The 144,179-nt window shown below is 39.5% G+C and overlaps 1 protein-coding gene across 1 annotated transcript; it reads left to right on the top strand.

The window, feature by feature from the left end:
- Nucleotides 1–57,434: 57,434 nt before the first annotated feature.
- Nucleotides 57,435–60,916, top strand: LOC111882938 (casein kinase II subunit alpha-1). The gene is given in 6 exon segments (XM_052771827.1): nt 57,435–57,617; nt 59,615–59,674; nt 59,764–59,925; nt 60,006–60,071; nt 60,155–60,228; nt 60,847–60,916. Coding segments are annotated over 6 exon segments (615 nt in total).
- The last annotated feature ends 83,263 nt before the right edge of the window (nt 60,917–144,179 follow it).

Genomic DNA, 144,179 nt, shown 5'->3' with positions numbered 1-144,179 from the left:
TTCATGATAGTGTTCTGGCCTCGAAACCCACTACCTTTGAAAGTGCCAAGGAATTGGCACAACAACTTATCGATCATAGGGCCAGCCGTGGCACCATGGTAGCCACCACCAACCAAACGAAAGGAGGAAGCAACAAGAGGAAGTTCTGGAACGTTAAAAAGAAACAACCGGTGCAGGACCCCGCAAAGAAGCGACAGACAGTTGCCGTCCGTGTAGCCACTACTGCTTCTGCTCCAGCGCCGCCAAGGCCATATGCTGGAAATCTCCCCAAGTGCAACAAGTGCAACTTCCACCATACCGATGCTTGTCAGGAAATGCACTGCAGAAACTGCAACAAGAAAGGGCATACCGCTCGTTTCTGTAAAGCGCCAGCACGATCAAACAACCAAGTTGCCAATGCGGGGGCAAGCCAAACCTGCTATGAATGTGGTGAAGCAAGACACTTCAGGAGAGACTGCCCCAAGGCACAAGCTCCTAATGTTGGTGGTGCAGGGAGAGTCCTGACGATGGGACACGGAGAAGCAGTCAAGGATCCCTTGGTGGTTTCTGGTACGTTTCTCCTCAATAACACATATGCATGCGTACTATTTGATAGTGGAGCAGAGAGGAGTTTTGTGAGCCATGAATTCAAACAATTACTAAAACAAACCCCTCATTCATTAAAAGATACATACATAGTAGAAATGGCTAATGGGAAAGAAGAGCACGCTAATGATATATACTCAGGGTGTACCCCCACTCTAGACAACCATTCGTTTAAAGTAGACCTGATGCCGGTCACAATAAAATGCTTTGACATAATCATCGGTATGGATTGGTTAAGTTCACATCGTGCCGACATTCTATGTTACGAAAGGGCCGTTCGCCTTAATCTGCCGAATGGCGAAAGCCTCTTCATCTATGGCGACAAACCCAGTTCAAATTTGCAAGTCATCTCTTGCGTCAAGGCCCAAAAGTACCTCCGAAAGGAGTACCACGCATTTCTAGCCCACGTAGTTGATACGAAACGAGAGGTGAAGGATATCAACGACATTCCCGAGGTGTGCAACTATCCCGATGTATTCCCTGAAGATCTTCCAGGTGTACCCTTCGCACGACAAGTCGAATTCCGGATCGACTTAATCCCAGGAGCTACCCCCGTCGCCAAGGCTCCATACCGTTTAGCACCGGCAGAAATGCAAGAACTTTCCAGCTAGTTAAATGAACTGTTAAGCAAAGGATTTATCAGGCCAAGCTTCTCACCCTGGGGAGCACCGGTCCTGTTCGTAAAGAAGAAGGACGGATCTTTTCGCATGTGCATAGACTACCGGGAGCTAAACAAACTCACTATCAAGAACCGATATTCCTTACCCCGAATCGATAACCTCTTTGACCAACTCCAAGGAGCAAGCTACTTTTCAAAAATCGACCTGCGGTCGGGTTATCATCAACTGCGAGTACAAGAAGAGGATATTCCCAAGACTGCGTTCAGAACTCGCTACGGGCACTATGAGTTTGTGGTAATGCCCTTCGGATTAACGAACGCACCGGCAGTATTTATGGACCTGATGAATCGAGTGTGTCGACCCTACTTAGACAAATTCGTGATTGTGTTCATCGACGATATTTTAATCTACTCCCGAAGCGAGGAAGAGCACCGTCAACATCTCCGGCTAATCTTGGAAACACTGAGGGCTGAGAAGCTTTACGCCAAATTCTCTAAATGCGAATTCTGGATTAGAGAAGTGAATTTTCTTGGCCATGTGGTTAGCGAGAAAGGGATACACGTGGATCCCGCTAAAATCAAAGCTATCAAAAACTGGTCAACACCTACAACCCCGACGGAAATTCGACAATTTTTAGGGCTCGCCGGCTACTACCGAAGATTCATACAAAACTTCTCGAAGATCGCCAAACCACTCACCGCCCTGACTCAAAAAGGTGTGGTACTCAAGTGGGGAGATAAACAAGAAACCGCTTTCCAGACATTAAAACAAGCCCTATGCAGCGCACCAGTTTTGTCTCTTCCAGAAGGAACTAACGACTTCGTAGTATATTACGATGCTTTAAATCAAGGCCTCGGATGAGTGCTCATGCAGAAAGGAAAAGTCATCGCCTACGCGTCAAGACAACTTAAAACACACGAAGTTAATTACACTACCCATGACCTTGAATTGGGAGCGGTGGTGTTCGCTTTAAAGATCTGGAGGCACTACCTCTACGGCACAAAATGTACCATCTTCACCGATCACAAAAGTCTTCAGCATATCCTCAATCAAAAAGAGCTCAACATGCGGCAACGAAGATGGGTTGAACTGCTAAACGATTACGAGTGCGAAATTCGCTACCACCCGGGCAAGGCCAATGTAGTGGCTGATGCTCTAAGCAGGAAGGAATATTCGGGCCGTCGAGTAAGATCCTTAACCATGACCATCCATTCCCACCTGGCCATGCAAATCCGGGAAGCTCAACTAGAAGCCTTGAAACCAGAGAATGTGGCAGGTGAGACATTAAGGGGAATGGATAAGAACTTAGAAGTCAAGGATGACGGAACCCGTTATCTCAGTAACCGGATCTGGACACCGAAGTTTGGTGGGATCCGAGACGTGGTCATGAATGAAGCACACAAGACTCGATACTCCATCCATCCAGGGTCAGACAAGATGTACCTAGACCTCAAAAAGTTATACTGGTGGCCGAATATGAAAGCCGAGATTGCTACATATGTGGGCAAGTGTCTGACTTGCGCCAAGGTCAAGGTGGAATACCAGAAAACTTCAGGACTACTACAACAGCCTGATATACCGGAATGGAAGTGGGAACGGATAACCATGGACTTCATAACCAAGCTGCCTAAGACTTCGGGCGGGTTTGACACTATATGGGTAATCGTAGACAGATTGACCAAGTCTGCGCACTTCCTGCCAATAAAGGAAACCGACAAGATGGAGAAGTTAACTAGGATATACCTCAAGGAGATTGTGCGACTACATGGTGTACCAATATCTATCATCTCAGACCGAGATAGTAGGTTCACTTCGAGATTTTGGCAGTCCCTGCAGAAATCCTTGGGTACTAGGCTAGACATGAGTACGGCCTACCATCCACAAACCGACGGGCAGAGCGAGCGCACTATACAAACCTTAGAAGACATGTTGAGAGCATGTGTGATAGACTTTGGTAAAGCGTGGGATACCCATTTGCCGCTGATTGAATTCTCCTACAATAACAGCTATCACGCCAACATTAAAGTCGCTCCATTCGAAGCTCTGTACGGTCGCAAGTGCATATCACCTCTATGTTGGGCTGAAGTGGGGGATACTCAATTAGCTAGGGAGCAAATTCCGAATAGCACCCTCACTGGCCCTGAAATCATAAGGGAGACCACCGAGAAGATTGTTCAAATCCGAGAAAGGCTGAAGGCCTCCCGAGATCGACAAAAGAGTTACGCGGATAAGCGACGCAAACCTTTGGAATTCCAGGTTGGCGATCGTGTGTTACTAAAAGTTTCCCCTTGGAAAGGAATGATACGTTTCGGCAAACGTGGGAAACTAAACCCGAGGTACATTGGACCGTTCGAAATCCTCGCCAGGATTGGTCCCGTGGCGTACAAACTTCGATTACCTCAAGAACTCGATAAGGTACATCCCACCTTTCATGTATCGAACCTGAAGAAGTGTCTGTCCGACGAGACACTTGTAATACATCTCGAAGAGATCGAAGTTGACGAAAATCTCCACTTCGTAGAGGAGCCAGTAGAGATTATGGATCGGGAGGTCAAAAGAACGAAACAAAGTCGTATTCCCATCGTGAAGGTTCGATGGAACGCTAAACGAGGACCTGAGTTCACCTGGGAGCGCGAAGACCAAATGAAACAAAAGTACCCGCACCTTTTCCTAAACCCTTAAAGCCCTGGCCAAAGCGTAAATTTCGGGACGAAATTCCCTCTAACGGGGGGATGATGTGACAATAGTCAATTTCGGGTCAAGTCTAAGCTGGACAAGGTCAACGAGTCAAACCGGTCAACTCAATCAAAACCTTGTATAATAGGGTTTATATTGTGTAATACTGTATAACTCACTATTTTAATGAGAAAACATCACTTGGAAAGTTCGTGTGTTTAAATTTCTGTAACCTTAGTGCTAAACAATGAACAAAAACAATAAAACAATGTTGCATACTCATAGGGAGTGTGTAAGATCCTAAAACATGGCACAACGGGGTCCAAGGACCTTGCATTGCGAAGCCGGACATTTTCATTCATCACACACGAAAACGCTCTCAATCGTTTTCACTCTATCTCTCTCAAATGTCTCTTCGTATGTGAAATCTCTCCAAGTATGTCAAATCTCTCCCAAATCTCTCTAAGCATGTGAAATCTCTCTCAAATATCTCTTCGTATGTGAAATCTCTCCAAGTATGTCAAATCTCTCCCAAATCTCTCTAAGCATGTGAAATCTCTCTCACATATCTCTTTGTATGTGAAATCTCTCCAAGTATGTAAAATCTCTCCCAAATCTCTCTAAGTATGTGAAATCTCTCTCACATATCTCTTTGTGTGAGAAATCTCTCCAAGTATGTCAAATCTCTCCCAAATCTCTCTAAGCATGTGAAATCTCTCTCAAATATCTCTTCGTATGTGAAATCTCTCCAAGTATGTCAAATCTCTCCCAAATCTCTCTAAGCATGTGAAATCTCTCTCAAATATCTCTTCGTATGTGAAATCTCTCCAAGTATGTCAAATCTCTCCCAAATCTCTCTAAGCATGTGAAATCTCTCTCAAATATCTCTTCGTATGTGAAATCTCTCCAAGTATGTCAAATCTCTCCCAAATCTCTCTAAGCATGTGAAATCTCTCTCAAATATCACTTTGTATGTGAAATCTCTCCAAGTATGTCAAATCTCTCCCAAATCTCTCTAAGTATGTGAAATCTCTCCCAAATCTCTCTGAGAACGAGGAATCTCTCTCGAAATCTCTCCCAACTTTCTATAATCACTGGGGGCATCCCGACCCTCGAATTTGGCGAAAAAATAGCCCAAGAATGGAAGTCTACGTGAAAAACGGACTTAAGGAAACGAACACTCCGAACCGAAAGTACTATTCATCAACCGAACCGAGAGTACTGTTCATGAACCGAACCGAGAGTACTGTTCATGAACCGAACCGAAGTCACTGTTCATCCGAACCGAACCCGGCATTGAAGGAGGTCCGAACCGAACCCGGCATAGAAGGAAGGTCCGAACCGAGAGTACTGTTCATTACTGTTCACAACAGCTCCTTCGGTTCTGGCCTCACTTCGGACCGAACCCACCCGCCTTCGCTTCGGACAACTTCTCATCGGACCGAGCCATCGCTTCGCGTCCCGCCTCCTGATTCAGCCACTCGCGTCCGAACCCTGCATCACCTGACCGAACTTCGGCCCAGAGACCAAGCCTCGGCCGAGATCCGAGGAGTCTCGCTGGGAAAGTTCATTTTTCACCCGTTTTTGCGTATTTTTGCGTTTTAAACCCATTTTTAATTATTTTAACATAGGATTTTCACCCAAAACTTTATTTGTAATTATAAGACCCCTAAATTAATGATTTAATCACATTTTAAGGATAAAATCTTATTTAAAAAGGAGTTGGTAAAGTACAAAAAGAAGAGTGTTGACCTTACCTTAGTTATGACGCAAGCAACCCCCACACCCACTCCATGACAACCCACACTCCTCCCCACCATACCTTGTACCTTTTACTCTCATTCACAAGTCACCCCCACAATCTAAGGGCTGATCATACACCCTCTCTCCTCATTCTCTTCAAACACTCTCAAATTTCACCAAGATTGAACTCCAACTCTTTCTCTCCAACTTCTCTCTCTCACTCACGATTTCAAGGCTAATCATCAAGTGTTCTTCCACTCTTGGTAAGTGTAATCCACCCTCCTTGTGATTCTTACACTTCATTCTACTCAAATCATTGATAGCTTATACAAACTCCATAACTATCATGCTAGATTCTCGAAAATCTTCAAGGCATTTCCAAGTATCCTTGAGTTAAACACCTCCATTCTTCAACAATCATCTCCTGAAAACACTTAAGGTGAGTTCATACCCCTACATTTTCATGTTTTCTCAAGTTTTTATGGGGGGAATACAAGTTAAAACATTAAGAACATAACTACATTTTTCTAACAGCTTTCATCAGAAAAGTTCAACTCCATTCACGGACTGTTTTGGACATCTTAAACATTTTTGTTTTCAAAACTGTTTTAGGTGCATATAGTTCCACTTCTTAGCTTTAAAATGACTACTTGCACATCTCCATACGATTTTTCTACAATTTATGGTGATTTTTACAAAACTGCCTATCATTCCAAGCACCAATCCGGACCAGTCTGTGATTATGGACTTTTTCACCCAAGTTGGAGGTCATTAAAAATCATGATAAAAATTATGAGTAAACTAGACACATTTTGGGAACTCTCAGAATTTACGGATTTAGTTTTCGACTTCGTATGATTTTTCCATGGCTTTTCTAAAACAGTGCAGGAAGGTCTAATTTAGTTAACATCATATAATTTTCAAAACACCTTGTAACATGTTGAGCAAGGTGTATATTATTACGTGTTCATGTATATTTGCAATATATGACATTCTTGTGTTAGTAACTAGACATAAACCTGTTAACAAATGGATTTTTACTAGACAAAGCATAGATTACACAAAGCGTTATTATCGAAGTATACCCATTACACACAAACGTTAAATAAACTATGTTAAGTAAAAATTACGTATTTTACTGTTACTACCTTCGTTTTGCCAAACTATAATAGGTATAGTTTACGATGGATTTCAAAATGCATACATTACAAAAAGGAAACTTTCATTATGATTAAGTGTAAATTCGTTAATAACTTTGTGAGACATCCTCTTCACATAAATCATAAGTCCTGTATTGTAACCAGAGTCTCCTGGAAGGAGAGCGTGATAGTTGTATATAGATCTATATTGGGCTTGACAACCCACACCAGAGCTGCTCGCAACAGCTAGACCGGCAGGTCTGTGGTGACAAGTGTCATTTCAGTTCTACGACGCCCGAAGAACGTCGTATTCTGGCCACCTAGGTCATAGTATGGTTATAATAGCTCACAGAAAGTACTAACAAACTTAAGAATATACGAGAGTTTCACTGATATCATACGCGTTTGTGTTGAAATAAACACACATTATTTTCTGTAAATAAGAAAGATTACTCATATATTTCAGTCTTTGGATACAAGACTACATTATTCATTTTAAGGAAAATATCGGATTTTTCTGGAACAACTATACAATTACATGATGAGCTTTTTCATAATTATATACAAAAACTTATGAACTCACCAACCATTGTGTTGACATTTTTTTTAAACTACTTGTATTCTCAGGAAATCGCTAAACAGGTAACAAAGTACTTTTGAGGATGGGACGTTGAGGCGTCAAACTTATCATATTTTGTCAACATATTGTAATTGATTTTGAAACATGTAATTCATACAATGATGTAACTCTTTCAATTATATATATGTTGGTTGCGTTTACTTTCATCACTATTACCATTGTTGTTATGATACTACACATGAAGTCCTCCACCCCTGGACGTTTCCGCCATCCTTGGTTCGGGGGTGTGACAGATTGGTATCAGAGCACGGTTTATAGTGAATTAAGTATATCAAACAACATAGGATATACAAACTATAAACACATTTGGGACTAAGAGTCTCTGATTTTAAAACATTCTAACCGGTTATACTTTTTGAAAACGAATAAGTCCTGTTTAAAAGTATACCTACATGCATTGCATACACGCGTAGTGTCATAACTATAAGAACATAAACTAAAAGAAGAGGAGTTGAACGCTACGAGTATGCCTTGGTATGAGTAATCAGTTTTGGGAAGGATATAGCCTGATCAACTATATTAGTCCGGAAAGTGACTTACTCATATCGGGGGATAATCGTAGGAGGGCAACAAGTCTAATAACCTAACTTCACCCTACAAAGAGTGTTATAAGAACCAAATCTAAACATCTAAAATACTATAGGAGTATTTGTATGTTGCTATATCGCAATATTTTTAATATCTGCCGCTATCCGCTTCTTACCCCTCTATTCTCGCGCAGACGACATGGCAGGATTTCACCTACCAGGAGACCCATACTTTCCCAACCAGGGAAATGCCGGCTGGATTGAGGAAGAGCCCGAAGAGCTGATTGAAGAGGATCCCGAAGAGGATCCCGAAGAAGAGCCCGAGGAAGAAGAAGAGGAGGTAGACGAAGAAGAAGAAGAAGAGGAAGACGACGAGGTGGACATGGATGAGGATGAAAGTGAAGAAGAGCCAGAGGAGGAAGTCTTCAACCCTCCTTACATTGCTAGGGTGCCTGCAAACCGCTGGGGGCACAATGGGCCTGAGCCCCGTTGGGCAACCATGATCGAGAGGTGGAGTCGGCAACAGCGCCAGAGGTCACCCTATGGCGACCAACGAGGTTATTATGACCTCAGTCACGGGGGACCGGCTGACAAAGCTCTCCCCGTTATGACCCAGCACATCACGAACTTGGGAAACCAGAGTAGGGAAATGGCAGACCAGATTCGAAATCTCAGCGCTATTACGGCAGCCACCGATGCACGCACCCGGGATTTGGAGAGGGACTTCTATCCATTGGACCGACTTATCGAGGACCTTACCGCTGCTCGGGCGGAGGTAAGGGAGTACCAGGTGAGGCACGCAGCTCTCGAGGAGAGAGTGATCGCGGCCGAGCGTCGGATTGCAGAGCTTCAGGGAGCCTCGACCTCATCCCAGGGCCGCCATGGATCAGATGCTTCACGCCACGAGTAGTGTTCGCGCTACTTATATTTTTTTATAAATATAGGATTTCGAGTATGCGTTGGTGCTACTCTTTATTGCGAATAGGTTAACCCCGCGACTAAGTGATCACACTAGTCGTTGGTGCTACTCTCTCCAATGCCTATCGTCTGTGCTATCTCCTCGTTTGTATTTAGAGAAGTTTCCATTCTATTCGATTCCATTGTGTGGTGGTTTGGGGATTTTGATCCACCGTGTGATTGTGTGGTTTTTGATCTTACTGGAGACAAGTTGAGGTCTATGTATTTATCATTATTGATTTGTAATGTCGGTTGGGGAATCTGGTGAAGGAGGGATTGGGAATTGGGTTGTGATCTGGTAGGGTCAAATGGGATTTGGGCTTGGGCTCCAGCAAGCTGGTCAGATATGTTGTATTGGGCTACATAATTATAAGTTTGGGCTTGCCTAGGGTGGTTTTTGCCTTGTGACTGATTTGGGGATAGAGGGCGAGAATTGTGATTAGAACTAGGTTGGGGCCCACTTCTTATTTTCTCGTTCATTATATTGTTTGATACCCTAGGGGATGGTGATTCAGCGATTGGTTGGTTATGAGTAGCTAGCCTCGGTATCTGCTGTCCCTGTGATTTACGAGGATGTATAATGTGTGGAGGAGACTCTTCCACTACCGTTTGTGGCGATTGAGGCGTCGATTCCCCTTCTGCCAGGTAAGCATGGAGTTCCAGCGAAGCCGCTGGAGTGGGTATGTCGTCGATATCTCCATCTCCGTCGACTTCATAGTCTCCGAAATCATCTACATCGTCGCCGACCGATCCCAAATCGTCGTCATTAACGTTCCATAGTGTGCTAGGATGGAATTCGAAGTCGTTTCTTGCCAGAACTGGACTTAGTCTGGAAGATTCGAATATGTCCTCCACGATTGTGATCTGATACGGGAGATTATCAACTTCTATGGTGATGTTCATATTGATGAGCCCTGGGTGAGATGTAAGGATACCTACTCGTCCAAATGCCATGTTCGGGCAGTCCGTTGGGCATTCATCCGGGATTACCACCATGCCCCAATTCTTAGCTATTGTTGAAAATGCCTCTTCACACCATGCATGTTGAGGCACACCAGAGATCATGATGGAAGCAATTCTCTCCTTGAAGTTTTCTTCCGGTTTCCAGTGGTATAAACTTTTGAACCATGGTCTCCATATATGATCTCCTTCTGTCAACATTTTATTGTTCTCTGACTCGCTTTCAAATTCGACAAGCATCTTAAGACCCCCCAAATATCTCATAACAATGTTTGGGCATCCTTCGACATCGTTGAAAGCTTTCACGTTCATTAGAGCTTGAAAGTTTTCGGTTTCACCTACGAGTGCTCTCTTCAGAAATTCCCTGGTTTCCGGAGTGGATGACATTTTGAACATTGGTAATTTGTGTTGAGGCGCTTCTGGATGGTTTGTGGTAGGTGGTGAGGGTGGGTTGAGAGGGATTCCTTGGACTGCTTCAGCATAGGTTTTGTGAGGAAGATTTTGATTGAGATGGTTGATTCTTCTAGGGTGTTTTGTTATATGGTGGTACGTTCCTGGATGATGGTGGTTGTATTTTTCTTGTCTGTCAGCCTTGATAGGGTAGGATCGCTCTGGGTAGCCATGGGGTTGGTGTCGGGGTGGCGGTTTTCTATGTTGGAATCTTGCCAGGTTTATGCGAAGCTTGTGTTGCCCAATCCAAATATCGTTGAGTTTCCGTTCAAAACTTGTAGGGTCGTTTACTTTGATGAATCTTACGAATCCAAACCTCTTGTTCTTGATGTTCTTCTTCTTTGCTATGTATACGTCTACCACCAGACCATATGCTTGAAAGATCTTCCATAAATCTTTTTCTTCCAACTGATGCGGGAAATTTTGGAAGAAAAAGGATATTGCTGATTTGTTTATGTCTTCATTGTCTTCTTTTCTCCTCCGACGCCGGACTTCCTGCCACGCTCCAGTTTCTCTCATTTTTTTACGAATGTATAGGTCATTGATACATATTTTATGCATTAGTGACTTGTACCACCTTAGAGAATATTACAACCGGTTAACATGAAATCGTAGGTACAAAACGCAGGTGTACAAATCGCATGTACAAATCACTAATGCACATATGAAATCGCAGGTACAACCATTCATGAAATTGCAAGATCTCGTACCTGACGTATGATTTCTTATAGATTTTGTTTTATAAAAGTTTTGAGTTTTTGAGATAAAAACTAATAAAAACCTAAAATATATCTTAAACATAAGAAACCCCATAAATATCATGGACAGAAAATGGGTCAATTTCATAATTATATGTGATTTTAGTGGTTATTTTTGGTAAACGTTTTTTTTTTTTTCTAAAAATGACTAAGTCATTAAGGTTTTTTTTTTTTTAACAAATTTTATAAATTTCCAAAAAAAAGTACTAAACAAACCAGAAACCTTAATCACTTAGCCATTTTTAGCAAAATTAGAAAAAGCATTTTTCAAAATTACTCACTAAAATCGATGATGATTAAATGCCTGGAATTTCGCTAAGTCACCTAAGTGTCTCCCATTTTATTCTTAAAATAGAATTTGTAAAATAAAAAACTAAGTAATTGGATTAAACATATTGCACAAAGTTAGATATCATACAAAATCCATAATGTAACACCCCAAATTTCAAATACCAATATTAATTTAACATGATCCCAAAACTACAAAATAGACAATTCGAAAATTTAATTACTAATGTCACTAATAATAATAATAGCGGAAGCAAATAGAAAATTTAAGTAAACACCTGCTGCGCTACGTCTTCCTCAAAACTTGTCGCCTTCTTCAAGTCTGAGTCTTATCCTTTCCATTCCCGCTGTCACTTGCTACATTATTTCATGTGTTGTGTGCATTTAAAGATTCTAATGAGTAATCCTAGGGTCTAGTAAGTTTATGGTTTTCATGCATATTGATGTCACTGAAGTAAAAATAATGCAACAAATTATCATAATATAATTCTTTTCGTTCATTTCCACCCTTGGTGACACATTAACGAACTACTGTCATTTCCATAGAACAAGTCCCTCCGCCGGGCACAACAAATACGCTTACGACTAATTAATCAGAGCATAAGCTCTCCGCCGCGTACTGACACCTTGTACGTCGACTAATAATAGAACCATGTAATTAATACACATGTTTCCTATTTATATATCACCCACCCTTTTCACCATTTTACATGAAATAGTTCATAAAATCCACACAAATATTCATAGCAATAACATCAGTAACATGTAATTGCAAATAAATTAGAATAATCTTTTCATGTAAGCAACCACAAAATCCGCACGAAACTCACCTTGTTGGCGTTAGGTCTTAACCAAAGTTTGTCGCGCTACATGCACCATACATTTAACCACCATGTTTTTTTGAGTCACACTTCTAGAAAATACCCTATGCGATCATTTTGGTTCAACCGTCCATATGTCTCATCCAACCAAATAATAGTTATAATTTTTTGTAATATATATTGCAATACTTTTTTTAAAATAATACTTTAATATAAATGAGAAAATGACCCCAAACTAAACTAAAATGTTTTTATGGCACTATTCGGTAACTTTTAAAAATATTTTTTAACAATACTATATAAAAGTACATACGATAAAATTCGAGATGCATTCATTTCCAAAAGGCTATCCAGAGTGGAGCTCCCTCAACGCGTGAGATGCTTACGTGGACCCTCTCTCCACTAGCAGACCTACAATGGAGGCAGTGGGGGCACTTGCCCCCACAACAAAAGTAATAATAATAATAAATAGGTATATTTAAAAAAAATTATTTTGCCCTTTCAAAATAACATATTTTTACTCTTTAAATTTTTTTTGCCCCCATAAAAAAAATTGAATTATTTTTTGCCCCCTCTTCGAAGAATTTCTGGGTCCGCCCCTACCTCTCTCCATGCATGTACACCGCCACCCACCCGGTGGGTTGGGCTTTGTGTCTTCACGGAGGCGAGAGAAGACGGAGGAAGTTATTGGTTGAATGCTTTTTTTGAACACGTTGGTTTTTCCTTTTAATCCATCAAATTAGAAAAAAAAATAAAAAAGGAAGAAAGGGATGGACCCGTTTTACAGGGTGAAGAAAACGAAGAAGACAACCGGGTGGAAAATTTATATGATTTAATTCAACTTACACATTTGGTCCCTGAGATTCTGTCATTTAATCCTATTATACCCTTTCATTTTTATTTGAATTATGTTAAACCCTTATCTATATATAATTAATTATGTTTATTTGATTTTTTAATTAGTAAAATGATTACATAAGTTTATAATAATGTTTTTTTTATTTAATCTAATGTTTTAAAATAAAAAAAATAAAAAATTGAATATTGTTAGTGGTGATCATTTTCTATGTGGAGTAGGTTGGTGGTGAAGATGACGTGGCGCAGAGGTGGCACCACTTTTCGGGTGGGTTGGTGGTGACCACTCCCTATAGCCTAACTTCAATTTAATCAACAAATTTATATAACTCACGGCTAGATCTAAAATTCATGATTTCTCTGATGATAGAAAAAATTAAATAAAAATAAAAGTTAAGGGTTAAAAATGTATTTCTTGAATAATTGGAATAATAAAACATCGATAGAAGCATGAACAGTAACGTTTAACCACTGACCCATATTGCCCAATTGACTAAATAAAACATATTTGACTTTCATTAAATGGATTGTACCAAAACCCTAAGTGCTTCTTCTCCACCCGAAAAACACTTTAGTTTCTGCCCATTTTTTTAAAATATACTAGAGTTTGATTTTTCTCACAACGATATCAAATAATTTAAAAAAATCACCATTGTTTATCTCCACCTTTTTCTATCAATAATCCATAAACAATTATTGAAATTTCGCTCTATAACAGAGTGGATAAAACAAGTACAGAAAAAAAAATGTTTCTTATAAATCTTGTCGATTTTGGTACTAGTTGGATGAAATTGAGACAGGAGGTCGAACCAAAACACGTTTAGCAGCCATATTAAACTATCTAAGAAATTACATCAAGCTTAAATCGAATAATCATACCTTAATTTCCAGGAAACTCCGAAAATGCTTTACGAACTTCTTCCTTTGATTCCTCCCTCGTTTCTACGCCGATTATCAAAATTTCTATGGGGATTCCACTTGATTTTTCGTGCTATATATAATGCCTAGATGCTTAACTGATGAAACCTTTCCACTAGCTCGAATTTACTGCCTAATCAAATTGACGTTTTTTTCTAGATATTAAGCCTCATAATTTGTCACTAATTGCATCATTAACTTTACACTACTCATTATTTTGTATAACGTGATTATATATATATATATATATATATATATATATATATATATATATATATATATATATATATATATATATATATATATATATATATATATATATATTGATTATTACACATAATAGCATAAAACATGAAATAACTAATGATGGTTAAAACCTAAACTTACCTCAGCATAAAACATAATTCTATACAGTTCACAAATTAAATATTTTCTTATTTAATCTTTCTACCATTTTTCTATTATTTTTAGATCATGATAGATTTTTTTTTTTGGAACCGGCAAATAGATATATAAAAAGGCAAACCTCTAGCAAGTGACTAGAGGCCGCAATGAGAGTTTACAGAGGAAATCAAAACATAAAAGAAAAGCAAAACACCAAATAACAAACCACCACATAACAAGAACTATAGACAGAGGAATCGACTCCTGCACCAGTCTTGCCAATCTGTGTTTGAGTTTTTCCTCCTGTTTTTGATCCACAGAAACGTAGTGGACTGTATGATATCTGCACATTTGGTAGGGGGCAACCACTGCTTTTTAAAAACTCTGTTATTTCGTGCTTTCCAAATATTCCATATGGATCCATAGCAGATCCTGGGTAGCAATTTCCTCCTTTGAGGGCAATCGAACCATTTGGTTGCGAAGTCTAGCACATCACACACCGATAGGAGAGTGGGTGTTGGAATCCCACACCAATTGAATGTGCATTCCCACACAGTTCTGGAGTATTGACAGCCAACCAGAGCATGATCCACACATTCCTGTATGTCTTCACGAAGACTGCATAAAGTATTTTCCAGATTTACCCCTCTCTTGGATAGAGCCAAAGTTATAGGAATCTTGCCCATACATGCTCTCCATACAAAACACACTACCTTAATGGGGATATCAGTAGTCCATTCCAAGCTCCCTATAGAGATAGTAGAGCAGGATTCCCAGACTTTTCGAAGAGCTTTGATAGTAAAGTTCCCCTCAGAAGCGAGACTGCAGGTCCACGAGTTCCCAAGTCCGCCTGGTTGTTTTTTCAACATCCTTTCAATTGCAATTTTTTTTTTTTTTTTGTCAATTCCTTGCTTGCACCTGCTATGTTTTCCCAGACTCCAGGTAATTTATTATTAGCATAGTAACCATCCAGTTTTGAATTAAGATCATGCAGACCTGTGATTGTAGCTGCCCAGGTTGTTGGAGGACCAACTCTTAGCCTCCACCACCACTTCACTATAAGAGACACGTTTAAGGATTTGATTGTACCTATTCCAAGCCCACCAATATCTTTGGATGCAGTGACCATATCCCAAGAGGCCCAGTGGATCTTTCTAGTACCATCCGAACTCCCCCATAAAAACTTCTTTCGGATACACTCTAGTTTGTCGATCACCCCTTGAGGCGCCACAAATAGTGACAGGAAGTAAGTCGGCATGTTCCCAAGAACCGATTGCACCAGGGTTAAACGGCCTCCAAATGAGAATGTTTTAGATTTCCAACTTGAAAGCTTGTTTTGAAATCTTTCAATTACTGGTTTCCAGTTTTTAATACGCTTCATGTTTGCCCCGACCGGTACCCCCAGATAATTGAATGGTAGTTTGGCCGGTTCGCATCCTAAAGGTCTGGCATATCTTGTAACTTCCTGTGTGCTTACCCCCACCCTAAACACCCTAGACTTGTTGAAGTTGACCCTAAGGCCAGCGGAGACATGAAAACAGTGGAGAATCCTAGCGAGATTTTTGATATTGTGTTCGGACCACTCACCAAGGAATAGTGCATCATCTGCGTATAGTAGGTGCGATATTACCGGCCCCCCATTAGGGATTTGCAGTCCCTGGAAGACCCCTCTTTCGCAGGCCACTCTCATCGCCACACTCAACCCCTCCATGGCTATTATAATAAGGAATGGCGATAATGGATCGCCTTGTCTTACTCCATTGGATATGCAAAATTCCTTAGTTGGACATCCATTGAGGAGGACCGAAGATTTAGCTGATGCCATACAACCGTTGATCCACTTCCGCCACTTGACTCCAAACCCCATTGATTGCATGTTTGAGTCTAAAAATTCCCAGTTTATAGAGTCGAATGCTTTGTTGAAGTCAACTTTGAATAATAGTACCTTTTTTTTTTACAGTTTTTGCCCACGAACAAATCTCGTTAACTACTAAAGGACCATCTAGTATATTCCTTCCCTCCACATAGGCAGATTGTACCTCGTCAATGCAAGACCCCAATACCATCTTGATTCGGTGTGCAAGTATTTTCGCAATGATCTTGTATATCGAGCCGATGAGGCTGATAGGGCGAAAATCGTTGAGCACAATGGGGTCTTTAACTTTGGGAATTAAAGAGATGAATGACGAGTTGCAGGCATTGTCAATTATCCTGTATTTCTCAAAATGTTTCACCACCGCAGCAATGTCCCCGAAAAGCACATCCCAGTATTTTTTAAAGAATTTAAATGAGAACCTGTTGAGTCCCGGGGCCTTCTCACTGCCACACGCCCATACTGCTTCTTTGATTTCCTTCAAAGTAAACGGGGCCTCGAGCATTATATTATCTGACAGTAGAATATGTTTAAAATGGTTGCTCACCAGCTTTGGTCTATAAGGCCATTTCTCCTTGAATTTGTCAGCAAAAAATCTGAAGGCTTCTGCCTTAATCTCCCCCGGATCAGTGCACCAATTTCCATTGATCATAAGTCCCTCGATCCGGTTTTTCCGATTATTATTATTAACATAGCCATGAAAGAACCGCGTGTTTGCATCACCATCCACCGCCCACTTGATCCTAGATTTCTATTTAATATCCAGTACCTTGTATTTCTCCAGCTCAGATACCGTCTTGATATAGTCTCTCCTTTTTTCTTGTTCCGCTATAGTTAATGTTCGTATCTCGGCCTCACGGTCTAATTTTTCCATCGCATGCTTGTGTTTACGCAATTCTAGTTCCTCTTTGGGATGATCACCAACTCTCTATTCCTTTAATCCTTTCTTAACGAATTTCAATTTGGCTAGAAGATATTGGTCGGGTGTTCCGTACCCCATAAAGTTGTTCCAACAGGAGATAAAAGCCTTTTCAAATCCATCTCTCAACAGCCATGAGTTGAAGAGTAGGAATGGGGGTGGACCGAAGTCAGGTGTAGAACTAGATAATATGATCGGGCAATGGTCTGATAATTCCCTGGAGAGGGCAGTGATGGTGGTAGTGGGGGAGATATCAAAGAAGTCCGGACAAAAAAGAAATCGATCCAACTTAGTTTCAAATCATCGTCTCGAAAGCATGTGAAGTGGAATCTTCCCATTTTAGGATCGATTAGGCCAACTTCCCTGAGGAACTCATTAAAGTCGCGTGCAGTACGTCGAGAAAACTTGGAATTAAGTCGTTCTTCCGGTCTTCGGACAACGTTGAAATCTCCCATGAGCACCCAGACTCCTGTTGGATTAGTGTCTAAGTCCATAACTATTTTGGTATGTACTTGAACCGATGGTGCATGGTCCTTTTGGGTTGCCTTCACCAAAGCAACTTGATAGGATGAATTATGGAGAGAAAGGATTAAATATGATTTATTAATATATAATGAGAATAATATATTAAAGGAGAAATCATATCGTTTAATTAATATTAGTCAAGAATTAATAAGAATTAAGTTTGTGACTAAAAGAGATTAATTAAACTTAAGGGACTGGAATTGTAATTATAAGATAATTGCAATTGGGCCATGGATTGCCTTATATTATAAGGTTGGACGAATTCTATGGGGAAACCCATTGGAAATCGTCCAAGGCCTTTAAGGAAAGGAGTCCATGGGTTGCTTAGGGCTTAGGCATCTAAATTAGGGTTTCCTTGTTAGATAACCCTAATAGCCTCACTATATATAGAACCCTTATGCCCCAAAAACGTGGTGAACTAATTGTCTAGGGTTTCCACACGTTTTTGAGAGCCTCCTTCTCTTCTCCTCTTCATCCTCTTGCTCTTGGTGTTTGTGAACCATTAGAGGAGTGACATTTGTGACTCTACACTTTCTAAAGTCATTACAAGAAGGATTTGAGATTGTTATTGCTACATAACAATCAACGTATGAACTAAACCCTTATTTATATGTTATATTGATTATCATACACTAGATCTAGGGTTTATAGTCTTGGATGAATTGCATGTATAATAGAGAAACCTAGATCCAAGCATTAGGGTTTGTATGAGCACATAGGATGTTCTTATGACCAAAACCCATCAGTGGTATCAGAGCCTTGATTGGTTTCTATTGTATTGATGCATTATGTAGCTGAAAATCGAATTCTGGCTTACTGTTCGACCTGACTCGGCGAGTCACTACTTGGACTCGGCGAGTCAGCCCTACTCGGCGAGTCGGAGCGTCAGACAGAGGAAATTTCAGATTTTGTTGCTGTCACTACAAGAAAAAGACCCTTTTACGACGCGCAAACCACGACACTCCTTGATTTATGTTACGCAAAAGCATGTGACATTAAAAGAGTGTCATCTCTTAAAAAATTGAAGGATTTAGGTCGCGCATTATTGCGTGCCCTTAAATTAGTGTCTAACTAAAAAACACGGAGGGCACCTATACTAAAATGTGTGTCGTTTAAGGATGTTGCTTTATAAATTTTAATGGAACGCGCGTTTTCCAACCTTTGATAATTAAGCGGGAACGAAATCCTCAAAAATTAGAAAACTCCGCCTTTTTCTCATCTTCCTTCGTTTCTACTTTTCTCTTTTCCATGGTTTAGCTTAATGAAGCTCTGTGAATTCCATGAGTTATCGTTATGAAGTATGGAATGCAAAGCTTGATTCTCGTTTGTTTCTAATTTCCCATAGATAAATCAAAACAACACACAGATGAAGAACCCTAACGTGCGTCTTCCTTCTTTGTAGTTAGCGGGAGGTCTTTTATTTTCTTCTAAAATCCCAATTCTCTCATTTTTTCTATTGAGATTGAGGTTTTTTTTGCTTCCGAAAATAGACCTTACAAAATCATTACGATTGAGGGCTCTATGATGAAGAACTAGGGATTCTAAGCCCAGCAAGGTTTCCTCCTCTCCTTGAATTCATGTTTTCAAAACCTAAAAGGAAATTTAGGTTTCTATCTCCTATTTTAGAGTTATCTTTTTAAATCGTCTTGTTCCTTCACCCAGCTTGGCTATGGATTCTCGGTATAGCATCACAACCCTGCGACTTGGTTACTCTCGAGCCTACAAGGGTCGTTGAAACCCTCAAGAATCTTACCACAAGGTTTCGTGACTACATAGTGGCTGAGGTCGTGAACTTGTTATCCACTGCCAATGATGGAACCATGATGCATTTATATACGCATGTGAGTAATCAAATCTTAGTATAGTCATCAGTAAATCTTTTACGTTGTTTGTAAATCTTTTAAATCTTCTAAACACAATTGATGTTTTATTTCTCTACGCTCCTACAACCCAGGCTACCGCTTGTTATTTTTGGTTGCTTTGTTACTACATAAGACAACAACCTGGTAATATTTGAATAATTAATCACTGCCTGTTTAGGGATACTTTTTGGTGAACACCAACTGTTTGATAAAATGCCCCAATGAGTGACTCTTGTGTTTTCTTGGACATAACAATGTTGTTGAGCCTCTTGAATCAACCCCTTTATTTGAGAAGTATTGAACATCTTGAGCAGGTAGAATTTGCACATTCGTTTCTTTTGGTAAAATCTTAAATGTATTTTTTTTTCTTCTTCCCTAATTGTTGTTTGATTTGCTGTGTTTTAGTTGCTGAACTTGTTAGATGTGATCATTGACTATGCAGAAAGCAAGCAAGTTCCTGCTCCTGAAGAATCACATGTTCAGATATCCACTACAGAGAAAAGGGAGAGACTATTTTTGTCTGGATAAGCAAACAAGCTCCTGCTCCTGAAGAATCACATATGAGACATGAGTTAGCCTCTGAAGAATCACAAGTTTAGATGTGATCATTGACAATGCGGAAAGCAAGCAACCAAATAAAAGGAGTTATAACCTTGGAAATGAGTTATAACCTTGCTGTGGATGCTTGAAAAAGACAAGGTCAAAACTAATATGATACACAAATTATGTGTTGCATCTAACAAGTCCTTTAACTTCACCTTTTGCTTTGGAGTTCTATCACCACTACAAACAAGTGAAGTATATTTCTATCTCTTGAAATTTTCCCTAATTTATAAAACAAAAATAAGGTTGTAAATCTTATCGACGAACTATAGCAATTGCATAACGAAGCTCTTCAGCTTGGCCAAATGAGCCAATGATTCCACTCCCTTGACGTGTTAGTCCTTCAGAAAGGCTGAGCCGGCTCGTCATTTTTCTTATGGTCATATGTTGACCTTTTTTCTTTACCAGATAGAATACTGAAGGCTTCATAAATATATTTAAATATATTTAAGCATGCCATTATATCTCTTTTAGTCAAGTTGACTAGGATGACCAGTATCTTATAATTTACTTCATTCTTCAAGTGAATATTATTTGTTTGGCTTACAATCCATGAGGTTAAGCACTATGCACAATAGCAAGTAAACTAGGACTTGATTCTAGTTGTTCTCTAGATGTGAATTTTGTCTCCCATCTTTTAAGTGAAATATTTCTCTAAATACTTTTCATATTTCTTTTGCCTCCCTTGACCCTTTCCTGTTTCATTAGTCTAAGTTTATGATGACATTTCTCTTTCTAATTAGCTACTTTTTATAATGGTTATGTGTTGACGATTGATATGTGGATGTATTCATGGTTTTTGAAATGTAATCTGCTTACTCCCTCTTCTTGGAGTCAGGGAGTTTTTTGCTATAGTTAAATATTTCTTTATTCCCATTTGGCAATTGGCAAAATGGTCATTTTCACAAGTTTAACATATGGGCTTTGCGACCCATATACCAAACCCATTATATTTATGACACCATATGTATGTATATATTTTGGTACTCATTTCATGGTTTCATAATGTTTTTAGTCCATAAATTGTCAACTTTAGCAACAAATTCTCTTTCAAAAAAAATAGCAACAAATATGTTAAATTTCTAAACATGACCATTTTGCCCCCGTATTATTCATCTCTTTCATTTCCATGTTCAACAAGTAAGCCTAACGAAATTAAGATCTCTCCTTAAAAAAATTGCATCTGATATCTGATATGTATAAAAGATATAGTTGTTCACAATCAGTAATTTTTTACTTCAGATCATTAGAAAGACGCTGATGTATTTCATGTGAATAGCTTTCAAAGTAATTTGTCTACACTGTTAAAAGCAACTCAATTATAATTTTCTTTCTGATTGCTTACCTCTACATATGTCTAATGCAATTTCTTTCTGATTACTTTTCTTTTGGATGCAATGACAAAAAATCTGAAATTACAATCCGTTATCGCATCAACAATTAACGGCTTAAAAATCTATGTAGCATCATCAATCCTTAATCTGTTTTTTCTTAATATTTTGCTTTAAAAATGATAGGTATATAAAGCCACTGCCAGCTGAATCAGAGACGAAATTTGAATTTAAGAACATGATAATAGGACAGGCTGTACCCTCCAATTTTATCCCTCACATTGAGAAATGTTTCATGGAAGCTGCCAATTCGTAAGTGTTATTATTATTATTAATCATACTTCTGTTTGTTTTATTACCTTTATATCTTTTTATAAAAAAAAAACTCAACTTCTTTTAATTGTATATGTGCAGGGGTTTTTTGATTAGATTCCCAGTTGAAAATATTTGTGTGGTTATGACAGATGGTGCTTCTCATGCTGTGGTTATGACATAGCAAAGTTCAGTGAAGGGGGGTATTTTGGAGAATGGACACTTCTTGGTGAATACGTTGATTCTTTACATATTGTTGCTTTAGGTGATGTAGTTTGTGTAGTTTTAACAAAGGAAAAGTTTGAATTGGTTATTAGCCCTGTGTCATAGACCTTACAAGATGGGTACAGGTAAGAAATCCCACAATAACCACAAAAAGGTACTGCCAAGTTTCTAATTCTTTATTAATCAATTGTTCAGGTCAGTATGCAGTTTGACTTAATTGCTCTTGTCATAGTGAATTACGCAATCATAACTCATAACGACTTAATGTTTTTGATTTATAACTTATTTGTTACATTAGTGATGGTTTTCCAGAATTGATTGTTGTGTATGCAATGTCTATTTCATCGTTGAATTCGTGTTAATAAATTGTGTATATGCTATTTAGCCGAAGATGGTGATTAGCCACAAGGAAAGGATGGGAGATCTGGTGCTACAGGATCTCTATGCTCCGATGATAGACTCAGGGCTGAGGTAATTATTTTTGTAATGCTATGATAGGCTCAATTATCTGTGACTCGCTTTAACATCAACATGAAAGTGCAAATGACAATACTAGAGTTAAGTAGAAAGACATGTCTGATGTCTCTAGAAGGCGAAAAGTAACAGGAAATGCTATAAATAGAATTTGAGTATTATGTTCAAAAGATGGTTGAATGTTTCAATAATATGTCTTGAAGCATTAAGTTCAAAATATGGCTGAATATTTCTGTAATGCTATGATAGGCTCAAGTATCTGTGTTTCCTTTTAACGTTTGTAGAGCCCTTCTCTCTATTTTCTACTTACTCTCTTTTGAATTTTCATTCGATTTTGAACTGGTGAATGCACATAATCTTGCACAGGAGAATGGTGTAAATGATTTCCTTCCTCTTGTAAACTAAAAGAAAGTTGTAATAGAAATTGATGATCAGCCACTTCCACTTGTTGATGGGATTGAAGATCAACTTGTGGAGTTTTCGATAGCCATGAGAAGTATGATTGCTTTCATTCGGGTGAAATAAAAGTAGGATGCTTTTGTTAATAATAAGGTTCGTGTCTGATCCTTGTGGTTTATGTCACTTATAAGCAGTTGGCAAGGTTTTAAGAGAAACAGCAGAAGCTAAAGCTGCTGCTCAACCTGAGGCTATAGAATGGAAACACAAATATGAATTGGAAAGAGAAAAGAATCTGCAATTGGAACAAAAATAAGAACAAAAGCTGACAAATGTTTCAATTTTGATCTAAAAATGGGAAAATCAGAAAGCTCAGGGACCATTTTTTATAATTTTCCCTAAAACATATTATTATGTGCATTTTATTGAATCTTGAAATTTGATCTGTATGTCATGACATCTTATATCATTGTGCAAAAGCTTTACTAGTATCTTATTTGGAAATCTTATAAGATCATAAGAATATTATTATGTGCATCTTATTGAAATTTTCATTTGCTCTGTATATCATAACATCTTACCATTATGGCAAAGCTTTACTAGCATCTAATTTTGAACATTTGTAGTTTTTTGACTTACTATTTTCTTAGTAATTGAAGTATATATTCAGAAAACCATTTTTTTCTTTCATTTTAGGTCCAACATTTGCTAAGAATCTTGGAAACTTTGAGCAAAAGTAGGAGGCTCGGGATCCTTGAAACACTATCCAATTGAGCTTGAAAATGGTGAAAAATCTTAGAGGTGTTGTGGAGAAAATGGGATTTGCTCTCATGTAAGTTTTTGATCAATGTTCAAGTATTGATATTGGTCCAATTTATAAAGTCATACTTAATCTTCTTCTGATGCTTACTATAAGGGCATTTTATTCATTTCATCAGTTTTATGTCTCATTAGTTACCTACCTAACTTAGTCACTTAACTTATCTAACGATGCCATAATCAGTATGATGCATTTGTTGAGATAAATGAGGTCTGTATGGTGAAGTAAGTAGTAAATGAAAAAAGTTATTCCTTTTTTGCTCTGAATGAACTGTAAATGACCATTTTACCCCTTTAACATAGATGCATAAATTTCATGCTTACATATTGGGATTTGTTGGTTTATGTGAATCTAATGGTTGCATTATTCAAATTTGTAGGTCTTGTTGATGTGCATAGTGACAAGAAAAGTAGCTCGAGATGTTGTGAAGGTGGGCAAAAAGCTTTTTTTAGCTCAACTGTTATTTGTTGAAGACTTTCATCTCTTTCACATTTGATGTATTTGTAAGGTCAAACCTTGAAATATTATAATGTTTAAAACAGACTCAGCGTCAGCACGTATCTCAGCATCAGCACCAGCGCGTCAGCAGCTCAGTTTGTAATAGTTTAGTTTATTCAGTGCATTGTAACAAATCTTGTATTTATCCTGTTTCCTTAGTTATCTTGATTTATTAGCTAGCGTATCCCTGAATTGTAGGGATTGTCTAGAATAGCAGTATATATCATTTAATTTGTATAGGTTTGTGAATGGTTACGCCTTTCACAAACCCTAATCGCTGCTTTGTGCACACGATTAACTCTTTGTGAGATTATCTTTCTTAGTGAAAGTTTTTCTTCGTGAATTGCTCTTGTTCTTATTTATCGTCATTGTTTGATATATTGATTGATCTAAAGGCCTCTTCAATTGGTATCAAAGCAGGTTTCTTTTATCAAACAAATGGCTTCATCTTCTTCTTCATCAAACTCATCAAATCATCCTTCTGCTAAAATCCCTCCTTTTGATGAAACGAACTTTTCTATGTGGAAAATAAAGGCTCTTTATGCCTTAGAGTCTGTTGATGAAGACATGCTGGACATCGTTGAGAAAGGTCCTTATGTTCCGATATATCAGCCCCTTAAAAATAATGTTCCTGATGGTACTATGAAGAAAAGTCCCATAGAAAACTGGACGACAGATGACAAGAGAAAACATGGTCTAGATGTTCGTGCTCGTGCCGCAATCAGCTACTCTCTGCCATACAACATCTTTAGGCTGGTTCAAAATTGCATCTCAGCAAAAGAGATGATGGATACTCTGACTGTATCTTTTGAAGGAACTGAAGAAGTCAAGGCTACTCAAATAAATGATCTTAACCGAAGGTATGAACATTTTTTTGCTAAGAAAGGTGAAACCTTGACTCAAACCTTTAACAGATTCAATACTCTTGTTAATGATCTTCGGAGACTAGATCAGTTGAAGCATAGAACTGTTCTAGTGCAAAAGTTTTTGGATTCTCTGGGTGCAGGTTGGGAGAATCATGTTGATGTGCTGAAAAACAGTGAGAAGATCCACTCTATGGACTTACAAAGTCTCTATGGAAATCTTCGATACTATGAAGAATCCAAGCTTCAAAGAAAGGAACTGATGAAAGATTCTCAGCGTGAATCTTCTGTAGCCTTGTTCTCCAACAAAAAGCTGGTGTCAGATTCAGACACTGAAAGTGATTCAGACACTGATTCATCTAAAACTGACACTGATGATCTTGAAAAGGTTGTGGCTAGTGCAGCTTTGATTGTGAAGACCTTTGAAAAATCAGGTCGAAACTTCTCAAAGTTTCAAAAGAAGATGGGTGGAAAGTTCTCAAAAGGGTCAGGAGCTGATAAAAGGCATGGTGCTGATAAGAAAGAGAAGGCTCAGTGCTTTAACTGTGGGAGCACTGATCATTTTGCAAAGGATTGTAAACAAAAGAAACAAGGCTCAGATGAATACTGGAAGCAGAAGTACAACAAGCTGATTGAGAAGCTGAATGCTGAAAACTTGGAACATAAAGTGCTTGTAGCTGAAGAAGAAAAATGGAAAACTGATGAAGAGTCATCAGATGATGAAGTCAAGTGTTTAATGGTCAAAAGAGAGGACCCGGCTATTTCTGATAAAGACAAAAGTACTTTTGACACTGATATGTCTGATTCTGTTGAAAATTCCAGGAAGCACAACATTGACTCTTCTTCAATGTACCAGGTTAAAAACTTTGTTTCCTATTCAATGAATGAAAAAATCAAAATGTTTGAGTATTTGGGTGTCATTAATTCTAAGAAGAATCAAACCATAAGAAATTTGCAAAATCGAATTGATCTTCTCGAAACTGATATATCCATGAAAAATAGCATTATTGAGTCCACTAAGGAAAATCTTAGAATTACTAGTTTGTCAAATTCATCTTTGTCTGCTGAAATTGACAATGTTAAAAATCTTTTGATCAAAGAACAAACTGTGCTTCACACTTGGGCAAAATCTCATAAGAATGCTAATTATATTATTTCAGCTCAAATTCCACATTCTTGTGAGAAAATTCTTGGGGGTAATTTTGCAGAAGCTGAAAAAGTTTTTAACTCACAAGAAAAGGACTCTGAGGTCTATTCCATGAATGAGATGAAAAAAAATTTCAAAAATAAGTTTGTCAGTAACTCTTTTGTTAATCAAAGTTTAATTGATGAATATTGTATTACTAATTCTGATGGTATTACTGAGTGTAATGTTGAAATTACCGGAATTGATCCTACCTCTTATCCTGAACATCTTGTTAGACCAACCCCTCTAACTGAGAATATTATTGTTTTTCCTATCTCAAATGGAGTGTTTCATGCTGTTCATGAACAACTCAAGCACTTCCCTGATTGCAATCCATCTGTGAATGAGTCAAAATCAGATACTGATAGTTTATCACCTAACACTGATCAAACTCATTCTGACACTGAATTCAGTCGTGACTCAATGATAAACAAAAGGACTCAAAGCTCTCTTGGTGAATCTTACATATCAAAATGTGTTAAATCAAAAAATTTGCTCACCAAGAAGAACTGTGGTACTAGAGTTTGTTACAGATGTGGTGATTCCTCTCACAAGATCAGTGAATGTTCTTTTGATAAATCATCCTCAAGAGCTGAAAATATTAAAGTTAGAAATGAAAATTGGACTCTTAAGTCAAACTCTTTAAACTGTCTTCCTAAGGAGTGTTATAATCTATTGTCAAATAACTTTGTGAATGACCCATCTTCGAATGGGTCAGTGTGTTCTAACTAGTTTCTCAACACTGCAGGGTCAGGAGCATCTTTGGTACTTAGATAGCGGTTGCTCAAGGCATATGACAGGATCAAAGTCTCTCCTGGAAGATTATGTTAAGAAAACTGGTCCTGCAGTTACTTATGGAGACAATGGAAAGTGGTTCACTAAGGGATATGGAAATATCAAATGCAATAACGTGGTTTTTCAAAATGTTTCATATGTAAAGGATCTCAAACACAACCTTATTTCTATCAGTCAATTGTGTGATGCTGACTATGAAGTTCAATTTACAAAGAAGGAAGGAAGAGTTGTAAACACTGACAAGAACATCGTACTCTCAGCAAGTAGAAAAGATGATATATATGTTCTTGACATGTTCTGAAGTGACAAGGCACTGATGTAATGTTTCTTTACAAAGTCTGAGACGAATCTTAGCTGGATTTGGCACAAAAGGTTTTCTCATCTGAACTTCAAGAATCTATCCAAGATATCCAATCAAGACCTAGTTAGAGGGCTCCCAAAATTCAGCGTTGTGAAAGACAAGATGTGCTCAGCTTGTGAACAAGGAAAACAAACCAAGTCCTCTTTCAAACCCAAGTCATGTTCCAGTATATCAGTCCATCTTCATCTACTCCACATGGACTTGTTTGGACCTATTCCTGTTCATTCACTAGGTGGAAATAAGTATACTCTAGTGGTCGTTGATGAGTTCACTCGATTTACATGGGTAGTTTTCTTGAAGAAGAAAAGTCATGCTGCACAGGAAATTATCTCACTGATTCGTAAAAATGAGACACTGACAGGTCTTAAAGTTAAGCAACTAAGAAGTGATCATGGTACTGAGTTCCGAAACTCAACTCTTGAAGAATTTTGTGATCATAAAGGAATTGGACAAAACTTCTCAGCTTCTCGTACTCCTCAGCAAAATGGTGTTGCTGAACGAAGAAATAGAACACTGATTGAGGCAGGAAGGACCTTGATGATCCATGCTGGTCTTCCTATGTCATTTTGGGCTGAAGCTGTCAATACAGCGTGTTTTACTCAAAATCGATCTCTAATTCACAGGATTCACAAGAAGACTCCATATGAACTGCTGAAAGATCGAAAGCCAGACGTATCCTTTTTTCATGTGTTCGGATGCATTTGTTATATTCTAAATCAGCGTGACCCAAGATCCAAGTTTGAACCTAAGGCTGATAAAGGTATTTTTGTTGGGTACTCATCTATTTCAAAGGCTTTTCGTGTTTTTCATGTGAACAGGCAATTTGTTGAAGAATCCATTCATGTGAAGTTTGATGAGGAATCATACACTGATGAAAAAGTCACTCATTCTTCTTCTATTTTTCAAGAACTTCTCTCTTGTCCATTCGACGAAGCACCTTCTGCTGGAGATAAAACTGATTCCTCTGATCCTATCATTCCAGTTCCATGTTCCTTGAATCAAGATACTGCAGCCCCATCAACAGATAATTCATTAGGTGCTGATGAAACCCTTGAAGCTGAAGACTCTCCTGAAACTGATAATGTGTCAGTGTCAATCTCTCCGGAATCAACATCAGTCATTGACCATCGAGATCATCCTGTTGATCGAATTATAGGGAATATTCATGATGGTGTCCGAACCAGATCTAGTTTACTTAATAACTTTTGCATGTATGTTAACTTTGTTTCAATGATCTTACCTGATAAAGTACACACAGCTCTTCAAGATGCTGAGTGGATCAAAGCCATGCAAGAAGAACTGAATGAGTTTGAAAGGCAAAAAGTTTGGACTCTTGTCCCAAGACCATCCGGGAAGACTATCACTGGAACTCGCTGGGTCTATCGTAACAAGGTTGATAAAGATGGAATCATCACTCGCAACAAGGCAAGGCTTGTAGCTCAAGGGTTTACTCAAATTGAATCCATCGACTATGGGGAAACTTTTGCTCCAGTTGCTCGCATTGAAGCAATCAGACTGTTTCTCGCATACGCATCCTACATGAATTTCATTGTCTATCAGATGGATGTGAAAACAACATTCCTTCATGGTGTGTTAGAAGAAGAAGTATTCCTAAATCAGCCCCCAGGCTTTGTGGACAAAGATCATCCTGATTACGTGTATCGGTTAGACAAAGCTGTCTATGGACTGAAGCAAGCTCCCAGGGCTTGGTATGAGACGCTGACATCGTATTTACTTGAAAATGGATACAGACGAGGAGCAATAGACAATACTCTCTTCATCAAAAACAAAGGCTTAGATATGGTTCTTGTTCAAATTTATGTCGATGACATCATTTTTGGCTCTCCAAATGAGACACTGAGCAAGGAATTTGCAGAGATCATGTCTCAAAGGTTCGAAATGAGCATGATGGGAAAGATGACCTTTTTCTTGGGTCTTGAAGTTCAGCAACAAAAGACAGGTATTTCCATTTGTCAAAGTAAATATATTTCTGACCTGCTTGTTAAGTATTCTCTTAGTGACTGCAAACCAGCCTCTACCCCAGTGTCTAAGACTGATAAGATACACGCTGATCCAACTGGAACTGATGTCTATCACTCTCTGTATCGAGGAATGATTGGATCCCTCTTATATCTCACAGCAAGTCGTCCTGATATCATGTTTGGAACCATTCTCTGTGCTCGATTCCAAGCTAATCCCAAAGAATCTCACCTCATGGCTGTCAAACGTATTTTTCGATACTTGAAGGGAACTCAAAACCTTGCTCTGTGGTATCCTCGCGACTCAGCATTTGAACTTTATGGATACACTGACTCAGATTATGCAGGATGCAATTTAGACAAAAAGAGTACATCTGGTGGATGTCACTTCCTTGGCAATCGTCTCATCAGCTAGTCTAGCAAGAAGCAAACTTCAGTAGCCATCTCAACTGCAGAAGCTGAGTATGTTGCCGCTGGGAGATGTTGTGCTCAGCTCTTATGGATTCAAAATCAGCTTCTCGACTATGGGTTCAAGTTCTCAAAGACACCCATATATTGTGACAACACCAGTGCCATTCAGATCACACAAAACCCTGTTCAGCACTCGAAGACAAAGCATATCGAAATCAGACATCACTTCATCAGAGATAATGTTGAAAAGGGAAAAGTTGTTCTTGAACATGTCAAGACTTCGGAGCAACTTGCTGATATCTTCACAAAGGCACTGGATTCTCAATCAACTGCTTACATTATCGGAGAACTGGGAATGATTTCCTTGTAATTAATTTTGCTGTTTAATTGTGCTAATGTTTGATATTGTCTTATAAGCTGATGTACATTGTGCTGATAATGACATACTGATGATATTTGCTACTGAGCACTTTGGTTTGATTTCTTATCTTTATCACTTCTTCAAGTCTTCTAAATAAAAGTTGAATGATTCACTGTATTAAACCATACACTGATAACGACTTGAAACTCCTTGCCGATGGTTAGATCAAAACACCAAGATCTATCACACGCAACTACCCCTTCTTACCAATCTTACACTGACTCTGTGATTCAGTGTGCCAAAACACACGCTGATGAGAGTCTAAAAATCTTTGCCGATGGTTAGATCAAAACACCAAGATCTATCACACGCAACTACCTCTTCTTACCAATCTTACACTGACTCTGTGATTCGGTGTGCCAAAACACACGCTGATGAGAGTCTAAAAGTCTTTGCCGATGGTTAGACCAAAACACCAAGGTTTATCACACGCAACAATCCCTTCTTTACCCTCCTCTTATTCAGTGTCTAATGATTCAGTAAGATAAACCACTCACTGATAAAGTCACAACACTCTACGCCGATGGTTAGATAATGTAAATAGTATCTATCACACGCACCAATCTACTTGCTAGCCCCGATTAAGCAAGTTGTACCTTGAATTGACGGAGAATTTTTTTTCAGCATGTAACTTCTGTAACACTGATCTCAGCACTTCCGCAAACACTGATTGACGTTTCACCTTTAGTCAATGGCTCTTTTATCCAACGGCTACTTTTTGCTCTGACAGGTTGTTACGATGCGCCGTTATTATTAATGAAGATAATCATCACCTTTTTAATGAAGATAATCATTACCTTTTAAAAACCCTTTTCATTCCATATTTAAACCTCTCTCTCCCTTGGTTTAACTTTCCTCCCAAAACTTTGAACTTCTCTCAAAACCCTAGAATTCTAAAATACTCTCCAATGGCGGCATCTCTGTTCACATACTCCTCAACCTCTCAAAGGGTCGTTCCTGCCCCAAACTCTCCTCCACTTCCAATTCACATCAAGGCCACTAATGTCGTCTTCAACCCTGTCATTCCAGAGGTTCATCGAGGTCTTGGACTCGATGATTTTGTCAATTTCTTAGCTTCTTGCCGTCTACGATATGCAATTAGTGATGTCCCGTCCGAGTTCTTCCCTGAACAAGTATGTGAGTTCTACTATACTGCAACCGTTAATGAAGAAAACAATGCCATCACCGGAACCATTGGCCATGGAAGACACTCTGTCTTCATCACCGCAGAACTTCTCAGTGCTGCTTTAAGGTTACCCATTTTCGAACCTTTCTCTGAACCTCCAACTATTGAAAGGTGTAAACGTATGTTTGATCAACTGGGTTATGATCACTCAAAGGCTGGTACTCGATCAGCTCTTATTTTGCGTCAGTGCATGACCCCAGGCTGGAAGTTTTTCACCGGTGCTCTATGCAAGTGTGTGGGTCACAAGTCTCGCAGTGGTGATCAATTGAGCAATTATGAGCAACAAGTCGTCTGCTCCCTTCTTCTCAACAAAAGACTGGATTACGGGGCTCTATTCTTTGATCAGCTTGTTCAGCTTCTTCGTGCAAATGTGCGCGCTGATCATGTTCCGTTTCCACGTTGGATTGCCCTGGTGTTCGATAAATTCTTCGCTGCAGACTACTTCTCTCACTCTGGGAATCCAATCCAATGCCCTAGAATGTTAGTTCGTATGTATCAGGATGATCCTTTGGATACTGACATTGGAATCTCCGATAGGATGAGAGAATGGATTGCAAATCCATACACTGTGCCTTCTCTCACCGCTGACACTGATGAAGGAGGTGCTGATGGTAATCATATGGATCATGCTGATCAAGAGGTTGAACATCACGATGGTGGTAATTTCTCCCCTCAACTTTCTCATCACATCATCTCGGATACTGGCAAAGCTTCCTCAGCACCACAGGATTCCATGCATCAGGGGGAGCATCCCTCGCAGGGGGAGCATCCCTCACAGGGGGAGCATCCGTCACCAGCAGCTCACCACTCTTCTCCAAGGATGCAACCTAGCTCTCCAGTTGCCCCAGTTACCTCACTTGTTCAAATTCCCGCTTCAGCATTTTCTGAACTGATGTCACTGACTCGGGACATGAGTCAGCGTCTACTTCGTATTGAGGCTGATGTTTAACAAATAAAGGAGGTTCTCTTACTTACTCATCCTTCTAGTCCCAAATCTGATGATGCTCAAAAAGGGGGAGATACTGATGATGATGCTGATGCTGATGGTGAACCAAATAATGCTGATGTTGATGATGCTGATGCTGATGATCATGCTGACGGTGAACCAAATAATCATGACACAGAACCTGCCGACAACACTATTATTCAGCCTGATTCACCCAAGCCCATTCCTGAATCAGATTCTACAGGGCATAATAGTCCAGCAACTACTGAAAAACTGTTTGAAGATAGTGAGCATGACGAAGAGCATGATGAACCTGATGATGAATGTCAAATTCTTGATATGAACTTCATTGATCCTCTCATTCCAGTTCAGCAAGAAAGTTCAGATGACCTTGAAGAATCTCATCCGATATTAGCCGATCCTATTGCTGATCCCATCGTTCCGGTCCAAGGAGAGGATTCGGACGTTGCTAGTGAAGAATCTCATCCGCTGTCTCGAAAGCGTAAGGTAGCAAATACTGACTTGGATCATTCTCAAACTGATACTTCTCCAACTGTGAAGAAACCCAAGTCCATTGTCAGTATTTCAAACCTTGCCACTGAATGGAACATGTCCCCTGATCAAGTCAAGCAAATTCTTGATGAAGCCAATCGAGCTCAGCTTCTAAAGAACATTGCTCAAGCTAATGAATCTCTTATTCAGCACAAACTTCAGGCCAAGGGATCTTTTAAAGCTCAGATGCAGAAGTTCCTGGAATTTCAGTCCAAGGCTCAGTCTTCTCAACCTCCTCCTGGCTCTAGTAAGCCTAAGACTGAAAGTGTTCTTGACCGGATTGATCGAAAGAGATTTGAAGATGTTCTTAATAGGCGAATGTGTGGTGATAAGATCATCAAAGTCAAAGCTTCCAAACCTCGAAACGAGAAAATCCTTACGTTGCTGATCACTCGTCAAGGTCCTCAGCATTCATATACTGAAGTTGTCAAGAGGGATGAGCTGATCAGATATGGGTATTCGGAATGGATGGAACTGCTCGATCTAGCATCCAAGCAAACCTCAGCTCACTCTTCCGAACTAACTTGTGCTCTTCATCTGCTGATCAAGAAAGTTCAGCGTTTGGATCTTGTTCCTAAAGAACGACCTTAGCATCAAGGCCAAAGGTCGTCAGTTCCTAGATCTCGAAGAACCAAGTTTCATGTTGATGGTGAAGATGTATTGGTTCTAGACTTTGGTGCTGGTGTAATTAACAATTCACTTCCTCTAGGTGTTGATCCGGTTCAGCATCAATTCATCTCATCTCCTGAACACGGGATGTTCTACCTTGATAAAAACAGGAGGATGTGCTTTCTGCGAACTACTGAGATCCCAAAAGCTCCAACCACTCACCTTGTTGGCTTAAGGAAAATGTGCATGAGTCATCAAGATCTATCCGGAGAATTTCACATTCTTATTGCCATGGAGCTGCTGAACAGAAGACAGGAGTTGCTGGACAGTCCTTACTGGCCAGTTAAAATTGAAGCTGAAGCTGAGTATGAAGAATTTCTTTCCAGAGGTGTCTTAATTTAGTTTGTTTTGAACATCATCATATTTGGGGAGATTGTAAGGTCAAACCTTGAAATATGATAATGTTTAAAATAGACTCAGCGTCAGCACGTATCTCAGCATCAGCACCAGCGCGTCAGCAGCTCAGTTTGTAATAGTTTAGTTTATTCAGTGCATTGTAACAAATCTTGTATTTATCCTGTTTCCTTAGTTATCTTGATTTATTAGCTAGCGTATCCCTGAATTGTAGGGATTGTCTAGAATAGCAGTATATATCATTTTGTATAGGTTTGTGAATGGTTACGCCTTTCACAAACCCTAATCGCTGCTTTGTGCACACGATTAACTCTTTGTGAGATTATCTTTCTTAGTGAAAGTTTTTCTTCGTGAATTGCTCTTGTTCTTATTTATCGTCATTGTTTGATATATTGATTGATCTAAAGGCCTCTTCAGTATTACATTTGTCTAATATTAGAATGAGTATTTGTATGACATTAACTTTTGTGCAATGGATTGTATTTTTTGTATATGATATTTTATTTTCTATTATGAGACATGAAATGCAAATTTAATTTGAAAATTAGTAAATCTATATATATATATATATATATATATATATATATATATATATATATATATATATATATATATATATATTTATTTATTTATTTAAATTTACAATTATGATACACAAAAATGCGTGTCATCTTCATTTATGACATGGCCTTTCTTGACAGCGCGTTTAATGATACGCATTGCGTGTCATTAACACGCGCGTCGTAAGGTTACGACACGCGAATGCGTGTCGTCTTCCTTTATGACAGGGCCTTCCTTGATACGCATTGCGTGTCGTAAATGAGCGTCGTAAATGCGCGTCGTCTCTCGTTATGACAGGGCCTTCCTTGACGCGCATTTGCGCGTCGTCTGAGCGTTTTACGACGTGCAATGAGCGTCGTAAAAGGCCTTTTTTCTAGTAGTGTGTTTTGCTTAAGGATAATTACCATATTCGTTTTAAACCTATAAAATACGAATTTTATTGTTTCTTAATAAATATCCTTGTCAAAAACACAAGATAATTACCAATTGATTAGATAATAACTTCCTTAGATGATAAAGATTGGATTATTTGTATTAATTGGGTAACTTATTTTGCAAGTAATTGAAAATTAGGTCAAATATAGATAATGACAAAATTAATTGTTTAATTTATATTATTTGTTATTTGATCCTTGTGTTATGAAAAGTTTCAATTTTTTCCTCTTTAGGTTTTATAGTTTAAATTTAAACTCAAAAGTTTAGTTTTGAAATTTGAATAGTTGAAACCCTAATGTTTTGAAAATGTTTCAAAACTTGCCCTCAAGTTTTGGAATTTAAATTTTGATTAAAAGTTTAATTTCGATGTATCTTTAAATTCTAAACCCTAATGTTTTGAAATGTTTCAACACTTGTCCTCAAGTTTTGGAATTTAAAAGTTGATTAAAAGGTTTAATTTAGGAATGTTAAATTCTAAAACCCTAGTATTGTTTTGAAAAGTTCAAATCACACCCTTATGGTTTTATTAATTAATTAAGGTGTATAATTAAAAGAGGTTTAATAAATCCATAAAGTTTTGGTTTACAATTTAATTGAATTAAAAGTATAATTGTTAAATTTGACCACATAGTATTTTAAAAGTGTAAAATACACCCTATAAAGTCTAACATTATATATATGTATGAGTAAAAGTCAGTCATACTGTTAGTAGCCTCATTCACGAAGCTGGTCTATAAGGGGTGTTTAAGGAAATTGCCTATAAAATGGCGATTGAATGGGTATCCACTCTTACCCACCGCACCCTTGACTAGTGGAGGGTCGTTAGCTGAACGGGTAGGATAGGACAAAACCTTCCATTATAAGTATAATGAAGTACGAAAGTAACTAAATGTTTTACAAATTCCCAATCTTAGTTACTTAGGAAAAAGTAAATTGATGCAATTCCATGAAATTACACTTTGCGCCCTTGCGAAGACGTTAGTGGAGCGTGTGTGGTTTACCGGCACACTAAATGGTTCTAAGCAAAGGTAGCAAAGGGTGACTAAATGTTTGTCATAGTTCGGTGGAGCGTGTGTGGTTTACCGGCACATCGAATAGGTGACTGTAACATGTGAGGGCACCATGTAAGTTTGCATGGTTATTCACACCCGCTTTGTGATCCTCGGCATCCCAATCACAAACTAGAGGGGCATATCGAGATTTAAACATGCCATTGAAAAGTTCAATGAATCTCAAAAGATCTAGGAGTTTTCATAGATTTAAAACTTAAATTTCTTTTTCGTTTTTCATGGTGGAAATTAGTGAATCGTCATTCACTTACCTTCAAATATTCTGCAACTAGATTACGACATCCCTTTTCTAGGTTGTAGCATATTGTGTTGGGTCCTAGCCTTAGTATCTCATTTGGGTGATTTACTAAGGACTCAATCAATCAACTAACTTGAATTCGTTTTCTCCCGTAAGAGAAAGGCAACGAAAGACATGCTATGATCGAAAAGTTTGATCATAAGAGAAAGGCAATGTCTGAAGTAGTTCCATGTCCTGTTCCAAAAGAGTCAATTTGCTTTTATTGCCAAGAGAAGGGGCATTGGAGACGAAGCTGCTCTATTTACCTAAGAGATCTAAGAGATCGGAGAGTCAAAACGTATGGCTCTGCTTTAGGTAAAATCCATTGACTAACTCTTTTAAGCTCCTATTCTAGATTCTTAATACATAATGTGATAAGATTACAATTGATGTTTTGTAGGATCAAAGAAAAGAGAGGAAGCTTAAGGGAAGAAGTGAGCAGAATCTAACTGTGAAGGAATGGATTTCGATCGCATTACTTGAAGATTAGATTCTCGAGCTGCTACTTAGAGTTAGAATTAGATTTCTAAGAAAGATGTATTAGCATAGTTTTTCAATGAATTGCATTGTAAGGACAACTTTTTCCGCAATAAAATAAATTTTGATTTTATGTTATTTAATTATCCTTGCAATGGCGTATATGAAAAATTGATGTTTGAATGTTTCTATTATTAGCAATAATGGTTTTGATTCTTAATTATATTATTTGTGGAAATGTCGAGAATTTACCAAATAGGGAGAGTTTCTTATCGCCCAAGTTTCAATTGGACAGAAACTTGGAATCATGCAACTTGGTTGCACGATGAATGAGAAATTTCATATTTGGAAATTAGACTAATTCATTGACAAAGTGTCAAGTGAAGGACTAGGAGATCGAGTACACCAAGTTGCGTTTTGATCAAGTCCACCATAAGAGTAACATAGATATTCGTCATGATTTACTAAAGGTTTAGTAAATATGATTATACTTATAAGATTAAGTGTAATTCTGAATTGATTGAAAAAGTTTAAATCAATAGCAGAACGAATAAGAAGAATCAAGTAGGCAGAAAGATAAAATTTTCTGCATTCTAAGAAGAAGGGAGAGTACTTTTTATGCTTTATGATAGGTCTTAATGATTAAGAACCATATCTCAATTGATCCTCTAAGTGAGTCTTAGTACAATTGTATGTCTAAGAAGAGGAATCAAGAATTGAAGAAATGGTTAAATCAAGAAGTCAATCATACTTCAAAACAAGTATTAGAGTTAAGATTATGAAATTGAGTGATAAGTATTAAGAAGGTTTATAACATTCATCAAATGTGGAAAGTTTTGATGTCTTGGATAAGATAAAGACCAACTAGGACCAATTTATGAAGTGTTTTGATAAAAACTACACTAACTCTTGAATATTTGTTTGTCAAGAAGTGTTTATTAATAAGAGAATCTTATATGTCAATGAGTCAGTGGGAGTCTTAATGTTCTTGAAAGGTTTCAAGAACAAATCAAAATAAACCTTATCGATCATCACAAGCACACGAGTTGAGGTTTACAACCTATCGTGTTGACACTATTTTGTTTCTGTTCCATTCCAATTGAGTTAATTATGCATGTGAGTTCTATGAGTTCTCATTTGAACCCATAAAAGGCAGGCACCTTGATCAATGGAAAGTACATTGATAGGAAAGGGTGAGATGCTTAACTACTTGGAAGACATGGTGGGCAGCTGTGTTACCATAAGGCAATAAGTCAAGATTAAGAAAGTTCGGTCCATATGAGTTTGAATTTGTCGTAAACTTTGGTTACGGTATCCCTTTCCATGATTTGAATTGTGAGGTTTGGCAATTAGTCTGAATTTTTTAGACAGACATATGAGCTATCTAAGGCAAAGGTGTATAAGCTTAGATAAAGGATTATCAAAGCATTAGGTAATAGAAACATGAACTTAAGAAATTCAATAGGTATTGTTTTTCTGAAAGTTAAGCTGGTTCTGAATACATGTCAAAGCTAGTGGGAGCATAAGTGTTATGCTTATAATAATCATCATAATGGGAGCATAAATGTTATGATTGTATGATTATTAAGGCAAGTATTGCAAGGTAGCAATATTAATTATAGAAAACAAGAGTCTTGCTTTGCAAAGTTGTAAGGATTGAATAGTTGTTTTGCTATAATTAAGGGAGAGAATATTATGCTTCATTTCAAATTTAAAGGTTTAGGTTGTGGAATGTTAATAAATTTATTCAAAGGTACATAGTGTGTTCTCAAACTTCGATTATGATTACGACATTCCTCTTCATAGTTCGAATTCTGAGAACATAGCACATAAAATATTATGGCAGAAGATTGATAAAGTATCAAATCTTTATGTAAGACATTATGCATCGTGTACCATACGCTTCGGGTATAGGATCGATTGCAAATGCTATAATATTTGACCATTCTAAAATTTTCCAAATGTCTAGCGCATTTAGAGGGAAAAAGGACAAGAATCGGTTTTGACTAAGATAATTAAACAACTATCAAAGGACAATCCAAAGTTCGCCGAGGATTGGTCGCTTGTGAGTAGTTGGAAGTATAGTATTGGATGGACCATATCGACATTATTATGAATAGATAAGATTCTATTAAGAATGAGTTGTCATATGGAAAATATGGAAACGTGTCCATATTGGGAATTGAATATTGAAAATCTATGTCTAGATTAGAAACTTTAATGCAAAAGGATGTTCAAAGGAATGTACTTTGAGTGAAAGACATCACATCTAAGGAATTGTATTGTAACAAACTCTCATAGAGGACTTTGTAATTTTGTTGGCAATAGTCATTGTGACTTTAGTGCAGTGACATTACAAAAGGATCGTTGCATAAAATGTTAGAATCTAGCATATTCTATAAGTGGCAAGAATTTAATATACTTTCATTTATGAAAAAGGATTGGGAGTTGTGAAATGAGTATGATTGGAAATGTGTTCATTTGATCCATTTCACAAAGTAAGAACCATAGGTAAACATTGTGTGCATGCTAAGAGTATGGGACAAGTGTTGTAATAATTCAAGTAAGAAGTTGATTACCCGAAACAACAAATAATGAGTAATCGATATGGTGATAAATAAAAGGTGTTTTATTTATACTCAAGGTTGAGGCCATATGGGATTAGTATTATTCTTGTGTTTCACTTTGCATGTTTTGACTTCCTGAATAATTTAATTGGTTTAGAACAGTCAAATTATTCAAACGGGCCACAGTCGTTCATATATTGGAAGTAGGTATGAATGAAGACTGTCGTGAATTGGTGTGTGGATTGTCTAAAGAGCATTAGACATAAGCAAATGTTTGCTGCAACGTTCATGAGTGCTTATGAATATGATTTGAGCATTGGATTAAACCCACGCTCACTTGGATCACTCCATGAATTGTATCACGAGTGATTGGTGAGACGATAACATCTTATATTCTTGAAACCGAGATGTGTGAGTTGTATCTTGCAATTCGGTTGCACATTGATACTATGTAAACGCACCAGTAACTTTGTGTCATAAAACATATTATTGTGTGTGATTCGGTGAGTGAGTGCAAGCGAGCATTGAATCAAGGTTTATCCGTTCCTTTTATCCAAAGTAGGATAAACGCGATATATTTGGGCCCCTCGATGATTTAGTGATGACAAACGTAAATGCTTGGCCGGGCTAGGGCTAATTTGATTTGTTCAATTAGTTAGTCGTCATAAATTGGAAGTCGAGAAATAGTACAGAGATAATGATTAGAAATCATGTCTTACGATATCTAGAATGGAGGAATATATGATCCCTTATCTAAAGGACATACGTATCTGATAAGATCAGAGTTGACAACGGCTTTGGAAAGCTACGATTGCAGATCAGGATCTGAAGTCATATGCATAATAGTTATTAGACTTATCAAAGTGGGAGACTGTTGGATTAATGTCTAAGTCCATAACTATTTTGGTATGTACTTGACCTGATGGTGCATGGTCCTTTTGGGTTGCCTTCACCAAAGCAACTTGATAGGATGAATTATGGAGAGAAAGGATTAAATATGATTTATTAATATATTATGAGAATAATATATTAAAGGAGAAATCATATTGTTTAATTAATATTAGTCAAGAATTAATAAGAATTAAGTTTGTGACTAAAAGAGATTAATTAAACTTAAGGGACTGGAATTGTTATTATAAGATAATTGCAATTGGGCCATGGATTGCCTTATATTATAAGGTTCGACGAATTCTATGGGGAAACCCATTGGAAATCGTCCAAGGCCTTTAAGGAAAGGAGTCCATGGGTTGCTTAGGGCTTAAGCATCTAAATTAGGGTTTCCTTGTTAAATAACCCTAATGGCCTCACTATATATAGAACCCTTATGCCCCAAAAACGTGGTCAACTAATTGTCTAGGGTTTCCACACGTTTTTGAGAGCCTCCTTCTCTTCTCCTCTTCATCCTCTTGCTCTTGGTGTTTGTGAACCATTAGAGGAGTGACATTTGTGACTCTAAACTTTCTAAAGTCATTGCAAGAAGGATTTGAGATTGTTATTGCTACATAACAATCAAGGTATGATCTAAACCCTTATTTATATGTTATATTGATTATCATGCACTAGATCTAGGGTTTATAGTCTTGGATGAATTGCATGTACAATAGAGAAACCTAGATCCAAACATTAGGGTTTGTATGAGCACATAAGATGTTATTATGACCAAAACCCATCAACTCTTTCATTGGCTGCTATGATTTCTTTTAACTCCTTCCAGATTCTGGCCTCTTCCTTTACTTCTTGTGGACCATATATGTTAGCAAAGATTACATGTTGATGAATGCCCACCCAATTCCAAATATTTATGAGGTAATTTCGAGAGGAAATTGTCTCCGTCGAGGTGAATAAATTGCTGTCCGATAAGTTCATTAGACCACCAGACCGTCCAGACGAGTTTACACGACTTACACCAAAATTGTTTGAGCCCCAACAAGCAGCATCATCTATATGTTCAGCATCTAAGATTTGAGTTTCCTGGATAGCAACGAAAGATAATTTGTGTTTCCTTCTCAACCTTTGAACCCATGAGACCTTGTAGTCTTTTCCCACTCCCCCAATATTCAGGGATAAGAAATTCATCGAGGACCGTTGTGCTCACCAATTCCGCCATGGACTTCCGATAACAATGGGATATCCGGTTGAATATCAAACCCGATCATGGCTCCCACAACTGCAGTAGCTTCAATTTCAGAAATCGGTACCATTAGGTCTGGAAATCGTCGTATTTCGAGGGGGTTAGGGCCCACCGGAGAGGGTAACGGTATGTTGGGCACCAGATTGAATTGCGAGGTATCTTGATCTGGGAATAAGTTCATGGGGAATATTATTTGATCAGCGGAGGGAGATCGCTGACACCGCTTACGTTTTAATAAAGAGTGACATCCAACTGAAATAACAACTGAAGTTGAATTGGGGTTAAGTTGTATAGGACTTGAGATGATTGATGGGAAGGGTCCGAAACATCCTGAATGGGCTAAATTAAGTGGGAATATATTGGGCTCAATAACACCATTGACAGTGGGCTCTTTGCAGACGTTAATATTGGGGGAGATCAGCCCAATGCAATTTTCGGATGATTGGGGGTGTCCAGTACCAGAAGGCGTGATCCTGTTACCCATAGCATTAACATCCAATGGTGCCTCCAACATTCTAAATATCGGCTCCACTTCCCCATGATTGAAGCACGTTCGAAACTATTCAGAGTCCATTGTTTCCAGCGACGATTCATTTTCCGTTATGCAATCCCTCAGAGATTCAGCGACGACGGAACCATCGGCGTCCATCAGAACATCGTCTCTTGGTAGGGGCGGTGGCGGAGTGGGAGGCACATCGAACTCCTCCGCCACAATCTCACCTTCTTCAACTTCGTTTCCATTCATTGCTTTATCGACTTGAACCCCGTCGGAGAAATCTTTTATGTGTTCACCTTCATACTCCTCATCTGATGAAGAATTAACATCCGATTGTGATTCGTATGGTTCCCTTTCATCATCAAACTTGAATGGGAACCATGGATCGTCTTCATACTCCACCACTCCCACTGTGAATGATTTACCATCCACCTCTACGTTAACAATCTCGTTGAGTTTCCTTTTTTCGTCATAGATGTAATAAAAATTTGTTAATTTTATTAATTATGATAAATGCCATGATTTTAAATGTAGAGAAATTAAATATCCTCTTATCTTTCTTTCTACTTATCTTCCTACCCATATTAAATTGTGACAAGTGTCATATTTAGATAAATTTAATGATATTTTATGACACTTTTCTTTATTTCAAATAGATAGGAAGATAATTAAGATGAAAAGTAGAAGGATATTTAATTTCTCTTAAATATATAGAAAGACGATACGAAAAAAAATAATAGAATATTTAATTTCTCTATACTAATTCATGTAGATGGTTAAAGCCATTAATGATGATAAGTAACCAACACCACACGTACCATAAAATCTGATGCCTATAGACACACTTACTTAAAAAGTTAAAACATAACTTACCTTCTTAACATGGAAGTAGAGATACAAAAATGATAAAATAAATAAATCAAGTAAAAACACTCGAATATTTCAACCCCTCGGAAATTCCAATACCTTGGACCCCACAATTATCCGTACAAGCAACAATTTTTTTATTCAAAAAACTACTAAAGGACCATATTTTTTTTTAAAACGGCAAATATATAAAATAAAACCACAACAAGAAGATGTGGCAAAAGAGTACAAAAGACAACAGAAAAACAGAAGAGTTACAAACAATGAAAAGGGCAAATATTCCACACTCTCCAATCTATCTTTTTAAATGAAGTTCTATGTTTGCTCCAGATGAACGATAAAACATTTATCCTTTCCACAATCATTGTTGATTTCATGTAAACGTTCTCAAATATCCGTTTATTTCGCCCAACCCATATGCACCATAACGTACCACATAATATCATATTCAACAAGCTTTGTTTCTTCTTATTACCAGACCATCTTGATATGAAACAAAGCATGTACTTAACCGAGGAAAACTTCTCACACCCAATTCCACACCAATTAAGTATTGAATCCATAATCTCCTTTGCCATTGGGCATGAAATCAGAATATGATCACACGTCTCCTCATCATTATTACAAGCTCCGCACATTGTGGTTGGCATGCTGACTCCACGATGACTAAGAGCCACAACATAAGGGATTCACCCCAACTTAGCTCTCCAAACGTGTAACACCCAAAATCAGGAAGGCCAAGAAAGGAAAGAAAACCCTAAGTTAAAGGGTCAACTCGTCGAGTCCAGGGAGGAACTCCGACGAGCGGGATCCGGGGGATCGATTAAGTAACTGACTCGGCGAGTCGGCTAACGGGACTCGTCGAGTCTGGTCTGAACAAGTAAAACCCTAATCCCGGAAGTTGTATCCTATATAAAGGGTGTTATGTCCATTTCTCAGCCTCCATATCATCCTAAAGAGCCTGTAAACCCTAGATTTCATGTGAGCTTCCATCATTTGAGAGAACTAGCTTTGGAGGAGGGAACCTTTGAAAGGAACTTGAAGATCAAGAGGGTTGCTTCAAAGGAGAGGTGTAGATCCGAGATTTACTTCAGTTTGTGTTCATCTTGGAGGTAATAAGCTGCTATCTTCCCTCCTTTGCATCTAGATCTATTTTTGTATGAGATTTGGGGGTTTTATGGTTGTTTGAGACCCAATTCGGGTTTGGGGCCTAGATATGTTGTTGCCATTTCAGATCTAGTGTTGGGATGGTCCAATATGTCGTAAAGCATCAGATATTGAGTAGTTGTTGAAGCCCTTTTGTCCTAAAACCTAGCCCTAGTGTGTTTTGAGCCTAGATCTCTTTAGTTATATGTAAATTTTGCAACTTTACGTAAGGATTGAGCTTTGGAAGTGTGGATCTACAGTTTGGAGTCCCTGCATGGCTCGAAAAGCCACTGAATGGATTAAGAACAGGAGCGACTCGGCGAGTCACATGGGTGGACTCGGCAAGTTGGATGAAGTTGGCCAGGAACTCGGCGAGTTGGAAGAACAACTCGGCGAGTCTGTTGAAGATTGCCTTGGACTCGGCGAGTCTGTTGCGAAACCCCAAACTCTTCGAGTTAAGACTCGGATCAGTGTGTTGAGTGGAGACTCAGTGAGTTGGACAGGTCAGGACTCGGAAATCGGTAGACTCGGCGAATCAGGGGCTGACTCGGCGAGTCGAGTCACGAATGGAAGGCTCTAAGAGTGTGAACTCGGCGAGTCAGTAGGCAGACTCGACGATTAGGGTTGACCTGGAAGGTTGCCTGTGACCAGGACTTTGACTTTGACTAGAGTTGACTTAGTTGACTTTCAGACGACAATTAGACTGAGTGTTGCATTGATATTGGTAGCTCGGGGAGCTAGTGGAGCAGGAGTTCATAGAGTTGCCGGGCAGCAGCTAGAGGGGTTATCAGCCAGTTCAGCAAGTGCAGGTGAGTTTCCCTTTGTGTGAATGGGTCTAAGGCCACAATGCCGGCCCATGTAGTTATGAGTAGAAGACCCGGGGGTTAGCCCTAGGCACAATATGCTAGTATGATTTTTCGGAAGAGGTCCAATGATAACGGGCGGGTGCCCAAGGAATGGCTTAAGTGATAGTTTATACTTGTTGTCTGTATGATACCTGTATGTGCCTGGTAGGGAGGTGAGTGTGGGCGAGGTCTCGTATCTCACCAATAGCAGAGTGTGGACGGTGTTCCACATCTCATTAGCAGCAGAATAGGGGCGAGGCCCAAGTTAGGGAGAGAGTGAGTGTGGGCTGGGCCCGTATTTCACCACCAGTTGGGGCGTGGACGGGGTTCCATGACTCATCAGTAGCAGGACAAGGGCGAGGCCCAGGATAGGCGAGGCCTTAGGACAAGATCCATTAGTATATGTTTAGCTTATGTGTTGTGATATGTTTATGTGCTTTTACATGTTAGAGGGAGAGGCCCAGTGACAGGCGAGGCCTAAGTGAAACAGATCTGTAACCGAGTAGGGCTCGAAGCCAGGCGAGGCCTAGAGCGGCGGGGCCGTTGTAGCGGGCGAGGCCCAGAATAGCGGGTGTGGCCCAGTATATGCAGTATGTGGTTATGCATGGTATGTGGTAGGCTGGGGAACTCACTAAGCTTCGTGCTTACGGTTTTCAGTTTTGGTTTCAGGTACTTCCGGTAGCTGAGGGAAGAGCTCGGGGTGATCGCATGACACACACCATAGATTAGTCAGCCTGGGATGTTTCACTCTGATAATGAACATATGTTTTTGAAATTAATACTCTGATTATGTTATGGATTGACAATTATGTTTTAAGCAATGTTTTATAAAAGAAATTTTTAGTCTGAAATTTTGGGACGTTACAAAACGAATGCGAGAATCTTGAACGGAGTCGTCTTACCCCAATCAAATGGTCCATCATTAATAATGAATCCGGCTAATTCAATTCGTTCTCTTAACTTACACACTATAAAACAACCTTCGACTGTAAATTCTGATTCCCACCTGTCGTCATTCGAATTCCAAGATATGATTTCTTTAATGTCAATGTTTGACCTTTCCAAATACGATCTCGATTTAGTGATATTCATCAACACCCCTTTGTTTGATTTGTTAGTCAACACCGACCAATGTCTTCCATCTAGCTTGTGGATACAACGAATTATCCTTGCCCACAAAGCAAAATCTTCAGTTTTCAGCCGCCACGTCCACTTGGCTAATAGTGAAATATTGAGGGACTTAATGCAACCCAACCCCATACCTCCCACTTTCTTTGGCGAATATAGTTGTTTTAAGTTTTAACAAGGTCGGTCATCTTAGGTCATAGGTAAATAAAACTATTAATAAAGCCTACAAATAAATATAGTACTAATGATTTTTAACAACGGTTATCACTGCAATGCAAGTAAAAGATATTTCACAAGGAACTAGTTTAAACGACAATGTAACATCAAAATAAAGATATTCATTGACCAACAAAATTAGCCATCCATAGAAACGAAAACTGTCTTCGTGAAAGTTGACCCTTGATGAAATTAGATTCTTGGACACTCACTGTTTCTCTGTCCCTCTAGAACTAATTCAGGGTAGGTGGAATTAAATGAGAGAAAAACCACTTTCCTTCTTGTATTACTTCTTCAAGCGGTTATGTCTTTGCATTTACATTAACGTGGACCACAGCCTCTCCCTCCACCCTACTAAAAAGTAAAAAGAATGGAAGATTTGATCAAATTTAATTTCAATTCACTTCACACAAATAAATGTAAAAAGTAAGGTAATAATACTTGAGAGGTATGATGAATTTGCAAATGTTGATTTTTTTTTTTTTTTGGTTTTTCTTAAAGAGTGTCTTAGACACACGTTTAGAGCATCTCCAACCCACTCTCATTCTCTATTTTCCCCCATTTTTTTTTCCTATTCCTCTCCAACCCTACCCCATTTATTCCCCCATTTTGGGAGAAATGAATAGTATAACACCATAATGGGGATGAACTTTGAATTGTCGGTTTTAGTCCATCGTTTTATATATTTATAAATTTCTGGTTTTTTATCTACTAATTATTATTTAAATGTAATGTTTAATACTTATAATATTCTGTTATATATTAAATTATATTAATTAATTATAAATATAAAGTTTGTTTTTTGTTTATCAAATTCATATTAAAATTTAAATACATATTGAAATTTTAAAACATAATAACGTATTTTACAAATGCTTATAATTATGTATTATAAATATAATCTTATTTATTTAATATTATTGAAATGAAAACAAATATAGATTATATATTTGTTAAAACCAAATTAATAGAAAGGCTGTGTTTGACAATTTATATAAGTTATAAAAATGGAATATACTTTTTGGAGGTAAAAATGGAGTACGGTTGGAGATGAAACACTATTTACCCTATTTTTTACTCCATTTTTGGGGGAAAAAATGGAAGTGGGTTGGAGATTGTCTTAATGTTCATATAAACAAGAAAAATTATTATAATTTTTTAGGCTCTCTCTCTCTCTCTCTCTCTCTCTCTCTCTCTATATATATATATATATATATATATATATATATATATATATATATATATATATATAGGGGATAGGGAATATACATTACAGCCACACCTAAGCTTAGGTACGAAACCTTTGAAATATATCATTTTAACTTAATAATTATACTTGATTTGGTTTTCAATTGGTAAATATATCGTCATATCGTCCCAAATAACATTTCCTCCTTCCAATATCGTTTTACCATCCTTGTTTCTTTCCTCCATTATCATTTATTACTTCACCGTAGTGAACAATATTGTTTTCCATCGTCACGAAGGAAGAAGATAATCAATGTTCTTGATTCCTTATCAAAACTATTGTGTACATCATGAAACTACATCTTCAAGTGTTAATCGTGAATCTCCTAATCATAATCTTTATATAGTAAAACAACGTATTTTGATGAGGTTTAGTACCTAAGCTTAGATGGGGCTGTAATGTATATTCACTTTTCTCATATATATATATATATATATATATATATATATATATATATATATATATATATATATATATATATATATTCAAACAAGAATAATTATCAAATTGGAGACATGAGAACAAATATATGTCACTTAATTTTCTTTTTAATTAAAATCATCAAATTATATTTATTTAAATAAAAGAAATTAAAAAACTCACCCCACTTATTCCCCCACCCACTTCACCTACATATCTTATAAATATATATATATATATATATATATATATATATATATATATATATATATATATATATATATATATATATATATATATATATATATATATATATACTCTCTCTCTCTCATATCGTATGACAGAACCACCATCATGATCATCAGACTACCATCGAATCCACCAAATCGTCTTTCACTCTTCTGATTTGTTCGTTACCACATCCCTTCATGTCTGCTCACCCCCTCATTGAAAACCACCTCCCTCTTCATATCCTCTTCCTAAAAGACCTTCCTCCGCCTCTCCTCTCGAACCACCTCTTTATGCATATATGAACACTACTATGAAAAAGGTTAAAAGATCCGGTTAAATCAGTTAAAGAGCCCGGTTTGTAAACGGGTTTGATGCAAGACGAGTCATGTGAAGTTGATGACAGAATTCGGTTGAAACCGGGTCTTTTAATGGAAAAATGAGCCTTTATTTGTAATCATATGATCATGTCATATAACACTTACGGTGCCAACACTACTAGAATATAGACGTTTAATGACACGCGAACCAAGACACGCAGGGATTTATGATACGCAAAAGTGTGTGTCCTAAAAATAATGTCATCTCTCCTAAAATATAAAGCATTTAGGAAACGCATTTTTGTCTGCCCTTAAATTAGTGTCTAAACAAAAATAATAAAAACACGGAGGGCACCTATGATAAAATGTGTGGCGTCTGAGAATGCCATTTTATATATTTGAATAGAACGCACGTTCCATCCTTTAATAGCTAAGGGGAAAATGAGATCCCCAAAAATTAAAAACCCCGCCTTGTGTTGAAAACCCTCGTCTCCTTTGCATGGCTGAAAACCCCCTTCTCATCAGATTTCCAAAGTTATCTCTCCATTTTGTTGAGATTGTTGTAAACTGAAACATTCTTAAACAAGGGGATTCAATTAAATACTATAACCCAAACCCTTTCTTGTAATTGGGAGCCAATTAGGGCAAAACGCAAACCCTCAGACCACTTTTGCTCTCACGAAGCCTCAGGTACGTAGACTTTTTCTCCCATATCTCGGTCTCTCCGGTATCCACTTTTTTTTTTTTTATGATCCTACCTACGATGCATGGTCAGAGCATCTACGACTGCCGCAAGCCCTAAAAGATCTTAATCAGCAACGCTCATGTTACCTTCTACGAATTCAACGTTGACCTGAATCAATGGGTTAGGATTTATTTTTCTGTTTTGATTTTGATTCATTTAGCTTTTTCACAATGATCCGTACATGAAACAACACTTATACGATGGTAACGGTAGCTATGTATGACAATTAGGTTTCTATCGCGATGCCATGATATCAACATTAGGTTTTTTAATGCAGTTCATGGTGTTTGTTGATTCTATGTTTGTTTATTTGATTTTTGTTATTTGGCTGAATATTTTGTGTGGGGATGAGTTGATTTAAGTTGATGCAGGACAAATTTAGAGGAAGTATTTTGGGGAAATACTCAAATGGAACTAGGCATCTTAGACTTCGAACTTGGATCAGTTACATTTTATGGCATCATATCCAAAATTACATTTTTGAGATATCAAATGTAAAGAAAATTAACTCATTGTATATTATATTATTCAACACCAAATCTTGAGGATCATCCCATTTTCTAGAGAATTAGAGTATTGTCTTCCCATCAGAAGCAATCAGACAATAGTAATGTAATTATAAAGTTGTCCTCTTTAAACTCTAGGGACCTCACACTAGATATTTACAGAAGAATATGTTAATATATTATGGTTACACAAACAACACAAATTATGATATTTCTAATCACTTATATAATTCATTAATCAATGGTCTTATTAGCTTTTTTTTATACCTTTTCAAAGTCCCAAGGATGTTGAAGGGTCTTTCTTTGTGGCTAAAAGGTTGTTTTCATTGTGAAGAATGCTATTTTGTTAATTATAAACAAAAATATGGATTCTTATTTAGATCTAATTGCAGGAATGCCCGACCAAGGTTTCAATTTATAGTAATGAATCAACGAAATATAGGCAAGCTTCCTTCCACCTTTCTAATTGAGGCACTCTGCTGCTTGTGTATTTTGTTTGACAAAATTTTAGGTTTTTAACATTCAACAGAAAATCTAGTTGAGGATATTTTAGGGGATATTGAGTATGAACTTCGAGTTCCATATCTACTGTATAGAAATCCTACTCAAGAGGTCAATGGTATTTTGTTCAACTTTCGATGTGAATACTCTTCATGTCCAATGAAATTGCATATTGTGTTTGGGAATATCGAATTGGAAGTGGACGTTATCATATGCATGAAACGAACCAAAATCACGACACAAAAAATTAGTTTTTTAAATAAATAAATTACTAATACATATTGTTTTCATAAAACCAGAGTAACTAATATTTAGCAAAATATCAATTAACCAAAATAATTCACAATATGTAGAAACATGTGGTGTGTGCTCACAATCATCCCAAGAGCTTCCATTTGAAAACCGGAGTACCTGAAACATAAACTGAAAATCGTAAGCACAAAACTTACTGAGATCCCCAAATTACCATACCACATACAATCACAAACTATCACACACACATATAGATACCATGGGCTCCCCCATGGTCTTTATCTATTATGCCATAGGCTCCCCACATGTTCTTTACCTGTAATGCCATGGGCTTTCCCCTCATGATCTGACATCCAATTGCCATGGGCTCCCCCAGGGTCTTTCATGCAAGTATCACAAAGACAACCAGCGTACGACATAACACATAATGGAACAACATTGGTGCCTTCGACCCATGGATATAGTGAGAAGACTCACCTCGCACTACTGAATCTTATAGAGAACTCTTGGTTGCAAGCTAACTGAGACCCGACCTATTAATAACAAAACAACACCCAAATAACAATTAAGTTCCAATCCAAAACAGAACTCCATGCATGGGGTAAAAAGACCATTTTACCCCTACCTAACCTTGTCCAAATTTATGATCCAACTACACTCTAAAAGGCCCAAAGGAGAAAAAATCACCCATTGGCCCAATTTTCCAAATTGGGCCCAAACCCGTTACATGGCCTTGCCTTAAGGCCCATCCATTCTCTCTATTCTAACAACATGTGTTCTGATGGCTCATTTAAAACTTAAACTCTCAATCCCAAAACTAAAGGATCCATAAAGTCCTACTAATGGCCAATTTTCCAAATTGGGCCCAATCCCATATGAGCCTTATCCTAAGCCCATATTTTCCTTAAATACAACTCAGATTACCTCAACAACCCCTTGGGACAAACTTGGTCAAAGACATAAGCGAAAAAGGACAAGATCCATAATCTATGTAATACCTATAAATTTTACGCCAAATTTAAACTTTTTCAATCATAAATAAAAACCAAATAAAATTGTTTACAAAATGTTTTCAAATCATTTCCCATCAGAGTGTCCCGAAAATCATAACATAAGGATGAGGAGCGGTACGGTCACGCCTTCGCCTTTCCACGATCTCCTAAAGTACCTGAAACAATAAACTGAAAACTGTAAGCCCGAGGGCTTAGTGAGCTACCCCCAAAATACCAATACTACACTGACAATACCATATCAGTAGTAATCAATGAATCAACATGCATACTGGGCCATCGGCCTGATTGGATCGCCCTACCGGGCCTACAGTCTGTCTGAATCTATCCCGAGCCTTCGGCATGACTGGTCCGCCACGTGGGCCTACAGTCCCCCTAGACCGCTCATAGGGTATATTGGCCTTCAGCACAAAGCAGGACCGTCTCAACCCAACCACAAGAAAATAACCATGTGCGAATACTATCATATACAAGCATATACAAACATGAACATATCTGTCATACTGATCATCAATCATAGCATTCTCCTATAACTAGAGTACCGACCTAGCAGGTCACTAACATATCAATCCCTACGGATCATAAGAGTATAACATACTGTCTACCTTGAATCCGATCTAACAGACCATAACCACATGTAGCATACCATAACAATAACAACTAAAGGGCCAACCTTGGTGCCGTAGACCCTGTTGATATAGTGAGGATAACTTACCTCGCAGATGTCAACACGAGAGGTAAAATCCAACTCTCGGATCACTTGACATAGGTTCCACCACCTATCATCATAGTACATCATACTCATAAGTCCTTAACCTTATAAGGTACTCCATAATATCTCATAACACATAAGGTAAGGGTATTTTAGGAAATCACCGTTTGGGCTCTGGCTGATTGTACACACTGCTGCTTCTCGTTTTCTCTTAGAAACTCCTTTTCATTTTACGAAAATCCTTTCTTTTGAAAATTCTTTCTTAAATCCTCAGTTTGAGTCCAGGTTTACCCGAAGGTGCATTCAGATCCCTCAAACCAAGGCTCTGATACCAACTTGTAACACCGTAATTTTTCAAACAAAATTTTCATTTTAAAATCACATATTTTTTTATAACATATTGTATATAAATCTCGTTTATTCAATTTACAAGGCACAACTCCATTAATAATCCAGGATCCTCAAAACATAACTCTTTCTCTGGTGTGTACAATCAAGCTGGTGTCGTCCCGCGATCCTGAGAAAACCTGAAACACATAACACATAACACGTTAAGCACAAAGCTTAGTGAGTTCCCCAAATTACCACATAAAACACATATTAGCCACTCGAGGCTATAACTCTATGGACCCTCTGGTCCTAACTCTGTGGACCCTCTGGTCCTAACTCTGTGGACCTTTCGGTCCTAACTCTGTAAACTCTGGAACACACACACAACATAAATCACATAGAAATAATGCAGTGCATCACATCACATAAATAGCATACAATACTCTGTCAGATAACTCTAATTACCACTCTAGGTAAAGTATAGTGAGAAGACTCACCTCAGCTAGCAGGTAAGCAAATAACCGCGTGCTCGGATCTCGAACTAGCCTCCTCCTAACACAAAGGATGAATTTCTCTTATTAATATTCTCTTCATGACTTAGATAATCGAAGGCAGATCTTTCTCTTTCTGACTCTTTAAAGTGGGTAAAAGACTATTTTACACCTCCAAGGTCTCTATCACATATGTTGACCCACACCCCATAATCAACAGAAGTCAAACTCGAGTCAACGGTCTAAGTTTGACCCTACTCGTCGAGTGCACTCCTGCGGCTCGTCGATTCCCCTCATATCCTCAGAAGTCTCAAAGGTTCAGCTAAACTTGTCGAGTTGACTGCCAACTCGCCGAGTTATCGCACAATCAATCCATCGGGACAAACCCCTGCCAACTCGTCGAATCAGGACATGGAATCGGCGAGTCCCTTTGATATGATTTCTCACTCAAACGATCCCAACCAAATCTATCACTCTAAACTATAAATCTATCATCCCGAGGCTCAATAATTACGTAAAGCTTCGATCTTTATGTTCATACATGATGCTATTGCTTCAAAAAGCCAAAACATGCTCTTCATGAAGGTTTTTGCTCATCAAACCTCATTTGGACCAATAAAGCTGAAACATCGAGACTCTAAGGGCCTTAAGAGGTCTAGATCTGAGGTTTCCAACCACAACCAAGTCACATTCGACTCATAGATTCAAAAGAACGGAGGTAAATCCCTAAAACTCCCAAAATGAGATCTAGTACAAGGAATGAACAAGATGAGAACTTTGTACCTTCTCTTAGCAGTTGAAACACTCAATACCACAGATCCACTGCCTTCCTTCGTTCCCCATCTTGAAGCTCTTCATCCTTCTTCATAGAAATGCACCAAGAACCACAATATGAGCTTCTCTCTCACTCTCTAGCCCTAATAGAAATTAGGGTTTGCTCTCAGGGGAAGGTAGCCGCAAATGAGGCTATAAATGCCTTTAAATAGATCCTAAACATGGGAAATTAGGGTTTCTCTACCCAGCACCTACTCGACGAGTCCCTCCTCTGACTCGTCGAGGCCATTCATTAAATCCACATGAGCAACTCGACTCGACTCGGCGAGTTGGTCCCTCAACTCGTCGAGTCCTTCCTTAAATCTTAAGATTAACATACACAAAAATGTCCCTGCAAATCCGGATGTTACACCTAAGTATGTACGGTTAGGTTACACCCATATATAATAGAAAAACTAGCATAATTCATATTATGAATTCCATTGCTTTATATCAACTCTCCCGTATTTCTAAAACACCCAGCAAGCAGGGACAAATAGACCCAATAGTAACGACAAAAACGAAACTAGTAGTGATAAGAACAAATACATAGAAAACCCTATCATTCCTAATAACCATAACTTTCCAATCGACGTAACACCTGTTATAATAAGGAGCCCAACGTCATTGGTTTGGCACGGACAGGCTTGATTATCACCTTACAAACTTCGAGCGGTGCAAAGAGACTTCCGCCTTACACAACCGAATAAAAAAACTCTCCCAACCTGTAAGGACAAATCCCTAGCATCCAGACCCATGAGATCCTATGTAAGAGAGATGTCACACTCTTTCCTAGCCCCGATAAAGATTAAAAGTAAGAAACAAAGGACATCAAAGGAATCTGAAAGGCTTCCAACCTTCCCCCCAGATATTTCTAGAATCCCTTTGGAAACCTCAACCATGTCCTAAGCGAAGTTAGGATCGCCTCGACTCTTTGAACCATCCCAATAACCAAAACTGTGATACCATTCAACACGGTCACACCAACATATATTGTCCGATCACAAGAACGATATAATAAATAAGGGAAACATTTGATTAAGCCTCTAACAATAGGAAGCACCTATCTGAATCATAAGGAGGAAAGGCAAATTTCCCATAGCACCACTAAATACTAATAAGTCAAACGAACCCATCCTCAAGGATCGATACTCCCTACCCTAAACCAGAGACTTGCTCAACCAACAGCAAAGAACTGGCAGATGCCGACCCATATTTAGATCGGAACACCATAGGAAGAGAACTACCAAAGTAACCTCAGACTCAGAAGGTCAACTACATCACACACAACCTCAACTTTGGCGATAATGGTGCCAACTCTTAAGGCCCAAAAAACTCTACTTCTAGGACACCAGGAGCACGATCCCTAGTAGACTATTCGAAAGTCCTCGCCAGGATAGGTTTGGTAACCTACGGCCTTTGGTTACCATAAGGAATCAGTGTCAAACATTTCACATTTCACGTATTCAACACTCATAAGTGTCTGACCACAGAATCTCTAAGAAATCCCTCTCGACGAGATCAAGGTAAACAAGAACCCACACCATGAAGAGAAGCATGTTTAATAGACATTGGAAAAGCTTGGGATAACAACCTGCCTCTAAACAAGTACTCATATAACAACAAACACCACTAGAGCATAAGAGTTCACCCTTTGAGGCCTTGTGTGGCCGGATGAGCAGATCATCCTCTGTTGGGCTGAAGTGGGAGACACCCAGCTGACAAAAGGACAAACGCCCAATAGTACACTCAGTGGACCTGAGATTATTCGAGAAACAACGAGATCAGGTGCAATTAAAAGTCTCCCCTTAGAAAGGGATGATACGATTTGGAAAGAAAGGTAAACTAAATCCCCAATACATCGGACCATTCGAGATCCTTACTCGGATCGGTCCAGTAGCCTACAAATTCCAACTTCCCTCAGAACTCAGTAATGTACACCCTGTATCCCATGAGTCGAACCTAAGGAAGTGTCTATCGGACAACCCCCCCCCCCCCCCCCCCCCAGTTCCAGTAGATAGGATTGAAGTGAACGAGAACCTTCTATTCGTTGAGCAGCCTATCAAGATTATGAATAGAGAGGTTAAGCACACAAAACAAAGCTTCATCCCCATTGTGAAGGTGGAAGGAATTCCAAACACGGACCTGGATTCACATGGGAACGTGGGGATCAAATGATACAATAATACCATCATCTCTTCACAGTTCGTAAGATAACCCATAAAGAATTTCGGGACGAAATTCCCTCTAACGGGGGGGGGGGGGGGTGATGTGACAACCTGAAATATTGGATCAAAACAATGTCTAAATTATAACTCTATTACAAGGAAAACCTTGGAAGTCACATATAAGGTAACCTCTTGAAACTAAACAAGTTTATCAAGGAAAACTAGGCAAATGAGTTAGAATAAGAAGCTTGAATCAAAAGATTGTCTATTATTATTAAGCTTAGTCTCTCCACCACCCTAGAACGTGGAAGGAAATAAGAATAATGACTTAAGTCAACCTATATGGATATAAATATGGGAAATAAGTTTTGTGGAACTATGGTTCAATGCACCCTTAGCTAGTTAACAAGAAAACACCCATTAGACACCTTATATGGAAGATTTAGCACAATATCCCACTAAGGCCACCACATTTGAGTGCATACTAGCTAAAAACATGAACACACCCTTGGAAAATCACCCAAAACCGTGAACACCTTCTCTTGGGCCACCCTTGGCCGTAAACCCTCTTCATTGGACCTTACTTGACCATAAACTCCCTTAGTGGACCCTACTAGACCATAAACACCTTTATTAGACCAAGTTAGACCATAAACACATTCCTAGGCAACTATTCACTACAAGAAAAATACCATTTAATGACGTGCGAATAATGAAACTCGTTGATTTACGATACTCATTTGTGTGTGTTCTTAAAAGTAGTGTCAGCCTTCCAAAATTTGAAGGATAAAGGATATGCATTTCTACGTGCCCTAAAATTATTGTCCCACAAAAAAAAATATAAACACGGAGGGCACCTAAATTAAATGGGTGTCGTCTACAAATGTCGCCTTATATTTTTTCATTTAAACGCGCATTTTTAAAGAGGGATCCTCTAAAATTAGAAAATTCTAAAATTTTGAAGTAATCTCCTTATCTCTCATAAAATCGCACAGAGAGCCATTTTCTCCTTCCTCCTTCTCTCTAACCCTAGACACAACCATCGTCAATTTGCAATGATGTATTCCTTCTTCCTTGCTCTAGATTTGTAACCTTCTTCGAAGCTATCTTATCCTCCCCCACTTGGTACTACCACACTCGAAATCGATGAAACCCTACCGGCCCTAAATCATCAACAATCAACGCCTCCATCAACCAGCTAGGGATTTTATGGGAGACCTCCACAAAATTAATCAAGTTTCATCCTGACAGTGTCGGCGACTCCTTACGCTCACACATGCCTATGTCGACGACCGCGACTTCTTACAATCACGATGTTGGTGATTGGGGTTATAAGTCCTGGATCCACCTCCTGTCAACCCTACTCCATCTATTATGGCTACCACGCCCAACCCACTGTGCTCAAAGCCCTTAATTTCGTATCTGATTGGCTTGGGCAATGACTGAGGGCATCATTCCTGAGGTGCATTCTATCCCTCTCTCTCTTTGGAAAACCATAATCACCCTTCTGGTTTTCTGTACCAGGTTCATCCGCTCTTGCCTCTGCTCCTATCTTTGGTGATGTAAGTATTTGCACACATGATTACATCTAATGGCCGGAGTTGGCGAAATAACGGCGGCAACTGAAGTAGGTTCTCATGGTGGAGGTTCAGGATGTTCTCTAGGATCTTGCACCATGAAGCTTAATGCAACTACAGAGATGATGCATGTGACATGGGCAACCTTTGCAGATATGCATCCTTTTGCTCCTACCCAACAGGTACAGGGGTATCAGGTAATCAAATCTTTCTAATTTTGACTTACAATTCCAAATTATATTTCTATTGACTTTTCTTTTTTAACCTGAGAGCAACATAAAAACATATCTTGCAGGAAATGTTCAAGAATTTGGGGGACATGCTGTGTACCATAACCTAATTTGACTCTTTCTCTTTGCAACCAAATGCTGGAGCTGCTGGAGAATATGTTGGGCTGATGGTTATCCGAGCTTATCGTATGGTATTCTAAATTATACCCTTATATATATATATACATATATATATATATATATATATATATATATATATATGTATATATTAGGAAACATAATGAGGGCCGTGATAATCACGACCCTAAAGAGTTGATTAATTCCCATTTACTTAATAAGGGCTAGAACCCTAATTTCATTTCTTCCAAGCTGTATTTTGAAAGTTTTTTTTTAATCAGTCGTTGTTGCTGTTAGTTCGTCTCTTCTTTTCATAATACGATTAAGTTTATGTCTTTGTTATGTGATTTTGATAAAACTTTCTCATTTTATGTAGCTACTTATCTTATTAAACTATAGCCCTATTTCTACATAATATATCTATATATATATATATATATATATATATATATATATATATATATATATATATATATATATATATATTTCTGGAAGCAGTTAACAAGTTCGATAATTGGAGCTCAAGATTCATCTTAAGTTAAGAGGGGGAGAGGCCGAGAGCAAGACAGGAAAATCGATCGATAAAATTGAAATATTTGAAATGCTTGTCATGTTTGTTTCTTCATTTGAGAGCAAGACAGGAAAATGGGAGCAGGAGAGGATATGATAAGAGAAAACTTTGAATTTAAGATTTATGGGAGGAATCCTAGGAAACGACAGAAAAAAAAGTCTGAGGTAATCCAAAACCAATCAATTGTATGTGCTTATTTATTCAAGTGTGAGCAAGGCTGCAAAAATATATTTCTTTCAGAATATGTCTGGCAGCACCAGCAAATAAGTTAATAAAGACCCGATAATAGGCCATCATGAATTCACCTGGTAATCTTTCTTCTTTCCCACTTCTTCCTAGGTCCTATATAAATGAAATTTATACATATCTCTTAGATTTCAGCCACATTCAGGGCATATTTGTAAAAAACTAAAAGTTCATATTTCCATTACATTCGTTCTCATACCTCTTCCATACAAACAAAATAGCATCAATGTCATAATTTCATGACTTTTCAAATTTAATTAAGAAAAGTGTAAATGCAATAAATTTCTTCATATAGTGACCTATGTGCAAATTTACCAAGGACACCATTACGAATTCAAAATATTGCTATTTATTTCCATTTTCTCTTTATCATGGTAAAACCAAAAATCCGAAATAGTAGTTTCCTTTCTCTTTCGTGATAATCACGACCCTAAACATAATGAGGGTCGTAACAATTTTGAACCATGTAACTTGCTTGACCAAACTGCCCCTATACCTCCTTTTCTGTTGTCATCAGACCGAAGATATGACCTGCTGCATACTTTTATGCTATTCACTACTTTTCAGACCTGTAACTACTCTTGGTTATTCCTTTCCAAAACTTTCTTATTTCCTCCTCTAGCTTCCATGAACAAGATTGAAGACAAGACCAATATGCCCCTGATATACATTTGCTCTGTTTTCTTCGGTTTCCAAGACATGATGAAATTGTTTTTTATTCGAAAAATCCATAGCATAAATCAGAAAATACACATAATACCCTTGTTAGCGTATGACTTGTTTTTGTCTAGACCTGAAAGTACCAAGCACGTGAAGATCAAGTTAACTTTCCTTTATTCAGATCCATGTCAGCCCTTTATATAGATACAATAAGACAAAATTTGACTTCTGATCACATATTTACTTTCCTTTGTTCAGACCCATGTCATGCCAACGATGTTTTGCTTTGATTCCATTCCTTGAATAAACAAATCAGTGCATCCTTATATCCTTATATATTTATCCTGTTAAGGACCACATTATTTTCAAGGTCGTGTATCCAACATTAACAAACTATGATATTTGATATTACATTTATGAGTTTCTGAAGGTAACTTTATCTTTATCATGGGATTTGGTGAGAAGGGTAAATTGGTAAAAGTTTTGAAGTTGGTACTAGTCTCTTATGTGGGGTTTCAGGAATTGGATTATCGTCACTCACAAGGAATCATGCATAGAGATGTTTATACTCATACTGTGATGATTGATCATGAATTGAGAAAACTCATATTGATTTGCATGTTTGCAGGAATGGTATATTTTTTAGAAATGTGGAGACTCGGTTGCATGTTTGCAGGAATGGTATATTTTTTTTATATTATACTGCTGACGTGGCATTTTTTTTTAATAAATCCAGCTCAACAGTTTAACTTTTGATGCAGATATTTCGCAAGGAACCTTTCTTTTATGGGCAGGACAATCAGGATCAGCTTGTGAAAATTGCTGGGGTAATATTTTTTTCTTTTAAAAAAGTATTAATGCAAGAATTAATAATTTAATAAAGTTTGTGAACTAAAAATATGTGCTTGAGACTGATGAAATAAAAGCATATTTGAACAAATATCAGTTAGAACTTGAACCTCGGCTTAAAGCTCTTATTAGAAGGTAATGTTTAATATTTAAAAAACTAAAAATGTATAATATTAAGATTTAATCGATATCATATACTAAAGTATTATATTATTTTGTCATCAGGCATAGCAGGAAACTCCTTCTCTATGATCATCAGGATAGGCTCACAACAAAAGTAACAATGGTTACGTTACTTTTATTTTTGTTAATTTTTTTTAATATAAGTGTTTATTTAAAAAACCTAATTTTATAAAATCATGAGTAAATATGACAAAGTATATATTCTTTTATTGGAATAGGCACACCCTTATTTCATCCAACGAGGGCTGCATAAAACAACAGGACACAGTAGGTGTGTGTAGGTTGGGTTGAATGAATGTGTCGTAAAAGGCTGTTTTTGTAGTAGTGCTGCCATCACTTGAGGCAAGTTCACTTTTATATCATTATTTTACTATTAAAGCTAAATAAATATGCTGTCACACAAACATGCATAAAAGGTTATATATATATATATATATATATATATATATATATATATATATATATATATATATATATATATATTGAGTTGTTAGGTTTTATTTGACACCCGTACTTGTTTGGTTGATTTACATAAAGAATGAACTTACTTGTTCCATGGTTATTCTTTAGAGGTGACAATGCTAAGCTTCATCTTGCAGCTTGCCTCATGGAAGTCGTTGGAGAGTTTCAATTACAATAAAGACGAGATAAACCAGGTCCAGATTTTCCATCTAGGTGCAGTTTGTTATTATTCTATTAGTGATTTGAAGCATGGAGTTGATGCCTCATGCAAGTGAAGTTACTTAGTTGGAATTTGATGTATATAATAGATTAGATGCAAATTTATATATTGTAAGAAATAGAATTGTATGACATTAAATTTATGCAATGGATTCTATTTTTTGTATATGATGTTTTATTTTCTATTATGAAACATTAAATACAAATTTAATTTGAAAATAAGTAAACCTATAAAGAATATATTTTTTAAACATTTAAAATTATGATACGCAAAAATGTGTGTCATCTTCATTTATGACATGGCCATTCTTAACAGGGGCTTTCTTGATACGCATTGCGTGTCATTATCACGCGCGTCGTAAGGTTACGACACGCGAATGCGTGTCGTCTTTCTTTATGACAGGGCCTTCCATGATACACATTGCGTGTTGTAAACGTGCGTCGTAATTGCGCATCGTAAATAAGCGTCGTCTCTCTTTATGACAGGGCCTTCCTTGACGCGCATTCGCGCGTCGTCTGAGCCTTTTACGACATGCAATGAGCATTGTAAAAGACTTTTTTTCTAGTAGTGATTTGGGCGTAAACCCTCTAAAATATCAAGGCTAGGCCGTGAGCACACCCCTAGGTAATGTATTGGGCGCAAACCACATAAGGATTCCAAACCTTGACCATGAACACTTCCCTAGGATGCATCTAGGGCATAAACACCATAAAGACTCCAAATTTTAACCATGAACACCTCCCTAGGAAGCATTGTAACGCCCCAAATTCTGGTATCTTATTTAATTATGTTTTTAGTCAATTTTCAAGAGGAACTCGACGAGTCAGTAGTCCGACTCGTCGAGTAGAGACGGGTTTCCGAGCACGTGTAGTTAGGCGACTCGACGAGTCTGCCAGTCTGGAAGAAACCTGAAATCCTTGGGTTTGTACCCTATTTAAACAACTTTTTGGGCATTCGTTAGCCCCCCTCACCCACAAAAAAGCCTCACACGAAAACCCTAGCCTCCCTTATCATTTTGGTGTGAGTTGTCTCACTTTGTGAAGTTGTGATTCATTGGTGGATTAGAAGAAGAGAAGAGAAGAGGAGGAATCAAGGGAGAAGCAAGTCGATCTGAGTTCTTAGTGGTATCAAAGTCTTCATTGAGGTATTAGCCCCAAACCCTTATCCTTCTTCAAGTAGATCCTATACGTAGCTTGTTTTTACCATTTTGGCTTAATAGTGTTATGGAGAGCATGTGGTGTCGAATAGCCTTCGGATCTACCAAGATTGGAGCTCTAGAAGCTCAGATCTATTGCCTTTATGGAACCATTTTGCATGAGGAACCTAGATCTACCCCTTTTAGTGCATTTTGATCCTTTAAACATTTATGGATGCCTATGTACACGTAAATTTGGAAACTTTACGTGTTAATCAAGCCTTAGGAACCCAGATCTATAAGTTGGATGCACTGGATTCGAACAAAATCGACTGTATAGAAGTTGCATACAACCGACTCGGCGAGTCGTTCTTCGGACTTGACGAGTCGAGTCGCGAGTCCCTGATGTTTCTCTTTGTGAGTTATGCCGAGTGGAACCAGTGGATTGTAGATGGACTCAGTGAGTTGGAGACCAGACTCATTCATGGAGGGACTCGGCGAGTCAATGCCCTGACTCGGCGAGTCTAAGACAATCTTCATATCTCAAGAACAGACTCGGCGAGTTGCTCATACAACTCGGTGAGTCAGAGGCAGAGTGTTCATCTGATGAAGGAGAACTCGACGAGTTGTTCATACAACTCGGCAAGTCGGATGCAGATTGATTGAATGTTAGTATCAAAGAGGAACTCATCGAGCCTACGCCCAACTCGACGAGTAGTAGCGGGCAGGATTGAGAGTAGAGAATAGGGACTCGATGAGTTGGCGGCCCAACTCGACGAGTCAGGACAACTGTATGTTGACTTAGACCAGAGGGTTGACTTTGACTAGGGGTAAAATAGTTATTTTACCCTCAGTATGGTTATCAGTAATTGATTGAGTGTACTTATGGAAATTGTAGTTGGGGTGAAACCGGAGCCGCAACAGACAGATTCCAGAGCAGTTCATTCATCAACTAGACTACAAGGTGAGTCTTCCTCCCAGTAGGAATGGGTCTACGGCCATAATGCCAACCCGTTTAGTTAGCAGTAGTTCCGGACCTCGGTCCAATGCCGTAGTTAGATTGCTTGATGTCTTTGCGATTCAAGCAGGTTTTGTGTTATGTGTTCCGGACCCTGGTCCGATGCAGTATGCAGTATATGTGTTCATGCTAGTTGATATGTTTATGCTATGTTATGTGTAGTCAGTTCCGGACTTTGGTCCGATGCAGTTTCTGGACTTCGGTCCGATGTAGCGGGCAAGGCCCTGGTTAGTTTCGGACTTCGGTTCGATGCAGTTTCCGGGCTTCGGTCCGATGCAGTGGGCAGGGCCCTGGTTAGTTTCCGGACTCTGGTCCGATGCAGTTTCCGGACTTCGGTCCGATGCAGTGGGCAAGGCACTGTATGTGCTTTATATGTTGTTTGTATGGTATGTGGTATTTTGGGGGAGCTCACTAAGCTTCGTGCTTACAGTTTCAATTTTGGTTTCAGGTACTTCCGCAAGCGAAGGGAAGAGCTCAGGATGATGGCATCGCACACACCACAACTACAGTTTTTGTCCTGGGACTTGATTAGCTTTCCATTAACATGATTTGATACAGTCATGATACAGTTTTCTTGTGATACTTTGTTATGGTTTTGGATACATTGACTTATGGGTTTTATTTTATGGGATTGATCTAATGATTTTAGTAATGATTAAGCAAAACTTTTTGGGTCGTATTTTGAGATGTTAAAAGTTGGTATTAGAACCTTGGTTTGAGGGATTCGGGCGCACTTTCAGGTGTGTCTGAACTCAAACTAAGGTAGTGGTAAAATGTTTTCAAAAGAAAAAAGAGTTTTAGAAAAGTGAAGAGAATTTTTTTTTGAAAGAAAAGGAACTTTGAAAAGAGAAAAGGGTGTGGTGCATGCGATCAGTCGAGCTCAAGTAAGTACTCCCAAATTACCCATACAAGTTTATGTTATCAGTTTCAGTTCAGTTTCTGTTTCAGTAGAACAACATGCTAGTATAGGACTAAGGATCTAGGAGGATGCCTTATGTGCCTGCTTTATGTGTTTCAACTTTATGAGAATTGCATGCTATTATTAAGTACATAGTAGTAGGATAGCCTGGGTAGGTTATGCCTGATAGTATGAGCTTAGCATTGTATGCTAGTGCAGATTAGTCAGTATGATAGCCAGAGTGGTATATGCTTGATTATGTACTCAATGCCCGAACACTGCTTGCTTTGTGCTTTTAGGGGTTCTAGTTGTCTTTCACTAACTAGTAAACAAATATGTTAAGTTACATATTGCAAGGACTAAATAATTTTAGAAGGTTAGGTCTAGGTCTATTTCGCAGCTCTCGTTTGAGTCCAACCGTTATAGGGTAGAATAACTCATTCGAAGAATTATCTAGTCTGAGTGATATGTAATAGTATTCGCGAGCTAGTTAGGGGAAGAAAGTGGGGACTTCTTATGCAGCTGATGGCGGAGAATGGGCTAGTGATTACCCTAGGGCAAGCCTAGAATGAGAGTAGCAGAGATCAGTAGTAGTAGAGTGACTTGGTGGAGTCAAGGCAGTTCTTGAGGAAAGTACGAATAGATGTGGAAGGTAGTATGAGCCCGTACTACTGAAAGCAGAGGATCCGTACTCAAATCTAGGAAGGCTGAGATGAGACCGGGAAACTTGTAGTAGTAGTGATCCCTTGGGATGTTTCAGTGTTCTGAAGTTTGTCATGATGTGTTTTCAGAATGGTGGTTTTGCGACCTAGACCAGTAGCCGGCAGTTCAGCTGCCGGAGAGGGATCGGGATCAGGCTCGGGAGCCGAGCATCTAGATGAGCAGACTAGGGAGTTTCTTTCTTTAGAGATCACTCGTATCATACTTGAGCAGACTCCTGTGATCTTCGGTTCGATCAAGGAAGGGATCTTAGAGCTGATGGATGAGAGGTTGGGAACTTTTTGTGCCGAGGTGGCGGCCATGATGGGGTCGCGCACGCTTACGTTCAGGGAGTTCCGGGCATGTGGAGCTCTAGATTATCACGGGGCGCAGGACCCCATAGCGAGCACTAGATGGTTGGCGGACGTGGTCAACACTTTCCGCACTAGCAGGTTCCCCGAGGGGGACAAGGTCAGATTGGCATCCTGTCTCCTGAAGGACATGGCACGAGATTGGTGGGAGGAGGTCGGACATATCATCAGGGATGACGCATCTTTGGATGCCATGACCTAGGCTGACTTTACTACCATGTTCAAGGCTGAGTTTGCACCGGTTATTGAGGTGCAGCAGTTAGCCAGGGAGTTTCAGGACATCACCCAGACGACAGAGACAGTGGCGGAGATCACCGCCAAGTTCAGGGAGAGGGCACTTCTCGTTCCTCAGTACGTAGCTGATGAGGAAATGAAGAAGGCCCATTATCATGAGATGCTGCGGAGTGATATCCGCCAGTTTGTGAGCCGGTCCAGCTGTAAAACGCTGGATGACATGATTGCTAGGGCGAGAGAGAGAGAGAGAGAGAGAGAGAGAGAGAGAGATTGACCTTGAGATGGAGAGAAAGAGGAAGCCGGAGGTGGCTTCAGGTACAGGGAGTTCAGGAAAAAAGCCCAAGGTTTTAGATCACAAAGCTAGGAGTCAGTAGAGCCACGGTTGGTGTGGCAAGTGTGGGAGATTGCATGATGGGGCGTGCAAGGTAGGGAGTGCCGGCTGCTACAAGTGTGGTCGGATTGGGCATATGAGCAGAGATTGTATAGCCACTATTACCACCATTGCGGCATCAAATCTGATTTGCTTCCAATGCAATCAGAGGGGAAATAAAAAGTACCAGTGTCCGAGTTTAGCTGCAGCAGGGAAGGTGGCAACACCTGCCCCTGCTACTTTGAGGATTACAGACGGCCGTGAGAGTCGGGTATGTATTTTTCCCTTATCTCTTCTTTTATTATTGATTGTTACTTATGGTTATATGTTTTGTATAGGTTCGTTCTCATTGAACGACATTTCAGCTACAATATTGTTTGATTCGGGGGCTACCCGATCGTTTGTTTCACTTGCGCTTAGCAAGAGGTTTAGTAGAGCTCCAGGGGAGCTGGATTGTCCACTTGAGGTCGAGATAGCAGATGACAGGACTGTCAAGGTCGCGAGAGTACACAGAGGATGTTCTCTATAGTTATTCGATGAGTAGTTTTCAGTGGACTTGGTCCCTATTCCCCTACGAGGGAATAAAGTCATAGTAGGCATGGATTGGCTAAGCCCCAATAGGGTGGTGATAGATTGTGAGCTGCAGTTAGTGAGGGTTTGCACTCCCAATGGGGGAGAGTTAGTGAATCAGGGCGAGAGGCCACAACGCGGACCATTTCTTTGTTCAACAGCGAGAGCGAGGCGTTACTTCTAGCAGGGTTGCGCCGGTTATATAGCCTATGTTTTAGATGCCCGGGAGAAGGGTAAGACGATAATTGATGATGTTCCAGTGGTGCGATACTACCCAGATGTATTTCCAGAGGGTTTGCCTGGAATACCTCCCGAGAGACAAGTCGAGTTCTGGATTGACCTGATTCCTGGTGCGGCTCCAATAGCCAAGGCACCGTATCGGTTGAGTCCCCCAGAGATGCAGGATTTGTCTACGCAGCTGCAGGAGCTGCTAGACAAGGGTTTTATCAGGCCGAGCAGTTCGCCCTGGGGAGCGCCGATCTTGTTTGTGAGGAAGAAGGACGGGTCGCACCGTATGTGTATAAATTACTGAGAGTTGAATAAGGTAACGGTGAAGAAACGTTACCCACTTCCGAGGATAGATGATTTGTTTGATCAGCTGCAGGGAGCGTCTTGGTTTTCCAAGATCGATTTACGCTCCGGGTTGATGGGTTTTGAGCATTCTAACACTTCCTAAGTGTACATGCAACCCTAATAACCTTGGATCTATGTTTGTCTAATTTGTCATGCAAAGTTGAATTCCAAGGTTATATCCTATCTAGCATACATGGGGAACAATTTTAACATAAAGTATAGATAGAATAACTTACCTTGTTGTTGCTTGTGTTCCTTGAAACCTTGTGAGCCTAGCACCTCAAGTGGTGATGCCTCAAATGCTTCACACAACACCAAATGCTCTTGGAAGAACTTATGAGAGAATACACACTCTTCAAAATCGGCCAAGCCCCCTTATTCCTTAGTGTAACCGATTTGGGAGGAGATCATATTACTTATATAGTGTTGACACATCTAGGGTTAAACCCTAATGTGTCATGACTCTTCATTTCCATGACCCATGGGTTTGTAACTCCCATGGAGCATCCATGGAGCATCCTATGGGTGGAACCCAACTTGATGATCCATGGAGCCTTTTAGCCCACTATACAAGATATGGATGATTTACTTAATCAACCCATATATTTAATTAGTTATCTTTTGATCACTTAATTAATTCTAATTTAATTCTTGATCAAACTAATCAAATAATATTATTAATATATTAGAACTTATAATATATTAATAATCTCCAAACGTTATTTCTCTCATTTAGTTTATCCAATTGCATGGTGCCAACCCAAATGGACCATGCCGGGTCGGGTCAAGTACATACCAGAAATAGTTATGGACTTAGACACCTTATCCAACAGTCTCCCACTTGGATAAGTCTAGTAACTATTACTGCAAGTATGACTTCAGGAACCGATCGGCAATCGTAGCTCTTTACAAGGTTTCTCGAAACTTGAGAAGACGATGGTACGCCATTTAAGATAAGTGATCATATAATCCTCTGTTCTAGATATCAGTCGGACAAATACATGGAACAATGTCTTACTTATTGTCCAACATTTGTTTCCCGATTTCCGATTTGTTTGACAAAGAACTTTATTGAACACATCAATCTAGTTCTGACCGGGCCCGGTACATAGGTCAAAACAAAATCATCGAGGGGCCCAGATATCAGCTTCTAATCCAAGAAGGAACAGATAAACTTCGACTCATATGTTTGTTCTACTACTCAATGAATTACACATAAGAGCACGATTTTATAACATCGAGTTACCAATGCGTTTTTCGTACAATTAATGCATAACCAACTCGTAAGTAACAAATCATATCTCTAGGTTTAAAGACTTATATGATATTACCGTCTCACGATCACTCGAGATAGAATTCCATGAAGTGATTCCAGTGAGCGTGGGTTGAGTCCAATGCTCAGAACTTATGAGCACTCATGATTGTCGTAGTCTTGTCCCAGACCTCTACAACCAAACATGACAGTCTTGATTCATACCTACTTCCGACATATGACCGACTGTGGAGGTTTGAATAATATGTTATACCAAACAAAATTATTCTGGAAGTCAAAACATGCAAAAGAAATATAGTAAACGATCGACAAGAGATAGCAACACTTTACTCATAAATAAAACACTTTTATTCATCATCAAATGTCAATTACACTTTACAAATTTCGAGATTATCTAACTACTAAATCTAATATCATCCTTCAGCCCTATGCTCCGAGCATGCTGGGGATGCTTAACCCGAGTCAGTCCCTTCGTGAGGGGATCTGCCGGATTCTCATCTGATGATACCCTCTTTGCCACGAGGAGTCCTTCTTCGATCCGATGTCTGATGAAATGGTATTTTCTGTCGATGTGTCTGGATCTCCCGTGATCCCTTGGTTCCTTGGCTAAGGCAACAGCACTTTCACTATCACAGAAAATTTCCATCGGCTCTTTAATAGCTGGCACAACTCCAAGGTCTCCAATGAAGTTCCTCAGCCATAACGCCTCCTTTGCCGCTTCGCTAGCTGCAATATACTCTGATTCACAAGTAGAATCTGCCACTGTCTCTTGCTTGGAACTCTTCCAAGAAATTGCTCCTCCATTTAGGGTAAAGACCCAGCCCGACTGAGAGCGGAAGTTATCCCTATCAGTCTGGAAGCTAGCATCACTATACCCTACAACTCTCAAGTCATCACTCCCGCCGAGGGTAAGGACCCAGTCCTTAGTCCTTCGCAGGTACTTGAGAATATTCTTTACCGCAATCCAGTGTGCCTTGCCAGGGTTCCCCTGAAACCTGCTAACCATGCTCAAGGCAAAGGCTACATCAGGTCGAGTACACGTCATAGCATACATGATCGAACCTACAGCCGAAGCATAAGGTAATCGACTCATTTCTGCTATCTCAGCCTCAGTACTAGGGCTTTGTGTCTTACTCAGCTTGGTGCTACTCTGGATGGGCAATTCTCCTTTCTTGGAGTTTTGCATTCTGAATCTCTTCAGAATCTTCTCCAAGTAGGTACTTTGACTAAGTCCAATTAATCTTTTACTCCGATCTCTCAAGATCCTTATCCCCAAAATATAGGCAGCTTCACCAAGGTCCTTCATAGCGAAACACTTTCCAAGCCAGGACTTTACTTCCTGCAAGGTTGGAATGTCGTTTCCTATGAGTAGTATGTCATCCACATACAATACCAAAAAGCTAACTATACTCCCACTAGCCTTGACATATACACAAGATTCATCTTCACTCCTAGAAAAGCCAAATTCCTTGACCTTTTCATCAAAGCAAAGATTCCATCTGCGAGGTGCTTGCTTTAATCCATAAATGGATTTCTCAAGCTTACACACTCTATTAGGGTACTCGTTACTGACAAAACCCTCTGGCTGACTCATGTAAACATCTTCAGCCAACTTTCCATTAAGGAAAGCGGTTTTGACATCCATTTGCCAAATTTCATAGTCATGAAATGCGGCTATAGCTAACAGAACCCGAATAGACTTAATCTTGGCTACCGGAGAAAAGGTCTCATCATAGTCCACTCCAGGAATTTGAGAGAAGCCCTTTGCAACCAGCCTAGCCTTATAAGTGTGTACTTTACCATCCATGTCGGTCTTCTTTTTGAAGACCCATTTGCACCCTACAGTCTTTCGACCTGGTACATTCTCAACCAAGTTCCAAACTTGATTGTCATACATGGATTGTATCTCGCTATCCATAGCCTCTTTCCATTTAGCAGACTCGGGGCCTGCCATGGCTTCCTCGTAGCTGTTAGGGTCATCTTGACTTACTAGTGTCTCATCACTAATAAGTGTCTCACCTTCTGCAGTAATATGGAATCCATAGTAATGCTCAGGTGCACTCCTAACTCTCGTGGAACGCCTCAGAGGTACAGATTCGTCAATTGGCTCAACAGGAGTTTCCTCCTCAAGTTGAGGGCTAGAGTTTGAAGTTCCTTCACCACTTGACTCTTGAATTTCTTCAAGATCAACTTGCCTCCCACTGTCTCCTTGGCTTATAAACTCTCTCTCTCGAAAGACTCCTCTTCTTGCTACAAAGACCACATTGTCACTAGGTCTGTAGAAGAGGTAACCAAAGGAATGTTGTGGGTAGCCGATGAAAATACACCTCTCGCTTCGGGGTTCGAGCTTATCATGAGTCTCGCGTCTCACGAAAGCCTCGCAGCCCCAAATCTTGATGTGGTCTAGTTTAGGTACTTTACCAGTCCACATCTCGTGAGGAGTTTTGGCAACTTTCTTTGTAGGGACTAGATTGAGGATATGGGCGGCAGTCTCTAAGGCATACCCCCAGAATGAGATTGGTAGCGAAGCTCGACTCATCATGGAACGAACCATGTCCAACAAGGTTCGATTACGCCTCTCAGCCACACCATTCAATTGCGGTGTCCTGGGAGGTGTCAATTGTGAGACAATCCCACATTCCTTTAGATAGTCGAGGAACTCTGAACTAAGATACTCACCACCTCGATCGGATCGAAGCATCTTAATGTTCCTGCCCAATTGATTCTCGACTTCCTGTTTAAATTCCTTAAACTTCTCGAAAGTCTCTGACTTATGCTTGATTAAGTAGACATATCCATATCTACTGTAATCATCGGTAAAAGTCAAATAATAACGATTAGCATCTCTAGTGGCATGTTTGAATGGTCCACACACATCCGTGTGTATAAGGTCCAACAAACCTTCACCCCTTTCACATGAGCCTGTGAAGGGTGACTTTGTCATTTTTCCAAGTAAGCATGATTCACAACTATCATTTGACTTTAGGTCAAACGACTCCAAGACTCCATCCTTTTGGAGTTGGCCTATGCGTTTCTTGCTTATATGTCCAAGACGACAATGCCATAATGATGCTTTATCCAAGTTATTATTATTAGAATCAATACACAAAACATTATTTCCTAAGTTATCTACAATAGATACAGCTTCATACACACCATCACAAGGTAATGCTTTAAAATAAAGTACATTATTAAAGAAAGCATTAATCGAACCAACTTCATTATCAAACGAAAAGGTGAAACCTTGTTTGTACAATGCATGAAAAGAAATAATATTTCTTGCCATTTCTGGCGAATAACAACATTTATTCAAATCTAAATTTAACCCACTACTTAGCGATAAAGTATAAACTCCAATCTTGGTGACAGGTGTAACTTTCCTATTCCCCATGATTAAGTTTATTCTTCCTTGCTCCACATTCTCACTTCTTCCTAGTCCCTGCAAGTCACAACAAATATGAATTCCGCAACCTGTATCAAGGACCCAAGATTTCGAATGGGGTGAGTTATTAGAAATGATAGTGTAAATACCTGCATGGTTGGGTTTGACTTTCCCATCCTTTACATCTTGCTGGTACTTTGGGCAGTTCCGCTTCCAATGAGCTTTTTCGTGACAATAGAAGCATTCAGCCTCTTTTGGGTCAGAAGAAGGAGTAATGAAACCTTTCTTGGTTCCACTTGAAGAAGAGCCATCAAGGGTCCGAGCCTTGGTACCCTTTGAAGATCTCTTTCTCTTCCTCCCCCGACTCTTCCCGATTGCCAAGACCGGAGTTGTTTCTGGAGTAGGAGTGATAGCGACTGACTTCCCCTTAAGACCTGTTTCTGCGGTCTTGAGAAGTCCCTGAAGTTTGCTGAGGGTGACCTCTTCCTTGTTCATGTGATATGTCATGCGGAATTGATCATAGCACGATGGTAAGGAGTGCAAAATGATATCTATTGCAAGCTCCTCAGGGAAGTTCACATTGAGCTTCAGCAACCGATCCACATACCTTTGCATTTTCTGCATGTGGCTCGTGACGGACTCTCCGTCCTTCATCATGGTCGTTATCATGGAGCAAATGACTTCGTACCTCTCTTGTCGTGCACTTTGATGGTATCTTTCCATCAAATCTTGGTGCATTTCATAAGGGTAGAAGTCTTCATAAGACTTTTGGAGTTCAGCTGTCATGGTGGCTAACATGATGCAAGCCACCTTGGTTGCATCTCTTTCATGAGTATGAAAGTCAGCGATCTCCTGGGGAGTTGCAGTGGACTCGTCAATTTCCTTAAGCTCCTTGTCAAGGACATATTCTTTGTCCTCGTAGCGGGTAATCATCCTGATGTTTCTGATCCACTTATTGAAGTTGGATCCATCAAAGGTGACTTTCCCACACAGACTCATAAGAGTAAAGGAGCCATTAGGATTCGAGCCAGAAGCATTAGTTGAAGACATCTGAAAAGAAGAACACGTTTAGTTTAGATTTAAGAGAGTCCTTAATAAAACACCCAAATGTAATATTAAGGCTAGGATCCAATCACAATATAATATAACTTAGAAGAGGTATGCCGTAATCTAAGCTATACCATATTTGAAAGGTAGGTGAATGACGATTCACCAATTTCCACCACGCAAACCGAAATATTAAATATTTAGTTTTTTTATTGGTTTTAGAAATTCCTAGATTCTTTGAGATCCAATGAACTTTTCAAAGGCATGTTTCAATCTCGGGAGTGCCCTCCAGGTTTTGTGACTGGGATGCCGAGGATCACAAAACGAGGTGTGAAGTAACCATGCAAATCACTTGGTACCCTTAAAGTTTATCACTCAATCGATGTGCCGGTAAACCACACACGCTCCACCGATACTATAATAAACCTTAAGTCACCCTTTACCTACCTTGTTAAGTGCAAGTTAGTGTGCCGGTTAACCACACACGCTCCACCAACGACTCAGACAAAGTGTAAAGTGTAATTTCATGGATTAGCACCTTATTCACATTTTTCCTAAAGTAACTAAGATTGGGAATTTAATAAACATTTAGTTACTTTATATATTCATCATACTTTGAATGAGAATTTATAAGTCCTTGTCTTACCCGTTCGGCTAACGACCCTCCACCAGTCAAGCAAGCGGTGGGTGAGAATATACACCCATTAAGTCACCATTTTATAGGCAACAACCTTATACCCACCTTATAGACCGGCTTCGTGAATGAGGCGTACTAGCGGTAAGACGACTTGTTCTTATACATATATATATATATATATATATATATATATATATATATATATATATAATTATTAAATCATCATAATATAAGTATAAGGGTTGAATTTTAACTTTTTAAAATTCTAGGGGTTGGAACTAAAGTTTTAACTTAACTTTACTTGTTCCAAAACTTGAGGGCAAGTTTTGTAACTTTCAAAACTTTTCATTTCTTGTAACTTATGAGTTTAATAGAGTCATAAAATGAAGACTCTTCATTTTTATAACTCTTGTGTTTTTCTTAATGGTTTTAACTCAAGTGTGACTCTTGGTTTTCCATAACTTAAGGATAAGTTATGGACTCCATTAAAACACACTATGATCAAGAATTAAACTACCAAATAGGTTACAAATAATTCCTATGATCATCTAAAACATCATAAGAACAAGAACATGATTATGAACATAATCAAAAATTACATAAAACTTTGTAATTTTGATAACTAGTTGTTGTAAATGAATTAGCAAAACATTACACCACCAAAAACAAGTTTATATTTACTAAAACAGTTTAGGGTAATGTTTCTAATTCATTTTCCAGCAACTGAATCGAAATTCTGCACTCATTCGACCCTACTCGCCGAGTGCATGAACATGACTCGCCGAGTTGGTTGAAGATACTCATGGACTCGACGAGTCCCCCCTATGGACTCGACGAGTCCGATCGCAGACAGCAAATTTTCGATCCTGTTTTCAACTTTTAGGCACAAATAAGAACAAACAAGCCTAGGCTCTGATACCACTGATGGGTTTTGAGCATTCTAACACTTCCTAAGTGTACATGCAACCCTAATAACCTTGGATCTATGTTTGTCTAATTTGTCATGCAAAGTTGAATTCCAAGGTTATATCCTATCTAGCATACATGGGGAACAATTTTAACATAAAGTATAGATAGAATAACTTACCTTGTTGTTGCTTGTGTTCCTTGAAACATTGTGAGCCTAGCACCTCAAGTGGTGATGCCTCAAATGCTTCACACAACACCAAATGCTCTTGGAAGAACTTATGAGAGAATACACACTCTTCAAAATCGGCCAAGCCCCCTTATTCCTTAGTGTAACCGATTTGGGAGGAGATCATATTACTTATATAGTGTTGACACATCTAGGGTTAAACCCTAATGTGTCATGACTCTTCATTTCCATGACCCATGGGTTTGTAACTCCCATGGAGCATCCATGGAGCATCCTATGGGTGGAACCCAACTTGATGATCCATGGAGCCTTTTAGCCCACTATACAAGATATGGATGATTTACTTAATCAACCCATATATTTAATTAGTTATCTTTTGATCACTTAATTAATTCTAATTTAATTCTTGATCAAACTAATCAAATAATATTATTAATATATTAGAACTTATAATATATTAATAATCTCCAAACGTTATTTCTCTCATTTAGTTTATCCAATTGCATGGTGCCATGCAACCCAAATGGACCATGTCGGGTCGGGTCAAGTACATACCAGAAATAGTTATGGACTTAGACACCTTATCCAACACGGGTATCATCAGATGCGAGTCAGAGATGAGGATGTGTAGAAGATTGCTTTCAGGACCCGGTATGGTCATTATGAGTTTGTGGTGATGCCGTTTGGACTCACCAACGCTCCAGCCGTGTTCATGGACCTCATGAACAGCGTATGCAGGCCGATTATGAATCGATCTGTGATAGTATTCATAGATGATATCTTGTTGTACTTCAAGACTCAGGAGCAGCACAAGGAGCACCTGAGAGAGGTGCTAGAGATTTTGAGGAAGGAGAGACTTTTTGCGAAGTTCTCCAAGTGCGAGTTCTAGTTGCGTGAGGTGCAGTTCCTTGGGCACCTCGTCAACCAGAAGGGAATTCTGGTAGATCCGGCCAAGATAAAGGCCGTGATGCAGTGGGAGGTCCCGAGGTCTCCATCTGAGATTTATAGCTTCCTAGGTTTGGCAGGGTACTACAGGAGATTCATTCAGGATTTCTCCAAGATAGCAGTACCGCTCACTCGACTGACTAAGAAGTCGGTGGTGTTTCGCTGGGGGTCTGAGCAGCAGGTAGCATTTGAGACCCTCAGGCAGAGATTGTACGAGGCACCGATCCTTACCCTGCCAGAAGGAGTAGAGGATTTTGTAGTCTACTGTGATGCTTCGATCACAGGTATGGGAGCAGTGTTGATGCAGCGAGGTCGTGTGATACCTTACGCCTCGAGACAGTTGAAGCCTCACGAGGCTAACTATCTTACACACGATTTGGAGCTGGGGGTAGTGGTGTTTGCCCTCAAGATTTGGATACACTACCTCTATGAGGTCCGATGTACCATTTACACGGATCACAAGAGCTGGAGGTACCTCATGGATCAGTCGAATCTGAACATGAGGCAGAGGCGATGGTTAGATGTGTTGAAGGATTACGACTGTGAGATCCTTTATCATCCAGGGAAGGCCAACATAGTGGCCGACGCCCTGAGCCGCAAGGCAGAAACGGCCCCGATCAGAGATATTTGTTTGAGGATGACAGTGATTAGTCCATTGTTGGAGCAGATCATGGAGGCACAAGTCGAAGGCCTCAAGGAGGAGAGGAAAAAGTGTGAGAGGATCTTGGGCTGAGTAGCTTCCTTTGACTATGACAGTCGAGGATTTTTGATCCTTCACTGGAGGGTTTGGGTACCGTACTGGGGCGGAGTACGGCAAGTGCGGATGGACGAGGCTCATAAGTCTCGATTTTCCATCCACCCAGGGGCGACGAAGATGTATAGAGATCTTCGATCCGATTACTGGTGGCCCTGCATGAAGCGGGATGTCGCCTGGTATGTAGAGAGATGCCTGACCTGCAGGAAGGTCAAGGCATAGCACCAGAGGCCCCACGGTAAGATGCAGCCGTTAGACATTCCAGTGTGGAAATAGGAGGATATCACCATGGATTTCATCACTAAGCTTCCCAGGACCACACGTGGAGTGAATTCTATATGCGTTATAGTGGATCGGTTGACGAAGAGTGCTCATTTTATACTGATCCAGGAGAGCATATCGGCTGAGAAGCTAGCCGATATTTACATGTAGGAGGTGGTGGCACGGCATAGAGTGCCTGTTTAAGTAGTGTCATACCGAGATGTCCGTTTTACTTCCAGATTCTGGAAGCGGTTTCATGACGAGATGGGTACTCGTCTCCATTTCAGCACCGCTTTCCACCCTCAGACAGACGGGCAGAGCGAGAGAACGATTCAGACTCTCGAGGACATGCTTCAGGCATGTGTCCTAGACTTTGGTGGCAGTTGGGATACGTATCTCCCGTTAGTGGAATTTTCGTATAACAACAGTTACCATGCGAGTATTGATCGACCTCCCTTCGAGATGCTCTACGGGAGGAAGTGAAGGACCCCGATTTGTTAGGGTGAGGTAGGTCACCGTGTCATTGGGAGCACTGAAGTGGTGCTCAAGACGACTGAGTTGATCCAGCAGGTTCGTAGTAGACTGCATACTGCGCAGAGTCGGCAGAAGAGTTACGCCAACAGGAGGCGTTCAGACATGGAGTTTCAGGTGGGCGACATGGTCCTCCTGAATGTATCACCTTGGAAGGGTGTCATCAGGTTTCGGAAAAGGAGCAAGCTGGGCCCTAGGTTCATTGATCCTTTTAGGGTTTTGGCTCGGGTGGGTCGGGTTGCATATCGATTGGATCTCCCGACAGAACTCAGTCAGATCCACAACACTTTCCATGTTTCTCAGTTGCGGAAGTGTTTGGTGGACGAGTCAGCAGATGTACACTTGGAGGACCTTTAGGTTCATAGCAGCCTGAATTATATTGAGAGACCTATAGCGATCTTGGATCGGAAGACGAAGACCTTGAGGAACAAGGTGGTTCAGTTGGTGAAGGTGCAGTGGCAGCACCGGAAGGGGTCTGAGTGGACATGGGAGGCAGAGGAGGAGATGAGGGAGCACTACCCAGAGTTGTTTCCAGATGTAGCAGCAGCAGACTTCGAGGACGAAGTCTAAGACAAGTGGAGGAGAGTTCTAACGCCCCAAATTCTGGTATGTTATTTAATTATGTTTTAAGTCAAATTTCAAGAGGAACTCGATGAGTCAGTAGTCCGACTCGTCGAGTAGAGATGGGTTTCCGAGCACGTGTAGTTAGGCGACTCGACGAGTCCATATTCGGGACTCGGCGAGTCCGCTAATCCGTAAGAAACCCTAAATCCACGGGTTTGTACCCTATTTAATCAAATTTTTGGGCATTCGTTAGCCCCCCTTACCCACAAAAAAGCCTCACACGAAAACCCTAGCCTCCTTTATCATTTTGGTGTGATTTTTCTCACTTTGTGAAGTTGTGATTCATTGGTGGATTAGAAGAAGAGAAGAGAATTTTAACCATGAACACCTTGACCATGAACACTTCCCTAGGATGCATCTAGGGCATAAACACCATAAAGACTCCAAATTTTAACCATGAACACCTCCCTAGGAAGCATTGTAACGCCCCAAATTCTGGTGTCTTATTTAATTATGTTTTTAGTCAATTTTCAAGAGGAACTCGACGAGTCAGTAGTCCGACTCGTCGAGTAGAGACGGGTTACCGAGCACGTGTAGTTAGGCGACTCGACGAGTCCGCCAGTCTGGAAGAAACCTGAAATCCTCGGGTTTGTACCCTATTTAAACAACTTTTTGGGCATTCGTTAGCCCCCCTCACCCACAAAAAAGCCTCACACGAAAACCCTAGCCTCCCTTATCATTTTGGTGTGAGTTGTCTCACTTTGTGAAGTTGTGATTCATTGGTGGATTAGAAGAAGAGAAGAGAAGAGGAGGAATCAAGGGAGAAGCAAGTAGATCTGAGTTCTTAGTGGTATCAAAGTCTTCATTGTGGTATTAGCCCCAAACCCTTATCCTTCTTCAAGTAGATCCCATACGTAGCTTGTTTTTACCATTTTGGCTTAATAGTGTTATGAGAGCATGTGGTGTCGAATAGCCTTCGGATCTACCAAGATTGGAGCTCTAGAAGCTCAGATCTATTGCCTTTATGGAACCATTTTGCATGAGGACCCTAGATCTACCCCTTTTAGTGCATTTTGATCCTTTAAACATTTATGGATGCCTATGTACACGTAAATTTGGAAACTTTACGTGTTAATCAAGCCTTAGGAACCCAGATCTATAAGTTGGATGCACTGGATTCGAACAAAATCGACTGTATAGAAGTTGCATGCAACGGACTCGGCGAGTCGTACTTCGGACTTGACGAGTCGAGTCGTGAGTCCCTGATGTTTCTCTTTGTGAGTTATGCCGAGTGGAACCAGTGGATTGTAGATGGACTCAGTGAGTTGGAGACCAGACTCATTCATGGAGGGACTCGGCGAGTCAATGCCCTGACTCGGCGAGTCTAAGACAATCTTCATATCTCAAGAACAGACTCGGCGAGTTGCTCATACAACTCGGCGAGTCAGAGGCAGAGTGTTCATCTGATGAAGGAGAACTCGACGAGTTGTTCATACAACTCGGCAAGTCGGATGCAGATTGATTGAATGTTAGTATCGAAGAGGAACTCATCGAGCCTATGCCCAACTCGACGAGTAGTATCGGGTAGGATTGAGAGTAGAGAATAGGGACTCGATGAGTTGGCGGCCCAACTCGACGAGTCAGGACAACTGTATGTTGACTTAGACCAGAGGGTTGACGTTGACTAGGGATAAAATAGTTATTTTACCCTCAGTATGGTTATCAGTAATTGATTGAGTGTACTTATGGAAATTGTAGCTGGGGTGAAACCGGAGCCGCAACAGACAGATTCCAGAGCAGTTCATTCATCAACTAGACTACGAGGTGAGTCTTCCTCCCAGTAGGAATGGGTCTACGGCCACAATGCCAGCCCGTTTAGTTAGCAGTAGTTCCGGACCTCGGTCCAATGTAGTAGTTAGATTGCTTGATGTCTTTGCGATTCAAGCATGTTTTGTGTTATGTGTTCCGGACCCTGGTCCGATGCAGTATGCAGTATATGTGTTCATGCTAGTTGATATGTTTATGCTATGTTATGTGTAGTCAGTTCCGGACTTTGGTCCGATGTAGTTTCTGGACTTCGGTCGGATGTAGAGGGCAAGGCCCTGGTTAGTTCCGGACTTCGGTTCGATGCAGTTGGTGGGTTTTAGCCATTAGAACATCCTATGTGCTCATGCAACCCTAATGCTTGGACCTAGGTTCTCTATTGTACATGCAATTCATCCAAGTCTTTAAACCCTAGATCTAGCATATGATAATCAATATTAAGTTAATAATGGGTATAAGATATTACCTTGATTGTTATGTAGCAATAACAATCTCAAATCCTCCTTGTAATGACTTTAGAAAGCTTAGAGTCACAAATGTCACTCCTCTAATGGCTCACAAACACCAAGAGCAAGAGGATGAAGAATAAGGAGAGAGGAGGCTGCCCAAAACGTGTGGAAACCCTAGAGAACCAGTTCACCACGTTTTTGGGGCTTAAGGGTCCTTTAAATAGTGAGGCTATTAGGGTTATCTAACAAGGAAACCCTAATTTGGATGCTTAGGCCCTAAGCAACCCATGGACTCCTTTCTTAAAGGCTTAGGACGATTTCTAATGGGTTTCCCCGTAGAATTCGCCCACCCCTCTAATATGGAGTCTATTAGCCCAATATTCAACTATCACACAATTGATAGTTCTAGTCCCTTAAGTTTAATTAATGTCTTTTAGCCACAAACTTAGTTCTTATTAATTCTTGACTATTATTAATTAAACAATATGATTTCTCCTTTAATATATTATTCTTATAATATATTAATAAATCATAATTAATCCTTTCTCTCCATAATTCATCCTATCAAGTTGCTTTGGTGAAGGCAACCCAAAAGGACCATGCACCACCGGGCTTCGGTCCGATGCAGTGGGCAGGGCCCTGGTTAGTTTCCAGACTCTGGTCCGATGCAGTTTCCGGACTTCGGTCCGATGCAGTGGGCAAGGCCCTGTATGTGCTTTATATGTTGTTTGTATGGTATGTGGTATTTTGGGGGAGCTCACTAAGCTTCGTGCTTACAGTTTCAGTTTTGGTTTCAGGTACTTCCGCAAGCGAAGGGAAGAGCTCAGGATGATGGCATCGCACACACCACAACTACAGTTTTTGTCCTGGGAGTTGATTAGCTTTCCATTGACATGATTTGATACAGTCTTGATACAATTTTCTTGTGATACTTTGTTATGGTTTTGGATACATTGACTTATGGGTTTTATTTTATGGGATTGATCTAATGATCTTAGTAATGATTAAACAAAACTTTTTGGGTCGTATTTTGAGATGTTACAGGCATCTTGGCCGTAAACCTTAGTTTATGGTCCATTTAGACCATAAACCCCTCACAATTGAAATGCGTTTACGGTGCATATTAGTTGTAAGTGGTTAATTCCCAATGTGAATCTCAGTAACTCATGAATTAACTTCTAGAAATAGATATTACCCATCAGTATCCAAAGAAAACATCCCATCAATTTCCTTATTCCATATGAATGGGGCATAAACCCCATCCTACACTTCACAAACTCATTTTCATTCAGTGAAAACTCCATAAACTCTCTCAAACATTCAATGAAGTTCTAGAGGCCATTTCTTCACATCCCCTTCGAAGCATTCTCTGGATCCTTGTCAGTATTTCAATTTTTCATTAGCGATTCTATACATTATCTTGTTTAGTCCATCATACTTACACATAAAGATATGTATTAATATTCTTAGGAAATTCCAAGGTTCAAATAGTTATCAAAACTCTTCAAGTGTTAGGGCTTGAACTTCTCATCATCTAACCAAATCACCCACCAAATCAAACCAAGGTGAGCTTCATACCCCTATCTTTTGAGTTTTCATCATTTTTGGGGGAAAATACAAGTCAAAGGTCTTGTGAAATCTTAGTATAATTGTTTGTTTATGCATGTATGTTATGATTTATATGCTTAAAGTCATGAACTCCATATAATGATTTAAGAACACGAGAATTTTAGCAAGTCTCAAGGTTTTGAAGTCTATATCACCAATTATATGTTAGACACAAAAACTAGTAAGTTTATGGAATAGTAATCATAAATTGTTATGTCAAGAACCATAAGGATTTGCTTCAAAAATGTGTTTAAATAAGTTGTTGAACATAATATTTTGGAAATGGTTAAATTGGAATATTAATAATATTTTAGGGACCATTTTCGGCCTCATATATATAAGGACCATTTTATAAAATGGAATAAAATTAAAGAATTAGTGAACATCTTAATTTTTAAAGGACCAAAAATGAAATTTTGGATAAACAAGGGCCTTTTTGAATATTTCCATAAATATAAGCCTAAAAATGAGTATTTTAGAAGAAATGGGCCCTTTTCAACAAATCACCAAGTGTTGGGCCACTTATGACACCTTTGGACAAATATGGATATTATTTGATAATTTACGAAAAGAAGGGCCATTTTTGCCAATATCGATAATATTGTATCATTTTTGATAAATATGATTCATTGTGGATTATTTTTCAATAAACAAAACAAAGCGATACACCTAGTCAATGATAACGATTATTGTTATTTATTAAATAATGGATTTCACCAGTTAGCACACATATATATTGATAATCTAGTCAGACGAATCTCCAAAGTAGCTAAATATGTAAATATATTAATGTACGTTTAAAGTCCTATAAAGAGTTGTAAGCAAAGTCTCCTGGAGGGAGAGCGAGAATTTGTGTATAGATCTATACGGGGTTGACACCCCGCACCTTCGCTGTTCGCTACAGCTAGACTGGCCAGTCTAGGGTGACAAATGTTTTTAAACAAACGCAGGCACCTGAGAAACGCCAAGACAGGCCTCCGTCATATTAGTATGCTTATAACAATTCATTAGAATATGATAATGCCATTTTGAAAATTATGTAGGGAAAACCTTACAAATGAATTGGCACATTGTGTTGACCCTCCCCATGCATGGTAGTGATTGTCCACATTTGTTTTGTTGATCGTCCACTTGCTTTGTGCTGAATGTACTAAATTGGTAACAGAAGTTATGATTGTTTTATACGAGAAACTGTTGGATTTTCTACGGAAAACGATTTCACAATTTTGAAAGATGATAAACTAAAATACACACATGCAACTATACTGGATAGAAAAAAAGACTTACAACTGTTTTGACAAGAAAACACTGGAATTTTCTGGATTTCTAAACTATCACAAATTCTTATACAAAAATTCTTATGAACTCACCAACATATTTTATGTTGACGCTTTTCAAACGACTTGTATTCTTAGGGAAATTGATAAGCAGGTTAAAGGGACGTAGACTCATGATTATTTTACTGTAGTTTGGAATTTATTTACTTATGTCTCTTTTGTGTAATTTGAAGAACAAATACAATATGTAAACAATGTAAGTTTGTTACCTCAGTGTATGATGTTTGGATTTGCTATGTTTCATTTATATTTAATTGTTATGATACTGCACAATGAAGTCACCCGCCTCCGGACGTTTCTGCCGTCTGGTCCGGGGGTGTGACAAGCTATGTCTAAAATACCTAGACAAACTACAGACCCATTCATGAGAGTATTGCCTTAATACCTACTTGCAAAGTATGATTGACTTTGGATGGTTTGAATAACCTAGTTATTCAGGAAGTCAAAACATTCAAAGCAAAACACAAGAATAATTCTAATCCTGATGGCCCTAAAACTTTGAGTGTCATATTGATTACTCATTATTCATTGTATAATGTTTCGAATAATCAACTTAATAATTGAATTATAACAATAGTTGTCCCATGCTCCAATAATTCATAATATGTTTGCCTATGGTCCTTACTTTGTGAAATAGATTAATTGACAACAATTTAATGATCCTCATTTCACAATCCCAAAGCCTTATCGTAAACCTAAGAATATCAGATTCTTGCCATTTACTATAATTTGATAGATTCTAAACTTATATACAATGATCCTTTTGTAATGACTATGCACAAAATTCATAGTGATTTGGCAACAGACATTACAAAGTATTCCAGTGGAGAGCAATTCCATGGAAACGAAGTCTCACATTCAAAGTACATTCCTTTGAACATCCTTTTTGCATTAAATTTTATAATCTTACATAGATTTAAAGAATGACTTCCACATATGGAAACATTTCCATATTCCTATTTTGGCTATCACTTCTAAACAAGAGTTGCCTCTTTTCAGAATATGTCAATATGGTCCTTTCCAAAATTTACACCATACTTCCAAGTCCATGAGCAACTAATATTTGGTAAACCTCAGATTTTCCTCGATAATTGCTTAATCATTTTAGTCATGTCCAGTTCTTGTCCTTTTCCCTCTTAATGCCCTAGGCATTTGGAAAATTTAGAATGGATGAATATTACAACACAAATAATCGATCCTATATCTGAAGCATATGGGACACGATTCATGATGTCTCACATAAAGACATGATACAAGACCAGTCTTTTGCTATAATATATCTATTTCTATTTGTCATGTTCTCATAATTCGAATTATGAAAAGGGATGTCGTAATCATAATCGAATTTTAGAATGCAAATAATATTTCCATATATAGAATTTCCTTATGTTGAACCATTCCAACATAACATTCATATATATACTTGACTAAATTTTATTAAAATATTAAAATCTCAATCTAAGCTTTTAGAATTGAAATGAAGTATGAATTCCTCTCCCATAATTATAGCAAAACAATTTTTCAAACCCTACAACTTAGCGAATTTAAACCTTTGTTTTCTATAATTAACATTGCTAACTTGCAACACTTACCATAATTGATTAGGTTCCCACTAGCATAATAATTACCTTACTAGCATAACACTTATGCTCCCACTAGCTTTGATATGTACCTAGAAATCAGCTGGACTGTAGAAATCAATACTTTATTGACTTTCTTACCAAAGTTCAGATTTCTGATACGTAATTCTTTGATAAGACTTTATCAAAATCATACACCTTTCCTTAGATATCTCACATGTGTCTAAACAATTATGAAGAGGAATGTCGTAATCATAATGTTTAGACCTTTTTCCCCTTCTCAAAATTTGAATTATGAAGAGGGATGTCATAATCATAATCGAATTTGAGAATGAAAATCCCACAATTGCTATCTCTTTAAAATCTACTTAGTGAAAGTGTTTCCTCACGATCATTTTCATGATTTAGGGGAAACCTTATAACACATAGATTTTATGGTGTATATGTTCCTATCCATGGGAATTTGTCAAACCATAATCATAAGACAAGGTTAGTGACAAATCCAAACTCATATGGACTGAACTTGTTCAATCTCAATTTCTTGCGACCTGGCAAAACAAGTGCCTACCATGTCTTCCAAGTTGTTATGCAAAAAAATTGAGAACTCATAGAACTCACATGCATAGTCAACTTTTAACTGGATTGAGCACATAAATAAGAATATCTCAACACGATAGGTTACAAACCTCAAGTCGTGTGCTAGTGATAAACAACAAGTTTTATTCTTGATTATTTCTTGAGACCCTTTTCAAGATCATTAAGACTCCCACTGACTCCATGACATATGAGATTCTCCTGTTAAGAACCATTCCTTGACAAACAAATATTCAAGAGTTAGTGCGGATTCTTATTAAGAAAAAACACTTCACACTATTGGTCTTAGTTGGTCTTTGTTTTATCTAAAACATAACAACTTACCAATTTCAAATGTACAAAAGTAGAAAGCATTTTACTCTACATTTGACAAGTGTTATAAACCTTTCTTAATATTATGTCACTCGAGTTACCATCTTGGAGTATGACTCTAAGACTTGTTTTGGAACGAAGTATGACTCATCTTCTTGATTTAACCATTTCAACAATTCACGATTCCTCTTCTCAGCCAAGAAAATGCACCAAGATGTCCTTAGAGGATCAATTGTGATACTGCTTTCCGTAATCTTTAAGATGATCATAAAACATGATACTGAAGTACTCTCCCATTTTTCAGATTGGAGAAACTTTTATCTTTCTGCCTAATTTGATTCTTCTCATTCGTTCTGTTATACATTGAAACTTTTCCAATGTTTCAGAATTACACTCAAACTTGTAAGCATAACAATATTTACTAAACTTTAGTAAATCATGACGAACATTCTAATCGATCTTTATGGTGGACTTGACCAATGCACAACCAAGTGTACCCAATCCCCTAGTCCTTCACTTCGCTCACATATAAATGTGAACAAGGAATTAGTCTAAATTTCCAAAAGATGAAAATTCTCACTCATCACACAAGCTGCATGATTCCAAGATTCTATCCAACTAAAACTTGGGTGATGAGAATCTTTCCTTATTTGTCAAATTCTCGACAATACCACAAACGAAAGAATCAAATCCATTTTCCAATATTGCTATCAATGGAATCATATAAACAGCATGTAACATCCCAAATTTCAAGGCCAAAAATTTCATTTTTAAATAAGTTATTACATCAAACCATCAGTATAAAAACATTCATTATCATATCTCCTGACAACCAAAGTGTCAGTAATCAAAACATATTATCATAAAACCATATCGGATTGTAATCCCAAAGATCTCATGTGCGGAAAACATAGTGTAATGCGCTGCGATCGAGCCGACTTCTTTCCTTGAAAACAAAGTACCTGAAACTGAAACTGATAACCGTAAGCACGAAGCTTAGTGAGTTCCCCAGATACCACATACCATATAAACCAACTGATCTATACATGCCATACATAGACAAGAGCCATGCATAACCAACATATCCATAGTAAAGTAAGGTGCTATGTGCCAAACATAGTCTTTCTAAGGTGCTATGTGCCAAACATAGTCTTGCGGTTATGCCACGGGCCGCACGTGGTCTTCCTGGTCAAGCCTGGGGCCACTCCCTGGGTCTTACTGACAAGTCCCAAGGGCCACCCACTGGTCTTTCATGAAATTATCACAAAGACAACTATACATACTACTCTACCAGGCTACTCTGCATATAGTGTGCCAGGAGCTACCTTCTGGTCTTTCATACACAATAGCAAATAGTGCGCTAGGAGCCACCTCCTGGTCTTTCATACACAATAGCATATAGTGTTCCAGGAGCCACCTCCTGGTCTTTTACAAATATTGCCTAAGGCAAACCCCCAGGTCTTCCTATCATACATAATAACATACTGTGTGCCAGGAGCCGCCTCCCGGTCTTTCATGCATTAAGCCTAGGGCTAACCCCCCGGGTCTTCATATCATACATAACAAAGTGGGTCGGCATTATGGCCGTAGACACATACAAACAGCGAAGAGATTCACCTCGCACTGCTGAACTTTGCTGATAATCCTCTGGCTGCTGTCCGACAACTCTCTGAACCGTTGCTCCACTAGCTCCTCGAGCTTCTAATATCAATATAACACTTACTTCCAAACTGAACTCTAGAAGTCAAAATAAGTCAACTCTGATTAAATTCAAAGTCCTGGTCAAAGTCAACCTTCCAGTTGACTCGATCGCCGAGCCAACCCGTAGACTCGCCGAGTCCTAAAACTTAGAAGCTCTCAAAATGTGACCCAACTTGCCAAGTCACCCCAGGACTCGTCGAGTTCAATGATTTTTGAGTCCCATCTTGTCCAACTCACTGAGTCACCACTCAACTCACTGAACTGCATCTTAACCAGAAGAGGTTGGGGGGGGGGGGGGGGTTCTACGACTTGACTCGTCGAGTCCAATAACAGAATCATCGAGTCCTAGGCAATCATCAACAAACTCGCCAAGTAGTTCTTCAAACTCTTTGAGTTCCTGCCTATCTTCATACAACTCGCCGAGTCCACCCATGTGACTCGCCGAGTCTCTTTAGTCCCTAAACCATACAGTGACTTTTCGAGCCATGCAGGTGCTCCAACCCATAGATCCATTCTTCTCAAGTCTATTCCTAATGTAAAGTTGCAAACTTTACGTTAAACCAAGGAGCTATAGGTTTAAAACACTCTAGGGCTAGGGTTTAAGACAAACATGCTTCACCAACACACCAAGGGCTGATACTTTATGGGTTTCTGGACCAAGACAAGCCTAGATTTGAAGTAGCAATCTCAGATCTGAACTTCTAACTCGAAATGGCTCCTTAACATGCCAAAGTGGCCCTAAAACATCATCCAAGAAAAGATCTAGAAGCAACAAAGGCAAAGTGAAAGATTGTTACCTTCAAATTGATGCTCTCAACCAAAGAGTTGAATCCTCCAGCACCTTAGTGGTCAAATCCTCCAAATCTTCCTCTTGCAAAAGCCTCAAGCTCACTTCCCTCCTTCTCTCACTCAAATTAGGATTTGGAATCATTTATAGGAGCTTATGGCCGTCAAGGGGGGCTGAGGAGAGGACATAAGGTCATTTAAATAGGGTGCAAACCCTAAGATTAGGGCTTTTCTCGTCCAGACCAGACTCGCCGAGTCAGTCACTTACTCTATGCCCCGGATCCCGCTCCGACTCGTCGAGTTCCCCACTTAAACTAGACTTCGTCCTCGAAGTCTGCCACAGCCAACTACCTTACCATCTGGTCACCACTTTACCACTAGGTACACACTCCGCCCATCCAATCCAAACCTTGAAGACACCATCTTCAGAATAACTCGTTCCTTACTACCTTCGAGTACAACACTTTTATCCAACCAGTAATCATACTGATACTCCTGTTACACTTACCCTTGATTCGCAAGGGGTTTACCCTTTTACCCTACACTGTCACTGGCCTTTCTAAGGTACTTTCCACAAGCAACAACCTTCCTAATTTCCTTCGAGGACCGATCCTCTGCTGAAACCGCAATCCCGGCCACTCCCAGTGCCGACCGTCATACCAATACTTACGGAATAGCCCCCATACAATGCTCCACTACTGAAAGCTCCACCCAATCGTGAGAATTCAGACAATCCTTCGGGTAGCAGATCCCTCTCTGCTACGCTTAAGGCTCAGACGAGAACGGCGTCACCGAGCCAAATCCTTTACTCTGAGATCATTTGAGCCCGCGATGAGCTGCTTAGCATCATCCGATCAGTTCACGGCTTTTCGCACCCAATCCCTTACCATCATTTCTGCCCAAATCCCTGTTGACTCCCATCTGCCTACCAGATGAATCGAGGCCGCCCTGATCCCAACTAATCTACCATTACCCGAAATACCGGTTTCCCCCATGCTACCTCGAAGATACAGGCCCCTCGCCCACCCTCCGCGAACCAAGCTACTAATGAAAGCCACGGGTTACCCGCAGTCTTACACCACTCCTGGTCTCCAATGGCATACCGTCTTCCGGACCCAATCATAATGTGGCCCACTCACATCCGGGCAGCTGCACCGTCCTGGACTTAACTATCTGAAAAACCCTGCCAATGAAACAACAACCTGCTACATTCGCACTAGCGAATAGGGACCGACGAATGCTACGGGCCACTCCGTAGTCTCATGACACTTCAGCGCTGCCAGCCAACTAAAGCTATGGGGCACCCCGTAGTCTTGCTAAACCAGTGCTACGGGCCACACCGCAGCCTAACTATACTCACATACGATTGCTGCGGTCCACACCACAGTCTTACTAAACTAATGCTACGGGCGATACCGCAGTCTTACTAAACTAATGCTACGGGCCACACCGCAGTCACACCACACTTCGACGCAATCTGATAACCATTGCTACGGGCCGCCCCGCAGTCTTACCAAAGTCCTCTTACTATCTGACCATTGATGAATGCTACGGCCATCTGGTAGTCTGACAACGCCTTTCCACACCGACTGGCTGCTAGTGGATGCTACGACTAACCCATAGTCGAGCATACAAACACAATCTAGTACCCCCAAGCTATACTCATGCCCTATCCAAAACTCCCAACCGATTCTTCTGCAATCTGCTATCGGGTAACCCTAGAATGCGATCTCACAATTGGAAAATTTTCCGAACTTCTAGTTCACACTTTCCTCAATTCATACAACCACCTAGGCCGTCTTTCTTCCTGACAGGAGAGCAAAACTTATCCCAGTTCCAAAACCGTTGTTGCTTCTATAACATGAATGTTTCTCCCCCACTTAGCTTCAGCTAAGTCTTTACTGCACGTGAAAACCCGAGGATTTCCATTCCTTCCTCCCTTGCACAATAGGCATGATAACTACCAACACCTTGATGTCGCTAGCGATCCATCACTAGCCCATTCCAAGTACCTTACGATTACCGAATACTAGATGAACACCTCCTGCATCCCCGATACTGATAATCCCCTGAGCTCCAACTAATGACCTTAAGGTCCGTATAACTAATGCTTAGAGCAACTCCATCAGTGATAGACCACTTCCCTTGATGCTTTCAAAAGTTATCCCAAGTACCAAGACCAGAACCATCAAACCTTAATGATGGTGGAGGGCTACTCCATGGTCCCTGTCCACCAACCTCCATGCAGTGTTCCTGAACTGCTTTTGGTTATAATCGAGATAATACTGGACACTTCGAACCTGAAGTGAGGGATCACCCTACACTGGATACTAATAGTTCCCAGTATGCAATTGGCATATGACAATTCTGGAAGTACAATCCAAAGACAAGTAGAGAGACAACTCATACATACTATCACCAGAGTCTGGGGTAAGAATAACCCTAATACACATAGAATCGAAAATAGCCATAGATACATACCTGCAACATTCCCTGTTGTAATCCAGATCTCCCTCATCTGTCACTACAAGGCCCTACCCTCTCACCCATCTGTAAACCTCAAAGTTGTCGGGGCAGACGCACTTCCCGCTTCTCCCCTCATCGTCGGGCAGTCGACCTTCTTGTGGCCCACCTGATTGCAGTGAAAACATAATGGGCTTGCCCCTTGTGGGCAGTCCCCGCTAACGTGACCAACGCTACCACACTTGTAGCAGCCTGAACCCCTGGAACGACAAACTCCCTCGTGCAGTTTATCGCACGTGCTGCACTGACTTCAGCCCTACCGGTCTGCTAACCGGTGATCTGAAGTCTTAGGTCTCTTCTCGGGACCCTCCAAAGTATACATCTGATCCGACCTCATCTTCGCAATGTGCTCCAAATCAATCTCCCTGTCCCGCGCCTTGGCAATCATAGAGTCAAGGGTCGAGCATGCCGAGAAGGTGAGATGCTACTGAATATCAGTTCTCAACATATCATGATAGAGGGTCCTCTGCATCTCATCATCCCCTTCATACTGAGGCACCAATAAGGCCCTCTCTCGAAGCTTGGCGGTAATCTCCGCCACCGACTCTGTCGTTTGTCTCATGTCTAGGAACTCTCTGTCCAGCTGCTGAAGCTCCACTGCCGACGCAAACTCCGCCCTAAACCTAGTCACAAAGTTGGTCCAGGTCATAGCCTCAATGGTTGAGGCTCCCAAGGAATCACCAACTGACTGCCACCAGTCTCTGGCTTGGTCTCTTCGACTCCTCCGGTCAGAAGCTCGTCAACTTCGCAGACTCAATGTCAGAAGCTCGACAACGGTTAGACTCATACGAGAGCTGCGAAATAGGGCCAAATCCAACACTCTAAGATTATTCAACCCTGATCACATGTGACCTGGCGTATTCACCTAATGGGTAACTCTCATCACTCAGAGTCCCACAAAGCACAAAGCAAGTAGCATTCAGACAAAAGTGAAATCTAACCAGAACATTATCAAGCAATTCTATCCTCACAACAAGAATATGTACTAGCATGCGATGCTAAGCTCATATAACCAGGCATAACCTAAACAGGCTATCCTATTACTGTCTACTCAATACTAGCATGCAATCCTCATAAGCTGAAGCACATAAAGCAGGCACATAAGGTATCATTCCTAGATCCTTAGTCCTATTCAAGAATGTTGCTCTACTGAAACTGATAAACATAATGTAAACTTGTATGGGTATCTTGGTGTAAACTTACTTGAGCTCAGCTGATTGCACGCATCACACACTTTGTTCTTCTCAAAGTTCTTTTCTCTTTCCAGATTCTTTTCAAACTCATTTTTATAAAATGGTTTTCCTTTTGAAAAATTTCATACCAAGCCCTTAGTTTGAGTTCAGACACACCTAAGGGTATGTCTGAATCCCTCAAACCAAGGCTCTAATACCAACTTCTAACATCCCAAAATTCAAGGCCAAAAATTTCATTTTTAAATAAGTTATTACATAAAACCATCAATATAAAAACATACATTATAATATCTCGTGACAAACAAAGTGTCAGTAATCAAAACATATTATCATAAAACGATCTAGAGTGTAATCCCAAAGATCTCATCTGCGGAAAACATAGTGTGATGCGCTGCGATCGAGCCGACTCCTTTCCTTGAAAACAAAGTACCTGAAACCAAAACTGAAAACCGTAAGCACGAAGCTTAGTGAGTTCCCCAAATACCACATACCATACAAACCAACAGATCCATCCATGCCATACATAGCCAAGAGCCATGCATAACCAACATATCCATAATCAAAAAAGGTGCTATGTGCCAAACATAGTCTTGCTAAGGTGCTATGTGCCAAACATAGTCTTGCGGTTATGCCACGGGCCGCACGTGGTCTTCCTGGTCAAGCCTGGGGCCACTCCCTGGGTCTTACAGACAAGTGCCAAGGGCCACTTGTCACACCCCCGAACCAGACGGCGGAAACGTCCGGGGGCTGTTGTGACTCAATTGAATACCATCACAATGAATATACATGAAACATAACATCATTCATCACCAACATTTGAATATTACAACTGATAGTGTTTACATCCATTACATTGTCTCAAAAGTTACATTCTCAAAAGTAGATCGTTCGATACTAATTAAACAACAGCAAAACATCATAGAGTACAAGCCTTTCTTCACTTTATCTGTTACCTGAGAATACAAGTATTTTGAAAATTGTCAACATATGAAATGTTGGTGAGTTCATAAGTAATGTTTGAAATCCAATGTTTTGTATTGTTTGAAAACCACCAGAAAATCCGATATTTTCTGAAAAGAGCTTAGTATAAAAAGTGTGAAGATCCATAAGTATGCTTGTTTGTTTCTATAAATGTAAGAATACGATTTGTAAAACTCGGTATGTAGTTCGAAAATGTATTAATTGAAACCCTAGGAAAACCCGACGTTTCCCTATCACTTTACTTTAAATAGTTCATGTGTTGGTACTTCGTTACGACAGGTGTATGCATTGAGCTCCGGAGACCTTGGATAAACAGTGGGTTGTGAATTGTTGTAACGTACGTAAATGAAAACGACCAGTTGACAACCGTACAAACGATCCCTTAGGCGTCGCTCGCACTTATTCACATAATCCAACCCCCCGGACTCATGTAGCCCCACGACCGAGAGGAAAAAGAAGGTGCGAAGCCCCCGGTAATTCCCTACGTCGTTCAAGGCTATAGTGAATGCGAAGGACCCTTAGCCTAACTCGCATTTGAGAAGTCTCGACTTTGCTAGCAGTACCGAAGGACCCTTGGGGACCAGCAGCACGTTTGCCATTGAAAGTCCTTTTACGCTGTGTTGGATCATGTAAGACCCAACAACTCGTAAGGTTGATGTCTTCGGGCCTAAAGATCAGGTCATTGGGCTAGCTAGGCCCAACAAACAAGATTTTACACTTTTGGGCCCAAAGATGGTGTATCGACGTCGGTGCAATCTCGCGTGTGTATTGAATTCCCAAATTTTCCGTGTATAAATCGAGTTGTCGTCGTGTTAGTAGTTTCGGATTTGTTATTGATTCGAGACCGAATCAATTCGTTTGATAACGATTTTTGGTGTTGTTGTGTATTGTAATTCGTCGGTAGTCGCACTGTCAATATTTGATCACAACGGATGTATTGAATTAACATTGAAATTTTGCTGTTACAGCCCCTCTTTATGTTGTAAATTTACTTTTTCAACCCTTTGAATAAATAAATTTCCGGTTTGGTCCTTAACCATTTTTCTTGGCAATTTAACACCAAAACTTATTGAAATTGATATTTTTCAGCACATTTTTAGTTGAAAACAGTTTTAGTCCCTGAAAATACAGTTTTCTCGGTTGTAACCCCTCTTTTTCGCAACTTTTACATTTTTGGCCCAAATTGGAAAATTTTTGAAACTTTGGCCCTTTTCAATTATGAAAAACATTTTTAGCCTTTGAAAAGGATTTAGAACACTAATAGTCCACTGTTTTACCGAAAAAAACACAGTTTCAGCCCTCCCAAAACAGAAAATTTCGCATATTGGGCCCTATTGGGCCGAAAATGTCATTTTTAGCCCATTAAGCTTGAAATTTATATTTTTAATCCTCCAAATGAGTATATTTCGAGAAAATATTTTATTGAAACTGTTTTGACTCTTCTCATCCATCAAAATTCGTAATATGTCATTTTGGGCCCTTTAACTTTATATTTTTAACATTTTATGTCCAAAAATTGAGTTTTTAGCCCAAAGAAGATGTTATTAAGCCACTTAGCTATTTTTCTTGGAATACTTTGTATGTAGAAATATATTTGATGCTAGTATCATTTAACATAAAGTATATCTCGATTTTTAGGGGCTTATGACTAGTTCTAACATCATACTCACACAAAAACACACATATAAGCATAGAAATCATACAAGGCATACAAATACATATAGATCTACACATTTGCTTGTATTCCCCCCCCCCCCCCCCCACAAAACTTATAAAACAGAAAAATAGGGAGTATGAAGCTCACCTTAGGGTGTAGTTTCGGTTTTTGAAGAAAAGATGGAAGAAAACTTGGTGATTTTTGGCCTTAGCACCCTTTTCTTGAAGATCTCGAGTTTGAGGTGATTCTACGATGCAAGATCACGATTTTTGCATGGATTAGGAAGAGATTTTTGATAAAACAAAGAATCTAGGTCATAGATCCAAGCATAACCTTACCTTAGATGAAGAGTTTGTGGAAATATCCTCTTGAAAATCTCCTAATTTTCGAGATCTTGATGAAAGATGGAGGGAGTTTTCTTGAGAGAGAGTTGTGGGAGAATTGTGTGGGTGTGTGTGTGTGATTCGGCCGAGAGTGAGAGAGGGAGAGAAGAAATGGACCTTGAGTTGATGTATTCATAGAAGTATGAGATGTTGCATGGAGATATGTGGGATATTAGTGAGGTGGCATGCATTAAGTCAACCCCTCCTCTTTTCTTCTTGGATTTGGGCCTTGGGCCGAGAATGTGAAAGGAAAAAGGGTTTTTGGGCTTTATTGCCCTCAAGCCCATATAGAAGTTAAGTTGGATGAGTCTTGACCTAAAAGAAATATAATATGATTTTCACACTTTGTTGGGCTAGTTTAGGTTAATCATGGTTCAAAACTTTTTAATTTATTTCATTCTAGGCCCAATATGGCCCAAAATGTTGAAATAAATTAATGTGGGTCCAATTAGAGCCCATTTAAGGGTTCTAAGCCATGATAGTCAAATTGGAAGCTTATTGGTCCATTGAGTCCAATAAGGAAGTCCTAGTCCAGAATGGACCTAACAAGAACTTCTAGGATTTCCAATTGCTTGATGACTATTTGTAGTATTTGTATGATGTATTGATTGAAGTTTTTGATGTCATAATAATAGGTATCACACATGCTCTTAAGTTTTTGATTCAACATTTTACTTAAGTATAGTGATTACAAGACACAAAATTTCTAGTTGTGACATCATCCCCCCGTTAGAGGGAATTTCGTCCCGAAATTCTGTTTGAAAGCTAGATTTGAGAATACTAGAATAGGTGAGGGTACTTTTGTTTCATTTGGTCTTCGCGTTCCCACGTGAATTCTGGCCCACGCTTTACGTTCCACTGTACTTTCACGATCGGGATGCGACTTTGCTTAGTACGCTTCACCTCCCTGTCCATAATTTCGATTGGTTCTTCAACGAACATGAGATTCTCGTTGATTTCGATTTCGTCAAGGGGAATGACGAGTGTTTCATCCGATTGACACTTCTTTAGATTAGAGACATGGAACACAGGGTGAACACTGTTTAGCTCTGTGGGTAGCTGCAGCTTATACGCCACTGGACCTATTCGGGCGACGATCTCGAAAGGTCCAATGTATCGTGGGTTCAGTTTTCCCCGTTTTCCAAAACGTATAACCCCTTTCCAGGGTGAGACTTTCAACAGTACTCGATCATCAACCTGAAACTCTAAGGGCTTTCGCCGTTTATCGGCGTAGCTCTTTTGTCGGTCGCGCGATGCTTGTAATCGAGCCCTGATTTGGACGATCTTTTCCGTGGTTTTGCGAATGATCTTCGGTCCCGTTAGTGCTTTGTCCGACGTATGTGTTCTTGCCAGTTGGGTATCACCCACCTCAGCCCAACATAACGGTGATCTACATTTACGCCCGTACAGTGCTTCGAAAGGAGCCACCTTGATGCTCAAATGATAACTATTGTTATACGAGAATTCGACTAAAGGTAGGTGGGTATCCCAAGACTTCCCAAAGTCTATCACGCATGCGCGGAGCATGTCTTCGAGCGTTTGGATGGTTCGTTCGCTTTGACCATCCGTTTGCGGATGATAAGCGGTGCTCATGTCGAGATGAGTTCCCATTGCCTTATGGAGTGATTGCCAAAAACGTGAGGTGAACCTACTGTCCCTATCCGAGATAATAGATTTTGGCACTCCATGGAGTCTCACGATTTCTCGTATGTATAAATGCGTCAATCTCTCCATCTTGTAGGATTCCTTGATTGGCAGGAAATGGGCAGATTTCGTCAGTCTGTCGATTATTACCCATATCGTGTCTAGTCCATCCGACGTTTTGGGTAGCTTGGTCATGAAATCCATAGAAATTCCCTCCCATTTCCACTCAGGAATTACTGGCTGCTGTAATAACCCTGAGGGCTTCTGGTATTCCACCTTTACCTTGGCACACGTAAGGCACTTACTAACGTAGGTAGTAATTTCCGCCTTCATGTTAGGCCACCAATAGTGTTGTTCAATATCCAAATACATCATGTCTGAACCAGGATGAATGGAGTATCGCGTCTTGTGGGCTTCCTTCATAACTACCTCCCTATATCCTCCGACTTTAGGGACCCAAATATGGTTCATGAAGTAGTATACTCCATTGTCCTTTGTCTCTAGGTTCTTCTCCATCCCGCGCAATGCTTCGCTTGCCTTGTTTTCCGCTTTCATTGCCTCTGACTGGGCTAACGCAATTTGAGTGGTTAAGTGAGATTGGATGGTTATTGAGAGAGTTTTCGCACGACGATTAAAGTACTCCTTCCGACTTAACGCGTCAGCTACCACGTTGGCCTTGCCTGGGTGGTAGTTGATCTCGCACTCATAATCGTTTAGCAATTCAACCCATCTTTGTTGCCTCATGTTCAGCTCCTTCTGGTTCAGGATGTGTTGGAGACTCTTGTGGTCCGTGAAGATGGTGCACCTCGTACTATACAGGTAGTGCCTCCAAATTTTTAGAGCGAAGACCACGGCTCCCAATTCCAAGTCATGGGTCGTATAATTTACTTCGTGCGCCTTTAGTTGGCGAATGCGTAAGCTATCACCCTTCCACGCTGCATGAGAACGCAACCTAAGCCCTGATTTGACGCGTCACAGTAGACTACAAAATCTTCCGTTCCTTCAGGTAGAGATACTACCGGGGCGCTACAGAGAGCTTGTTTCAGGGTTCGGAATGCGACTTCTTGTTTGTCCGTCCATTTGAATGGTACACCCTTATGTGTAAGCGAGGTAAGTGGTTTGGCGATCTTAGAGAAGTTCTGAATGAATCTCCTATAGTAGCCTGCTAGACCCAAGAATTGACGAATTTCTGTGGGCGTTGTCGGGGTTGCCCATCCTTCCACGGCTTTGACCTTAGAGGGATCCACATGAATTCCATCTTGGCTAACTACGTGACCTAGGAAGTTCACACTCCGGAGCCAGAACTCACACTTGGAGAGTTTTGCGTATAGCTTCTCTGATCGCAGCGTTTCTAGGAATTGTCGGAGGTGTTGGCCATGCTCTTCTTCGCTTCGAGAATAGACGAGGATGTCATCGATGAAAACAATGACAAAGTTGTCGAGGAATGGTCGACAGATTCGATTCATTAGGTCCATAAATGCGGCAGGGGCATTTGTTAGACCGAAGGGCATTACGACAAATTTGTAATGTCCGTAGCGAGTTCGGAAAGCGGTTTTTGGAATATCCTCTTCCCGGACTTTGAGTTGGTGGTATCCGGACCGTAGATTTATTTTAGAAAAATAACTAGCTCCTTGGAGCTGGTCAAATAGATCATCGATTCGTGGAAGTGGGTAGCGATTTTTAACAGCGAGTTTATTTAACTCTCTGTAGTCGATGCACATTCTAAAAGATCCGTCCTTCTTTTTGACAAAAAAGGACTGGAGGTCCCCATGGCGAGTAACTAGGGCGGATGAATCCCTTGTCCAAGAGTTCACTAAGTTGGCTGGACAATTCCTGCATTTCAGCAGGAGCTAGCCGATAGGCTGATTTAGCGAGAGGAGTTGCTCCTGGAATAAGGTCGATTCGAAATTCCACTTGCCTCTCCGGGGGTACTCCTGGAAGATCTTCAGGAAACACGTCTGGGAACTCACATGCTACAGGAATGTCTCGAACGTTAACCTCTTCCTTGGTTTTATCAACTATGTGAGCCAAGAATGCCATGTTGTTCTTTCGTAGATGTTTTTGTGCCTTGATGCACGAGATGAGGCGAAGGTTCGTGCTAGGTTTGTCTCCGTAAATTACTAGGGTTTAGTGATTGGGTAGGAGAAGGCGAACGGCCTTCTCGTGACACATAATTTCAGCATGGTGGGGGCTTAACCAGTCCATGCCAATAATCACATCGAAACTCCTAATTGATACGGGCATCAAGTCTATTCGAAAGACGTGTTGATTGAGTGTTAGGGTACATCCGATGTAGATTTCCCTGGTAGATTCGGTTTTCCCATTGGCCATTTCCACCGTAAAGGTTTCATTTAGCTTCTGGGGTGGTTGTTTTAATAAATGTTTAAATTTATTGCCTATGAAACTTCGCTCCGCGCCGGTGTCAAATAGGATGCATGCATAAGTGTGATTTAGGAGAAACGTATCGGTCACAACTGCAGGGTCCTGAACCGCCTCTCCTTGACCCATGGTCAGCATCCTTCCTGTTCCTCTGTTCCTGGGATTGTTGTTGTTAGGGCAGTCTTGGCGGAAGTGCCCAGTCCTCCCACACCCAAAGCAGGTGTAGCTAGGCCCTGCATTATTGTCGTCGGCATTGGTGTTGTTGTTGTTGCGATGGTTGTTGTTGTCTCCCTAATTTTGGTTCTGGGGAGGGTAAGTCCTGCAGTACCTCGCAGTGTGTCCCCTTCTATTGCAACTGGTGCACTGAAACTCCTTGCATTCTCCATGGTGATGGAAACCGCACTTGTTGCACTTGGGAAGATTACCGGAATAAGGTTTTGAAGAATTTGAAGCAGCTAAGGCTGGAGCATGTGGCGTGGCTGGAACCGGTGTAGTGGCAGCATTAACCGCCAATGTCTGCTGCTTTGTAGAGGTCTCGGGGCCCTGACGTCCCTTCCTCTTGTTGTTCTTCCCTTTCTTGCCATCACCTTCCTTTCTACCCTCAGCCTCCGCTGGCTTCTTACCCTTCTTGTTGTTATGGTCATACAACTTCTTCGCCAATCTCTTCGCACTGTCAAATGTTTCCGGGTTTGCAACTATCACGTTTCCTTGAATTGGTGATGTTAGTCCCCAAATGAATCGCTCAATCTTCTTTCCTTCCGAGGTGATCATACCCGGGCACAACAGAGACAGTTCACTAAATCTCGATATGTAGGCATCGATATTCGCATTCTGCACGGTGAGGTTCCACAGCTCTTGCTCCATCTTCTGAATCTCACCTCGTGGGCAGTATTCAACCATCAACATTTCTTTCATCTCCGCCCACGGTATGGAGTTGGCTACAGGAAGTGTCATGGCTTCCACATGTCCGTTCCACCAGGTGAGCGCTTGATCGATAAAAGTGCAGGCCGCGAACTTCAATTTCATCTGCTCAGGACAATCGCATATCTCGAATACCGATTCCACCTTCTCGATCCATCACTTTAGGGTGATCACCCCTCCAGTGCCTTTAAAAGTTCGTGGTTTGGCGTTTGTGAAGTCCTTGTAGGTACATGTTTTAGTAGGTCCTTGATTCATCCCGTTGTTCGAACTCCCTGCCCCTTGTCCGTTGCCTCCTCCATTATTCCCCTGATGGAGTTGTGCCATAGCTGCGGTGACCGCAGCAGACACGGCTGCCTGGAATGCAGTGGAGTCAACTTCGGGTGGGGTTGGTCCAGGGTTTCCGCGAGTAGGTCGGCGAGGCATCTTTCTGTCATGAAACGGAAAGATGTTGAGTGTTTGGGGTTTCTGGAAGGTTGTGACCCTACTGACTAGGTGTAATGTACTTACTAAAACATTCCTAACATTCAACATACAATCATAGATTTCTCAACACATAGCAATTTGTAATATCATAACAAAGCACGTAAAAGTTTACTAATATTATCCGCATTTGATATATGAAAAATTTGCTCGTAAGAGCATACGTGGGTGACACTAGTTCGACAGCATAACGGCTCTATGAGTAGTGTAGTCACTTAAACATAGAGTCGGAGGTACATAGCATAGTTCCTAATGATCTACTAAGATAAGCCTAACCCTAGTCGTGATGAGATGCACCCGGAGGTGGTGCCGAGGAGGTGGATGCTCCTTGAAGATGGGCCACCAATCGTTCAGCGTCCTAAAGTCGAGACTCCCACCTTACCTGCCTCATGTGAAACTCCCGAAGGACGTCACATGTCTCCTGTTCCGCATGCTCGACCCTAGTCCACAGCTGGCATACCTGATCAGCAGTGCCCTGAGCAAGATCGCCGGTGTCCCGTAATCGTCTCACCATGACCGGTAGGGCTCGGTCGGCCGGTCCTCCGTCCCTCAGGTCAAAGAACTCGCGTGACATGCCGAATGGGGGTCGCTGTCCCTGCAGTCTGCTCCATCTCCAAAGATCAATACCCCAGGGAGGGGTAGGACCAGTGGGGCCCACACGGTAAGCAGGCACCCTGATCGGGTAAGGGGGGTTGATGACTTCGGACTCTGTGTCCGAATCACCCCCTTCACTGTCATCGGGTTCCTCTTCGAAGTTCTCTTCGTCCTCTTCGGGTTCGGCAGGCTCGCCTTCGTCTCCAGCCTCCGGTTCCCCGTCAGATTCCTCTTCGGGGTCTTCCTCAGGCTCTTCCTCTAACCATCCGTTATTTCCCTGATTAGGGAAATAAGGGTCTCCAGGGTGATGAAAACCAGCCATGCTGTCTGCGCGAGTATGTAAATATGCTAACATTATTCCTAGGATGCTACAACTATTGTACAGACTAAACAAGCGTTCTCTTTTTGGTGATAAAGGGGTATAGTTTTAGGTTCCCTAGCTATCCCGATCTCATCAGAATGTGTGTTAGTCATACCTTGGAGAGAATGTAGTTGATCAGGCTACATACACTCCTTGGTATCCCTAAGAACAGTCCTGATTTAATCCGAGATACTAGCATAATCTTGTTTTGTTCGGTGTTATGTTCCTTATCCCTAATGCAAGCAAAGGATGTTTTATTGTTATGTTTTACTTGTTTTGTTCAGAGTTATGTTAGTCCCTCTTTTGGTTTATAGTTGCATATCAATGTATGGTTCGATATGCTAGTTCACTATAAACAATGCTCTGATACCAACCTGTCACACCCCCGAACCAGACGGCGGAAACGTTCGGGGGCTGTTGTGACTCAATTGAATACCATCACAATGAATATACATGAAACATAACATCATTCATCACCAACATTTGAATATTACAACTGATAGTGTTTACATCCATTACATTGTCTCAAAAATTACATTCTCAAAAGTAGATCGTTCGATACTAATTAAACAACTGCAAAACATCATAGAGTACAAGCCTTTCTTCACTTTATCTGTTACCTGAGAATACAAGTATTTTGAAAATTGTAAACATATGAAATGTTGGTGAGTTCATAAGTAATGTTTGAAATCCAATGTTTTGTATTGTTTGAAAACCACCAGAAAATCCGATATTTTCTGAAAAGAGCTTAGTATAAAAAGTGTGAAGATCCATAAGTATGCTTGTTTGTTTCTATAAATGTAAGAATACGATTTGTAAAACTCGGTATGTAGTTCGAAAATGTATTAATTGAAACCCTAGGAAAACCCGACGTTTCCCTATCACTTTACTTTAAATAGTTAATGTGTTGGTACTTCGTTACGACAGGTGTATGCATTGAGCTCCGGAGACCTTGGATAAACAGTGGGTTGTGAATTGTTGTAACGTACGTAAATGAAAACGACCAGTTGACAACCGTACAAACGATCCCTTAGGCGTTGCTCGCACTTATTCCTATAATCCAACCCCCCGGACTCATGTAGCCCCACGACCGAGAGGAAAAAGAAGGTGCGAAGCCCTCGGTAATTCCCTACATCGTTCAAGGCTATAATGAATGCGAAGGACCCTTAGCCCAACTCGCATTTGAGAAGTCTCGACTTTGCTAGCAGTACCGAAGGACCCTTGGGGACCAGCAGCACGTTTGCCATTGAAAGTCCTTTTACGCTGTGTTGGATCATGTAAGACCCAACAACTCGTAAGGTTGATGTCTTCGGGCCTAAAGATCAGGTCATTGGGCTAGCTAGGCCCAACAAACAAGATTTTACACTTTCGGGCCCAAAGATGGTGTATCGACATCGGTGCACTCTCGCGTGTGTATTGAATTCCCAAATTTTCCGTGTATAAATCGAGTTGTCGTCGTGTTAGTAGTTTCGGATTTGTTATTGATTCGAGACCGAATCAATTCGTTTGATAACGATTTTTGGTGTTGTTGTGTATTGTAATTCGTCGGTAGTCGCACTGTCAATATTTGATCACAACGGATGTATTGAATTAACATTGAAATTTTGCTGTTACAGCCCCTCTTTATGTTGTAAATTTACTTTTTCAACCCTTTGAATAAATAAATTTCCGGTTTGGTCCTTAACCATTTTTCTTGGCAATTTAACACCAAAACTTATTGAAATTGATATTTTTCAGCACATTTTTAGTTGAAAACAGTTTTAGTCCCTGAAAATACAGTTTTCTCGGTTGTAACCCCTCTTTTTCGCAACTTTTACATTTTTGGCCCAAATTGGAAAATTTTTGAAACTTTGGCCCTTTTCAATTATGAAAAACATTTTTATCCTTTGAAAAGGATTTAGAACACTAATAGTCCACTGTTTTACCGAAAAAACACAGTTTCAGCCCTCCCAAAACAGAAAATTTCGCATATTGGGCCCTATTGGGCCGAAAATGTCATTTTTAGCCCATTAAGCTTGAAATTTATATTTTTAATCCTCCAAATGAGTATATTTCGAGAAAATATTTTATTGAAACTGTTTTGACTCTTCTCATCCATCAAAATTCGTAATATGTCATTTTGGGCCCTTTAACTTTATATTTTTAACATTTTATGTCCAAAAATTGAGTTTTTAGCCCAAAGAAGATGTTATTAAGCCACTTAGCTATTTTTCTTGGAATACTTTGTATGTAGAAATATATTTGATGCTAGTATCATTTAACATAAAGTATATCTCGATTTTTAGGGGCTTATGACTAGTTCTAACATCATACTCACACAAAAACACACATATAAGCATAGAAATCATACAAGGCATACAAATACATATAGATCTACACATTTGCTTGTATTCCCCCCCCCCCCCCCCCCACAAAACTTATAAAACAGAAAAATAGGGAGTATGAAGCTCACCTTAGGGTGTAGTTTCGGTTTTTGAAGAAAAGATGGAAGAAAACTTGGTGATTTTTGGCCTTAGCACCCTTTTCTTGAAGATCTCGAGTTTGAGGTGATTCTACGATGCAAGATCACGATTTTTGCATGGATTAGGAAGAGATTTTTGATAAAACAAAGAATCTAGGTCATAGATCCAAGCATAACCTTACCTTAGATGAAGAGTTTGTGGAAATATCCTCTTGAAAATCTCCTAATTTTCGAGATCTTGATGAAAGATGGAGGGAGTTTTCTTGAGAGAGAGTTGTGGGAGAATTGTGTGGGTGTGTGTGTGTGATTCGGCCGAGAGTGAGAGAGGGAGAGAAGAAATGGACCTTGAGTTGATGTATTCATAGAAGTATGAGATGTTGCATGGAGATATGTGGGATATTAATGAGGTGGCATGCATTAAGTCAACCCCTCCTCTTTTCTTCTTGGATTTGGGCCTTGGGCCGAGAATGTGAAAGGAAAAAGGGTTTTTGGGCTTTATTGCCCTCAAGCCCATATAGAAGTTAAGTTGGATGAGTCTTGACCTAAAAGAAATATAATATGATTTTCACACTTTGTTGGGCTAGTTTAGGTTAATCATGGTTCAAAACTTTTTAATTTATTTCATTCTAGGCCCAATATGGCCCAAAATGTTGAAATAAATTAATGTGGGTCCAATTAGAGCCCATTTAAGGGTTCTAAGCCATGATAGTCAAATTGGAAGCTTATTGGTCCATTGAGTCCAATAAGGAAGTCCTAGTCCAAAATGGACCTAACAAGAACTTCTAGGATTTCCAATTGCTTGATGACTATTTGTAGTATTTGTATGATGTATTGATTGAAGTTTTTGATGTCATAATAATAGGTATCACACATGCTCTTAAGTTTTTGATTCAACATTTTACTTAAGTATAGTGATTACAAGACACAAAATTTCTAGTTGTGACATCATCCCCCCGTTAGAGGGAATTTTGTCCCGAAATTCTGTTTGAAAGCTAGATTTGAGAATGCTAGAATAGGTGAGGGTACTTTTGTTTCATTTGGTCTTTGCGTTCCCACGTGAATTCTGGCCCACGCTTTGCGTTCCACTGTACTTTCACGATCGGGATGCGACTTTGCTTAGTACGCTTCACCTCCCTATCCATAATTTCGATTGGTTCTTCAACGAACAGGAGATTCTCGTTGATTTCGATTTCGTCAAGGGAATGACGAGTGTTTCATCCGATTGACACTTCTTTAGATTAGAGACATGGAACACAGGGTGAACACTGTTTAGCTCTGTGGGTAGCTGCAGCTTATACGCCACTGGACCTATTCAGGCGACGATCTCGAAAGGTCCAATGTATCGTGGGTTCAGTTTTCCCCGTTTTCCGAAATGTATAACCCCTTTCCAGGGTGAGACTTTCAACAGTACTCGATCATCAACCTGAAACTCTAAGGGCTTTCGCCGTTTATCGGCGTAGCTCTTTTGTCGGTCGCGCGGTGCTTGTAATCGAGCCCTGATTTGGACGATCTTTTCCGTGGTTTTGCGAATGATCTTCGGTCCCGTTAGTGCTTTGTCCGACGTATGTGTTCTTGCCAGTTGGGTATCACCCACCTCAGCCCAACATAACGGTGATCTACATTTACGCCCGTACAGTGCTTCGAAAGGAGCCACCTTGATGCTCAAATGATAACTATTGTTATACGAGAATTCGACTAAAGGTAGGTGGGTATCCCAAGACTTCCCAAAGTCTATCACGCATGCGCGGAGCATGTCTTCGAGCGTTTGGATGGTTCGTTCGCTTTGACCATCCGTTTGTGGATGATAAGCGGTGCTCATGTCGAGATGAGTTCCCATTGCCTTATGGAGTGATTGCCAAAAACGTGAGGTGAACCTACTGTCCCTATCCGAGATAATAGATTTTGGCACTCCATGGAGTCTCACGATTTCTCGTATGTATAAATGCGTCAATCTCTCCATCTTGTAGAATTCCTTGATTGGCAGGAAATGGGCAGATTTCATCAGTCTGTCGATTATTACCCATATGGTGTCTAGTCCATCCGACGTTTTGGGTAGCTTGGTCACGAAATCCATAGAAATTCCCTTCCATTTCCACTCAGGAATTACTGGCTGCTGTAATAACCCTGAGGGCTTCTGGTATTCCACCTTTACCTTGGCACACGTAAGGCACTTACTAACGTAGGTAGTAATTTCCGCCTTCATGTTAGGCCACCAATAGTGTTGTTTAATATCCAAATACATCATGTCTGAACCAGGATGAATGGAGTATCGCGTCTTGTGGGCTTCCTTCATAACTACCTCCCTATATCCTCCGACTTTAGGGACCCAAATATGGTTCATGAAGTAGTATACTCCATTCTCCTTTGTCTCTAGGTTCTTCTCCATCCCGCGCAATGCTTCGCTTGCCTTGTTTTCCGCTTTCATTGCCTCTGACTGGGCTAACGCAATTTGAGTGGTTAAGTGAGATTGGATGGTTATTGAGAGAGTTTTCGCACGACGATTAGAGTACTCCTTCCGACTTAACGCGTCAGCTACCACGTTGGCCTTGCCTGGGTGGTAGTTGATCTCGCACTCATAATCGTTTAGCAATTCAACCCATCTTTGTTGCCTCATGTTCAGCTCCTTCTGGTTCAGGATGTGTTGGAGACTCTTGTGGTCCGTGAAGATGGTGCACCTCGTACCATACAGGTAGTGCCTCCAAATTTTCAGAGCGAAGACCACGGCTCCCAATTCCAAGTCATGGGTCGTATAATTTACTTCGTGCGGCTTTAGTTGGCGAGATGCGTAAGCTATCACCCTTCCACGCTGCATGAGAACGCAACCTAAGCCCTGATTTGACGCGTCACAGTAGACTACAAAATCTTCCGTTCCTTCAGGTAGAGATAGTACCGGGGCGCTACAGAGAGCTTGTTTCAGGGTTCGGAATGCGACTTCTTGTTTGTCCGTCCATTTGAATGGTACACCCTTATGTGTAAGCGAGGTAAGTGGTTTGGCGATCTTAGAGAAGTTCTGAATGAATCTCCTATAGTAGCCTGCTAGACCCAAGAATTGACGAATTTCTGTGGGCGTTGTCGGGGTTGCCCATCCTTCCACGGCTTTGACCTTAGAGGGATCCACATGAATTCCATCTTGGCTAACTACGTGACCTAGGAAGTTCACACTCCGGAGCCAGAACTCACACTTGGAGAGTTTTGCGTATAGCTTCTCTGATCGCAGCGTTTCTAGGAATTGTCGGAGGTGTTGGCCATGCTCTTCTTCGCTTCGAGAATAGACGATTATGTCATCGATGAAAACAATGACAAAGTTTTCGAGGAATGGTCGACAGATTCGATTCATTAGGTCCATAAATGCGGCAGGGGCATTTGTTAGACCGAAGGGCATTACGACAAATTTGTAATGTCCGTAGCGAGTTCGGAAAGCGGTTTTTGGAATATCCTCTTCCCGGACTTTGAGTTGGTGGTATCCGGACCGTAGATTTATTTTAGAAAAATAACTAGCTCCTTGGAGCTGGTCAAATAGATCATCGATTCGTGGAAGTGGGTAGCGATTTTTAACAGCGAGTTTATTTAACTCTCTGTAGTCGATGCACATTCTAAAAGATCCGTCCTTCTTTTTGACAAAAAAGGACTGGAGGTCCCCATGGCGAGTAACTAGGGCGGATGAATCCCTTGTCCAAGAGTTCACTAAGTTGGCTGGACAATTCCTGCATTTCAGCAGGAGCTAGCCGATAGGGTGATTTAGCGAGAGGAGTTGCTCCTGGAATAAGGTCGATTCGAAATTCCAGTTGCCTCTCCGGGGGTACTCCTGGAAGATCTTCAGGAAACACGTCTGGGAACTCACATGCTACAGGAATGTCTCGAACGTTAACCTCTTCCTTGGTTTTATCAACTATGTGAGCCAAGAATGCCATGTTGTTCTTTTGTAGATGTTTTTGTGCCTTGATGCACGAGATGAGGCGAAGGTTCGTGCTAGGTTTGTCTCCGTAAATTACTAGGGTTTCGTGATTGGGTAGGCGAAGGCGAACGGCCTTCTCGTGACACATAATTTCAGCATGGTGGGGGCTTAACCAGTCCATGCCAATAATCACATCGAAACTCCTAATTGATACGGGCATCAAGTCTATTCGAAAGACGTGTTGATTGAGTGTTAGGGTACATCCGATGTAGATTTCCCTGGTAGATTCGGTTTTCCCATTGGCCATTTCCACCGTAAAGGTTTCATTTAGCTTCTGGGGTGGTTGTTTTAATAAATGTTTAAATTTATTGCCTATGAAACTTCGCTCCGCTCCGGTGTCAAATAGGATGCATGCATAAATGTGATTTAGGAGAAACGTATCGGTCACAACTGCAGGGTCCTGAACCGCCTCTCCTTGACCCATGGTCAGCATCCTTCCTGTTCCTCTTTTCCTGGGATTGTTGTTGTTAGGGCAGTCTCGGCGGAAGTGCCCAGTCCTCCCACACCCGAAGCAGGTGTAGCTAGGCCCTGCATTATTGTCGTCGGCATTGGTGTTGTTGTTGTTGCGATGGTTGTTGTTGTCTCCCTAATTTTGGTTCTGGGGAGGGTAAGTCCTGCAGTACCTCGCAGTGTGTCCCCTTCTATTGCAACTGGTGCACTGAAACTCCTTGCATTCTCCATGGTGATGGAAACCGCACTTGTTGCACTTGGGAAGATTACCGGAATAAGGTTTTGAAGAATTTGAAGCAGCTAAGGCTGGAGCATGTGGCGTGGCTGGAACCGGTGCAGTGGCAGCATTAACCGCCAATGTCTGCTGCTTTTTAGAGGTGTCGGGGCCCTGACGTCACTTCCTTTTGTTGTTCTTCCCTTTCTTGCCATCACCTTCCTTTCTACCCTCAGCCTCCGCTGGCTTCTTACCCTTCTTGTTGTTATGGTCATACAACTTCTTCGCCAATCTCTTCGCACTGTCAAATGTTTCCAGGTTTGCAGCTATCACGTTTCCTTGAATTGGTGATGTTAGTCCCCAAATGAATCGCTCAATCTTCTTTCCTTCCGAGGTGATCATACCCGGGCACAACAGAGACAGTTCACTAAATCTTGATATGTAGGCATCGATATTCGCATTCTGCATGGTGAGGTTCCACAGCTCTTGCTCCATCTTCTGAATCTCACCTCGTGGGCAGTATTCAACCATCAGCATTTCTTTCATCTCCGCCCACGGTATGGAGTTGGCTACAGGAAGTGTCATGGCTTCCACATGTCCGTTCCACCAGGTGAGCGCTTGATCGATAAAAGTGCAGGCCGCGAACTTCACTTTCATCTGCTCAGGACAATCGCATATCTCGAATACCGATTCCACCTTCTCGATCCATCACTTTAGGGTGATCACCCCTCCAGTGTCGTTAGAAGTTCGTGGTTTGGCGTTTGTGAAGTCCTTGTTGGTACATGTTTTAGTAGGTCCTTGATTCATCCCGTTGTTCGAACTCCCTGCCCCTTGTCCGTTGCCTCCTCCATTATTCCCCTGATGGAGTTGTGCCATAGCTGCGGTGACCGCAGCAGACACGGCTGCCTGGAATGCAGTGGAGTCAACTTCGGGTGGGGTTGGTCCAGGGTTTCCGCGAGTAGGTCGGCGAGGCATCTTTCTGTCATGAAACGGAAAGATGTTGAGTGTTTGGGGTTTCTGGAAGGTTGTGACCCTACTGACTAGGTGTAATGTACTTACTAAAACATTCCTAACATTCAACATACAATCATAGATTTCTCAACACATAGCAATTTGTAATATCATAACAAAGCACGTAAAAGTTTACTAATATTATCCGCATTTGATATATGAAAAATTTGCTCGTAAGAGCATACGTGGGTGACACTAGTTCGACAGCATAACGGCTCTATGAGTAGTGTAGTCACTTAAACATAGAGTCGGAGGTACATAGCATAGTTCCTAATGATCTACTAAGATAAGCCTAACCCTAGTCGCGATGAGATGCACCCGGAGGTGGTGCCGAGGAGGTGGATGCTCCCTGAAGATGGGCCACCAATCGTTCAGCATCCTGAAGTCGAGACTCCCACCTTACCTGCCTCATGTGAAACTCCCGAAGGACGTCACGTGTCTCCTGTTCCGCACGCTCGACCCTAGTCCACAGCTGGCGTACCTGATCAGCAGTGCCCTGAGCAAGATCGTCGGTGTCCCGTAATCGTCTCACCATGACCGGTAGGGCTCGGTCGGCCGGTCCTCCGTCCCTCAGGTCAAAGAACTCGCGTGACATGCCGAATGGGGGTCGCTGTCCCTGCTGTCTGCTCCATCTCCAAAGATCAATACCCCAGGGAGGGGTAGGACCAGTGGGGCCCACACGGTAAGCAGGCACCCTGATCGGGTAAGGGGGGTTGATGACTTCGGACTCTGTGTCCGAATCACCCCCTTCACTGTCATCGGGTTCCTCTTCGAAGTTCTCTTCGTCCTCTTCGGGTTCGGCAGGCTCGCCTTCGTCTCCAGCCTCCGGTTCCCCGTCAGATTCCTCTTCGGGGTCTTCCTCAGGCTCTTCCTCTAACCATCCGTTATTTCCCTGATTAGGGAAATAAGGGTCTCCAGGGTGATGAAAACCAGCCATGCTGTCTGCGCGAGTATGTAAATATGCTAACATTATTCCTAGGATGCTACAACTATTGTACAGACTAAACAAGCGTTCTCTTTTTGGTGATAAAGGGGTATAGTTTTAGGTTCCCTAGCTATCCCGATCTCATCAGAATGTGTGTTAGTCATACCTTGGAGAGAATGTAGTTGATCAGGCTACATACACTCCTTGGTATCCCTAAGAACAGTCCTGATTTAATCCGAGATACTAGCATAATCTTGTTTTGTTCGGTGTTATGTTCCTTATCCCTAATGCAAGCAAAGGATGTTTTATTGTTATGTTTTACTTGTTTTGTTCAGAGTTATGTTAGTCCCTCTTTTGGTTTATAGTTGCATATCAATGTATGGTTCGATATGCTAGTTCACTATAAACAATGCTCTGATACCAACCTGTCACACCCCCGAACCAGACGGCGGAAACGTTCGGGGGCTGTTGTGACTCAATTGAATACCATCACAATGAATATACATGAAACATAACATCATTCATCACCAACATTTGAATATTACAACTGATAGTGTTTACATCCATTACATTGTCTCAAAAATTACATTCTCAAAAGTAGATCGTTCGATACTAATTAAACAACTGCAAAACATCATAGAGTACAAGCCTTTCTTCACTTTATCTGTTACCTGAGAATACAAGTATTTTGAAAATTGTCAACATATGAAATGTTGGTGAGTTCATAAGTAATGTTTGAAATCCAATGTTTTGTATTGTTTGAAAACCACCAGAAAATCCGATATTTTCTGAAAAGAGCTTAGTATAAAAAGTGTGAAGATCCATAAGTATGCTTGTTTGTTTCTATAAATGTAAGAATACGATTTGTAAAACTCGGTATGTAGTTCGAAAATGTATTAATTGAAACCCTAGGAAAACCCGACGTTTCCCTATCACTTTACTTTAAATAGTTCATGTGTTGGTACTTCGTTACGACAGGTGTATGCATTGAGCTCCGGAGACCTTGGATAAACAGTGGGTTGTGAATTGTTGTAACGTACGTAAATGAAAACGACCAGTTGACAACCGTACAAACGATCCCTTAGGCGTTGCTCGCACTTATTCCCATAATCCAACCCCCCGGACTCATGTTGCCCCACGACCGAGAGGAAAAAGAAGGTGCGAAGCCCTCGGTAATTCCCTACGTCGTTCAAGGCTATAATGAATGCGAAGGACCCTTAGCCCAACTCGCATTTGAGAAGTCTCGACTTTGCTAGCAGTACCGAAGGACCCTTGGGGACCAGCAGCACGTTTTCCATTGAAAGTCCTTTTACGCTGTGTTGGATCATGTCAGACCCAACAACTCGTAAGGTTGATGTCTTCGGGCCTAAAGATTAGGTCATTGGCCTAGCTAGGCCCAACAAACAAGATTTTACACTTTTGGGCCCAAAGATGGTGTATCGACGTCGGTGCACTCTCGCGTGTGTATTGAATTCCCAAATTTTCCGTGTATAAATCGAGTTGTCGTCGTGTTAGTAGTTTCGGATTTGTTATTGATTCGAGACCGAATCAATTCGTTTGATAACGATTTTTGGTGTTGTTGTGTATTGTAATTCGTCGGTAGTCGCACTGTCAATATTTGATCACAACGGATGTATTGAATTAACATTGAAATTTTGCTGTTACAGCCCCTCTTTATGTTGTAAATTTACTTTTTCAACCCTTTGAATAAAGAAATTTCCGGTTTGGTCCTTAAACCATTTTTCTTGGCAATTTAACACCAAAACTTATTGAAATTGATATTTTTCAGCACATTTTTAGTTGAAAACAGTTTTAGTCCCTGAAAATACAGTTTTCTCGGTTGTAACCCCTCTTTTTCGCAACTTTTACATATTTGGCCCAAATTGGAAAATTTTTGAAACTTTGGCCCTTTTTAATTATGAAAAACATTTTTAGCCTTTGAAAAGGATTTAGAACACTAATAGTCCACTGTTTTACCGAAAAAACACAGTTTCAGCCCTCCCAAAACAGAAAATTTCGCATATTGGGCCCTATTGGGCCGAAAATGTCATTTTTAGCCCATTAAGCTTGAAATTTATATTTTTAATCCTCCAAATGAGTATATTTCGAAAAAATATTTTACTGAAACTGTTTTGACTCTTCTCATCCATCAAAATTCGTAATATGTCATTTTGGGCCCTTTAACTTTATATTTTTAACATTTTATGTCCAAAAATTGAGTTTTTAGCCCAAAGAAGATGTTATTAAGCCACTTGGCTATTTTTCTTGGAATACTTTGTATGTAGAAATATATTTGATGCTAGTATCATTTAACAAAAAGTATATCTCGATTTTTAGGGGCTTATGACTAGATGTAACATCATACTCACACAAAAACACACATATAAGCATAGAAATCATACAAGGCATACAAATACATATAGATCTACACATTTGCTTGTATTCCCCCCCCCCCCCCCCACAAAACTTATAAAACAGAAAAATAGGGAGTATGAAGCTCACCTTAGGGTGTAGTTTCGGTTTTTGAAGAAAAGATGGAAGAAAACTTGGTGATTTTTGGCCTTAGCACCCTTTTCTTGAAGATCTCGAGTTTGAGGTGATTCTAGGATGCAAGATCACGATTTTTGCATGGATTAGGAAGAGATTTTTGATAAAACAAAGAATCTAGGTCATAGATCCAAGCATAACCTTACCTTAGATGAAGAGTTTGTGGAAATATCCTCTTGAAAAACTCCTAATTTTGGAGATCTTGATGAAAGATGGAGGGAGTTTTCTTGAGAGAGAGTTGTGAGAGAATTGTATGGGTGTGTGTGTGTGTGATTCGGCCGAGAGTGAGAGAGGGAGAGAAGAAATGGACCTTGAGTTGATGTATTCATAGAAGTATGAGATGTTGCATGGAGATATGTGGGATATTAGTGAGGTGGCATGCATTAAGTCAACCCCTCCTCTTTTCTTCTTGGATTTGGGCCTTGGGCCGAGAATGTGAAAGGAAAAAGGGTTTTTGGGCTTTATTGCCCTCAAGCCCATATAGAAGTTAAGTTGGATGAGTCTTGACCTAAAAGAAATATAATATGATTTTCACACTTTGTTGGGCTAGTTTAGGTTAATCATGGTTCAAAACTTTTTAATTTATTTCATTCTAGGCCCAATATGGCCCAAAATGTTGAAATAAATTAATGTGGGTCCAATTAGAGCCCATTTAAGGGTTCTAAGCCCATGATAGTCAAATTGGAAGCTTATTGGTCCATTGAGTCCAATAAGGAAGTCCTAGTCCAAAATGGACCTAACAAGAACTTCTAGGATTTCCAATTGCTTGATGACTATTTGTAGTATTTGTATGATGTATTGATTGAAGTTTTTGATGTCATAATAATAGGTATCACACATGCTCTTAAGTTTTTGATTCAACATTTTACTTAAGTATAGTGATTACAAGACACAAAATTTCTAGTTGTGACACCACTCCCTAGGCTTTCATGCAAGTATCATAAAGACAACGATACATACTACTTTACCAGGCTACTATACATATAGTGTGCCAGGAGCTACCTCGTGGTCTTTCATACACAATAGCATACAGTGCGCCAGGAGGCACCTCCTGGTCTTTCATACACAATAGCATACAGTGCGCTAGGAACCACTTTCTGGTCTGTCACACATATTGCCTAGGGCAACCCCCCAGGTGTTCCTATTATACATAATAACATACTGTATGCCAGGAGCCGCCTCCCGGTCTTTCATGCATTAAGCCTAGGGCTAACCCCCCGGGTCTTCCTATCATACATAACAAAATGGGCCGGCATTGTGGCCGTAGACACATACAAACAGTGAGGAGACTCACCCCGCACTGCTGAACTTTGCTGATAATCCTCTGGCTGTTGTCCGACAACTCTCTGAACCGTTGCTCCACTAGCTCCTCGAGCTACTAATATCAATATAACACTTACTTCCAAACTGAACTCTAGAAGTCAAACTAAGTCAACTCTGATTAAATTCAAAGTCTTGGTCAAAGTCAACCTTCCAGTTGACTCGACTCGCCGAGCCAACCCGTAGACTCGCCGAGTCTCAAAATATGACCCAACTCGCCAAGTCACCCCAGGACTCATCGAGTTCAATGATTTCTGAGTCCCATCTTGTCCAACTCACTAAGTCACCACTCAACTCACTGATCTGCGTCTTAACTAGAAGAGGTTGGGGGGGGGGGGGGGGGGGGTTCTGCGACCTGACTCGTCGAGTCCAATAACAGAATCATCGAGTCCTAGGCAATCATCAACAAACTCGTCGAGTAGTTCTTCAAACTCGTCGAGTTCCTGCCTATCTTTATACAACTCGCCGAGTCTCTTTAGTCCATCAACCATACAGTGACTTTTCGAGCCATGCAGGTGCTCCAACCCATAGATCCACTCTTCTCAAGTCTATTCCCAACGCAAAGTTGCAAACTTTACGTGAAACCAAGGAGCTATAGGTTTAAAACACTCTAGGGCTAGGGTTTGAGAAAAACATGCTTCACCAACACACCAAGGGCTGATACTTTATGGGTTTCTGGACCAAGACAAGACTAGATCTAAAGTAGCAACCTCAAATCTAAACTTCTAACTCGAAATGGCTCCTTAACATGCCAAAGTGGCCCCAAAACATCATCCAAGAAAAGATGTAGAAGCAACAAAGGCAAAGTGACAGATTGTTACCTTCAAATTGATGCTCTCAACCAAAGAGTTGAATCCTCCAACTCCTTATTGGTCAAATCCTCCAAATCTTCCTCTTGCAAAAGCCTTAAGCTCACTTCCCTCCTTCTCTCACTCAAATTAGGGTTTGGAATCGTCTATAGGAGCTTCTGGCCGTCAAGGGGGGTTAAGGAGAGGACATAAGGTCCTTTAAATAGGGTGCAAACCCTAAGATTACGGCTTTTCTCATCCAGACCAGACTCGCTGAGTCCACTAGCCGACTCGCCGAGTCGGTCACTTACTCTATGTCCTGGATCCCGCTCCGACTCGTTGAGTTCCTCCTTGGACTCGACGTGTTGTGTCTTGACTTAGAGCCTTACCTTTCTTTTCTTGGTCTTTCTGATTTTGGGTGTTACACAACAATTTTCACAAATCTCATTATAAGGATACTTAAAATAAATAAAATCAAAAAAATTTCCTAGTATATTGAAATTGCGGAAAAACTTATCCTTACAATGCAAATACATATGAAAACTATGTTGTTATCCATTCCTAAGCAATTTATCATAACTCTTAGCAGCAACTCAAAATTCTGATCTTCAGATCTTGCGATCCAAATCCATCTCTTCTCGATCAAAATTAGCTTATTCTTCCTTTAAGCTTCCTTTTTTTCTTCGATTCTACAAAACATAAAAATGTGACCTAGTCACATCATAAAATAAGAATCTCCAAATAGGAATATCATAGAGTTAGACAGTGTACTTTACGTGAAGCATAGTCAAATTCTTTGACTTTTACCATCCTAGTGAACTTTCAGGTAAATAGGGCAGCTTCACAACCAATGCCCCTTCTTTTGGCAATAGAAACATATGGAATCTTTAGTAATGGTACACGTGACTATATCATACTTAGCCTTTCTATTTAGCATTTGGTCAACCGGGTTGAGTATGGCTGATCCCTTCCCATTGGGAAGAGAAAACTCTTCTGGACTTCCAATGTTTCCATTGTCAATATCGATGTAAGTTTGGGAAGTAGATCTTCCAATCAAATTTTCTTTACCAGTGCTCCAAATCATTGATGATTCAACAACAATTAACAGATAGGTAAGATCATTAAGGATCATGTCATGGTGGGTCACATAGTAGTCCTTAATGAACTCACTATATAACTCAGAAAGTGATTAAAGAACCTAGTCAACAGTCAACTTCCTTGAGACTTTGACACCCAACTCTCCCAGCCTGTCAATATATGACTTCATCTCCAAGACGTGAGTGCAAGCAGACTATCCATCTTTGTGTTTGCTTGCCAAAAGGGCTTGAGTGACCTTAAACTTTTTCAAGTCTTTGAACTTGTGGGTTAATGAGAATAATTAGAGGAGGTAGAGGAAGTGAAGTATGATTTCGAGTCCCATTAATGCATGACAAAGGGATTAATCTTTCACCTTGATCGCCATGTGGGATATCATCTTCATTAGGAAAGCTTTATCCAAAAGGATAAGGAAGACCATAGTTGTTATAACTAGACAGCTATGAGGGAGAAATTCAAGTTTAGTTGGTTTAAGTACTAAATATAACACCCGATTTGAAATAATAAGGCTAGGATCCAACACAATATTTAACAAATTGGAAGAGTGATACAGTAATCCAATTTGCAAAATATTTGAAGGTAGGTAAATGACTATTTACCAATATTCACCACGAAAAATGAAAAAGAATTTTTGGTTTTAAGTGAACTGAAACTCCTAGATCTTTTGAGATTCATTGAACTTTTCAACGGCATGTTTAATCCCAATTGTGACCTTCAAGTTTCTGACCGGGATGTCGAGGATCACAAACAAGGTGTGAATAACCATGCCAATTAGCTTCGTACACCCAATGTTACAACCACCTAACCAATGTGCCGGTTAACCACACATGTTCTATTGATCTATGATTAACATCAAGCTACCCATTGCCACGCATTGTCAGTCCCAGATTAGTGTGACGGTTAACCTCACACGCTCCACTAATGACTTAACAAGGTGCAAAGTGCAATTTCATGGGTTAGCACCGTATTCACATTTTCCCTAAAGTAACTAAGATTGGGAATTTAAAAAAAGTTTACTTACTTTATATTTATCATTATACTTTTAATGCAGGGAGAATTAGTGTACTATCCTACCAGTTCGGCTAACAACCCTCCACCAGTTAAGGAAACGGTGGGTGACAGTGGACACCCACTAAACTGCCATTTTATAGGCAGTAACCTTATACCCCCCTTCTAGATCGGCTTCGTGAATGAGGCCTACTAACGGTAAGACTGAATTTATTCTTATACCTATATGTATATATAAATATTAAACCTATAATATTATAATAGTATAAGGGTAGGATTTTAAACTTTAAAATTCCAGGGTTTGGAATTAAATGTTTCAAAAGATAGACTTTTACGTTTACAAATTCCAAAACTTGCTGGCAAGTTTTGAACTTTTCAAAAACTTTTGGATTCCATAACTTATGAATTTAATAAGGTTTTTATTGAAAACTTTTCAAGTTCCATAACTTGAGGACAAGTAATGGAAGACATTAACAACGTTAAAAATGAGACTCTTCCATTTTTCATAACCTATTAGTTTTAATGACTCTTTTAAAAGAAAAACTCTTCATTTTCCATAACTTGAGGAGAAGTTATGGAGTTCATAAAAAACCATTAAGATTAAATATTCTAATTAACACAATAATAAAATAATTTTCTATGATCTAGATTAAACTCATAAGTAAAGATAATTCACATCAATAATTTTCAAGAACTTAACTAATCATATAAACTAATACAGATCTTGAAACTTTGACAATTATCTTGTTTTTGGATGAGGATAGTAATTACCATAGCATCAGAATAACATTTTTGAACAAAAACATTTTGTGGTAATGATCCTAATCCAAAATAGGCCAAAAAAACTCGAAAATCTTATGTCAGGGGCACCAACTCGTCAAGTGCATGAACTGACTCGGCAAGTTGGTTGAATTATAAGGTAAACTCGATGAGTTCCCCAGTGGACTCGGCGATTCCACTGTCCAGACAGCACAAAAACGATTTTTCCACTTTGAAAACCAAAAAATAACATCAAGTATAAAAGAAAACAACCCATGGTTCTCATACCAATGTTGGGTTTTAGTATACTAAAACATCCTATGGTGCACATACAACTCTAAAAGCTTTGGATCTATTTTTTTCTCTAATTATACATGCAATATTGTTTCCAAAGCTTTAAGCCTACAACTAGCATACAAATGTGATAAACAACATAAAATAGTAGTTAGGAGTTTACCTCTTTGTGTAGCTTGTAGAACTTGTAGGATTTGGCCTTTAATATCTTAGCACCAATAGTATGAATGTCTCAAATGGAATCACAACACACCATAGACAAAGGATGACATTTTGAGAGAGAATCCTAGCCACCAAAATCGTCCATAATCTCCAAGAATACATCATCCATCATTTTGGCTATGGAGTAACATATTTATATGTGGGATTTCAAAGGTCATGGGTTAACCCTAATCCATACCCATGGGTTTATGATCCATGGTTCATGTGGCCCAACTCTTTATGTATCCATGCATAAACTTAGTCCAACATGGATCATAAGCCCAACATATAATTATAACTAATTTACACAATTAGTCCCCATTCATTTAATTAGTCTCTTTTGATCACTAAATTAATTCCAAACTAATTCTTTATCAATACTAATTAAATCATATGATTTCATGTTAATATATTAGAACTTATAATATTAATAAGCCATAAATAACCTATTCTCAAAAGTCCATCCTAACAATTTCTCCTGATGATATGCAACCCAAATGGACCATGCTACTCTTGGGTCAAGTACATCCTAATTATAGTTATGGGTTTAGACACATAATCCAATAGTCAGCAACTAGCTTCCTCGAGAAAATGACACCCAACATTCCTATTTTGTCAACGTGTGACTTCATCTCCAGGACGTGAGCACATACAAACTTTCCATCTTGGTGTTTGCATGCCAATAGGGCTTGAGTGACCTTGAACTTTTCAAGTCGACGAACATGTGGGTCAGGAAGAATTATCGGAAGAGGTGGAGGAAGAGAGGTTCCACCAAAGAATGAAGAAAGGATTGATCTTTCACCTCGACCGTCATGTGGATTATCATCTTCATGAGAAAATCTTTTTTCCAAAAGGATAAGGAAGACCATAGTTGTCAGAACTAGACATCTACATGGGAGAAATTCAAGTTACTTGATTTAATCCTTAATATAACACCCAAATGAAATATTAAGGCTAGGACCCAACACAATAATTCACAATTCGGAAGAGGGATGTTGTAACCCAATGGTAAATAATTTGTCAGTAGGTAAATGATGATTTACCAATTCCTCCACGAAAACGAAATTTTAAACGAATTAGGGTTTAGATGAAACTCTTAGATCTTTTCAGATTCGTTGAACCTTTTAATGACATGTTTAATCTCGAATATACCCTTCAAGTTTATGAATGGGATACCGAGGATCACAAACAAGGTGTGAATAACCATGCAAATTAGTTTGGTACTCTTGATGTAATTTATCACCTAATCAATGTGTCGGTTAACCACACATGCTCCATTGATCTATGATAATCTACGAGCTACCCATTTCCATCCTTCATTAGTCCCATATTAGTGTGTCGGTTAACCATACACACTCCACTAACAACCAATAAGGTGCAATGTGCAATTTCATGGGTTAGCATCAAATTCACATTTTCCTAAAGTAACTAAGATTGAGAATTTATAAAAGATTTAGTAACTTTGTATTTTCATTATACTTTTAATGAGAGCTTAATGTCTTATCAAACCCGTTCGGCTAACGACCCTCCACTAGTCAAGGATGTGGTGGGTAAGAGTAGATACCCAATGTCGGTCATTTTACAAGCCACTTCATTAAACACCTCTTATAGACCAGCTTCGTGAATGAGGCATACTAACGGTAAGACTGACTTATTCTTATACATATATATAAATTAAAATTTTAATGTTATAATAGTATAAGGGTTTATTTTAAACTTTGAAAATACTAAGTTTTGTAATCATTTTATAAATTAGACTTTTAATTTAATTAAGTTTTTTTAACACCCAAAATTTTCAAATAATTTTTCACATTTTAAAAATACTCTTCCATTCATAATTGTTATAAAAAATATCATTGTATCACATAATAATCCATAACATCACATCCCAAGATCAAAATGCATAAAAACTCCTCGTGTGTGTACTGATCAAGCCGGCGCCTTCCTACGATCCTCACTGGTACCTGAAACACATAACACAACACTGTAAGCATAAAAGCTTAGTGAGTTCCCCAAAATACCACACACAACACATATCAGTCACTCGAGACTCTAACTATGTTTGACCCTCTGGTCAATGTGTCTCAGTGGGACCCTCCCGTCCCATAACTATGTGGGCCTTCTGGCCCTATCTCTGTGGACCTTCCGGTCCTAACTCTATAAACTCTAAAACATACATAGCATAAATCACATACAAATCACATCATGCAAAAGAACACACAATAAAAAATCTCTCCATTCCAATGAGACACTTTCATAGTACAAAATCTCCAACCTGAAACACGAATTCGGACCGACACCTATCCGCGTAACTCTTCTAGCGACTCTGGGCCGTCAGCAATCTCTGTCTAACTTGTTGTGTCTGCTCTGTCGTCTGAAGCACTATCTCAGTGCTACCCATCACTCGCTGCCCCACCTCTCCCCAACAGATGGGAGTCCGACACTTCCTCTCATACAACAACTCAAAGGGAGACATACCAATGCTCGAATGGTGGTTGGTGTTATAGGAAAACTCAGCCAAAGGCAGATATGTGTCCCAACTCCCTCCGAAATCCAACACATATGCCCGAAGCATGTCCTCGAGTGTCTGAATCGTCCGCTCACTCTGTCCGTCCGTCTGTGGGTGGTAAGTGGTACTGAAATGCAATCTAGTTCCCAATTCCTCATGGAACGTCTTCCATAACCTGGAAGTGAAACGCACATCTCGATCTGACACAATCAAGATCGGTACACCATGTCGCGATACCACCTCCCTCACATACACCTCTGCCAGCCTCTCTCCAGAAGAGCTCTCACTGATAGCAAGAAAATGAGCGCTCTTTGTCAGTCGGTCAACGATCAGCCAAATTGCATCAACTCCTCTCGCAGTCCTTGAAAATTTAGTGATAAAATCCATGGAAATTTGTTCCCACTTCCACTCGGGAACCTCAAGCGGCTGCAACTCGCCATGCGGATGCTGGTGCTCAGCCTTCACCCTACAACAGGTCAAGCACCTCTCTACAAACCACGCAACATCTCTCTTCATACAGGGCCACCAATAGTCTCTTTTCAGGTCCAAACACATCCTAGTGTCCCGGGATGGATCGAAAACCTCAACCTATGCGCCTCCTCCATCAAAATGGCACGTGCCCCGCCCTCATACGGCACCCAAATCCAGACTTGGAAACTCATATGCCCATGGCTATCGACAACGAACTCAGATATTTGACCGATCACCTGCTCCCTTTTACGGTTCTCCGGTCTCATAGCCACTACCTGGGCCTCCCGAATGGTGTCCAAAACCGGATTCATCACTGTCATCCTCAAACAAACCTCTCGTAATAGGGGACTCTCTGCCCTACAACTCAAGGCATCGATTACCACGTTATCCTTTCCCGGGTTGTATAGGATCTCATTCTCATAATCCTTTACCATGTCCAACCATCTCCTCTGTCGCATGTTTAGGTTGGGCTGATCCATCAGATACTTCAAGCTCTTGTGGTCCGTGTATATGGTACACCGAACCCCATACAAAGAGTGGCGCCAGATCTTGAGGGCGAACACCACATCCCCCAACTCCAAATCGTGAGTAGGATACCTCATCTCATGGGGCTTCAACTACCTCGATGCGTATGCTATCACATGACCCCTCTGCATCAGCACTGCACCCAATTCTGATATCGACGCGTCACAATATACCACAAAATAATCCATTCCCTCCGGAAGGGCTAACACTGGTGCTTCGCACAATCTATGGCGAAGTGTCTCGAATGAGGCCTGCTGCTTCGGGCCCCAACTAAAAGCCACGCCCTTCCAGGTCAGCCTGGTGAGAGGGACAACAATCCTGGTGAAATCCGGGATGAATCTCCGATAATAACCGACCAACCCCAGGAACCTCCTGATCTCCGAAGGGGATCTCGGCACCTCCCAACTCATCACCGCCTCAATCTTGGCTGGATCGACCAATCTACCGTTCTGGTTGACGAGGTGTCGATGAAACTGCACCTCTCGCCACCAGAAATCGCACTTGGAGAATTTGGCGTAAAGCCTCTCCGATCTCAAAACTCCAAGGATCTCTTAAATGCTCCACATGCTGCTCTCTGGATCTCCAATACACCAATATATCATCAATGAATACGATCACCGAATGATCCAACATTGGCCTGCACACCCTGTTCATGAGATCCATGAACGTCGCCGATGCATTGGTTAGCCCGAAAGGCATCACCACGAACTCGTAATGCCCGTAACGAGTCTTGAACGCTGTCTTCTGAATATCCTCGTCACACACCCTTATCTGATGATATCCAGACCTCAAATCAATCTTGGAGAACCAAGATGCTCCCAACAACTGATCGAACAAATCGTCGATCCTCGGTAAGGGGTAACGATTCTTGACGGTTAGCTTGTTCAACTCCCGGTAATCAATGCACATCCAGTGTGAACAATCTTTTTTCTTGACGAAAAGGATCGGTGCTCCCCACGGCGAGCTAATCGGCCGTATAAACCCCTTTCCCAGCAACTCCTGAAGCTGTGAGGATAACTCCTGCATCTCTGGAGGTGCAAGGCGATAGGGCGCTGCCCCCGAACCAAATCGATACGGAACTCCACCTGCCTCTCGGGAGGCACACTTGACAACTCCTCGGGGAAAACATCCAGGAACTCACGCACTATCGGGACCTCATCAACCGACCTCGGTCTCTCTGCACCTACCCTCGTATCCATCACATAAGCCACAAACCCACTACAACCCTGCTGTACACTCTGCCTCGCTCTTGCGGCTGAGCAAAATGCCGACCCAGATCGGGTACCCTCGCCATAAACCGCAAGAACTCCCCCACTAGGGTCTCGTATAGTCACCAGTTGTCGCTCGCAGTCGACAATCGCTCCAAATCTACTCAACCAGTCCATGCCCACAATGACACATACATCTCCCATGGCAATCGGGAACAAATCAATTGGAAACGCAACGCCAAAGATCTCGAGTACACATAATCAAATCACCTCAGTGGCATACACCGCTCTCTCGTCAGCTATGGAGACATACAAAGGTCGACTCAATGCCTCTCGATGAATATCGACGTGCTGAATAAAGGATAACTACACAAAAGACCGACTCGCACCCGAGTCAAATAAAACCAAAGAATACATACCAGCCACGACATCGGGTGCTGCGCGGACCTCAAAATAATATAATATAAGCATATTAGCCACAAGAAATGTACCTATACATATCATAATATAAGAATAACACCACAAACTCAAAATAAACAGATGAAAGAATACATACCAGCCACGACATCGGGTGCTGCACGGACCTCCTCCGCTGTCAACAGATAAAAGACCATTTTACCCCTCCCATGGCTCAAAGACTCTAAAGTTGACCAAACCCTAAAAGTCAATAAAATTCAAATCTCCGGGCTACGTTGCGCGTACCAAACATGTATGATGGGCGTACCCGACGTCCTCACAGAAACAGGGTGCGCGACCCCTTACGCCGCGCGTACTGGGATTACGCCCCGTGTAACTCCCAGTTTCAGACTCTAAGCTCTTGAGGTCTTAAACAGTTAAGACCCACGACCAACTTCTAGATCTGAACATTTCTAAGCCTCTTAATCCATAAAGTTGGTGACTTTAATCCTTTGCATGGCTGAACAAGTCACTAACACCCATAACATTCCATTTCCCAACTCTAGAAAGCTCATAACTCAAGCATAACCTCATAACAATGACCAAGATGGAGACTTTATGGATCTATAACACAAATAACAGTGAAATTGGACAGATCTAGGTCCATGGAGTACATTACACTCATAGAGTCTCCACCTTTGGGACTTTTAACCCTAGAAATGGTCCATGCACTCATCAAACCAAATAAAGAGGAAAGTTTTGAAATTTATACCTCTAGATGAAGCTCCTTTCTCTGTAGATCTCAGATCCAAACTTGCACTTCAAGCCCTAGCCTCCACAAGCTCTTCTCCTTCTTCTTCACTAACACACGAAGACACTTTTAGCTCTAAAACACACACACTCAAGCTAAGAACGATGGAAGGCTCTCTCTTAGGGTTTCACTCAATGATATGGAGGCTGGGAAATGAGCCTTAGCATCCTATAAATAGTGCACAAGCAAAACATTTAGGGTTTGCATCTGGACCCTTTACACCCAACGTAACCTTGAGTACGCCTAGCATACGCAGGCGAGTCTGCGTCCAAATTAAGCGCATGAGTACGCGTAGCGTACACTCCGGTACGCCCAGCGTACTCATGTGCTACAAGAACTCACTCAAGGGACTAATCTTCACTATTTGACAAAAAGGGAAGTGCTAAATAGCCTTACCTAAATTTCGGGATGTTACAGTTTTAAACCATATTATTATGGATTTATTAATTCTCTCTTTTAATTAAACACTTAATTAATTCAATAAAATCCATGAGGGTGTATTTTAAACTATTAAAACACTAGGGTTTTAGAATTTAAAATTTCATAATTAAAACTTTTAATGGGGTTTTAAATTCCAAAGCTTGAGGGCAAGTATTGAAACTTTTCAAAACCTTTCTAGATCAAATTTATAATAATTAAATTAATCATATAATTTAATCTTTATCAAAAATTTGACCTAATCTAGTTTATATGGTAAGATAATTCAAATCAAATTTTACAAATAATTAATTTATCACATAATCTTGTAACTATCTTAAAATTTGATAATTATCCTTTAATTAGATGGGGATATTTATTACCATATTACAAAATTTGGATTTAATCAGTAAAAACAAATTATGGTAATTATCCAAATCTAATTTAGTCCTAAGATTCGAAAACTCTGCCAACAGACCCGATACCACGTCATGACAGGCCATGGCACGTCGTGTTAAACTCTGAACACGTCGTGTTCATCAGGCAGAATACAAAATTGAAAATTTCTCCAACTTTGAAAAACATTACAATTGCATCATATAACAGAAAAACACCATGGGCTCTAATTCCACTGAGGGGTTTTGAGCACTACAACATTCATATGGTGTACATGCAACCCTCATACTTTGGATCTAGGTTTTTCTCAAGTTATACATGCAAATAATAATCCAAAGCATAAACCCTAAAAATAGCATGTTATTTTCGAAATCCATAACATAAACAAGATTAGAAGAATACCTTTCACTTGTAGCTAGTTGATCTTAACCTTCAAGAGTGCCTCAATTGTTGCACCTCTAATGAGTCACAAACACCAAGTATCAATGGAAGAATATGAGAGATAGAGAGAGAGGTGGGAGGCCCTAAAATTAGCTAGGGTTCTTTATGAATGCATAGGTGCCGATTTTGGAGCGATGGGGTTCCTTTTATAGTTGAGATTTCTAGGGTTTTCAACTTGGAAACCCTAATTCCCTTTCTTAGGCCCTAAGAAACAGATGGACCTCCACATGAAATGCTTTGGATGAAATCTTTATGGACTCTCATAGATTTTTCATCCACCACTTATCAATATGGTCCATTAGCCCAAACTACAACTATCACTGATTTACATAATCGGTCACCGTTATTTTAATCAGTCTCTTTTGATCACTAAATTAATTCCAAATTAATTCTTCATTAATACAAATTAAATAATTTGATTTCTCAGTTAATATATTATTCTTATAATATATTAGTAGATCATAATCAACCTTTTTCTCCATAATTAATCCTATCAAATTGCTATAATGAAGGCAATCCAAAAGTACCATGCTACTATCGATTCAAGTACATACCAAGTATAGTTATGGGCTTAGACACATAATCCAACAGCAAGAAGCTAGCTTGGATCCACCATCTCCTTCATATTTCTGAGTTATTGAAGGTATAAAGCTCATACCTTGACCCTTGTTCGTATTGTTACAAGTTTGTGTAACATCATGTTTCCTGTCATTCTCATTTCAGGTTCGTGGGCCAAAATTTGATTGTGTAAAGGCTTTGTACCTTAAGAAGGTAAATATTAGACATCTAACCCTTGAATTGTGTTTTTGGCCGAAAGATAAAATGAGAAAAGTCATTGGTCGGCTTCTCGCATGAAATATGGATTTTTTTTGCAAGAATTTTATTTAGTCCAAGATATCTAGATAATAATTTGGGGCTCTTCAATACATTTCTATGGATATAATGTATTCCCAAATCGGAGTTGAAACGAAGAAGTTATAGTAGTTTGAATTTGGTGTTGGTGGTTGTAGTATGTTGGGCGTACTAGCTGATCAAAACGCATATTCAAGAGCATACACTAGGCGTGCCATTTGGTACGTTGGGCGTACGTGATCAGATGCCAAACCCTATTTTTAGGGTTTTGAGCCCTATTTAAGCTCCTTAACTCCCGCAAACCATTTCCATTCTCAACCTCCACCCCTTCAACATCCTCCTTTAAAAACCTAACCCTAGTTCGAGCCTTGTGAGCAAAAGAAGTTGTTTTTAAGTGCTTTTGAGTGTTATTGTGCATGTTGGAGAAGAATGAGCTCATTGGAGAAGTTTTGGTTGCATTAGAGCTTGCAGATCCATACCTTGTTCACCTTGATCTTTCTTATGGACATATAAAATTTGAATCTTGATGATGAAATTGTTAAAGTTGAATATTTCTAACACTAACAGATATCATATGCAACCACCATTTTTGTAATATCTCATTTCATCCCTCAAAAAAATCCATGGTAATTTTTTAACATACCTTTGCTGGTAACTAAAATGGTTGTAACAACCCAGTCAGTGCTAAAGTTGAATATTTATAACGTTGACAGATATCATATTCAACCACCATTTTGTTATATATCCTTTCATCTCGGGTTAAAAAAACATATCGAGCCATGTGTTTGTATATCTTCTAACCCCCCCCCCCCCCCCACCCCCAGAGTGACCGATGACAACCCCATTATGCAATTCAATAAACAACTTGTAATTTGTACAATACTTCACCCAAATCAATCGTGTAACTTGTACATTACTAAATTTCCATTAATAAGTTCTTGTTTAATGGAAACGATTTAATATGTTGCTTCCAGATCCTTCCACAATTCCTCCCAGTTAATTTTGTAGTTGAGATTCTGTTGAAATAAGTCTCGAACCCGAATATCGGATCTACCTGTCACTTATTATGTAATTTATAGTAAATCCTTAACTAATACTAAATTATCCAAAATATCCTTACGCCAACATTGGTCAAACTCAATAAATCAGCTGAGTCACCAAAACCAAGTCAACCCAGCCGAGTCGACTCACTCCAGTACATGGGGCGTTCTCGGTTGCGACCAAAATAGACAGGGCCTAACCGTGTACGCGCGGCGTACCGCATGGTATTCCCGACGTACACAGCTAAATGTTCTTAACTCATTAAGGGCCTAATGCATAAGCTTTTTTTCGACCAAACTACAAATCCAAGTCCCAAATGTTTTCCTTGAACATAAAGATTCCAACTTTATGGTCTTGCATGGACCTAATGTGCTTAACACCAAAAATCCCAAAATCTTAAGCCATTAAGACAACCAAACTCTTGCATGGGGAAGAAGTAAGGGTCAAAAGACATTTTTATTCTTTTAAGACTTGAAAAACATCCAAAAGGACAACCCATTTTCTTTATAGTATGCCATGCACAAGAAATCCATATTTGGGGACAAAAGTTCATAATTATCAACATACAACAAGATATATCAAGTTAATCACCAAGATATGAAGTTTATACCTTTTAGAGGTTGAGGATGATGCAAGCCTTCCAGATCCAAGCTTTCTTCTAGCTTCCAAGCTTCACCACACCATCTTCTCCCATTGAAACACACAAAAACACACTCTCAAGCGTCAAAATGCAATAATGGGGCTAGGTTTTGCAAAGGAAAATGTTTCAAGTGATGAAGGTTGGAAATGGAACTTAAGGTGCAATATATAGGGTCCAAACCATAAAGATTAGGGTTTGAGTCCTGGTGGAGTACGCCCCACGTACTCAGAGTACGCCTGGTGTACTCCCTCAAAACGTTGTCGTTTGGATAAATCCACTTACGCCCAATGTACCATCTTGGTACGCTACCTGTAAGGGTAAAAGTCGCATAATCAAAAATTGAAGGGTTAGAAGGGGAAGTTTACCACGAATCGAGTGTAACCATTCTCTCCCACTTGGATCAGACTTCGTCCTTGAAGCCCGTAGAAGTAAGAAACTTCGGATAATGTGCCCTGATCTCTGACTTTGGTTCCCAAGTCCACTTGGAACACTTTCGATGTTGCCTTTGCACCTTGACCAATGGAAGCACCTTGTTGCACAAGGCCTTCGCCTTCCGATCATGAATCGCTATTAGCCTTTCAATGTAGTTCAGGCGCTCGTCGACTTGGATGTCATCTAGCAGTACCACCTCCTATCATCAACCAACACTTCCATAACTAAGAAACATTGAAAATGATATGAATCTGAAGGAGCTCCTCCTGTAGATCCAATCGGTAGGCCACCTTGCCTACCCTGGCTATCACATGAAATTGCCCAATGAATCGGGGTCTTAACTTACCCCGCTTCCTGAAGCGTATCACACCCTTCTAGGGTGACACTTTCAGTAAAGACATGTCCCCAACCTAGAACTCCAGCTCAAAACGTCGTCTGCCTATCACTTCCGTAGACTCTAAGCTACCTGCACTCTCTGCCTAACCTACTGAGTCATCTCTGTAATTTGGATCACCGCCTTAGTGCTCCGTATAACCCTCTATCTGACCTCACCCCAACATATTGGGGTATGACTTACTCTCGTATAGAATCTTGAAGAGAGGTGCACCAATACTGAAGTCGTAACTGTTGTTGTATGAGAACTCTGACAAAGTAACATAGGTATCCCAACTTCAACAAAAATCAATGATATAAAGGTAGTTGAAAACGTACATCAGACGACAAAGTTATGAATTTTTAACGGACTTTAATTGTCTTAGCCTGTTAAAATATAAATTTAAAAATAACGTTAAAATTAGCCGACAGAGTCTAAATGAAAGTTGTAGATCACGTCCATATAAAGAATGTCAAAAAACGGAGCTTGTATGTGAAAGTTAAGAAGTTTACAATATAATTATTTTTTGGATTAACCAGAGCACGACACGTGTCGCGATTTGGCACCAAAACTTCTTCCCCAAAGCTTGTGATCTAGTGCTGACACGTGGCCCCCAATACGTCCTGCGTAAATTGAGTACACCCTGTGTACTGGACCACTTCCAGCCTATAAATAAAAGTCGAAATTCACTCCATTCTTCTCATCATTCCATATTACTCTCTCAAAAACACCCCAAGGCCCCAATGCCTTGCTCTAGCACTTCCTAGGTGTTAGTAGTGAAGCTCCATAGTAATAGAAATCCCCGAGAAATAGAGCTTTTGGTTTAGAAGTTCTGCCCGCACAGAGTCCGGTTTCTCGCTATACCACTTGTAAGTTGAGTTATGCTTACCGTACTTTAATTATAACTTATGTTTAAGTTCATTATCATTATTACGAACCTAAAACAATATTTATCAGTGATTCCAAGTCATTATACTGATTGGTCTACTTATAGGAATGATGTCTATGCTAGATTTAGTAAGGTGTTTAGATTGGGATTTCCAAACAGTATACTTTGTATACCAAACGGACCCTACCTCCAATATGATCCTACCTGGTTGTCCCACTCAGTTTATTGTATCACAAGTAGTGACATTAAAGATACATTATGCTGAGAGAGTCAAGGAGTATTAGGCCACTAGTTTAATTACTGTAAGGCTTGTAATACTTCATTATGCTTATGTTTTTGTATTAAAGATGACATCCCAATGTTTTAATACAAATAAAATACATTTCTTTGGAAATTCTTTGATAATATCATTATCATATTTTTTGGGAACAAATTCCGTAATGTTATTCCTCAAAAAGCGTACTCTGATTTTTAAATAAACATAAATGAATCGGTCTTTTCTGGCCATGAAATTGGGGATAGTCAATTTAAAGATAATAAACGTTAAAAATGACTTTTTAATAAAATATTATTTACGATAATGAATCTTAACCAAAGTTATAGTATATCTCACAAGGATTCCTTACATATAAAGAACACTCAACCGGCATGGTTCCGCGTATCGTAACAAGTAAATGTTTTACATAACATTTTTTAGCCTTAGCAATCTAAAGGAAAGTCGTAGTAGATGTTAAAACGAGAGTGTCCATCTGGAGAACGTCCAAATCTGACTTCATTTGAAGAAGTTGTGATTTTTCTAAGATTAAGTGTAGCAGTGAACAGCTCAAAAATCGAATTTCAGATCGACTGAATATTAGTCAACACAATCTAAATGATAATCGTAGATCACGTTAATATGATCTTAACGATATAAAGGCAATTGAAAACATATGTCGGACGAAAAAGTTATGAATTTTTAACGGACTTTAACTGTCTAAACCTGTTAAAATATAACTTTAAAAATAATATCAAAATTAGCTGACAAAGTTTAAATGAAAGTTGTAGATTATGTCGATAGCTACACATGCATATAAAGAACATCCAAAATGGAGCTCGTATGCGAAGGTTATGAATTTTACAAAATAATTAATTTTCAGATTAATTACAGGGCGACACGTGTCGAGATCTGGCACCACACCTTCTTCCCCAAGGGTTGCGATCTGGTGCTGACATGTGGCCCCTAGTGCCCCTGCATAAATTTGTTGGATTAGTGTCTAAGTCCATAACTATTTTGGTATGTACTTGACTTGATGGTGCATGGTCCTTTTGGGTTGCCTTCACCAAAGCAACTTGATAGGATGAACTATGGAGAGAAAGGATTAAATATGATTTATTAATATATTATGGGAATAATATATTAAAGGAGAAATCATATTGTTTAATTAATATTAGTAAATAATTAATTAGTAATTAGTTTTGTGACTAAAAGAGATTAATTAAACTTAAGGGACTGGAATTATAATTATAAGATAATTGTAATTTGGGCTATGGATTGCCTTAATTATGGAGTAGACAAATTCTATGGGGAAACCCATAAGGAAATCATCCAAGGCCCTAATTAAAGGAGTCTATGGGTTGCTTAGGGCTTAAGCATCCAAATTAGGGTTTCCATGTTAGATAACCCTAATAGCCTCACTATATATAAGACCCTTATGACCCAAAAACGTGGGGAAGCTTTATTTTAGGGTTAGAACAAGTTTTGGGCAGCCTCCATCCTCTCTCCTCTTCATCCTCTTGCTTATGGTGTTTGTGAACCATTAGAGGAGTGACAATTGTGACTCTAAGCTTTCTAAAGTCAATACAAGGAGATTTGGGATTGTTACTGCTACATAACAATCAAGGTAACATCTTAAACCTATTCTCATGTTAATATGATTACTTGAATGCTAGAATTAGGGTTTATAGTCTTGGATAACTTGCATGTACAATAGAGAAACCTAGATCCAAGCATTAGGTTTTGTATGAGCACATAGGATGTCTTATGACCAAAACCCATAAGTGGTATCAGAGCCTAGACTGGTTTCTATTGTATTAATGCATTATATGTTTAAAAAATTTGATTTTTGGTGTTCTGGAGGCTGGACTCGCCGAGTCCATGCTGACTCGACGATTCCATGCTTGACTCGACGAGTCAACTCGCCAGATGGAGTAAACTTCGGGATTTCTTGCTGTTTTTGCTTAAGGATAGTTGCCTTATCATATTAGATCAATATAAATCCGATTTTATGATATATTTGACTATATTCTTGATCTAATTGAAGATATTTATCAATTAATAAAATATTTGTTTCCTTATGTGATAATTGATTAATTATTTTGATTAAATTAGTAAATTGTTTTGCAAGAAATCATTAAATAAATCAAATATGGATAATTATGTGATTAAATGTTAATTTGGATTATTTGTTATTTGATCCTTGTGCTTTGAAAAGTTTCATATTTTCCCTTTTTGGTTTTATAGTTTAAATTTGAACCCAAAAAGTTTTGTTAATTGTTTTGAAATTTAAATAGTTGAAACCCTAATGTTTTGAAAAAGGTTTCAAAACTTTCCCTCAAGCTTTGGAATTTAAATTTTGATTAATAGTTTAATTTTAATGTATATTTAAATTCTAAACCCTAATGTTTTGAAATGTTTCAAAACTTGCCCTCAAGTTTTGGAATTTAAAAGTTGATTAAAAGTTTAATTAGGAATGTTAAATTCTAAAACCCTAGTAATGTTTTGAAAAGTTCAAATCACTCCCTTATGGTTTTATTAATTAATTAAGATGTATAATTAAAAGAGGTTTAATAAATCCATAAAAGTTTAGGATAACAATTTAATTGAATTAAAAGTATAATTGTTAAATTAAACCACCTAATATTTTAAAAGTGTAAAATACACCCTATACTATATATAAATTAAAAGTCTTACATTATATATATGTATGAGTAAAAGTCAGTCTTATCGTTAGTAGGCCTCATTCAGGAAGCTAGTCTATAAGGGGTGTTTAAGGAAATTACCTATAAAATGGAGATTGAATGGGTATCCACTCTTACCCACCACACTCTTGACTAGTGGAGGGTCGTTAGCCGAACGGGTAGGATAGGACGAAACCTTCCATTATAAGTATAATGATATACAAAAGTAACTAAATGTTTTACAAATTCCCAATCTTAGTTACTTAGGAAAAAGTGAATTGATGTAATTCCATGAAATTACACTTTGTGCCCTTGCGAAGACGTTAGTGGAGCGTGTGTGGTTTACCGGCACACTAAATGGTTCTAAGCAAAGGTAGCAAAGGGTGACTCAATGTTTGTCATAGTTCGGTGGAGCGTGTGTGGTTTACCAGCACATCGAATAGATGACTGTAACATGTGAGGGCACCATGTAAGTTTGCATGGTTATTCACACCCGCTTTGTGATCCTCGGCATCCCAGTCACAAACAAGAGGGGCATATCGAGATTTAAACATGCTATTGAAGTGTTCAATGAATCTCAAAGGATCTAGGAGTTTTCATAGATTTAAAACCAAGATTTCTTTTTTGTTTTTCATGGTGGAAATTAGTGAATCGTCATTCACTTACCTTCAAATGTTCTGCAATTTGGGTTACGGCATCCCTCTCCTAAGTTGTAGAATATTGTGTTGGGTCCTAGCCTTAGTTTTTCATTTGGGTGATTTACTAAGGACTCAATCAATCAACTAACTTGAATTTGTTTTCTCCCGTTTTGTAGATGTCAAAGTTTGACAACTATGGTCTTCTCCAATCCCGTGGAACAATCATTCCACGTGAAGATGATATTCCACGATTCGATCGAGGAACAAGAGATCATACTTCACTTCCTCCTCCTCCTCCAATTATTCTCCCTAACCCACAAGTTCGAAGGCTTGAAAAGTTCAAGATCACTTAAGCCCTTTTGGCAAGTAAACATAAAGAAGGAAAGTCGGTGTGTGCACACGTCCTAGGGATGAAGTCACAAATTGATAGCTTAAGAATGTTGGGATCCGTTGTCTGTGAGGAGATGGCTGTTGATTGGGTTCTTCAGTCACTTCCTAACTCATATAGTGAGTTCGTAAGAGAGTACTATATGATGAACTGCGACGTGACCCTTATAGATCTCACCTATATGCTTATTGTTGCTGAATCAGCAATGGTTTGGCACAATGGAAAAAGCAAAGTTGATTGGTGAATCTGCCTTTAAGACCTCTATGGATATAGACAATGGCAACGGAAGACATGCTATGATCCAAAAGTTTGATCATAATAGAAAGGAAATGTATGAAGTAGTTCCATGTGATGTTCCAAAAGAGTCAATTTGCTTTTATTGCCAAGAGAAGGGGCATTGGAGACGAAGCTGCCCTATTTACCTAAGAGATCTAAGAGATGGGAGAGTCAAAACGTATGGCTCTTCTTTAGGTAAAATCCGTTGACTAAATCTTTGAAGCTCCTATTCTAGATTCTTAATACATAATGTGATAAGATTACAATTGATGTTTTGTAGGATCGAAGAAAAGAGAGGAAGCTTAAGGGAAGAAGTGAGCAAAATCTAACCGTGAAGGAATGGATTTCGATCGCATTTGTCAAAAATTAGATTCTTGAGCTACTACTTAGAGTTAGAATTAGATTGCTAAGAAAGATGTATTAGCATAGTTTTTCAATGAATTGCATTGTAAGGACAAATTTTTCCGCAATAAAATAAATTTTGATTTTATATTATTTATTTATTCTTGCAATGGCATGCATGAAAATTGATGTTTGAAGGTTTCTAATATTAGCAATAAGGGATTTGATTCTTAATTATGTTGTTTGTGGAAATGTCGAGAATTTACCGAATAGGGAGAGTTTCTCATCGCCCAAGTTTCAATTGGACAGAAACTTGGAATCATGCAACTTGGTTGCACGATGAATGAGAAACTTCATATTTGGAAATTAGACTAATTCATTGACAAAGTGTCAAGTGAAGGACTTGGAGATCGAATACACCAAGTTGCGTGTTGATCAAGTTGAGGTTTACAACCAATCGTGTTGACATTATTTTGTTTCTGTGTCGATCCAATCGAGTTAATTATGCATGTGAGTCCTATGAGTTCTCATTTGAATGCATAAAAGGCAAGGACCTTGATCAATGAAAAGTATATTGATAAGAAAAGGTGAGCTGCTTAACTACTTGGAAGACGTGGTGGGCAGTTGTGCTACCATAAGGCAAGAAATCGAGATTAAGAAAGTTCGGTCCATATGAGTTTGAATTTGTTGTAAACCTTGGTTTTAACAAATTCACATGGATAGGAACACATACACCGTTTAAATATAAGTGTCATAAGATTTCCTCCTTCATGAAAATGATTGTGAGGAAATGCTTTCACTAAGAAAGATTTTAAGAAGATAGTGATTGTAAAATTGCATTCTTGAATTCGATTATGGTTACGGTATCCCTTTCCATAATTTGAATTGTGAGGTTTGGAAATTAATCTTAATTGTTTAGACACACATATGAACTATCTAAGGCAAAGGTGTATAAGTTTAAGAGGCCTTGATAAAAGATTATCAAAGCATTAAGTATTAGAAACATAGACTTAAGAAATTCAATAAGTATTGTTTTTCTGGAAGTTAGCTGTTTCTGAATACATGTCGAAGCTAGTGGGAGCATAAGTGTTATGTTTATAATAATCATCATGATAGTGTGAACATAAAATTTATGATTGTATGATTATTAAGGCACGTATTGCAAGTTGGCAATATTAATTATAGAAAACAAGAGTTATACCTTGCAAAGTCGTAAGGGTTGTAAAGTTGTTTTGCTATAATTAAGGGAGAGAATATTATGCTTCATTTTAAATCTAAAGGATTAGGTTGAGAAATGTTAATAAATTTAGTCAAGGGTACATAGTGTGTTCTTAAAATTTCGATTATGATTACGGCATTCCTCTTCACAATTCGAATTTTGAGAACATAGCAAATAAAATATTATGGCAGAAGATTGATGAAGTATCAAATCTTTATGCATCGTGTCCCATACGCTTCGGGTATTGGATCGATTGCAAATGCTATGATATTTGACCATTCTAAAATTTTCCAAATGTCTAGCGCATTTAGAGGGAAAAAGGACAAGAATCGGTTTTGACTAAAATAATTAAACAACTATCAAAGGACAATCCAAAGTTAGCCGAGGATTGGTCGCTTGTGAGTAGTTGGATGTATAGTATTGGAAAATATGGAAATGTTTCCATATTGGATGGATCATATCGACATTATTATGAGTAGATGAGATTCTATTAAGAATGAGTTTTCATATGGAAAATATGGAAACGTGTCCATATTGGGAATTAAATATTGAAAATCTATGTCTAGATTAGAAACTTTTATGCAAAAGGATGTTCAAAGGAATGTACTTTGAGTGAGAGACATCATATCTAAGGAATTTTCTTGTAACAATCTCCGATAGAGGACTTTGTAATATCATTGACAATAGTCTTTGTGACTTTGGTGTAGTGAATTTACGAAAGGACAATTGCATAAAATGTTAGAATCTAGCATATTCTATAAGTAGCAAGAATTTGATATTCTTTCACTTATGAAAAAGGATTTGGAGTTGTGAAATGAGAATGATTGGAAATGTGCTCAATTTGGTCTATTTCACAAAGTAAGAACCATAGGTAAACATTGTGTGCATGCTAGGAGCATGGGACAAGTGTAATAATTCAAGTAAGAAGTTGATTACCCGAAACGATAAACAATGAGTAATCGATATGGTGATAAATAAAAGGTGTTTTATTTATACTCAAAGGTTTGAGGCCATATGGGATTAGTATTATTCTTGTGTTTCACATTTGCATGTGTTGACTTCCTTAATAATTGAGTTTATTAAGAATAATCGAATTATTTAAACGGACCACAGTTAGTCATACGTTGGAAGTAAGTATGAATGAAGACTGTCATGAATTGGTTTGTAGATTGTCTAGAGCGTATTAGATATAGCAAAGGTTTGCTGCAATGTTCGTGAGTGCTTATGAATATGATTTGAGCATTGGATTAAACCCACGCTCACTTGGATCATTCCATGAATTGTATCACAAGTGATTGGTGAGACGATAACATCTTATATTCTTGAAACCGAGATGTGTGAGTTGTATCTTGCAAATCGGTTGCACATTGATAATATGTAAACACACTAGTAACTTGGTGTTATAAAATATATTGTTGTGTGTGATTCGGTGAGTGAGTGCAAGCAAGCATTGTATCAAAGTTTATCCGTTCCTTTTATCCAAAGTAGGATAAAAGTGATATCTTTGGGCCCCTCGATGATTTAGTGATGACAAACGTAAATGCTCGGCCGGGCTAGGGCTAATTTGATTTGTTCAATTAGTTAGTCATCATAAATCGGGAATCGAGATATAGTACAAAGAGAATGATTTGAAATCATATCTCATACGATATCTAGAATGGAGGAATATATGATCCCTTATCTAAAGGACACGCGTATCTGATAGGATCAGAGTTGACAGCGGCTTTGGAAAGCTACGATTGCAGATCAGGATCTGAAGTCATACGCATAATAGTTATTAGACTTACCCAAGTGGGAGACTGTTGGATTAGTGTCTAAGTCCATAACTATTTTGGTATGTACTTGACCCGATGGTGCATGGTCCTTTTGGGTTGCCTTCACCAAAGCAACTTGATAGGATGAATTATGGAGAGAAAGGATTAAAGATGATTTATTAATATATTATGGGAATAATATATTAAAGGAGAAATCATATTGTTTAATTAATATTAGTCAATAATTAATTAGTAATTAGTTTTGTGACTAAAAGAGATTAATTAAACTTAAGGGACTGGAATTGTAATTATAAGATAATTGTAATTTGGGCTATGGATTGCCTTAATTATGGAGTGGACGAATTCTATGGGGAAACCCATAAGGAAATTGTCCAAGGCCCTAATTAAAGGAGTCTATGGGTTGCTTAGGGCTTAAGCATCCAAATTAGGGTTTCCTTGTTAGATAACCCTAATAGCCTCACTATATATAAGATCCTTATGACCCAAAAACGTGGGGAAGCTTTATTCTAGGGTTAGAACACGTTTTGGGCAGCCTCCATCCTCTCTCCTCTTCATCCTCTTGCTTATGGTGTTTGTGAACCATTAGAGGAGTGACAATTGTGAGTCTAAGCTTTCTAAAGTCAATACAAGGAGATTTGGGATTGTTATTGCTACATAACAATCAAGGTAACATCTTAAACCTATTCTCATGTTAATATGATTACTTGAATGCTAGAATTAGGGTTTATAGTCTTGGATAACTTGCATGTACAATAGAGAAACCTAGATCCAACCATTAGGGTTTGTATGAGCACATTGGATGTCTTATGACCAAAACCCATCAAAATTGAGTATGCCCAATGTACTAGACCACTTGCATCCTATAAATAGAAGACGAAATTCGCTCTATTCTTCACACCATACCATCCTACTCTCCCCCCCCCCCCCAAGGCCTCAATGGCTTTCTCTAGAACTTCTTAGGTGTTAGTAGTGAAGCTCCAAAGCACCAGAAAACCTCGAGAAATATTGCTTTTGGTTTAGAAGTTTTACCTACGCAGAATCCGGTTTCTCGCTAAACCATTTGTAAGTTGAGTTATGCTTAACATACTTTAAGTATAACTTATGTTTAAGTTCATTATCGTTATTAAGAATCTATAAACAAGATTTATCAGTGATTCCAAGTCGTTATACTGATTGATCTACTTACCAGGATGATGTCTATGTTAGATTTAGTGGGGTGTTTAAAGTGGGATTTCCAAACAGTATATTTTGTATACCAAACAGACCCTACCTCCGATATGATCCTACCTGGTTGTCCCTTATCAACTATAGATCAGCAAACTTTGAATTACTGATGAATATAGACTAATAATTAGTCGCAATAAATATTAGACTAAGACTTAGTGATAATGACACTAGGTTATGTCAAAGGAAAAGACTGTTGTTAGAAGCAAAGCGTTGTCTGTATTTTGAGTCATCACTTTAATAGGTGAGTGCATAATTACTTTAATCTTGCACATAGATATGAAGTATTTAATATTAATACATGCTATGTTTTTTTATTATATGTGTTCCTGATATATATATATATATATATATATATATATATATATATATATATGCTAGATGAACGATTTATACATGTTTTAATTGATTTAAACTATATATGTATTTTTATACCTATAAATATATTAGGTAATGATGGGTAGATGAAAGATTATATAGATGACGAAAGATGAAAGATAACATAGACGATGAGAGATGAAAGATGAAATAGATGATGAGAGGCCTTGACTTTAAAGATTACGTCATCTAGAAAAGTATAGATGACAACCATAGACAATTCTCGACATTCTAGTGGAACGCTAGCAGGCTCGGAACCTGTAGGTGTTTTTGAACTAAGTGTTAACCAGATGTACTCTAAAAACCCATTGACATGTATTTTGGGTGGACTTCCTATAATAATATTATCAATGAAGGAGATGAACCCTGACAACTATGGACTTAGTGCGTATTAGACAAATACTGTCAATTGTGGACTTAGTGCCTAATGGATAACACTGGCATCTATGAACTTAATGCCTATTAGATAACCCCTAACAATGAAGGACTTCATTCCTATTCCTTAGGACAAATCCATATGAATAAATATTGAATAATACCTACTGAAAATTATCATGGAGGAATTCCTGAACTAGTACTGCCAGCATAGATGATGATTCTTAGGGTAGATCCTTAAGAATAAAGAAGATAACAGGGATGGGAAATTGGGTTAATTATTTGATGATTAAACATAATAATTTTATTATTATGGATTGAAAACCCTATGTACTCACCATGTTTTCCAACCTGACCCACTTAGTTTATTGTATCACATGTAGCGATATTAAAGATGCATTCTACTGTAAGACTTGTAATATTTCGTTATGCTTATGTTTATGTATTGAAGATGACATCCCAATGTTTTAATATGATTAAAATACATTGCTTCAGAAATGCTTTGATAATATCATTATCATGTTTTCTGGGAACAAATTTCGAAATGTTATTCATCAAAAAGGGTACTATGATTTTTAAATAAGCACAACCGAATCACTCTTTTCTGGCCATGAAATTGGGGATGTCACACCAATTGATAGCCGATGAGGCATAAGCAACACCATATGTAGTTACCAGCATGTATCTTTACCATGTCTTTTACTGCTTTCTTTGCTTGTGCTTACATTTTATCTAGTCGTGTATAGGGATGTTTTTAGTCAATGGTATGATTGCTCATTTTTTGTTCAATACGGGTGCTACCCGATCTTTTGTTTCTCTTGCTCTTAGCAAGAAGTTTAGCGACGCTCCAGGGACTTTAAATTATCCATTGGAGGTGGAGATTTCCGATGAATGTCTAGTGAGTGCTTTGAGAGTTCATTGAGGATGTGCTCTGAATATGTTCAGTGAGAGATATTCGATTGATTTGGTTTCGATTCCTTTGCAAGGTTCGATGGTTATAGTGGGTATTTCCAATGGGGTTATGATTGATTGTGAACGCTAGTTAGTGAGAGTTCAAACCCAAGTGGTAGAGAACTTGTTATTCATAGTGAAGGTGCTCAACATGGACTGACTATCTATTCAGCTGCGAGAGCTAGGAGGTATATTTAGCAAGGGTGCACCATATTCCTACCATATGTGGTGGATATGCGAGTTGAGGGGAAGAAGTTTGTAGACGATGTGTCAGTGTTCGGGAGTTCCCCGATATGTTTACTAAGGATTTTCCAGGAGTGCCTCTTGAGAGGCAGGTTAAGTTTCAGATAGATTTGATTTCGGGTGCGGCGTCGATAGCCAAGGCACCCTATCACTTAGCTCCTCGGAGATGCACGAGTTGTCTACACAGCTATATGAACTGTTAGACAATGGATTGGTTAGACCGAAAAGTTCACCGTGGGGAGCAATGATTCTCTTTGTGAAAAAGAAATGGGTCGCACAGGATGTGTATTGACTATCAGGAGTTGAACAAGCTGACAGTGAAGAACCATTATCCACTTCCAATGATAGATAACTTATTTGATCAACTTCAGGATGCATCTTGGTTCTCCAAGATTTTCTTGAGAACGGGTTATCATCAGATGAGGGTCAGAGATGAGGATGTATAAAAGATCACCTTCATGACTCGTTATGGTCATTACGAGTTTGTGATGGTGCCATTTGGGCTAACTAACGCACCCACAACGTTAATCAATCTCATGAACCCGGTGTGCAGGACGATGTTGGATCGGTTAGTGATAGAATTTGCTGATGATATCTTGCTCTAATCTAGGACCAAGGAGCAGCATTAGGAACATCCGTGAGAGGTTTTGGAGACCTTGAAGAGGGAGAGCCTTAACCCCAAATTCTCGAAATGTGAATTATGATTGCACAAGGTGAAGTTCTTAGGGCACATCGTCAATTAGATAGGTATATTGGTTGATTTGGCCAAAATCGAGGTTTCGAGGACGCGATCTGAGGTTTAGAGTTTCCTTAAGTTACCAAGGTATTATAGGATATTCATTCAGGATTTCTCCAAGATTTTTGTTCCTTTCATGAAGAAGAATGTTACTTTTGGATGGGACCTTGAGCATCTTGCAACATTTGAGACCCTGAGACAGAGACTATGTGAGGCTCCGATTTTGACCCTTCCAAAGGGTATGGATGACTTTGTGGTTTATTGCGAAGCATTGATTTTGGGTCTAGGTGCAGTGCTTAATGCAAAGGGGCCATGTGATTGGGCATCGAGACAATTGAAGCCTCACTAGGAGAATTACCCTATGCATGGGGGTGATTTTGCCCTCAAGATTTGGAGATATTATTTCTATAGGGTCAGGTGCACTATTTATACTGATCACAAGAGTATGAGGTATCTAATGGATCAAGCAAACTTGAATATGAGACAACATAGATGGTTAAATGTGGTGAAAAATAATGACTGTAAGATTTTGTGCCATCCTAGGAAGGCCATTATTATGGTCGATGCCTTGTGTCGCAAGGCAACAAGTACACCCATCAGAGATCTATGTTTGAGGATGGTTATCATTTCATCACTGTTAGATCTGATCAAGAAGGCACAAGTAGAGGGGTTGAAGAAAGAGAACTGGAAGGAAAAAAGAATCAGGGGCCAAATTTCATTATTCGACAGGGATAGTTGTAATTATTGACTCAGTGCGACAGAGTATGGGTTCGGGTTGCTGGTTGGGTTAGAAAGGAGTTATTGGAGGAAGGTCACAAGTCGAAGTTTTCGATCCATCAAAGGGCCAAAAAGATGTATATAGACTTGAGTTTGCGCTACTGGTGGCCCTGCATAAAGAGGGAGATGACATGGCTTGTGGAGCGGTGCTTGACTTGTCGGAAAGTCAAGGCCAAACATCAGAGACCCTAAGGAAAAATGCAACTGTTACCCATTCCCATGTGGAAGTAGTAAAAGATCACCACAGATTTTATTAAGAAAATTATCGAGGATGGCACGTGATTCTATCCGGGTCATTGTCGATAGGTTGACCAAGAGTGTTCACTTTTTTCTAATTTTAGAGAGTCTTTATGCTGAGAAGTTGCCTGACATACACACTAGGGAGGTGGTCGCACGTCATGAGGTTCCAGTATTAGCAGTCTGTGATCGTGATGTTTGTTTCAATTCTAGGTTTTAGAATATGTTTCATGAGGAGTTGGATACTCAACTACATTTCATCACATCATATCACCCCCAGACCGACAGACAGAGTGAGCGGACTATTCAGATGCTCGAGGATATGCTCATGGCATGTGTGTTAGATTTTGGTGGGAGTTGGGACACTTGGACGAGTTCTCCTACAACAATAGCTATCATGCCACTATTGATCGACCACCCTTCAAGATGCTTTACGGGAGGAAGTGTCGGACCCCGATTTGTTGGGGTGAAGTCAGGCATCGAGTTATAGTGTAACAACCCGAAGTTGTTCATCGCCGAAAACCCATTCTACCCGTATAACTCGTCGGAAATCGAAATGTCCCGTTATCATTTTTGGGCTTAGTTAACTAAAATTATATAATTATTTTCATTCAATGAGGGTCCAAATCATCTAGGAACTCATGAATTTAGCCCAAAACATTTATTTCTTAAGTTTTAGAAATATCCTCGTCGGGTGACGAAAACTCAATCGGGTGCGACCCAAAGCATCGTTTAAGGCCGGTATCGGGTAGAATTCCACCGTGTCCAAGTTTTAGGGACTATATAAACATGTTTTAACACTCATTTGAAGCTTTTTCCTTCTCTCTCTACTCTCTCTCTAACCTCTCTCCTAAATCCAAAGATTAAGTGTCCAAAACTCAAATTTAAGGCTTCAAATCCTTAAGGTACCTTCCTAGCCTTAATCTATAGCATGTTTAGCTTCCAAATTAGTCACTTAAACATAAAAATGGACCATATATGTGAGTTTACGGCCCAGGAGGCAGCCTAGGCCGTAAACACCATTTAGAAGGGTTTTTAGCCCTTAAACTCCTTCCTAGACTTGTTTGGACTTTAGATATGGCTAAAGGACTTCAAGATATGGACTTAGAACACCTAAAACTATAATATTGTGGACTTTGAAGGAGTTTACGGCCAAGGCATAAGCTTGGGCCGTAAACTCATGAAAATGGTGTTTTTCATGTCTTTGAACCCTTCCAAATCACCCCTACAGCTTAGATATGAATTATAGGACTTTGATTCTTGCAATTGGACACTTGAAACATTAATTTTGAGGGACTTAGATGAGTTTACGGCCAAGGAGAGTTCTTGGGCCGTAAACTCCACAAATCTTGGCATAAATCTCATTCTAAGGTGTTAGAAAGCCATCCAACACCACCAAAAGCCTTGGAATAAATCAAGGGACCAACCAAAAATACTTTGAAGGCCTTAAACACATATTTTATGGGGTTTCTAAGAGTTTACGGCCAAGACATGTTCTTGGGCCGTAAACTCCAAAAATTTTGGTGTTAGAATGCAAACTACACACCCCTAAGACCCTTAGATGAATTTTAGAAGTCCATTCATGCAAGTTTTAGGCCTTGAAACACCTTGTAGCACCATATAATAGAGTTTACGGCCAAGAGGGGGTTCTCATAGGCCGTAAACTCCATAAAGGCCTCATATGTTCCATATAAACTCATTTCTAGGCTTGTGGGAATTTTTAGAATCACATGTGATTGATTTTAACAACTTAAAAACACTAAATCTTGGAGAATTGAGAGTTTACGGCCAAAGAACCCATGCCTAGGCCGTAAACTCCCATATGTGTTGTAAATGATGTTTTTAAATTAATTCAAGCCTTAAGAAAAATTAATCCAAGCATTTCCAAGTGTCCATATCCATTTATAACCCAAATTTGCACTCTAAACCACCCTACCATGAGTTTACGGCCGTAAACTCATTGGGAATGGGTGCTTTGGACCTAAAACTCTTGTATAAGTTTACTCATGGGGAGTAAACTCAAGTCCCAAGTCCCTAGTGTCATTTCCCATCCCTAAACGCCACCTGGGTCCCTCCAAACACTCGTATCGAAGTTTTTTCGCGACTAGAAGCAATTGTCCCTATCCAACAATCAATCTAAGTCCTAATTAGATACAAATGTGTATCTTTACATTATAATAAGGAATCTCGTGTATTTGCAAGCCCCGGATCAACTCTTAGCATCCAAATCGTCATACTTCTCGTCTGGTGAGTTCATACCCCTACGCCTTTTTCACTGTTTTTAACTGTTTTCAGGGGGGGAATACAAGCAAACCAAAACTGTTTTCAAATCATAACATTTATGTGTTTCAAATAATATCTGGCAAATATATAAACTCTTTTACTCCTTATGTATTATGTTGAGCATAAGGAATGATTTATCAATTTCAACTAAATGGATTTTAGTTAAGAAAATAATCAAACTAATCAAATTATTATGGGAATAATTTGGGGTTCTATGTTTCTCTTTATATCATGTATTGATATCTGTATTAAGTTATTAGATAAACTATGTCTGATTCAGTTTATCTCCGTATTATTCGAATGTTTTTGCCAGATAATTTCATTGTATGTATCTATTTTTCACTGTAT

The sequence above is a fragment of the Lactuca sativa genome, chromosome 5, assembly GCF_002870075.4.
Source record: "Lactuca sativa cultivar Salinas chromosome 5, Lsat_Salinas_v11, whole genome shotgun sequence".
NCBI classification, from domain to species: Eukaryota; Viridiplantae; Streptophyta; class Magnoliopsida; order Asterales; family Asteraceae; genus Lactuca; species Lactuca sativa.
Note: the sequence above shows the minus strand (reverse complement) of the source record. Positions and strands in the feature narration are given on the sequence as shown.